The sequence below is a fragment of the Leptodactylus fuscus genome, chromosome 1 (genome assembly GCF_031893055.1).
Source record: "Leptodactylus fuscus isolate aLepFus1 chromosome 1, aLepFus1.hap2, whole genome shotgun sequence".
Classification (NCBI taxonomy): domain Eukaryota; kingdom Metazoa; phylum Chordata; class Amphibia; order Anura; family Leptodactylidae; genus Leptodactylus; species Leptodactylus fuscus.
Genome location: NC_134265.1, coordinates 38,063,615 through 38,186,719, shown reverse-complemented (window position 1 = coordinate 38,186,719; position 123,105 = coordinate 38,063,615). Strand labels below are relative to the sequence as shown.

The window sequence follows — 123,105 nt, the reverse complement described above, 5'->3', positions numbered from 1 at the left end:
TGTAGATGACACACACTGTTATGGGGGATCTCTTATGGAGGATCTGTAGATGACACACATTGTTATGGGGGATCTGTAGATGACACACACTGTTATGGAGGATCTGTAGATGACACACACTGTTATGGGGGATCTGTAGATGACACACACTGTTATGGAGGATCTGTAGATGACACACTGTTATGGAGGATCTGTAGATGACACACTGTTATGGAGGATCTGTACATGACACACCGTTATGGGGGATCTGTAGATGACACACACTGTTATGGGGGATCTGTAGATGACACACTGTTATGGGGGATCTGTAGATGACACACACTGTTATGGGGGATCTGTAGATGACACACACTGTTATGGGGGATCTGTAGATGACACACAATGTTATGGGGGATCTGTAGATGACACACAATGTTATGGAGGATCTGTAGATGACACACACTGTTATGGGGGATCTGTAGATGACACACTGTTATGGAGGATCTGTAGATGACACACTGTTATGGGGGATCTGTAGATGACACACACTGTTATGGGGGATCTGTAGATGACACACTGTTATGGGGGATCTGTAGATGACACACACTGTTATGGAGGATCTGTGGATGACACACACTGTTATGGGGGACCAGTAGATGACACACACTGTTATGGAGGATCTGTAGATGACACACACTGTTATGGGGGATCTGTTATGGAGGATCTGTAGATGACACACATTGTTATGGGGGATCTGTAGATGACACACACTGTTATGGAGGATCTGTAGATGACACACACTGTTATGGGGGATCTGTAGATGACACACACTGTTATAGAGGATCTGTAGATGACACACTGTTATGGAGGATCTGTAGATGACACACTGTTATGGAGGATCTGTACATGACACACCGTTATGGGGGATCTGTAGATGACACACACTGTTATGGGGGATCTGTAGATGACACACTGTTATGGGGGATCTGTAGATGACACACACTGTTATGGGGGATCTGTAGATGACACACACTGTTATGGGGGATCTGTAGATGACACACACTGTTATGGAGGATTTGTAGATGACACACTGTTATGGGGGATCTGTAGATGACACACTGTTATGGGGGATCTGTAGATGACACACTGTTATGGGGGATCTGTAGATGACACACTGTTATGGGGGATCTGTAGATGACACACACTGTTATGGGGGATCTGTAGATGGCACACACTGTTATGGAGGATCTGTAGATGACACACTGTTATGGAGGATCTGTACATGACACACTGTTATGGGGGATCTGAAGATGACACACACTGTTATGGGGGATCTGTAGATGACACACACTGTTATGGAGGATCTGTAGATGACACACACTGTTATGGGGGATCTGTAGATGACACACACTGTTATGGGGGATCTGTAGATGACACACACTGTTATGGAGGATCTGTAGATGACACACACTGTTATGGGGGATCTGTAGATGACACACACTGTTATGGGGGATCTGTAGATGACACACACTGTTATGGAGGATCTGTACATGACACACTGTTATGGGGGATCTGAAGATGACACACACTGTTATGGGGGATCTGTAGATGACACACACTGTTATGGAGGATCTGTAGATGACACACACTGTTATGGGGGATCTGTAGATGACACACACTGTTATGGGGGATCTGTAGATGACACACACTGTTATGGAGGATTTGTAGATGACACACTGTTATGGGGGATCTGTAGATGACACACTGTTATGGGGGATCTGTAGATGACACACTGTTATGGAGGATCTGTAGATGACACACTGTTATGGAGGATCTGTAGATGACACACTGTTATGGGGGATCTGTAGATGACACACACTGTTATGGGGGATCTGTAGATGACACACACTGTTATGGAGGATCTGTAGATGACACACTGTTATGGGGGATCTGAAGATGACACACACTGTTATGGGGGATCTGCAGATGACACACTGTTATGGAGGATCTGTAGATGACACACACTGTTATGGGGGATCTGTAGATGACACACACTGTTATGGAGGATCTGTAGATGACACACACTGTTATGGGGGATCTGTAGATGACACACACTGTTATGGGGGAACTGTAGATGACACACACTGTTATGGAGGATCTGTAGATGACACACACTGTTATGGGGGATCTGTAGATGACACACACTGTTATGGAGGATCTGTAGATGACACACACTGTTATGGGGGATCTGTTATGGAGGATCTGTAGATGACACACATTGTTATGGGGGATCTGTAGATGACACACACTGGTATGGAGGATCTGTAGATGACACACACTGTTATGGGGGATCTGTAGATGACACACACTGTTATGGAGGATCTGTAGATGACACACTGTTATGGAGGATCTGTAGATGACACACTGTTATGGGGGATCTGTAGATGACACACACTGTTATGCGGGATCTGTAGATGACACACACTGTTATGGGGGATCTGTAGATGACACACTGTTATGGAGGCTCTGTGGATGACACACACTGTTATGGAGGACCTGTAGATGACACACACTGTTATGGGGGATCTGTAGATGACACACACTGTTATGAAGGATCTGTAGATGACACACTGTTATGGAGGATCTGTAGATGACACACTGTTATGGAGGATCTGTACATGACACACTGTTATGGGGGATCTGTAGATGACACACACTGTTATGGGGGATCTGTAGATGACACACTGTTATGGGGGATCTGTAGATGACACACTGTTATGGGGGATCTGTAGATGACACACACTGTTATGGAGGATCTGTAGATGACACACACTGTTATGGGGGATCTGTAGATGACACACACTGTTATGGGGGATCTGTAGATGACACACACTGTTATGGAGGATCTGTAGATGACACACACTGTTATGGGGGATCTGTAGATGACACACACTGTTATGGGGGATCTGTAGATGACACACACTGTTATGGAGGATTTGTAGATGACACACTGTTATGGGGGATCTGTAGATGACACACTGTTATGGGGGATCTGTAGATGACACACTGTTATGGAGGATCTGTAGATGACACACACTGTTATGGGGGATCTGTTATGGAGGATCTGTAGATGACACACACTGTTATGGTATATCTGTAGATGACACACTGTTATGGAGGATCTGTGGATGACACACACTGTTATGGGGGACCAGTAGATTACACACACTGTTATGGAGGATCTGTAGATGACACACACTGTTATGGGGGAACTGTAGATGACACACACTGTTATGGAGGATCTGTAGATGACACACACTGTTATGGGGGATCTGTTATGGAGGATCTGTAGATGACACACACTGTTATGGGGGATCTGTAGATGACACACACTGTTATGGGGGATCTGTAGATGACACACACTGTTATGGAGGATCTGTAGATGATACACACTGTTATGGGGGATCTGTAGATGACACACACTGTTATGGGGGATCTGTAGATGACACACACTGTTATGGAGGATCTGTAGATGACACACTGTTATGGGGGATCTGTAGATGACACACTGTTATGGAGGATCTGTAGATGACACACTGTTATGGAGGATCTGTAGATGACACACTGTTATGGAGGATCTGTGGATGACACACTGTTATGGGGGATCTGTAGATGACACACTGTTATGGGGGATCTGTAGATGACACACACTGTTATGGGGGATCTGTAGATGACACACACTGTTATGGGGGATCTGTAGATGACACACACTGTTATGGAGGATCTGTAGATGACACACTGTTATGGGGGATCTGTAGATGACACACACTGTTATGGAGGATCTGTAGATGACACACTGTTATGGGAGATCTGTAGATGACACACACTGTTATGGGGAATCTGTAGATGACACACAATGTTATGGGGGATCTGTAGATTACACACTGTTATGGGGGATCTGTAGATGACACACACTGTTATGGGGATCTGTAGATGACACATAATGTTATGGGGGATCTGTAGATGACACACAATGTTATGGGGGATCTGTAGATGACACACTGTTATGGGGGATCTGTAGATGACACACACTGTTATGGGGGATCTGTAGATGACACATAATGTTATGGGGGATCTGCAGATGACACACACTGTTATGGGGGTTCTGTAGATGACACACACTGTTATGGGGGATCTGTAGATGACACACAATGTTATGGGGGATCTGTAGATGACACACTGTTATGGAGGATCTGTAGATGACACACACTGTTATGGGGGATCTGTGATTTACAGCCTGCAAATAATTTTCACAACATCTTTTAACAGTTAGGTTAAGGCCTCACATAGTGTCATGCAGCAAAAAGCGCTCCGGAAAAAAACGCAAGAGCAACACATTGTGGTTTTTCCTGCAGCGCTTTTCACAGAAAGTTCACAGAGGTTTCCTCTGCTTCCATTACACCTATAGGGAAACCACAACAGTTTTCAAAATCACAGCGTGTCCACTGTGTGTATTTTACTGCAAAGTGGGGGTGGGATTCACTAGAATCCCATCCACTTTGCTGTGACTATAAATTCCGCGTTTCTTTATTTGGCAAACGGTGGCGTTTACAACACATGGGGCCCCTTAAGCAGATTTTTACTGACAACAATGAAGTGTTTCTGGTATTACCTATTGAGATTCTTGATAATGCAAATATATTAAAAAAAAAAAAAACGTAGCGCCACCACTGGCCAGTGTTTAAGCCCTAATGCTTACATAAATCTGTGTTAGAACAAACAACATGGCGGCCATGTACGTAAAGAGTCATTTATTCATCTGTGAAAAAATTGTACAATTGTTACAGAGACAGGAAACAAATATGTGACAGGAATAAATGCGAATACAAAAATAATGAACATCTGCGCCCATCAGAGGCGCCGCAGCTTACATTAGTGCAATGTCTCCAAACCACAGCGGCGTGACGAGAGTGGGGTCTACATTTATGGAATTTTTTTTGGCAGTGACCACATGTTATCCCTGACTTAAACTGTATTATATGAAATATTCTGAGAAATGATCAGTCCTGTCCTGTATAACACAGCACTGTAGTGGGACACCCCTATGATATATCATTTGGTTTATTCCATTTGGTAGCCTGCATGGCTCAGTGGTTATGATATCACAGAGTGGGTTTCTAACGCCAAACTATATACCCTACAGCAAAATTCCTGTAGCCCAGCATTAGAGAGACCGATATGTGCCAGATTATCACATTCTGGATTACAGGACATATATAGCATAGTATATAAAATGTAAGTACAGAAGATGGGCGCGTATGCTACTTATTATTAGGATTATTGGGTGCCGGTTCACAGGATTTTATTGTACTTCCAAGATCCACAGATTTGGGGAGAGTGACACCTGGTTTCCTAAACCAGATACGTGCTCCTAGCGGTTGTCACTGCCTTGGCCACTGCCACATTTATGATGAAATCCCTGAGAGTCACATATACTGGAATATATAAGGCACCTAGTATGGAAATACCATAAATATAACACGGATCAGTCAGTTATAGGACAGCAGACTAGTCACAGGGGCCACATTGGTGTCAAGACGTCAACTGGGATACCTACAGGTGATGAGACTGCACAAACACAAGCACCCACGGCACACGTTTATTCCGTACATACCAATTCTTCATTGGTAAATAACAGCCAATTAAAGGCAGTGTCAGCAGAATCGGTACATCACCCAGCCCTACAGATAGATAGGTTAGAGTCACCAGAACCAGCATATCAATCCAGTCCCGCAGATAGATAGGTTATGGTCACCAGACTAGTATATCAATCCAGCCCCTCAGATAGATAGGTTAGATTCACCAGAACTAGTATATCAATCCAGCCCTACAGATAGATAGGTTATGGTCACCAGAACCAGTATATCAATCCAGCCTCGCAGATAGATAGGTTAGATTCACCAGAACTAGTATATCAATCCAGTCCCGCAGATAGATGGGTTACAGTCACCAGAACCAGTATATCAATCCAGCCCTGAAGATAGATAGGTTAGATTCACCAGAACCAGTATATCAATCCAGTCCCGCAGATAGATAGGTTAGTGTCACCAGAACTAATATATCAATCCAGCCCCGCAGATAGATAGGTTATATTCACCAGAACTAATATATCAATCCAGCCCAGCAGATAGATTAGGGTCACCTGAATCACATGCCATTTCTCCCTCTCGAAACAGTGGTCCGTTACCAAGATTGCCTTTTTTCTCAATATCCATATGAGCTCTTTGAAACAAAGAGGGCACTGTCATTGCTCCAAAGAGGTATTCAGTAACACCTTCATTGCTCCAAAGAGCTTATTTGCATATTGACAAAAACATTGATATCTCGGCAACAGAATCACTGATTTAGAAAAGAAAGCAAAACACTGCTTTATTCAGATGACTCTAACCTATCTACCTGTGGGCTTAGTTGATATTCGGGGGTCTGATGACAGAAGTCGGGAGCCTCCTGGGAAAAAATACAAGGCTATCATAAAATGAATGGACTAGGTGGAGGTTCACAATAAGTTCGGACTGACCCCTACTTTTATAACTTGAAAAACTCTCATACGTTCAATTTCTGCCCAAGATGAACTAAAGTACATTGCACTGGGAGCCAACAGGAGCACCTACAAGAAACCAACACTATACATAGCCATGGAGACAGTCAGATCAGTCAGCAGCTTCTTACCATGGCTACAGGAACTATTAGGGTAGTCAGGAATGCATTGCCACCATAGGGAACCATCCTGCGTATCGGGGGCTTATCCCGTGTTAGTAAGGGACTATAAGGCTGTGTTATCACGTTGTGGCTATCACGTACGGATGGAGCCCTGCCCACGGATGGTGGCCAATGATCACACAATTATTCAGAAAATAGATAGCTGCCCTTTAAAGGTGTACAGGATTAGGAAAACATGGCTACTATTGTGCAAAAACAGCCCCACACCTGTACATGAGAGCTCACTTCGAGAGTCAGGCCCTGTGCACACGGCCTAGTGAGCCCTGAACCGTATAGGGAAAGGGCTCTGGACTTGCTGGCGGGGGTTTGAAGTTGTTTGTAAATATTTTGGCAAGGTGATGAATGAATGGAAGGCAGGGGAGGAGTTGTTTTAGGGGTCTATTTAAGTAAGGGGCACGTAGGTGGGTGCTAACCTTCTGCTCAGCCATGGCTAGTGAGAGGAACACCCGCCCACCCTGCCCTTATGGTTTTTCTTTGACCCGTTTGTTTTCTTCTTGGTGTTTTTTCTTTTAGGATTTCGTTGTCACAGCATGGCGGGTTACCATGCCCAGGAAGTTTACAGATAATCCTACATGCCCGCTGGTAGAGCGGGGCATCCAGGTTAAAGGAGATCCGGAAGTTGGATTTGGCCATGGTCTTTTTTCTGGTTTACGGTTTACTAAATAAATAAAGCTGCGGCCTTCCCACATATACCACTTATTTGATGGTGCTAAGTGTTTTCTTTAATGGAAAATGATATTCTAGTCACCTGTTTTCATTATGTGTATATATACGCGTCCAGCAAGTCAGAGTTGTTTTCTGTATATTATCTGCAATATGGATATGTAGATACAGGTAGTATACGGACCCATCAATTTCTATGGCCACATATGCACGACCGTAGTATTTATATGGCCCCTATAAATAAGACAATAAAACCAGTACAGTCAAGTGCATGTAGCCTGACATTGATAGACAATGCTTAAAGGGGGTTATCCAGGATCAGAAAACATGGCTGCTCAGGCAGTGACATCATGTCTGTCAGTCACATGGCCATGGTAATCCTCGATAACTCCTTTGAGGAAGTGCATGTGAGTTCTCCTATGTGACTCTGCACAGCCAATAAGAAGAACCCAGAAGAGTCACAGGAAGTAAGCAGGAAGAGACAGGAAGTTGTCAGTTTTAGAGAGCGGAGCTTAATAGTTGTGCCCTGATTGGCACCTTAGTAACATTAATTTGCATAATGCATAATAAAATGCCTAATAGTTCAATATGATAACAGGTTACCCTTTGATGTCTCTTTTTTTTTTTTTCTGTCCCTCCCCTGATTTCCTCATTATACTCTGGAATATTTTTTAAATCTAAACCTTAAGGCCCCCGTTCACACAGGGAGCAGATTTGTGGATTTTGGCCCCAAGAGTGACACCGCGTTACTCTCGGGTCAAAATGCGCCTGCCACGACTGTCGCGGCTTCTGACAGTCACGGCTTCCCCCTCCAGAGTAGGCTTAAATGAATGGGCCTACTACGGAGGGTGCTGCCGCAAGGTGGACGCCGGGGCTAAATCAGCCGCGGAGTCCGCCGCAGGAAAGGACAGCTCGTTTCTTTTTTCTGTGAGTGGCAACATGCCCGTCACGGAAAAAAGTAGCCTGGTAGTCTCCATAGACCTCCATTGTGAGCGCCATAATCCACCCCCTCTTGCCCCGTGTGAATGGGGCCTTAAGGGGTTTTTGGCTGCAGTGTCCGCCCTTCTGACAGTGGATGAATATTAATGCCACTGATATCTCCAGCAGCGGGGCACACGCCGGGAAACCAGATTTTCAGCGAGAGTTCAGCACAATATTGACTTTCTATAATACTGCACATCGATGAGGACGTGAAAGGTCCTCTTTAAGACAAACCTGTTTGGGACATAGCACTTTTACAGTGTGTTATGCCCCCTTCTTTTGACATGAGCACAAAATGCTTCGGTCACACCCCTTTTTTTGTGACGTGACACATAATATGATCAAGAGCCTGGAAGATGCGGGGGCCAACTCTTACAAAATGTCGAAGATCACCCCTTTTTGTGAGAGACTCCTGAAACATATGAGTTGTATGGTCTAACATCAGGCACCTCCACCAATCTGCTGTTTGAGAAGATAAGCACCATCTTACTGCTTACTAAGCACAGCGCCGTATATTGTATAGTGGCTATGCTTGGTATTGCAGATTAGCCCCATTCACTTGAATGGGACTAAGCTGCAAACTGGCCATGTGACCTGTGAAAAATGGATCACCAGAAAAATACCTTTATAGGGCTTGTCCCATATAACGAAATCTTACTCACTGTATAATGAAAAGTTCTACAACTCTACAAGATCTCTGCTTGCTGTCAGTAAATGTAAATTGTGTTGACATCCAGCCCTGCCCACCAGGGGTTCGGCTATTAGGGGTGCATGGGTAGCAGTTGCTATCGGGCCCTGGACTTTGGCCCTAAAGGACACATAAAATATTTCACTAATCTACTGTAAATAGTACAAGGAAGATAGGGGCCCCATTATAGATTCTGCACCGGGGCCCGGGGGCTTCACGTTACACCTCTGCAGCCCAGACAGCTGATGGGTTTGTTACAAATGTAAAAGGAAAGATTTCTTTCACTGGCAGCAAACAGAGATCTTAACCGTGAGACGGAGAAACAAAAAGTACATTAAAAAGTTGCAGAATTTTTATATTATAGAATTTTCCCTAAAATTTTATTTTACATTATACAATGATTAAACTTTATTTACAACGGACCGGACTAGCCCTTTGTCACATTTGTCCCGCCTCCTCGTACTGCATTTCCTGCTAATTTACATAATTAAAAACGGGCACAAAAACATGAGGATTACATTACAATAGCTTATGAAATCACATCGCTATGGATACCGAGGCAGCATATAATCCTAATCCTGTCCGGAATTTCCAAATCCTTATGAAGTGGCGGAAGTTTTGAAATTCGTCTTTGGCTGCAAAAAAATTAAGGCAAGTAAAAGTGCAACGGAAAATGTTAGTAAAGTGTACAAAAATAGGCTTTGGCGTCATTTGGCAGCGTGTACATCCCTGTGTGGTAGATTTGGCACCGATGCTTGGAAATGTTCCTATTAAATAACGCAAATCTTTAGTAAACAGCTGCGGTCTCTTTAAAATCCTAGGTCCAAGATGGCCACCGCATGCCATAAACATGGAGGCCGCTTGCACATATGGCTTGTTATCCAGTCTCGCTCACCCACATCCATAACAAGAGTAGATGGAAACCCACCCTCATCTTTAGTTTCCACCTGTCTCGGAGCGTGGTGAGGTTTATAGTCATGGATTGGCGCGGTTCTGCCCTCAGTTGTAATTTCGACTCCTCTCGTTGGGAGAGAATTTTCCTGTTTGGTGGAAAGGTATCTTGGAACGGAAGGTTTTGCCTGAGGTGATGAGGTCTCCGTAACCCTGTGTGTGGGAGAAGGCATAACCAGAACGGCGGGAGCTGGTGCGGCGTATCCGGGCTTTGCGAGGTGGTGGCACTGGGCGCTTCTTTGCCTCCCTGATCTTCTTCTGAATCTGGAGATTAAAAAAATCATTATTATATATTATACTGTCATATCTATAGATCTCATATCTTTCTCCTATCTCGCTCAAATCTATCTATCTATCTATCTATCTATCTATCTATCTATCTATCTATCTATCTATCTATCTATCTATCTCTATCAGTGGTGTAACTGGAATTGGCGGGGCCCCATGGCGAACTTTTGACATGCCCCCCCCCCCCCCCCCGACCGACGCCAAAGACCCTGACCGACCCCTTGCATTCCTGCGCGCACTGTTAGGCCCCATAGTGGCCCTTGCAAACTGTATTATACCCCATAGTGGCCCCTGCATACAATATTAAGCCGCATAGTGACCCCTGCACACAGTATTATCCCCCATAGTGACCCCTGCACACAGTATTATCCCCCATAGTGACCCTTGCACACATTATTATACCCCATAGTGGCCCCTGCACACAGCATTATACCTCATAGTGGTCCCTTCACCCAGTATTATGCCCCATTGTGGACACCCATGAACAATTATTATGCTCTTGGGTCTTTTCAGACCCCAGAGTATAATGATCAGAATCTTAGAAGGAAAACAAGCATAAAAAAACCACTGTTACTTACCTATCCCTGGCTCCGCTGCACTCCCCGCTGATGGCAGCCATCTTCAATGAAGTCCAGGACATCATGTGACCTGGGGGGCCTGCGTCGCAACGCATAAGGACGAAGGCCCCAGTTATGTGACGTCAGGGATGTCACACAAGTAGGCCCAAAGCCTGCCCAGAGAGGTAAGTAACACTGTTTTTTTTTTTTATGTTCCCTTACCTCTCCTGGGCCTCCGATCATTATAATCATAATAATAGTGTTTGTGGGGTTCTGCGGCATCATTTACCAATCTCGGCCCCGGCCAGGATCGGTAAGTAAATAGGGCCCGTTACTGGCAGGAGTAACTCCAGCCGGTAACGGCCTATTAAAAAAAACTAAAGATGCATAACCTATGACAGTAAAATAGTAATGGCCTATTAAAAAAAACAATGCAGCGATAGTGGCTGTCGCCGGGCCCCATAATGTCCTGGGCCTTGTGGCAGCCGCTACCGCTGTTACCCCGGTTACACCCTATCTATCTATCTATCTATCTATCTATCTATCTATCTATAAGAATATTACTGTTCTTTACTTTTAGTTAGGGGTTTATGTATTTTTACTGTTAAACAATGGGTACACTAGCACTTGAAGTCCCACATGGCATAAGAATTATAGGTTGGTTCAGTTTATATAACCATGGCTTTGAACAATTTACAACTACTTCTTACCCTGTCACTGAAAGTAGGCTTGAGCTGTGACCGTAGGAACCTGTAGGCCACCACTGGCAGGACGCAAAGCACCACGGTCAGGAAGATGGCGAGCCAGATGCTGGGCTGGTTCAGAGAATTCCGAGCAGTCCCTGTAGGAGAAGACAACATGGCGGATTACATGTATGTATAATACTACACTTGGAGTGATTGCTCTGTCTACCTTTAGATATTACACACCATTGCTCTATGTTAGATGTTGTAAAATGAGGATAAAATTGATTTAAATGTAAGAAATATATTTAAGGTAGGTCAAGTACAAGCAGGCAGGAGCAGTGCACATTTCACTCACCGATGAAGGGGAAAGAGCCTGTAAAGATCAGGTACATGCCGTCACTGTACATGGTGAAACTGATGGCAAAGTACACGGCCAAACTGCCCCAGATGAAGAACTGGTTGACTGCTGTCCAGTAAGCGGTGTCCAGACCAATCTATGGAGACAAAATGAGGGCTGATGTGCGGAGGCTGGGAATTGTGAGGTACAGGATAATAACATATGGACACTTGGATACAAGACAGTAACAAGCTGACTCTTGGGGTACAGGACAATGGCATACTGACACTAGGTGTGCAGGACAAGGACATACTGACACTTGAAGAACAGAAAAATGGCACACTGACACGGGATACAGGACAATGACACATTGACACTTGAAGTACAGGACAATGATACACTGACACTTGGGGTACAGAACAATAACACTTGAAGCACAGGACAATGATACACTGACACTTGGGGTGCAGGACAATGAGACATGGTTACTAAATATGGCTCAGACTTACCTGTGCAGATACCACAAGCAGGAGGCAGGTCTGAGCCATCAGGGCAAAAGACTGGTAGTCAGATATAGCTTTGCCGTCGTCTCTCACTGTGTCGTACAGGGCTCCATAAGGCACAAAGAACAGAACGAGGGAGCTGTAGACGCCATGGATCACACATTTCACAAACTCCTTTTTATTAAAATATCGATTCTTCTGGCCCGGCTCATACAGCTGCGGATACTCCATACTCCAACGATCGTCCACATCCTGGCAACACAATACAGAAGAGGAACTGAACCTAAAATTTGTATTTCATGACACAAAATCCATCAAATTACCATTCAGAGGTCTGAGAAAGCTGGGTTGCAATCCCCAAGGGTGGACACAGCGCTTAGCGTCCAGCTTTCTCAGACAAATACAACCTTTAACACCTCTTGGGCGACTCAAGAATATTAATTTACTGCTTTACTTAAAGTAATAAATTCCAAGAGGTTACATACCTGATCAAACAGACTCATCCCTAGCACCGGTAGTGAGGTATAGACCAGGTTGTACATGGTGATGAACCATTCGTCATACACAGTCTGTGAATACACAAAGAACAAGACGAGTCACATGGATGAGCTGTAGTACAGTCCAATGGACACAAGATGGCAGCACTGAACTACTATGGGAGCAGCGTAAGCCTCCGCTCCAGGTGCGTTAATGGTAGACACTTATTAATTTGTACAAAAATCATCCCAATAATTATGAGCACATCTGAATTATTTTCATCTGCATCATGTTATCCTGAAAAGATGACTTTAATGGACTCTGTCCCAAGAAGCTTACAATCTAATTCTAATTCAAAGTGTACAATGCTGCTGAATATGTCGGCGCTATATAAATAAAATGTATTATTATTATTATATTATTATTAATTCACTGTAGGTTTCTTCATTGTCTCACCTGAGCTGAGAAGCCACAAAAGAATCCATACCAAAAATGAACCAACGTAAAGGTAAAATTCTTGTAGAAAAAGTATCTCAGGAACTGGCACATGCGGTTATAGGACCAGCGGCCGTGTACCAGAAGGAGGCGCTGCAGGTATCGAAACTGGGCGAAGGAGAAGTCACTGGACAGCACGGCTTGCATCCCCTCCTGCCCGCTGATCCCCACCCCGATGTGAGCCGCTGGGGAAAAAGGGGAACAGTATTAGCTACATGGTTAATGGGTATATCCATACTTAAAATCAGGGAGAGTCCTTTGCAACTTTTTAAGTGCATTAGTTTTATACAATCGTCTCATTTTGCTTAGGGAAGGATGAAATGTATATGTATCCACCATCATCTTTACCAATAATCCAGTATTGTAGCCCAAAAACCATAGATTGACTTCTGCTGATGCAGTACTAGTGCTGACCAGTAGGAGACAACTAGGACACTGGACACCTGAAATTAGGGCAACAAGCCATTAGCCACTAATGAATGGGGCAAAAAGGCTATGGAACACTAGAATGGGGCACAAGAATATTGGGGGAAATGTATCATGTCTTGTATGCCATATTTCTGGTGTATAAGGGATCAAGACTGGCGTACTAAACACGGGCCTTCATAAATGAGCCACACGACCACTAGCACTGGACACATGCAAGGTCACATGACAGCTGAGGACCAGACAGAAGTGAGTAACTCATCAATACACCAGATACATTTTTTTGGGCACGTTCCTTTAATAAAGAGGAGACGCCAGAATTCTTGGAACGTCACCACCAATAAAAACAAGCTGAAGTTTTATTACATTTTCTTCCATTGCCTATTTTCTGACTGTGGTGGAAACATTTACATCAGTGAGAAAAATAGTTTCCGTTTTATTTTGGTTTTTTTTTTTCCCATTAGAATAGGGAAAGTCTGAGGCATCCGAGCGTCTGATGACATATCCAGCTGACAGTATTTCCCTACCATGTATAATTCAGGCCAGCGGTTGCCACTACAATATATTGTGAATGGAGAATACTGGGATAATCTCCTCCAGATGGGCCTTCATCACTTCCACGATTTCCTCATTAGCAGAGCAGGAAATATCCCAGTACATGAATTCGCGGGTCCTGAGACAGGACTATTATACTTTTATAACGGCTCCCAGCCCCCACCAGGACTTACTCTTGATCATACTGACATCATTGGCTCCGTCTCCTATGGCCAATGTTACTGCCTTTTTATACTTCTTCACCAGCTGCACCACCTGCGCCTTCTGGAGGGGAGTAACCCGACAACATATGACCGCCTGACACATGCACGCCGTCCTCAGGAGCTCCACCTCCAGACTCTCCTCCAGAGCAAACGCCTGCAAAACCAGACAGTAGTCAGCAAAACACTTCACTCGCTTTACATCATGTATTATACTCCATTCACATTCAAAGCTGCGTTCACAATTCTGTTGGCTGTATTGTCTGTCTCAGCTAAGGCAATGTATATAGCAAATTCTGCTGCAAAGCATATATATCATATAATAATTCTGATAGCTACACCCTGCTGAGATCTTATAAACCGGGGTCTCCAAGCGCCAGTCCGCGGATTAGTACCGGGCCGCGGGGCATGTTGCATCGGTCTGCGTAGCGGCGGAGAGGAATCAGCAGCTCCACAACACTGACGCTTGGTTGTTGCTCATCGGGATAAGATGAGCAAAGTGTGGGGTTGAGCCGGGACCCGCTGCATGTCCGGGATTCTAGTACTATGCAGGACATGCAGCGGGTCTTGGCTCCACCCCGCACTCGCCTACCAAACTTTGGGCAACTACATTACACGTCACTTGTCCCTGTGACGTGTAATGCAGCTGTAGTGAGGCTGTAGTGAAGTTAATAGCAGCATTAGGCGTGATATTCGTCATCAGTAGCCATCTTCATAACCTTGCCCCCATCCACACCCCTTCCCCGCCCCCACCCACACCCCTTCCCGCACCCACTGGGCCATGAAAAAATTGTCTTGCTGAAACTGGTCCCTGGTGGAAAAAAGGTTGGGGACCACTGCTATAAACCACTGAATTTTTCTATATCAATGTAAGGTCTCACACCATCTCCCACAATGCACCACGGCATAATATGCATTGAAACATTAGGATTTGTCAGTCCAATGAACAGTGAATGCAGCTTTGGTGGTGACTGGAGTATAAAACCTCCCGTGACTCGATAAAACAAAGTGTTTACAAAGTTACCCAATCTTATATGTACACGTAAACTGAGAAGTCGTTTTCTATCCTAGAGATATGGAGTAAAGTAAATATTTCCCCCAGCTGTAAACAAAGTTTCCATTTCCTTTTATACACAATCCAATGTATTACTCACAGAGAATAGAATTTTTCTGCATACTTGTGTCTAAGACTATAAAGAACTTGCACTAATTCTCAGGACACCTCCAGATTATTGGCTCTAGTGTCAAGGAATGTCTGGGTATTGTTGCTGCTGTGTTGGGAGGCTTCCATCTTTATATGTGCATGTTCCCCTAATATGGCTTGTGTCTACATTTTTATAAGGCAGGGATAGGCAACCTTTTTTATATGGGGGTTCCAATTTATTTTTTAAATCAAAGACAAACAATTTGATGTGCTCTGCAACAATTGTAAGGACCTCTACATGAAAGTCTTATAACACAATCCATATCAGCAACCAATTAATTAGTTGTTATTTCAGTGTGATCCTTATCTAGTGATAGGATCAGCTTTCTCGTGAATTAAGGACTCAGAGAAGACATTTCCATACCTTTCAAGCCTCTCCTTTCCTGGCGCAGCACAGTTGAGACATGCCTGAAGTGCTGACTTTGGCACAAGTGCTGTAGGTTACTGACCCCTGTTATAAGGTATCACTAAAATCCTATAGTAGATGCCTTGTAATAAGTTCTCTGGATGTCTGGGTTGGACTGTACAACAGCTCTGCCACCTAGTGGACCCTTAACATCATGCATGATTCAGTTAATAAGCCTACTGACATGATGCGGGATTATTGCCAAATTAGTATTTCTATTCCAAAAGGAACAAATTCCCAGCTATGGACAGCACTGTTTCGGTCTTTTTGACCTCGTCAGCATAGCGCAGGGATACTAATTTGGCAGAGTGAGAGACTATAGACCAGGGTCAGGGGATAATCATACACATTAGGGAGAATGTGTGCCTACATAGTTGAATGGAGACTTACAAGTCATTCCTGCTCCGCTAGGGATTCTGGGTAAAAATATGCAAATCTATTCTCCAGGATGTAATTAGGAGAACAGTGCCTCTGTATGCTGCCCTCTAGGGGCAGCCCCCTTAACATCCTGCATGACTCAGTTAATAAGCCTACTGACATGACTTGTAAGTCTCTGTACGCCTATGTAGGCACACACTCTCCCTAATGTGTATGATTATCCCCTGACCCTGGTCTATAGTCTCTCACTCTGCCAAATTAGTATCCCTGTGCTATGCTGACGAGGTCCAAAAGACCGAAACAGCGCTGTCTGTAGCTGGGAATCGGTTTCTTTTGGAATAGAAATACTAATTTGGCAATAAACCCCACATCATGGCAGTAGGCTTATTAACTGAGTCATGTGTGATGTTAAGGGGGCTGCCCCTAGAGGGCACTATTCTCCTAATTACATCCTGGAGAATAGATCTGCATATTTTTTTACCCAGAATCCCTAGCGGAGCAGGAATGACTTGAAAGTCTCCGTACGCCTATGTAGGCACACACTCTCCCTAATGTGTATGATTATCTAGAGGACTGTTCAACAACTCTGCCACCTAGTGGACTGTACAACAGCTCTGCCACCTAGTGGACTGTACAACAGCCCTGTCACATAGTGAGCAGTACAACAGCTCTGTCACCTAATGGACTATATAAAAGCTCCGCCATCTACTGGACAGTACAACAGCTTCGCCATCTAGTGTACTGTACAATAGCTCCGCCATCTGATGGACTGTACAACAGCTCTGCCATAATCATGTGTCACAATCTTATCTATCACATCTGCAGATCCATCAGTGGATCTCATCCATTTGTATCAGGATGAGTGTTTTTGCCTTCTGCAAATGTGTCCAGGCGCTCGCTTACCAGACTGTGGCCATTGATGATGATGCCGTATGTGTATTCTCCCTTCAGCTCGTCGTCTGGAATCACTTGTGTCTTCTTAGAACAATTCTTTATCTGCACATCATAGTTGTCCATAAAGGAATCAGGATTCATCTTCCTCCGCGCCATCCTGTGCACAAAAATGTCTGTGTTAAGATGAAATCTGCCACTGATCCTTTCTGATCAGCCGGGAATCGACTTCATACTGTGCTGGATCTTTACCTCAGCTCCTCCTGGACCTCCTCAGGACTGGTGCCTCTAATGATAAACACCTCCTTCATCTCGTCTTGAAGCATGTTACACGCGTATCCAATGTTCTCAGCTGTTTCTGTGGAATAGTAATGGAGAAGATAAGATTACCTAGAGGGTAGAAACATTCCTTCTTAGACTCCATTTACATGGAGGAAAATGGTGAGAAATTTGGTGTGGAACTTCAGCGCTGAAAATGGGTTCCTGCTAGCAACCTAGGGTAGGCAACTGTCAGAGGGGGCATTCCTCACTGTATTCGTCCATAGACTAGTACTGGGGGAGCGCTCCTCACATCTCAGTGTCATCTCTGGGCTATAAGGAACGTCCCCTCTGACAGTCCAGAGCTATGGACTCTACTGCCAGGAAGGTCATTCCAAGAATGGTCCATCTACTACAATTAATGCATCTCATAAACCACATATATTACATAACTATTGCCATATCCAGATGCCTGCCACGTCTCTTGTGGCCACCAGACAAGACTAAGTAGGGAGTGGATGGAGTAGGAGATGGATTTTTCTTATTCTGGACCAGCGTATTCTTCCCTATTACTCTCCTATTTGTGTCTCCTATGTCTATGGACACTGAGATTTCACCCTCATATCCCAAATATCAACATGAAGGACAACATTCAGTCTTATAGATGTATCTATACCTTGCTTGTCTCCGGTGAGCACCCATATTTTAATGTCAGCCTTGCTGAGGGTCTCAATGGTTTGGGGGACGCCATCTTGAAGTTTATCTTCTATAGCTGATGCTCCTATTAACTGAAATAAAGAGAAAGTTTATTTTTTCTTTTTTTTTTTTTTTTTACAAATTTTACTGTATATAAAAACTTAAAAGTGTCCACTTTTACAACTAAGTTTTATTTTTATTTTCTCTCAACTGAACTACAATAAAAAATGTATCAACTTTGACTAATTCGTGATGAAAACTCTCCTACCGTTTTATGTCTACAGCTCCTATGCAGAGCTATGTGTATCCAAGGTTACAGACTACAAAGTCACTGTCATTGTAGATCTGCTTACCATATTACTGTCTAGGTTGTCAAGAAGAGGGGGTAGATGATGTGGAGTACTACAACTGCAAGCTCAGACTACACAGGGTTTGTATGTAACCAGACAACTAGATCTGCCCAGGAGCTTTAGACACCGAATGGTAATGGGTACATTTTGTTGCAGAATTTCTGAACATCAGTTCCATTCAGCTGAATATGATTTCAGTACATAGTTTTATGCAAATGACTATTTTTGGGAAAAAAAACCTGAGAAAATATGCCAAAGTCATGATACCAACAGAAATAATCTGGATTTAGATAAGAAAGTCATCTGAGCAATCCTGCACAAACCTTCAGGTCTTTCTCAATTTCCTCATACAGCACACTCAACTTCTCCTCGCGATTCTCCAGAGATGTACTTGCTTCATGATGCCGCTTCTTCCAGTCAGCAAAATAGACCTTATCCAAGTCCTTGTAGGCCAGGACCAGAGTGCGCAACCCTTCCCCGGCAAACTCCTAGGACATAAGCACAAAGGGAGACCATAAGAGATGATAAAAGAGGAGCCGTCTGTCCCCTTGAGCTCGCCAAGAGTACGTTTTAGTCAGTGGTGTAACTAGGAATGGCGGGGCCTTGTGGCAAACTTTTGACATGCCCCCCCCCCCCCCCAAACCGACACTGACGTCGAAGACCTCGACTGGTCCCCTCCTCCGCACCCTATTATCCCCCATAGTGGCCCCTGCACACACTATTATGTCCCTTACTGGCCCCTGCACACAGAATTATGTCCCTTACTGGCCCCTGCACACAGTATTATGCCCCTTACTGGCCCCTGCACACAGTATTATCCCCCATAGTGGCCCCTGCACACACTACTATGTCCCTTACTGGCCCCTGCACACAGTATTATCCCCCAAAGTGGCCCCTGCACACAGTATTATAGCCCATAGTGGACACCCATAAACAATTATTATACTCTGGGGTCTTATAATAATCGGAGACCCGGGGGAATAAAAATATAAAAAATTACTGTTTCTTACCTGTCCCCGGCTCCTACGCTGTCTTCTCCGCTGTCTTCTGAAATGACGTCAGACGTCACATGACCCGGGACGCAGGCCGGGTTCATGTGACGTCAGAGATGTCAGAAAGGACGTCTGGACGGAGGCCTGGCAGGATCGTGGAGAGGTAAGTAACAGTGTTTTTTATGTTTATTACCTCTCCCGGTCCGCTGATCATTATACTCAGGGGTCTGCAATGATCAGCAAGTGAATAGGGCCCGTAACGGCCAATTTAAAAAAAAAAAGTAGCGGCTGTCACCGGGCCCCCTAATGGCCTGGGCCTTGTGGCAGCCGCCTCCGCTGCCTCTATGGTAGTTACGCCCCTTGTTTTAGTAAATACTTGTATGGCAATCATTGAACATCTTTCCTTAGAAATCTGCATTATGTCATTCCTCTCTTATTCCTCCTGGAAATATATGAATGAACTGACAACTGGCAGTTACCAGCCCCTTGTCATTAATGTGTGTCCTGCATTGTCCAACTAAGGCCAAGCTGCACTGGTGCTGCTGATCTGTGGGGCTCCAGGGTGTGGAACCCTCACAGATCTAATATAGATTTTTAATACTAACAACAACAGTCTTATGGAATGGGAAGAGCATTCTGATGAAGGGAAGCAGCAAGGAGAAGTCTTAGATGCAAGAGTAGTGGGAACAGATTAATAAAGTGGTCCCGTGATTATGAATCATATATGGTTAGCAATTCACCGTCATGTATGGGATGGGGTTTGTTCACTCTGAGAATATTTATCTGTCCGTCTTGCCCTCCTTTAATGCTTGGTATATGCCAAACCCAGGTGACAAAACTCACGCTCTCCACTAGCCCCATCCTCATCCTGGTGAAAAAAGCCCCGCTGGGTTCAATGGCTTTTATCAACTTACAATTAACACAATACAAAATAAAATACAATTCCCCTGTTATATATTGGGCTTTCATTGCACAATTGGTTTTCCTGGTACAGCGCCACATCTGTCTACAAGTTGTATAAGGTATTGCATCTCAACCATATTAACGTCAATGGAGCTGAGCTGCAATGCAACGTGTGGGCAGGTGTGGCACTGTTTCTAGACCAAAGCCTCTATGCATTACTAATTCTGGACAGTCCCTGTAAGGGTAAGTTCACACGATGTAATGTTGCGCGTGATCTGGCACGTATACACGTGCCGGCAGATGACGCGCTCAAAATGCTCCCATTCATTTCAATGGGAGTTAGGAACGTATATGCCGCATTATTTTGCACCCGTGATTTTGCGGCCGCAAAATAACGCAGCGTATACAATCCTAACTCCCATTGAAATGAATGGGAGTATTTTGAGCGCATCATCTGCCGGCATGTGTATATGTGCCAGATCATGCGCAACGTTACATCGTGTGAACGCACCCTAAGAGTTGGGTATGTGTTACTTAAGTAATAACACTGAGGAAATGAGCTATTTGCAGATGGGAAAAATAAAAGTTGTGTCTTAGCTAGAAGTCTGAGAGGGACAACATCATGGAGGAAACGGTAGAAATCACTTCACATCTATAAATAAAACTCACATTCAGATGTTCAGTAGTCACTTCCTTCAAGTCTTCACTGGAATGGTCAAGGAGTTCATACACAATGGTGTCGGCCCCCTTACAGAACAAGGTCAGACGGCCCTCCGGGCTCTGCACTGTGAGCAGAAGACAAATTACTTACACTTTAGTCTGAGTGTGATATAAAAGCTCAACCATATATCTGCGGTATAAAATAGTCTCATGGGGGGGTGATCCTCTTAAAGAAGAAGCCCATCATCTTGGGACTAAACATCTCACTACCATGGGGTTTCAGGATAATATTCACACTTTTTACATACACATAAAAACGAAATCATATTATACCTCAGATCCACCTGGTGCATCGTAAAAATGCCTCTCATGAGCGCCATCATGCAATTTACATCAAGGTGTAACATTTTGTAGAACTCACCAATCACAGACATCCTTTTGCGTTCATTGTTGAAATCCAATATGGCCAATAAATCGTACACTTTGGTCTTCCCCATCTCTACCACAGTGATGGTTTCTGGTGTACGGGAGCGAAAGACAAAGCCAAAGTTTCTGGCGGCAGTGACCAGCGCCCCCTCATCCGGAGACTGTGCCTGGTAGACAAGTTCACCTAGGATAGACATAGAAAAAGAAGATGTCAATGGGAACATATACAGACCTTTCTTAATAGACAGTAAGGAGAGGATTAGCCAGGGTGTTCGATACTGGCAATGTGAACTACACAGGGTGTTGATACTGACCCCTTAATTTATGTACAGTAGCCAAAGGTTACATGAAGATCAATGATGCATTATGAATAGAGATGAGCGAACAGTGAAATATTCGAGATTCGATATTCGTTTCGAATAGCCCATCAAAATTCGACTATTCGAACGAATATCGAACCCCATTATAGTCTATGGGGAAAAATGCTTGATTTCAGGGGAAGCCACACTTCGACTAAAGGAGAGTCACCAAGTCCACTATCACACCCAAGGAAATGATGCCAACACCCTGGAATGCAACTGGGACAACAGGGGAAGCATGCTTTGGGGCATCTAACATGCCCAAGTACCTGTATTACGCCACTACCTCGTTGGGATCCATGTCAGCTTGCAATATGCGAGAGCTGACTTTTTCCCATAGGAATGCATTGACCAGCGGTGATTGGCCAAATGCCATACAGAGTACAGCATTCGGCCAGTCAACGCTGGTTCTACTGGAGGAGGTGGAGTCTAAGATCGGTCCACAGCAGTCTCCATTCTGGTCCGATCTCAGATGTAGCAGTGTTGAGCGCACAGCTCTGCTACACCTGAGATGTAGCAGAGCTGGCCATGCGCTGAGCTCTGCTACACCCGAGATGTAGCAGAGCTGAGTGTGCGCTGAGCTCTGCTACACCTGAGATGTAGCTGAGCTGGCCGTGCGTTGAGCACTGCTACACCAGAGATGTAGCAGACCTGAGTGTGCGCTGAGCTCTGCTACACCAGAGATGTAGCAGAGCTGAGTGTGTGCTGAGCTCTGCTACACCAGAGATGTAGCAGAGCTGAATGCCAGAGGAGGCCGAGTCTAAGATCAGTCCACAGTCTGATCTCAGATAGAATAGTAATAAGTGCATACCAGCAAGTGGTCAAGAACAATGTAAACCAATCTGGCCTAGGAGCTTCTGCCTCACCTGGTTTTTTTTCTTCGGACATCGCCGTATGACACAAGGCCAGAAGTCGGAAGAACTCATGTGTGGCCGGGTCTTCTATCTTCACCGATTCCACCAATCTGTGATCGTGAAAGAAGAACTTGGGATCGGCTAGAGGGTTGTAGGAAAAGTCCACCTTATCTGTGTACTGAGATACAGAAGAGATTGTTTTATTACAAGGCTCAAGGTCTGAATCTGTTGTGGCAGAAGAAGATGGAACTCAGACGGAACTATGGAGAAGAACTAAGACAACGAGTCAGATACTACTAGAAGCTATGCCACGTGTAAAGAAGGCTTGCCAGGTGCCAATAGAGTCATTATGCAGGAAATCTGGCACATCGCTGTGGCTTCCATTATAAAAGATAGCCACAATGGATATATGAACAGAACCTTGAAGGGATATAATGCAGTCTTCCGTCAGCACGGTTTTGGAAATCACAGCATGTCAATTACACCTACGGAAACCCAGCGTTTCCACATAGATATAAGGAAAACTCAGCGAACTTTCTGTCTAAAGCGCTGCAGAAAGAACCGCAATGCGTTGCCACAGATTTTCCTGCAGCGCTTTTTTGCTGCGGGTTGTCCCGTTGGTCCCTTAACCTGAAGGGGTTTTCCAATCCCAATTTTTTTATACTGATGACCCTGCAAAGATCAGGTCTTGCATCAGCTTCTAGAAGAAGCTGCAGTGAATTGGGATTGTGTGCAGAACTGCTCCTATTTAAGAAATAGGAGCGGACGAGCAGCCCTGTCCACTGCATAGTGGGGGTTCTGGGGAATTTCAGCATTCCTCCTTGCTCCTATTAACTGAATAGGAGCAGTGTTTCACGCACTCCCTCTCCACTAGCAGCTTCCAGCACCCAGAGGCTGCCGCAATAGCTGATATGTGCAGGCTCTGGGTGTCGGACCCCCACAGATCACATACTGATGACCTATTCTGTGCAAAATTCATCAGTATGAAAAATTAATTTGGGGGCTAGAAAATTCTCCCTTTTTTGTTTCCAAATTTTGGACCTTATTCCCTTACCTCATTTATTTCCAGCCTGTTCCCAGCATAGTCAAATACATCACCTGTAAGAAAAAAAAAACAGTGTAAGTACAAGGAGAGATTAGGAGGGGGTCTGCAGGTTGATTATAATAACACTGCCATGTAGCCACTTGTCTTCCTGTTGGGGTGACAACTATTTCACCAGTTGTAGCTGCCGGTACTGAAGTGGCTTCAGAAAGGTGACTTAGCTATAGGTTTTACAGGGGCTGCAAGCCCAATCCTTCTCGCTACCCTCTGATAAGGCTTATTCCCCCTCAACTAGACAATCCTACTCACCATATGAATTGCCATTTATAGAGCACTTGTTGAAGGTCATGATGTTCTGGGTAAGTGTCCCGGTCTTGTCAGAGAAGATGTATTTGATCTGTCCCAGCTCTTCGTTGAGAGTGGTGGTGCGAGCCTCTGCAGGAGTGTCCTTCTTTGGGTAATACATCTTACGGTCCCAATTGATGTAGAAGCTGTTTCCAAGACGTATGATTTCAACACTAAGGAAGAAAAAGTCAAGAGTGGTTTCAAAAATGACCACCAATGCAAAAACAATGGCTGCGGCTCAACAGAAATTTTCCAATATGACTATAAGTAAAAAAAAAAACAATTGCGGTGACTGTGATATTCTTATTTACTAAAATATGGCCATTTTAAAATGGGGAATGTGCCATAAGGGAACCACAGGATGACCACAGGATAGAGAGGTATCAAATCATTGAGATCCTCCAACTGGACCCTGGACTAATCAGCTGATTTGGCTGCCGGAAGCCTTGGACAAGGGAAGAAAACGTGACATTTTACAGTTGCTTGTGGAGAAATAAATGCTGTGATTTCCAGAACCGTCGCGGTTTAGGAAATTGCGGCGTGTCAATTATATCTTCGGAAATGCTGACGGCTTCCCCGTAGGCATAATGGAAGAAGAAATTCCGCAGAGGAAACCTCAGCAGACTTTCTGTGAAAAGTGCTGCGGAAAAAAACGCAATGTGTTGCCGCAGTTTTCCCCGCAGCACTTTTTTACTATGGCCCGCTACGTGAGGGCTCAGCCTTATATGGGGTATATGGTTGGAAGCAGCTCTGCACCTATCCAAATAAACAGGAGCAGAGCTGCAGTTCGCTGGTGCCATAAATACAGTGTAAGGGTGCATTCACACTAAGTATACGCTGAGCTGATTCTGAACGTAAAACACGTTCAGAATCAGCACGTACAAAGCAGATCCCATTCATTTCATTGGGAGCCGACATACATGCACTCCCCATTGAAATGAATGGGCTGCTTTTTTCCCTATTGGTTTCAATGTGATACGCACATATTTTTTGGTGAGGATTTTGGCGAGGAAAAAATCTGCTTCAGGAAATGGAAATTTTTTTTTTCCTCCAGCATGGTGTATGGACCTTGAAAAAACTGCTAGCGGTTTTTACACGTGGTTTTTACCAATTCTACGTGGATTTTCCGCCTCCCATTGACTGCGTTGGTTTTTGCAGGCAGAAGCTGCCTGATGGAAGCTTTTTTTCTGCTAGCAGAAAAAATCTGCTAGTGGAAAAAAAGCTAGAAGAACCCATAGGGCTCGTTCACACGGGGGGTGGTAGGGTGGATTTTGGCACAGAGAGTGACGCGGGGAGTCGCATCACTCTTGGGTCAAAACCTGCCTGCAATGACCGTCGCGGTTGCGGCTTACCCCTTTGAAGTCAGCTCAAATAAATGGGCGAGCCGCGGAATCCGCCTAAAGAAAGGGCAGCTCGCTTCTTTTTTCCACAACATGTCGCTAGCAGAAAAAAGAACGCTAGTGGTCTCCATAGACCACCATTGTTCCGCTGTCAAAATCCGCCTCCATGACCCCGTATGAACTAACCCATAGAACTCTATGGGGAGGTTTTGTTTCCATGTGGATTCTGACACAGATTCAGCGCCAAAATCCTCGCCAGATAACTCCATGTGAATGGACCCATATACTTGAATAGGAGCAGCGTTGCTTCCAGCAGTATAACCTGTATTCAGCTTCCAACCTAGCTGATCAGTGTGGGGTCTGGGTGTCGGACCATGCTACATTTTTCAAAATGCATTTTTTTCTGTAATGTGTGGATGAAATAACTGTAAGACATAATGCATTTTTTCTGCTGTTTTTTTCTGCAGCAGTTTTTAGCTGCAATTCCCTAAACCTAAAGTGGTTGTTTCATCAGGACAATCCTTTTCCATATTAGCATAAAAATTCTTTCCTGAAATGTTTGGCTGAGCACGGAAGGTTTTTCTCTATTTCTATCCTCATCAGATGACTTCTCTACTGGCTCCAAAATTATACAAGTGGTTTTTGGCAAAAAATAATGACCTACAGGAAAATGTTTTCTGCTTCTTTTTATATCTTGACAGATTAATGGAAAATTTAAAGTCAGCTTAAAGGATATGTCAACTTTTTCTTGCCCCATGAAACAAAAATGAAAATTCAAAAGCAACTTAACAAACTATCAAAATTATCCAACCGTTTTGTATATAAAGCTATCATGCGGACCAATGTGCACCAGGATTCATGCGGCTGCGGCTTCGTGGTTACAGACTACAAATAATTCCCGTGTGTAGTCTGATCTTGTAGTCCTGTGTTACGACCCTGCTTCTTGCTAACCTCCTCCTGAACAATGTTGTGTCCTCAAAGCATGCTTGTGCTAGGGGGCACTGACACTACCATTGTGAATGTCCATTGCTCTCATCCGTCATAGGATGATGGTGATAGACTTTATCAGTGATAGACTGATGGATACAAATGGAGTAATCTCCATCTGTTTCCATTGACTCTAATGTAGAGGGGACACATAGTACAGTGGAGTAACTAAAGTCTTGTGGGCCCAGTGTTATCTTTTGTCCAGGGCCCCCTACCTCATCCCTACAGCAAAATTCTTGATAGTGATGGTTACGGGGGCTAAGGAGTTTAATCCACCTTAGTATGGTTAGGGTAATCTATGGGTCTCCTTGGCTTATGGGCCAGATGGAAGCTGCAATATCAATACTGATGCCAGTGCTTATGGGTCCCCTAAGGCTCCTGGGCCCCGGTACGACTGCACCCCATCCAATTTACGACACTGACATAGTTGTCTAAGAGAAAGCACAGTGCAGAGTGCCTAATCCTATGTCCCAATGGAAAATATAACTATAATACTGGTTAACTCGGAGCAGAGAACTTTCAAAGATGGAAGAGATACAAGATCATCTTGATATGTTTGCAATGGAAACTAAAAAGTAGACAAAGTCCTACCTGACATAAAGTGAGATAGGCACCACGGTATTGAGGATAATGACATAGGACCAAAACATGAGGAACCCCGAGAAGGCTGCGTTGTCGACACCTTCTGGCCAAGGAAGATACACCTGGAAGTAATAGCCCTGTTTGCTTTCCCAAATTCCATTTCCAATAGCCAAGATAATACACATAACAGCCAGAAACCCAAAGATCTGTAAAAAAAAAATCAAGGTAAGAGATATTAAAGTCTGTCTTTCAACATTAGAAGGCCCAAAGGCCCCTTTCACGTATGGCCACGGAGTACAGATTTATCATCATTTTCCAGTGGATCACAAGGGGATCAATATTTTAGCAATAGGTCCACTAGTTTTAGATGAACCACTGCCTGTAATAGTATTGTAAAATACACATTTTTATCAATTTGTAATGAAATATATCTGGGCGCTTAGTTATAAGTAACGTACCCATAGGACAAGGATATTCATGAGTCGGTCAATGCTGGTCCTTTTTAGGGTGGTCCGACCACTGTTTTGCATTAGTTTAGTGTCAGGTCCTAAAATGAGAATACGGTCAATGAGCAGATGTTCATGTCTGCCTCTAGGAAACACTTCAAGGGCCTCTTGTCATTGACTGACCTGCAAAGATGACCATCCCAAAGCACCATTCTGTGTTCCTAAGAGTGCAGCCACGTAGCAAGATTTTTCCATTGTCCAGGGCATATTTTTCTCCCTTGTAGGTCAGGGTCCCAGTGAAACTGTCCAGTTTATTATTGGGGGCCTCACATGCAATTTCACCTAGAAGAACAATCATCGCCTGTTAATTTGGGTTGACCTGGCTTTTTGCAAAGGGATGTAACATAATGTAGACAGAGTCCATGGGAGGTAATAGTGACATGCTTAGCTTATTACTCACAACACAACTGACTTACCATCAAACTGTGAGAGTTCTGTCAGATTCTCTCCAAGGTCTCCTGTTATAGTAAGAGCCTGCTTCACCTTCAGGTTAGTCTCTCTGGAAGAAGACATGTAAAATAAAGGGAGTATACGGTCAAGACAAAGGTCATTTACAGCACGAGGAAAGTGTGAATCCAGGCAAAAACTGGAAATTTAATTTTTCCTTAGCTGAAAAATTTGGCTTCGAGAATTTGAAGTTGAATTCTTCTGCTTGACCAAATTCTGTACCAGCCAGGCAGAATTTTCCCACCTCACTTTAATGGGAGTTTATTAGTCAAAACCTGTCTAATGATCAAGCATGAATTTTTTTCTGCTAGCTGAGAAAAAATGCTAGAATTCAGCGACTGCTCCCACCGAAATAATAGAGGCTGAATTTAGGCAGAATGTGGAGCTGATTTTGAGGTGGATTCTGCATAGAAATCAGCACCAGTGTCCAGCATGTGAACAGAGAGAGGTTTAAAGAAACATTAAATATACAATATTTGGCGACTCCAGGAAAGTTTAGCTATTGTTATTATATACTATCATACGTGAACAAAAAATTAATGTCCATAATACTGCTTCCTACATACACTATAACTACTATAATACTGCCTCATGTACAAAAAATAACTACTATAATACTGCTCTAATGTACAAGGATATAACTACTATAATACTGTTCCTATGTACAAGAATATAACTACTATAATACTGCCTCTATGTACAAGAATATAACTTCTATAATACTGTCCCTATGTACAAGAATATAACTACTATAATACTGCTCCTATGTACAAGAATATAACTACTATAATACTGCAACTATGTACAAGAATATAACTACTATAATACTGCTCCTATGTACAAGAATATAACTACTATAATACTGCTCCCTATGTACAAGAATATAACTACTATAATACTGCCTCCAATGTACAAGAATATAACTACTATAATACTGCCTCCTATGTACAAGAATATAACTACTATAATACTACTCTTATGTACAAGAATATAACTACTATAATGCTGCCTCCTATGTACAAGAATATAACTACTATAATACTGCTCCTACGTGCAAGAATATAACTAGTATAACACTGCTCCTATGTACAAGAATATAACTACTATAATACTGCTCCCTATGTACAAGAATATAACTACTATAATACTGCCTCCAATGTACAAGAATATAACTACTATAATACTATCTCCTATGTACAAGAATATAACTACTATAATACTGCCTCCTATGTACAAGAATATAACTACTATAATACTGCCACCTAAGTACAAGAATATAACTACTATAATACTGCTCCTACGTGCAAGAATATAACTAGTATAACACTGCTCCTATGTACAAGAATATAACTACTATAATACTGCCCCTATGTACAAGAATATAACTAGTATAATACTGCCTCCTATGTACAGGAATATAACTACTATAATACTGTCCCTATGTACAAGAATATAACTAGTATAATACTGCCTCCTATGTACAAGAATATAACTACTATAATACTGCCTCCTATGTACAAGAATATAACTACTATAATACTACCTCCTATCTACAAAAATATAACTACTATAATACTGTCCCTATGTACAAGAATATAACTACTATAATGCTGCCTCCTATGTACAAGAATATAACTACTATAATACTGCCTCCTATGTACAAGAATATAACTACTATAATACTGCTCCTATGTACAAGAATATAACTTCTATAATACTGTCCCTATATACAAGAATATAACTACTATAATACTGCTCCTACGTGCAAGAATATAACTAGTATAACACTGCTCCTATGTACAAGAATATAACTACTATAATACTGCCCCTATGTACAAGAATATAACTAGTATAATACTGCCTCCTATGTACAGGAATATAACTACTATAATACTGTCCCTATGTACAAGAATATAACTACTATAATACTGCTCCTATGTACAAGAATATAACTAGTATAATACTGCCTCCTATGTACAAGAATATAACTACTATAATACTACCTCCTATGTATAAAAATATAACTACTATAATACTGTCCCTATGTACAAGAATATAACTACTATAATACTGTCCCTATGTACAAGAATATAACTACTATAATACTACCTCCTATGTACAAGAATATAACTACTATAATACTGTCCCTATGTACAAGAATATAACTACTATAATACTGCTCCTATGTACAATAATATAACTACTATAATACTGCTCCTATGTATAAGAATATAGATACTGCAATACTGCTGCGATGGATGAAAATGTAATTACTATAATGCTAATAATGACAATTATAATTTCCAGCTTTTCATTTATGAATCACTTACCCATCTAGCTCAGCCGTCTCGATGTATACCAGACTGTTGGGTTCACTACTGGACAGTAACAGCAGATCTGCCTAAACACAAGAGCGCAGTGAGATCCCTCCATACTCAGACAAGCAGTGTTAGAAAAATGCACTATTTACAGGTGGACTGCTCACCATCAGCAGACTTAATATGGATAATGAGGACAGGCAGGACATGCCCGGGGCAGGAGAAGCACCAATCTCAATTACAGTACTTTATGGTTACAAGGTAACAAAATCTAATTCAGACATGCAATAATCTCATGTGGCTGCAAAAGGAAAAAGCAATAGATATAAGCATGAGAATTTTTTTATGCATTTTGGCTCTATATTTCCTGCAGAATTGACATTTTTGTTTGTTATATCTATCCAACAATATGATATCTCTTGTGGGCCCAAAAACACTCTTTTATCGCAACTACCGTGTTCCTGTCAAAAAACTGTACCAAAAGTTGCTCCCCACAAAGCTACTAGAGTGAAAGACTACAAAATATTCACAAAGATGAGAGTAGCCCCTAAATGTATACAGAAGGGTACATAAAAGGGGTTTTGCCATGAAAAATATTTATCCTCTATCCATTGTCTAAAGAATAAATTGTTAATCGGTGGGAGTCTAGTATATCCCCATTAAGGCTAAGGCCCCACATTGCGGAAACGCAGCTTCTTTTGCTGCAGATTTTGCTGCAGATTTTTTTGAGCCAAACCTAGGAGTGACCACAATAGGAATGGGAAATATATAGGAAGCTCTTATATTTCTCCTTTCTGCTCAATCCACTCCTGGCTTTGCTCAAAAAAATGCAACAAAATCTGCAACAAAAAAAAGCTGCCTTTCCGCGACGTGGGGCCTTAGCCTAAGACCTGAATTCTTTATGCCAGTCTTCATGAAGTCCCCACCTGGTGCTAACTGCACATGAATTACTTAGAAACTGCGGCCTCTTAATAATTCAGGTGGAGTCCTATGTGCCAGAATGGAAATCTATGCCAGTCAGGACCTAGTATATGCTTCCTACAAAACTCACACCAGTAAATTTGTTTTGCCAAGGAATCCTTGTCCCATTTTGCTCTGCACCCTGCTCAAATCTGCAACAAAGCTGGGTTTCCGCAACGTGGGGCCTCAGCCTTAAGGTTTCATTTTACTTAAGAGTACATGGGATGAGCATACGGCAGTGAGATGGATTTAGAGAACTATATCAAAGCCGTAAAGCGCAACTTACCGTCACAAAGTTGTTATTTTCCAGTTTTATAATATCGCCCACCTGGACTTTCATCCATTTCTCACTCGTAAACCTAAAGGAAATATGAATTTAAGGGGTTAAGTTAGTCCAGAAAAAAATGTCTACTTTCTTCCAGAATTGGTGCCACTCCTGTCTATGGGTCATATTTGATTTTATAGTTCAGGTCCATTGAAATTAACAGGGCTAAGCTGCAATACCACACTAAAACTGGTGAAAATGTGTGGCACTGTTTTTACAAGAAAACAACCAAAATATTTTGGAAATCTGGACAATAAGGGAATTGCTCCAAAGAGATAAGCGACTACACCCTCATTGCTCCAAAGAGATAAGCGGTTATACCCTCATTGCTCCAAAGAGATAAGCGGCTACACCCTCATTTCTCCAAAGAGATAAGTGGCTACACCCTCATTTCTCCAAACAGATAAGCGGCTACACCCTCATTGCTCCAAAGAGATAAGCAGCTACACCCTTATTGCTCCAAAGAGATAAGCGGCTACACCCTCATTGCTCCAAACAGATAAGCGGCTACACCTTCATTGCTCTAAAGAGATAAGCGGCTACACCCTCATTGCGCTAAAGAGCTCATTTGAATATTGTATAAAAACACCATGTGACCTTAACCTATCTATCTGCAGGCCTGGGTTCTATTGACAGACACCTTTTAAATAACCACTTACCCTCCTTTACTAAGTACTTGGACTGTCCGATTATTGACTTGGTTGTCACTTTTGTGTCGATACTGTAAAACAAGGAAATTTGTACATAAATAAACATGTAAGCTGAGGAAATAAAAAACAGGTTTATTGTCTCACCCCCTACTGCCATAACTACTCTGCCCCTGTCATCCCATCACAATATACCCAGTTACTGCATCCAAGGCTCATATAATATGGAGAGTTAAATATCAAAATATCCAAAATCTGACATTTGAATTTTTGGGCCTGGAATTTGACACGTATTGTTCATGGTACTGTCTTTTATAACCTGTTGTTCTCATCCATCATATAATGACAGCAATGGACATTAACAGTAGCAGAATCATGGCTGCACACGGAGACCATTGACAGCACGACAGAACCTTTCTTCCATCATATTTGGCAACAGCAGAAAAAGTCTGACATGCACAAGGTTTACTGGGCTCCCACCATTTTTACATGAGGGTGAATGCAGGAGAACACCAGAGGGGGCGCCACCTGCATCAGTCACTTAATGTCTGTTGATCTCTTCCTATGACGGATGAGAGCAATGAACATTAATATTATTAAAACTGATATTAACCTAAAACAATATTTCATGACAAAATGGGACTTTGGTGGGATCTTACATAGTCATCAGTGGCATCTTTTACAGCAGACACAGTGAGCACCAATACCAAAGGGACTACTGTAGTAAACCACGACAGGGAAGACACTTGAGGAATGAGCTGGGAAGGAAAAACAAGAGATTTATGTAATATCTACAAAATCACAGTCCTGACACATTACTTATACATATCTAGTGTCACGGAGGCAAAGCTTGCAGCTACCAATCAATGGCCTATCCATTAACCACTATCCCTGTTTGTTGTGACACTGTCACAGCAGCTACCTATAGCTGCCACTAGATGGAGCTCAATGTATACACATTTATAGACTTCACGTGGAGTTTCATAAACTCAAGTGTACTGAGCTCCCCCTAGTGATGGTGGCAGACAACCAGAATCATATCATTCTATCATCTCATCACAAGCTCTCCTCTACAGATACTGGAATACTTGATTAAGGGGATATTGTCACTCTTTGGGGAGAGACCACCATATAGGTGTGTGGAGACTTATTAAGCCTTTAGCACTCCACTTTGCAAGGGACCATGGGAAGAATATGCAAATCTGTCTTCCATGATGTAATTCACTGAATTTCTGTCTTCTTAACTACATCAGGGAAGACAGGCTTGCACATTCCAGTGAGCACCCTCTATTGGTTTGCAACACTGAGGCAGCAGCTGACTTCCTAATTACATCATGGAAGACAGATTTGCATATTCTTCCCATGGAATACTTGATGTGAGCAAAGAGATGTGAGATCCTACAGCCTGAAGAAAACATCCAAAAATTCATAGTACGGCTCCAGTGATAATAGACATCTAGTAGTATTTACCTGCAGGATCAGGAGGAAGACAAAATAGGCGTTGGCCACTCGCTGGAACTGCTCAAAGAGGTTGAGGGGAAGGAAGGTAAATAAATTGTATTTTGAGGTCTTGATTCGATTGGTCTGCATTAAGAAAAAAAAAGGAAATTAGGTGGTTACCCTAAAATTCATAGTAATACAACACAGTAATACATAGTAACTTTGTCCCTGATTTTTGGAAGCAGCTTGTTTCTGCAGAAACCTCACACCCTGCCGGAAAAATATCCCCCCATGTTGAGGAAATGCAGCTTATTTTGTTGCAGATTTTGCTGCGTTTTATTGAGCCAAAGTCAGTAAAATTATAATGAAAGCTCGAAGCCGTTTCCCTTCTGTTAAATCCACTCCTGGCTTTGGCTAAAAAAAAAACACAGCAAAAATCTGCGACAAAAAAACCTTCTGTTTCCACAATGTGGGGTCTTAGCCTAAAGGGGTTTTCTGGGACGCTGATATTGATAACCAATCTTTAAAGGCATTGACCCGTTATGGACACTTAAGTGTTTGGGCTGGTGGTCCAATCGCCAGCTCCACCCTTGATCAGGAGGACCAGGAATTGAAAGTCCCACTAAGGCTATTGCACTTGCATGATCAGCCCTCCGTTGACTTCTATAGGGCATGTTACAGTTCCAGCAGCCCCATAGAAGTGAATATAGTGCAAGTTCACTGGTGCTCCATTCACAAGGAGGCCTATCAATTTCCGATCCTCCTGATCACTGGTGGAGCTGGCGATCAGGTCCCAGGCCATCGGACACTTATCCCCTGTTTTGTGGATAAGGGAAGCGGGTCCATAATGGTACATCCCCTTTAAGGGATAGGTCAACAATATCAGACTAGAGAGAACCCCTTCTGGTCACGTAAGTGGCACTTCTGCTGAACTGGCCACTGAAGGATCACGTTCATTGGTTGCATTTCCTCAAAATGCGTCGTATAATTTGAGGAATCCAATAAATTATTGTCTGTCAGTAAGAAGCGTGGAATCAATTTTTGGAGGTTACTCCTTCCATCTAAATAATTTGAAAGGCGCTTAGTTGTAACACCTAGCATAGCTGCTATACAATGTTCAGTAGTTGTGAGAACGTCACAGCACCCATCAACACTCCGACCTCTTAAATAGCAGATTGGAGTCTGGAGTTGAATCCCTGCCATTGTGCTATTGATGACCTACACTAAGAATAAATCATTGATATCACAATCCTGGAGTCCTGGTAAGAGAATGTGACTACAACACAGGACACTTGGACATTGCAGACTACACTGAAACTCTGACAAGTTTCAGATCAGTCACCCAAAAGGTTGCAGTTTAATAAATAACTTTACATAACACTCACCGGCCACTAGCAGGCCAAGTGTTAGGGTTTCTCGTCTCTGAGTCACCTTATACAACATTACACAATTGTATCCCTTTAACCAAATTCCAGAAATATCATGTCACAAAGTTACAGGGCACAATGTGACACGGCCTCCTATCACAAGGTCACAGATCTACCGTTTGCAACATTCAGCAAACTCCTGGACCATCACAATGGGGTGTGCACAAAATCAAACCCAGGATCCATGTCTGCCGAGTACACGTGTAGGGTGAGAACCACAGCAAGCAGCGTGTATAACAAAGTACAACATACACGAAGAGAAAACCAGATCTGCTTTCATGTCGCTTATATTATGGGAAATGTTTTTTTTTAATGTAAAATAATGACTGTTTAAAGCCTAAAGGGGAACTCAATACATAATGCTCCTCTATTAGTTCCTCATTGGTTTAACCTTGTAACTATGTTCTGCTTTACTCATTGACCCCCAGATGCTCCCTGTGCAGATTATACTTTGATCCGCCGATGAACAGCTCCCACACTTTCCTTGTCCACCATCCAGACACATATGGCAGCTTCATTGCACACCCCTGTCTCTGCCCAGACCATATCCATGTACTTAGTAGAAGGAAATTTGGTGTCCTGGCACCCATTACATGTCCTGTCATTGACCACCAGTCACCATTGCCTTTGTTTAAAGGGATTATATCACTAGAATTCCCTTTTTACCATAAATATACGTAGGACTAGCCTTACAGGGATTCTACCATTAAACTACTTTTTTTTCTAATTACCACTTCAGAATAGCCTTAAGAAAGGCTATTTGTCTCTTACCTTTATTAGTCTGATCTGTGCCGCCGTTCCTTGGAAATATCTTCTTTCTTCTTTATGCAAATGAGTTTTCTCAGAGCACTGGGGGCATTCCTGTCGGACGGTCTCTGTCTTCTTCACTGCCTGCGCATGTCCGTCGGCCATTTTCCTGTGGCCTCTCCCATTTGACCACAGGAAAATGGCTGACGCACATGCACAGTTGGCACTTGTAGACCAAGAAAAAAGGAGTGCAAGAGAAGAGGCTGAGGCAGCGAAGAAGACAGAGACTGTCGCTGGCGAGTTTTCAAGCAGCAATGGGGAACTCCCCCAGTGCTGCGAGAGAACTCATTTGGTTAAGGAAGAAAGAAGAAATTCCTCAGGAGCGGCGATGCGGATCAGAATAATAAAGGTAAGAGAAGAATAGGCTTTTTCTAATTTATTGTAAAAAGGATATTCTAGTGATAGAATCTCTTTAAGTATTGTTGTTAAAGAGAAACCTGGACGTCCACAGACTGGGACTGGATTGTCTTAAGCAATGATACAAATTCTGTTTGTGATCCAACAATGGTCAGGGTCAAGTATGGAGGAGTCATGGTGAACACTTTAATCTGTGGAGTGACACACTGCCCCCTGCTGGTGTGGTGATCTGGGCAGACATCGCATAAGTCACCGATAGTAGTGATATGAGACACACCAATAGCTCAGTGATATCATCACTTGTCCCTCATAGCAGGGCAGACATGAAATATCAGCAGGATAATGCTCACCCAGACACACAGCAAGGGATTCCCATGAATGTCTCCACGAGCATTTATGGGACCAGCTGGGACACCAGCTTTGGCAATCTACAAATGTACAGGATCTACAGGCCCAGAACCTGTATACCTTCAAGTCCAACTGTACACCATCTGTATCCAGGCTAGAGGTGATCGGACATGGTATTACAGACTCCTTACAATTGTACAGTTTTCCCCAGTAACGTCTCCTTTCTGTCTAATATTGCAGTCACTTACATATATCATCTTTACATCACACTGAGACGGGTCCATTCATTCCAATAACTCCTGATTGGTACGGAATATTTTTTGTCAGTGAGTGTAAATTCTCTCCTCCCTTCTATTGAAGTAGACATCAGCTTAAAGGGAGTCTACCACCTGATTTTCACCCACTGGCTAGGCTGACATGAATGAGCCTCAGGCTGCAGGTTCTGGCTTTGTCAGCTGTAAAATCCGAGACAATGTGGAGCAGGATGCTTAAAGGGATCCTATCATTCAATCACTTTTTTTTCTAACTAACACGTCGGAATAACCTTAAGAAAGCCTTAAGAATAGCCTTAAGAAAGGCTATTCGTCTCCTACCTTTCGTTGTCTTCTCTGCGCCGCCGTTCGCCTACAATCCCGTTTTTTCTCGGTATGTAAATGAGTTCTTTCGCAGCAATGGGGGAGAACTCTCTCCAGCGCCGCCTCCTCTTCTTCTGCAGCGACATCCTCACCGCGTTTTCTTCTGGTGGCGGCTTGTAACTTCTAGGCCTCTGGCCTAGGGCAAGCCAACTGCGCATGCCCACCGGCCACGAGAAAATGGCCGCTTCCAATACTATGTAAGCGGCGCTTCAAAACAGATCCCATTGACTTCAATGGGTGCCGGCTTACGCGCGCTACCCATTGAAATCAATGGGTTATAAAGCCTCCCGTTGATTTCAATGTGTAGCGTGCGTAAGCCGGCACCCATTGAAGTCAATGGGATCTGTTTTGAAGCGCCGCGCTCTGACACATGTTTATGTGTCTAAATGAGCGGCGCGTTACTCCGTGGGAACGGAGCCTTCGGCTCTATTTACAAAGCAGTAAAAACCGGTTGCAAGATGGCTGAATATCTATTGCACCGCTATTTTAAAAAACATTACAATCTATGGTGTTATTCATACATCTGTGTCTTTGACAGACTTTGGAAAAAACAGGACATTTGTCGGTTGTTCAAGAATTCCTCATAGATTCAAGTCTATGAAGATCCATGAAAAACTGTACCACAAAGATGCAAATTGTCCGTATGTCCGTAATAAACAGACCATTTTATCCATTTTAACAGCCGATATTAATGACAGTAGTCTGAATAAAGCCCTGTAGGCGGCGCTGCCGGGGGGGGGGGGGGGAATTACAAAATTAGTAAAAGTATTTGCTAAATTATTCAATTATTGAAATGGACACAAATGGTAAAAAAATATATTTATAAAAAAAATAGCAAAAAAAAAAATTTGCTATTGAACAAGTCATAATGGCGTCCATGACTATTCGCACACCATCTATTTACTATCAATCACACGGCGCTGATTTTTATAGCCACAGCTAACATTTACACATAGTTTTGGTGAAGCGTTTCATTGACTGCCCTGTAATTCCCATGTCCCACGGCTACAGAGCCCTGTTCTCTTGGGCTGTGGATCAAGCAGGAGGAGCTGTGAGGTTCCCAGAGCGCTGGCTATAATGATGGGGGCACTGTTTATATCACACAGATCTCAGAATATTCTCCTGGAAGAGAATTACAGGATGCCGTGTAATGTAGAGTCATCTACTAACTGTGCGGGAAATATAATGGAGACTAAAGGATTTATTAAAGCTGAAAAAGTCACCACAGACCACCGGACGCCATGTCTGGTAAAGGACTTTATGGGGAAAGATAAATATTAAGCTCAGCGCTGGCAATGGATTCATATCCAGAGAGGGAACCGGAGAAAGTAAGAACACGGCCAGGAGTCAGGAGCATCTAACAAGAAGTAACAATAAGGAAAGTTAGGAAATAAGATGTAAAACAATGAAAGAGAAAAGTCTCCCTGTAATATGATAAAATGACTGCTCTGCAGGCGCCGCTTATCTCTCCTGGAGTGAAAGGCTTTACATGGTCACTAACCTTTCAGAAAACTTAGCTAGACTCACACGAGCGTTCTGGTCTCTGTTGTTCAGGTCCGCATGGGGACCCGAAATAGCTATGTGTTTGCTATTTAACTGTTACACAATTACAGTAGTAAAAATAACAAACACCAGACAGACCCCATTTTAGTCAATGAGTTTCCTCACTCTCCCTTGGTGTCAGTTATTTTAGTTTGGCCATTCTTCTTTTCCTCCAACAGGCCAGAAAGATGGACTGTCGCTGCAGACGTGAACTATGTGTCAGGTATGTGGAAAACATGGCAAAGGATGAGGGGTTCACCATTTCAGCTTTCGCCTCAGGCAGCAGAAAAGCTAAAATCAGCCTCCAGGAAAGCAGGGGTTCAGTGGTTTCCAAGACCTGCCTTTAACTAATTCCAGTGACCAAGTGCTTCACCAAAGAGGGCATTATACTGTGTAGGGGGTCAATATACTTTGGGGTCAGTAAGAGAGGTGTTATACTAGGTGGGGGGCCAATAAAAGAGGTAATACACTGTGGTGACAAGTAAAGGGGGTGTTATACTGTGAAGGGATGGGTAAAGGGGATAATATACTGGGGGGCCAATAAAGGGAGTATTATATTGTTTGAGAGCCAAATAAGAGGATTTTTGATATGCAAATAGGGGGTGAGGCCTGCAATTTTAATTGGGCTGGCCCTATCATGGAAAGCAAACATTACTGTGTATATATATATTTTTTTTTGGATGAGGCAATTTTCTATAGGTCGCCTCATGCAGCAGAGAGGCTAGGTCTCTGGCCATATGAAATACTAGCTTTTACCCGCGACTTCGTCTGCGGTGAGTTGAGTATTGGGCGGACACAGACGTGTGAAACTGTAAAAGTGCTTTAAAAAGTTTGGTGGGCTAGCAAATGTGATTTGATGTGTTATATTGTGTATGTTGTGATACAGATAATGTGATGTGTTATACAGCCTGTGTACAGGAGTATATATGTATCAGGTACTGTATATAGCAGTGATAGGAGATACATGTAATATATAGTATATACAGCCTGTGTACAGGAGTATATATGTATCAAGTACTGTATATAGCAGTGATAGGAGATACATGTAATATATAGTATATATAGTCTGTGTACAGGAGTATATATGTATCAGGCACTGTATATAGCAGTGATAGGAGATACATGTAATATATAGTATATACAGTCTGTGTACAGGAGTATATATGTATCAGGTACTGTATATAGCAGTGATAGGAGATACATGTAATATATAGTATATACAGCCTGTGTACAGGAGTATATATGTATCAGGCACTGTATATAGCAGTGATAGGAGATACATGTAATTATATAGTATATACAGCCTGTGTACAGGGGTATATATGTATCAGGTACTGTATATAGCAGTGATAGGAGATACATGTAATTATATAGTATATACAGCCTGTGTACAGGAGTATATATGTATCAGGTACTGTATATAGCAGTGATAGGAGATACATGTAATTATATAGTATATACAGCCTGTGTACAGGAGTATATATGTATCAGGTACTGTATATAGCAGTGATAGGAGATACATGTAATATATAGTATATACAGCCTGTGTACAGGAGTATATATGTATCAAGTACTGTATATAGCAGTGATAGGAGATACATGTAATATATAGTATATATAGTCTGTGTACAGGAGTATATATGTATCAGGCACTGTATATAGCAGTGATAGGAGATACATGTAATATATAGTATATACAGTCTGTGTACAGGAGTATATATGTATCAGGTACTGTATATAGCAGTGATAGGAGATACATGTAATATATAGTATATACAGCCTGTGTACAGGAGTATATATGTATCAGGTACTGTATATAGCAGTGATAGGTAATACATGTAATATATAGTATATACAGCTTGTGTACAGGAGTATATATGTATCAGGTACTGTATATAGCAGTGATAGGAGATACATGTAATATATAGTATATACAGCCTGTGTACAGGAGTATATATGTATCAGGCACTGTATATAGCAGTGATAGGAGATACATGTAATTATATAGTATATACAGCCTGTGTACAGGAGTATATATGTATCAGGTACTGTATATAGCAGTGATAGGAGATACATGTAATTATATAGTATATACAGCCTGTGTACAGGAGTATATATGTATCAGGCACTGTATATAGCAGTGATAGGAGATACATGTAATTATATAGTATATACAGCCTGTGTACAGGAGTATATATGTATCAGGCACTGTATATAGCAGTGATAGGAGATACATGTAATTATATAGTATATACAGCCTGTGTACAGGAGTATATATGTATCAGGCACTGTATATAGCAGTGATAGGAGATACATGTAATTATATAGTATATACAGCCTGTGTACAGGAGTATATATGTATCAGGCACTGTATATAGCAGTGATAGGTAATACATGTAATTATATAGTATATACAGCCTGTGTACAGGAGTATATATGTATCAGGTACTGTATATAGCAGTGATAGGAGATACATGTAATTACAATGTGATGTGTTGTATTGTGTATGTATAGTGGAAAGCTATATGTAAATGTGAGTGAGTAGAGTGAGAGCTACTCCTGAGGTGACAGTAAGGAGTGTGCAGGCAGGTTGAGGCAGGAAATGCCAGGCAGTGTGTGTGAGTCTATAGCTGGGGCTAGGAGTCCTGCTTTTGTGAGTCTCCTGCTAGGAAGCCATGTTGTTTAGTGGCACCAAAAGTAGCCTGTGACTCAATCCTGAGGGAAAACTATGTTTGTGGATAATTGCACGCAAATCCGTCCAGGCGTTTTAGCGTGATTGAGGAACAAACATCCAAACATCCAAACACACAAACTTTCACATTTATAATATTAGTAGGATTATCATCATACTTGCAAACTCTTCCACAATGGCCAGAAGACTTCTGCAAAAATGTGTGACTTCCCAGGGTACTGGATATCTTGGCAAATTTCCCGGGCCTAGTGAAATGTTCCTGCTTCTGCCATAGGTATATTATGTATGATGTGTACATTTTCTGCTCGTGTCAAAAAAAGGGACATAGTACACTCCAAATGAGGCAATGGTTTACGGAGAGGGTTACAAAAAGGGTCTACAAAAAGCCAGCAAATATCATTCCATTTATCAGCATACGTGTGTTGTTAGTACATTGGACCACCCATGAAGTGTCTTGTAACCATCTCGTAGAAGAGAATTATGTCCTTTGGTTTGGTATTTAGTATAATGGGGCCCATGGTGGATCCTGGATTATTAGAATTTCTGCTCTGGATAATGTCACCTCCTCCTGGTATCTGTGAGCAGGCTCATAGCTGAGTTACACAGCCGTCTAATCCCTGTCATCAATCCTAAACAAGTATGTCTGGAATTAGCGGATTATGCCTCCTTCCATGCACGAGTTAGACTGTAACTCCTTGTATTCGGGGGCCTTGTAATTACAATAAGTAGATAAATAATTGGATAAATAACAATCCTTACACCGAGTCCGATTCCTGAAATAATCTTCTTAAACCCCAGCCGCGCACTTCTCATAGTCTTTAATAAATAGGTTTTAAGTAAGCGGCGTCTGTGTCCAAGGAAACAAACAAGGGGGGAGATTGACGAAACCTGTCCTCGCCGCCCGTAGCAACTAATCAAAGGGTACCCTTATTTATTATAGCACTCGTAAAGGTTGATATGGGCAACAAAGACAGTCTTTGTATTAGTTATATAATTCTACCCCTATGTGTGGCATGTATCCATGGTCGATCAGTCACAAGAATTTACCCCTAAAAATGTTAGTACATAATGTCACGGACATAATGTCACTTCCTGACAAGAAGAAAGCAGCCATGTTTTTGAAGTCCCTCGCAATCCCTTTAAAGGGTTTATCTAGGATGGGAAAAGTTGGCTGCATCACTCCCATTGGTCACATGGCAATTCTACAGCTCAGTCCCATGCAAATGGTGACTGCAGACTAGCCATGTGATCCATAGACCTGACGTCATTTCCTGTTTTCTAATCCCACGTAAACCACTTAACCTAAATAGTTTAATATGGTGCCCATTACAGTGTACAACAGCATCATTAACCTGGGTAAATTAAAGGGGCTTTTCTGGATCTATAATTTGGACCTGGTTCTTAAAATAGGCCATATATATGGACGATAGAGGTCTATATAGGAGCACATGTGTCAAAATTTGCTGATGGTCCTCCGGTAGATTGGAGAGCGTGGTGTAGTCATACACTTACTCCAGCAGACCATGACCCATTTTTGTGACAATACCGTGATGACACAATGTCCTAGCATCATAAACAAAAAATATGTGGGGTGCTGTTTGACAGGAACCAGCGGAGGCTTTGCCCTCTATTTTATTTATTTATTATGCTTACTTGTATAGCACCATCATATTCCGCAGCGCTTTACAGACATTGACTGTCCCATATAGGGCTCACTATCTAAATTCCCTATCAGTATGTCTTCAATGTGTGGGAGGAAACCGGAGTACCCGGAGGAAACACGGGGAGAACATGCAAACTCCTTGCAGATGCTGTCCTGGGCAGGATTTGAACCCAGGACTCCAGCGCTGCAAGGCTGCAGTGCTAACCACCGAGCCACCGTGCTGCCCACCTGCACCTCTGACCATGAATGCAGGAACTTTCTATAGTCTGGCACTTGTTAGAAATCCTTGCCATGATTTCCTTATTGTGGAGAGCATGTCAGTCTTTTTGACAACCATGAAAAACGTCAAGAAAAACACATGTGAATAGACACATAGAAATCAATGTATTCTTAACATAGCCGTATGAAGGTTGTGTATAAAGAATCCTGAAAAACAATAATTCGGAGCATTCCTGGGCTGAATAGGTGGCAGTGCTGCAATCTCGAATGCAACACATTGGTAGGTTGGATATGATCTACAAGGTTATGCATTCCACTATGTCTTTTTTACTACTCTGCTATTATGTCAGTCTTTACTGTATAGCTTCACAGAGATCCTACAATAACTATATTTAATACTCTGTTGCATCTCAAAAGAGAGTTTAGTGGGCATGCTCAACAGGACCAAGTGGTACATGGGAACCAGGACACACTCAGTAGTTTGCCTAGTTTACTAGTTTAACTTCTATACTTCCACCTTCTGTTAAATCCACTCCTGGTTTTGGCTCAAAAAAACGCAACAAAAAAGCAGCTTTTCCCGCAACGTGGGGCTTTGGTGTAAAACTCCCCCAGTGCACTCCAAATCATAAACTCACCGCATACTTGAATTTGAGGTTGAATTCCCGGTCATTCGCCCGCAGCCGCCTCTCTTTCTCTGTGGATTAGGAAAAAAATCATTAAAAACCCACAAACTGAATTAGCCAAAAAACCATCATACTATGCAGATTGCCCTGTAAGTATTTATAAGTTATTTCCAGTTTCACGTAACTAAAATCATTATATAAAAAAAAACTGGGCAACTTTCTCAAGAAAATTTGCATTTGATACCCTAAATTTTTACTGTCAGTGATTGGAGATATTATTGTGAAAACTCTGTACAGACCAAAGGGAATGTTCACTTCAACTTCAGCCAATGTCTGCATTAGGGGGTCGCAATGAACATGGCCAAAGACATCGCTACAGCCAGAGTCTGCAGGCAACTCCATGGCAATGAGGTTAGGGGAACACTTTTATTTTTTTAAAAATTGGTATTCATTGAATGGATTATTGAGGGGTAGGGGGCATTATAAGGGGGCTACTTGTGTGAACACTACATTGCATGGGCCACTTGAAGGGGCATTAAATTGTGTTGGGGGCCCACTTATTAAGCCTTTGGACAGGACCCACTAATGTGTTAAAACGCACCTGTATACAGTATACAGCCGGAATCAGCTCTGCTCCAAGAGAAGGACAGCATAACTGCAGCTCCATAGTGTCACCACTACAGTATACATCTGTGTATACTGTATACAGCTTCCGGTTTCGTACACTGTAGTGGTGGCACCCATTCACTTGAATATGAGTAGAGATGCTTTTGGCTGTATACGCTGTATAAATTTCTGGCAGCAGAACCCATTGATCAGTGCAGCGTCTTAAGAGGCCCCTTCACACGGCGTAAGCGAGACGCTCATTTAGACACCGAGCGCGGCGCTTCAAAACAGAGCCCATTGATTTGTTTGATGCCGATATACGCACGCTTCCCATTGAAATCAATGGGCTCTGTTTTGAAGCGCCGCGCTCGGACACGTGTATACATGTCTAAATGACTGGCGCACTTACGCCGTGTGAAGGGGCCCCGTACCACAAGAATCTGATACTGATAACCTATCCTGTGGATCCTTTCTACTGCCCTGATGGTACCGAGCATCACTGTCAATAAAATATGTGCGGAATATGTTGCCACTACAGAGGTAAGAAAAATAAATAATATTTCAGTTGTTTAAAACCAAGTTCACATCTGCATTCGGTTTCCGTTTGGGGACCCCGAATGGAAACCTTATCCGCATAAAATAGCGGGTAACCTAAGGAAACCCGCGGACCCCATAGAATATAATGGGGTCCATGTGGTTTCCGCATGAAAAATGCAGAGAGAATATGGTTGTACACGTATTCACCCTCTGAAATTAAAGAATAATATAATAATAATAATAATACATTTTATTTATATAGCGCCAACATATTCCGCAGCGCTGTACAATTTATAGGGTTCAGATACAGACATACATAACAAAGAACGTCATTTCACACAATGGGACTGAGGGCCCTGCTCAAAAGAGCTTACAATCTATGAGGTAGAGGGGGTGACACAAGAGGTAGCAGGGGCGGCATTGCTTATACAGTGTTCAGACAATTTTGTGCATTCGGAATTGTGATAGGCTTGTCTGAAAAGATGCGTCTTTAGTTTGCGTTTGAAACTGTAGAAGTTGGGAGTTAATCTTATTGTCCGGGGTAGAGCATTCCAGAGAAGTGGTGCAGCTCGGGAGAAGTCTTGTATACGAGCATGGGAGGTTCTGATAATAGAGGATGTAAGTGTTAGGTCATTGAGTGAGCGGAGAGCACGGGTTGGGCGGTAGACAGAGATGAGGGAGGAAATGTAGGGAAAAGAGAAAAGAGCAGGGGGCCGAGGACCGAGCCCTGAGGAACCCCAACAGCAAAGGAAAGAGGGGAGGAAACAGAGCCCGCAAATGATACACTGAAAGTGCGGTCTGAGAGATAAGAGGAGAACCAGGAGAGCGCAGTGTCATTGAGGCCGACTGAGCGTAGCATAGTGAGGAGAAGTTGATGGTCAACAGTGTCAAAAGCTGCAGAGAGGTCCAGAAGAATAAGAAGAGAGAAGTCACCATTGGATTTAACCTTTAGTAGATCATTAGAGACTTTTGTGAGAGCTGTTTCAGTACAGTGCAGAGCGCGGAAACCAGATTGTAAGGGGTCAAGCAGAGAGTTAGCAGAGAGATAACGGATTAACCGAGAATAAACCAAAAGTTCCAAAAGTTTAGAGATGAAGGGGAGGTTAGAGACGGGTCGATAGTTAGCAGCACAGGATGGGTCCAGGGAGGGTTTTTTCAGTAGTGGGATTATAACAGCATGCTTGAAGGAGGATGGGAAGATTCCAGAAGAGAGAGAGAGGTTAAATATTTTAGTAAGGTAAGTAGTGACAGCAGGGGACAGAGATTGGAGAAGGTGTGAGGGGAAGAGGTCACTACTGCAGGTTGTGGGGCGAGATGAAGAAAGTAGCTGGGAGACTTCCTCTTCTGTGACAGGTTCAAAAGATGAGAATGGACAGTCTGAAGTGCGGCTGGTGAGGGGATCAGTACTATCGTAGGTGTGGGAGTCAATGCCACCTGGGGCTTGGGCAGTAAGAAGAAGAACGTTTACAGTCACACAGCGATATGGGATCATTTCACTATTATTTTTTTGCATGCGGTATAAACCCGTGCAGAATTCAGGCTTGTAGTTTTTTAATGATTTTTCTGCAATACTGGACAAATAATTTCCACTATCAGGCCAGGACGCAGTGTATTTATTACCATGCCCTGTGATGCCCGCCATTCACGCTCTCCGGGGGAGGATTATACTGCAGCTGGCGCTTAACTACTGTAAGAATTCAGAATATGAGGCTGTTTTCTTTAATTAAAAGTTATTGACGTAAGTTATTAACAGAAAAAGCAGCTTCATATAAAATGAGTAACACAAACATTTCCATCCATGATAGCAGATATGAAGCGAGTGCCCCCATAGCCATGTATTATGCTCCAGTCACTCCTAAAGTTGTGGTATATTCACAATTCAGCCACTGTCACTCACAGTCCTGGGGTATATCCACAAATCATACATGACAATGGTGGAGACAAGTGTAATATATATATATATATATATATATATATATATATATATATATATATTTATTTTTTTGTTAAAGGAACCTATTACATGAAAAAAAGCAGCAAGTCATAGAGCAGGAGGATCTTTGAGAAGTCCAGGAGGCGGAGCTATCAGGGATTGACAGCCGCCCCTGTATAACTGTGCAGACAGAGCTGTCAATCACTGATAGCTCCACCCCTTTATCACTCAACATAGAAAGAGCAGAGATTTCAATGTATAAGTGACAGGTTATACTGAATGTTTTCCCTCAAAGCTGTATATCAATCTGCTCAGCTCCTCCTGCTCTATAACATCCTGCCTGCAGGCTGAACAACATTTTTCATGTGACAGGTTCCCTTTAAAGGAGTTTACTGACACCTATTTGTAGGAGCCCCCTGGGAAAAAATATGCAAATCTATTCTCCAGGATGTAATTAGGAGAACAGTGCACTCTGTACACCGCCCTCTAGAGGGCAACCTCCTTAACATCATGCATGACTCAGTTAATAAGCCTACTATCATGATGCGGATTTAATTGCCAAATTAGTATTTCTATTCCAAAAGGAACAGAATAGAAATAAACCCTGGAGAATAGATTTGCATATTTTTTACCCAGAATCCCTAGCCGAGCAGGAATGACTTGTAAGTCTCCGTACGCCTATGTAGGCACACACTCTCCCTAATGTGTATGATTATCCCCTGACCCTAGGAGCCCCTCCCTCTAATACAGCTAGGTGCTCTATGCTTGAAGTAGATTTGTTGCATTACAGGCTAATCAGTTGGCAGTATGTTGTAGTGTATGGGTAGATGTGCTGAGTAGATTGATATATAGTATTGTGGGAATAAATTCAGTAGAATTTATGATTATTTTACTTACACTTACTTAGGAGTCCAGTGGGCGGTCCTACTCAGTGACTGACAGCTATATTTGTATACTCTATCACACATTCTCTTAAATCTTTGTTCTTTCTATGCTTAGGAGTCTAGTGGGCGGTCCCACTCAGTGATTGGTAGCCATCCTGATAATGCATACAAATATAGCTGTCAATCACTGAGTAGGACCGCCCACTGGACTAATCATAGAAAGAGAAGAGATTTAACAAAATAAAATAAGTTATACTGAATGTTCCAACTAAACTATATATCAATGTAGTCAGCTCCTCTTGCTCTATAACAGGGGTAGGCAACCTTTTTTGTTCGGCGTGCCGATTTAAATTAAAAAATCAAAGATGAGGTCCTCGGAGTGCCGAGCAATAATTGTAAAGCTGACGACACCTACACTAAAGTCATATAGCACAAACCACAACATAGGGGTGCTGTCATACTGCGCTCCCAGCCACATGCGCTTACCACTATTTGCCTGGGTACACATGTGCTTTTCCTTTAGAAGCAATGTAAGTACATGCGTAACCCACAATTAGTGGTAATGTATGTGACTGGGAGCAGTGTAAGGTCATACCTGTAAAGCTCTGACACACAATGTACCTGTATGCTCCATCCAGTCCTTGGCCGTTAGTAACTTCAGTTTTCTGTAAGGGAGCGTTCACACTACCGTCGGTGTCCGACAGCTAGTGTCCGCTGCTAATGTCCGTTCAAAATCTTGTGTGGACATTAGCATCGGACACTAGCTGTGTCCGTGACATTTTGCATTGATTTAAATGGACATCGGGTGCGTTCTTTTACTGTCTGTGGGTGTCCTTAACTGTCCGTTCTCAAAGATGTCCGACTTTTCAAGCGGACAGCAAAACCCGACATGTAGGTTTTTCTGTCCGCTTGAAAAGTCGGACATCTTTGGGAACGGACACTTAAGGACACCCACGAACAGTAAAAGAACGCACCCGATGTCCATTTAAATCAATGCAAAATGTCACGGACACAGCTAGTGTCCGCTGCTAATGTCCACACAAGATTTTGAACAGACATTAGCAGTGGACATTGTCTGACGGACACAGACGGTAGTGTGAACGCTCCCTAAGTGAAACGCAGATTAATTTGTCACTTTTAGTTCCTGGCGGTGCAGTAACAGCAAAACCCCAGCCAGGAATTAATGGGTGTCACACTTTCAACAAAGTGGCCGCACTGGTGCCCAGGAACTGGATTTGGCTATAATTGCATCTAGTTACAGTGTCACCACCTAATAGAATCCCACTAAGGCTGAGGCCCCACATTACAAAAATGCAGCTTTTTTATTGCAGATTTAGCTGCGTTTTTTTTTACGTCAAAGCCAAGAATGGCTAGAAAACGATTGGGAAATATATAGGAAGCTTCTTATATGTCTCCCTCCTGCTCAATCTACTCCTGGCTTCGGCTAAAAAAAAACCCCCTGTATAGGACAGATATAGGGGATGTATAGGGCAGATATAGGGGATGTATAGGACAGATATAGGGGATGTATAGGACAGATATAGGGGACGTATAGGACACATATAGGGGATGTATAGGACAGATATAGGGGATGTATAGGACACATATAGGACCTGCTCAATAGTTTTCAGCTCTTCAATTTGGCCCAGATACACAGCCACAAAAATAATGGCTGTATATATGGGTCAATTGAAATATATAGGTCTGTACTTTTATCCACAGTTGTAGAGTCTGGTCATGTGCATTACAGGTTAACTCAATGTGCCTCATATTAATAGCAGTTAACCCCATCATGTCCCTCACATTAACCCCGTGTGCTTTACATAAGGGACACTGATATGTGAGACATATGGAGGTAATAAGTGAATATCTTCATTATATAGGTCCTTTATTAGTACCCCCATATGTCTCACACATCAGTAACCCTTATGTAAGCCACACAGGGTTAATGTGAGGGACATGATGGGGTTAACTGCTATTAATGTGAGGCACATGGGGTTACTAACACTAAAGTAATAACCCCAAATGCCTGACATTAATGAGAATAGTTAGTAACACACGTACCTGGTGTTTTTACTTTCACTTTGCTCCCGGAGCTTCCTCTCTCTCCTCAGGGCTGCAGACGGCAGGAGCTCCTCCTCACATGTAGCAGCAGGTCCAGGGAGCCCTTATCCTGTGCAGTGAGAGGCTCACCTCTGATTGGTGGGCAGTGAGAGAAGGGGGCGTGTCGTCAGCTCTATAGCAGAGCACTGAAGGGACGCTCTCTCTCTCTCTCTCAATTTGTATGAAAGTTGCAGGCTGGCTGCCGTGCCAGCAAAATATGCCTCGCGTGCCAGTCTTGGCACGCGTGCCAGGGGTTGCCGACCCCTGCTCTATAACATGTCGCCTGCAGATTTATTCACCATGTTCAATGTGACACATTTCCTTAAAGGGGTTGTCCCATCACAAGGATCCTATCTATACTGCTTGTTAATGTGAATGTAAGACTTTATCTAAATACACTGCTTCTGCAAAACTGCTTTGTTTGTCCACTATCTTACTTTATTCAATTCATTGCTGACACAGCCCTTGACTTATCTGGTCAAAAGTCAAGTGATGTATCTGCTGCTCTCAGGGGGGAGGGAGGAGGGGCTAAGTGTACGGGAGCGAGCCTGGAGGGGGGGGTGTAATTTACACTTTGGGGGGAAGGGGCCGCCAATACAGACCCGGCATCTGCTGTAATAGAGAGGTGGATGCCGGGGAGGGTTATATGCCAGCACAGGTGCCGGGGCCTGCGATATCGCTACACTCCTGCCCTGCATGAAGCCAGCAGTGGCAGGAGTGATGCTGCTATTCCGGAGGGGGGGGGGGGGGGGGGGGGAGGAGCGCGGAATAGCAGCATCGCTCCTGCCGCTGCTGGCTTCATGCAGGGCAGGAGCGTAGCAATGTCGCAAGCACCTGTGCCGGCGTCTAACCCTCCCCGGCATCCGCCTTTCTATTACAGCGGATGCCGGGTCTGTATTGGCATTGTGAAGGCTGGGGAACTGACTGGTCTCACCATCTATGACCGCGCACACAGGGCCAGCGCATAGAAGCGACATCATCTCGCTGCTTACTTTGCATATGTCACCCCACCCACCAATGACGCAACAAAGCAGGAAGAAAGATTTTATAGCAGCGAAGACTGGTGAGTATGCGACGTGGGAATACCCCTTTAAAAACATCTCTTACAGTACAACACTACAAACAAAGTCCACCAGGGGGCAGAAAAGAGTGATCAACTTCTGCATCTTGACAATCAACGATTTTTGAATGCAACTTTGGATGTAACTAGAGGGTAAGACACAGTAGAGCAAATTTATCATGGCTTCTATGCCAGCTATCTGGTGTACAAAAATTTCCATGAAATTTACAACAGCTATGCTTTGGCATACATTTTAGTGCAGGTGTCTGGATCACCAGGGGGTGCACCTAATTTTTAAGGAGGTACGTGCCTCATATGGCTCGGTTCACATCTGTATCCATTCCCCTATCTGGATGAAATATGCAGAGAGAAAAGTCTTCAAGGGACCAGAAACCACACGGACCCCATTATAGTCTATGGGCTCCGCCGGTGTCCTAAGGTAACCTCTTTTTTATGCAGATAGGTTTCCATTGGGGGGTCCCCAATATATATACATATATATATATATATATATATATATATATTCTGTATGTAGAACCAAAACTGTAAAGTGATGTTCATAGTGATGTAGTGGCTGAGACGCCGGGGTGTGGAGAATACACAGGACACGAGATAAACTCTTCACCCCTATGGGGCCTACAGTCTGGAGCCGCTCCTTTCCTTCACCCTGTACAGACCTGGAAGCTTTCACATCTTCTGAAGAACGCTCTTCCCTTCTCACAGTAACTTCACTGAGAAACACTCGACATACAATACAATCATTACGAAACATAAAGTGTAAAAAGTTCACAGAAAGAAGTAAAGCTCCTGAAGGTCAGGGACAACCATCAAATAGCAGAAGTCTAAACACAAGGAAGTCTGAGGACAAACAGCTCCTTTAGTGTAGTGTCTGACTGAGGTTCCTTGAGATGTCGGACCGAGGTTCCTTGAGATTAAATAATTCTGGGGGCCTAGAAAATAGACCACAGTACCCAATTAATGTGTGTGTTGTGCAGGAACCTAGACCATTATTATGTTAGCACCTGGGCCTGCCGGAGAATCCTCTAATATTCTGGTGGGCCAGCCCAACACTGACTGTGTGACTAGTGGGGGTGAGGACATGACTACTAGTATGGCAGATGTCATAGAATTCTGCATATCACAAAAATGCAAAAAAAAAAGGATCTTCAGGATCTTCATCTTTGGCCAGAGTAGAGAGCAGTTACACAGGGCATCTCTATCTCTGGAGGGCCTGTCCTGTCCTTCATTATACAGACAACCAGTTAATTCAAATGGGCATGGTGCAATGCTTAATTTCACCTGTGGTGGCACTGCAGGAAATCTGAACACTTATTGCAGGTTTTCCTACAGCTAACAGCTGATCGCTGGGGTTCCACTTTGTGGTTAGCTTATTGTCGAGGGACCTTTAAGAGGAGAACTCCTCTAAGCTTACATAAATTTATCCTCAGGCCAGATCTTATAATAACACAAGTTAAAGACGATCCCAAAATGAGACAAGTCTAAGATATCATTTGTGGCAAGCAACGAGTGACTACATGTGATAAAACTACAGGTCTTAGCACGCTGTAATAGATGTGTAGTCTTATCACATGCTGTGATTTATTAGGACTACTAATGTAAATATACCCCATACCACAAACAGTTAAAGGGAGTCTGTCACTAGAAGCCAACATATAGACCCCGCCCCACAGACAGAAAAGTTAGAGTCACCTGAATCAGAGTTTCTCTCTTGTGAATCGCTGCCTCTGTTGCTGAGATATAGCGCTGATTTTGACAACAGGCAAATGAGCTGTTTTACAACAAGGAGGGCACCGATTCCCAAGGGGAAACAACAGTGTGATTCATGTCACTCTAACTATAGAGAGACAATTCTCTTTCACAACACAGCTAGGTTATCAGGGATTACTATGCAGCCTCCTCCAGAAAGAGATTTAATGCTATGGATACCCTCATATCTCTGTCTCTCTCCTTCTCCAGCTCCCTCTCCATAGACTTCATTGTAAACTTGTGTACAGAAATTGATATCACTTAGATAAGAAGTAAAGACAGCACTTTTTTTTTTATTGAAGTATATTGTAAAGTTAGTTCCCTTCATCTGCACTATAGATTTATGGAATAATAGACATTTGCTTACACTTTAAGCCCTGTAAATTGGGAGGTGCGACCTACATGGATTGGGATTGTTTTTCACATACCACAGATGATCAATATGACTGAGATCCAATGGCGTAACTAGGAATGGCGGGGCCCCGTGGCGAACTTTTGACATGCCCCCCCCCCCCGACACCGACGCCAAAGACCTCGACCAACCCCCTCCTACGCATTCCTGCACGCTCTATTATGCCCCGTTGTGGCCCCTGCACACAGTATTATCCCCCATAGTGGCCCCTGCACACAGTATTTTCCCCCATAGTGGCCCCTGCACACAGTATTATCCCCCATAGTGGCCCCTGCACACAGTATTATCCCCCATAGTGGCCCCTGCACACAGTATTATCCCCCATAGTGCCCCCTGCACACAGTATTATCCCCCATAGTGGCCCCTACACACAGTATTATCCCCCATAGTGGCCCCTACACACAGTATTATCCCCCATAGTGGCCCCTGCACACAGTATTATCCCCCATAGTGGCCCCTACACACAGTATTATCCCCCATAGTGGCCCCTACACACAGTATTATCCCCCATAGTGGCCCCTGCACACAGTATTATCCCCCATAGTGGCCCCTACACACAGTATTATCCCCCATAGTGGCCCCTGCACACAGTATTATCCCCCATAGTGGCCCCTACACACAGTATTATCCCCCATAGTGGCCCCTGCGCACAGTATTATGTCCCACTGCGGACACCCATAAACAATTATTATACTCTGGGGTCTTTTCAGACCCCAGAGTATAATAATCGGAGACCTAGGGGAAGAAAAACATTTAAAAAACTCTGTTTGTTACTCACCTGTCTCCCGACTCCTACGCTGTCGGCCTCCGAAGTAGTCGATCTTCAATGACGTCAGACGTCACATGACCCGGGACGCAGGCCGGGGTCATGAGACGTCAGACGATAAGGCTGAAGTCTGCACGGATCGTGGAGAGGTAACTAACAGTGTTTTTTATGTTTCTTACCTCTCCCGGTCCGCCAATCATTATACTCGGGGGTCCGAAAAGACTCCTCCCCCGAGTATAATGATAGCAGCGGTAGCGTCTGTCACTGGGCCCCTATTGTCCCGGGCCCTGTAGCAGCTGCCTCTGCTGCTATGGCAGTAGTTCAGCCACTACTGAGATCTGAGAATTTGATGGCCAAGACACCACCTTGAGCTCTTCATGTTATGTCATGTTCCGGAAACCATTCCTGAATAATTTTTGTAGTGTGGCAAGGTTGTAGCATTCTGCAATTAATGTCCACTGCCATTAGTGGACATCGCTGCCATGAAGGTGGGTACTTGACTTGTACAATATTTAGGTACAATAGGTTGTACATGTCACAGCAACATCCAAACAAATGCTAAGAGCCAAGATTTCCCAGTAGAACATTGTTTGGAATAGAGATGGGTGAACCTCGCAAGACTCGTATAACAATTGGAGGCTCAGGGAGGGTGTGGAAAAATCATAAAGAGTCATACTCATCTTCCTTCATCTTTGCTGGTGTCTAGTGTTCTTTCCCGAACCTATAGGTTAGTCTATCTGGCCCTATCACCAAAGAAGTATCACTGTGGCAAAAGTTCTGGTTCTTTTCCAAGTGTCTTCTGGCCTCTTGGTTGACATCAGCTACTCCGAGGTACCACTGAAGCTTGTGATTGGGCCTCAGTGGTCACATGAGATGGGTGGATGAAGAAAGAAGTCATTTCTGTGAGTATAGGACCAGATAGGGTAGCCTTTGCCCTCCATATGCATCAATGACCCCTCCGCACCCATAACCCTGTCACCATGAAAACACTACAAAACCTTCCACTTTGAGATGTTCTTACACAATTGTCTAGCCATCACAAATCATCACTTGTCACAGTCACTTGGATCGTCCCGCTTGCTCATTTTTTCTGCTTCTAACACATGAACATAACGAACTTTTTGCTTCCCTCCATAGGTGCCATTATCATGAGATCAATATGATTCACATCACCTGATTAACATACGATGGCAAAGGAGTCCTACTCCACTTGTTACCCATGACCTTATGTTCCATAAAACCTAGAAAAACTCAATGTGGGCATTGTATTAAATAAAATGTGCCAGAATTCTTAGGAAATTGGGCCAAAAATAAGAGTAGATTATATTTATGGTGCATTAGTGACCTGTTCAGGGATTTCTCAGGGTCTATACATCTATTAGTAGACTCATAATAATCCCATTATATAACAGCTGGCACTCACGATGAGATACAGACATCTCAGGCAGCAGAACAAAGGCGGCAGAGCGCCAAGACTTAATAATAATAACACTACATAACAAAAAACCCACAGGAATAAAAATAGGGACTTTGTATAAAAATACGAGCACTGGAGGCTGAGTGACAGAATATCCAACCATAATCTGGCATAAAGGTCAAAAGAATATGAGATTTTATTGAAGGTGCTGTCTATTTCAGAACACTCATTTTAAATACCCTATTAGGTAATTCTGAGATAACGGGGTCCCTATTCAGGATCCTTAAGATGGACTCTGTCTGGGGGAGCTAACACAGTACAGTATAATGCGCTTTCCCTGTGGTGTCACTGTAGGGAAGCTGCACACTTGCTGGGGGGTTCTTCTGCAGATCGGAGGCGATCGCTGGGGTTCCAACATCAGGACGTCCTGTGATTACCTTATTTTTGGGGGGACCTACTGACAAACTGTGAGTATACAAACCTTGTAACTTCATAGGCTACAAATAAAAATGAAAGCATACCTAAACCTGATAATTTTTCAGAATAAGCCGGCATCTGTGTGTACATAAAGAATAACACTACTTCTGCCACTAGATGACTTGTATATGGCATTTTCTTGCAGTTTTCCCTCTTATTCTTAGTTGTCCCTGAGCTGGTGCATGAAGTCTAGTTGTGACAATGTCTCCCAAAGACAGCACATAGAGAAAACAGGAGATACTGCTCCCTAACTCTCTCTCACACTCAGGAGGAGAAGCAGGATCACAGTAGAGAAGTACTAACTTGCAGTGATGTGAGTAAAATACTTGAGGTAAGGTTGAAAACTAACCATTAGCTTTAGCATTCTCTATGTATTTGCGTCTCTTCCTACCTTTTACCCCTTCCCTCCCCATAGACTACTATGGACACATGGAATTTGGTATTTCCTTGAGCTAACAGTCTGTCTTGGGAGACCAAGATGGATTCAGTAAATATTTCAGACTGAGTTAAAAATGAAGAAAGGGCAAAAATAGACTGATAAGTGGAGAAAGAAGACACCTCTTCTCTGATAAGACATATTACAAAGTTTCTTATATTCGCTTGTGACCATCTAAGGCTCTGGTGTCTGACATGTACCTGATAGTCATTGCTCACCGTATCCAGATCATGTCTGAGACTCTACAAATAAAGATTTAATCCAGCCTGTCTCTACACAGTGAGAGGAATGTGATGGGATTGACTGCCTGGAAGGCCTGAAAAATAGGGACTGCGTGACGGAAATATAAGTCTCATAAGGACTAATATGGTTGTGTAGCTGCTAAATAGGTACAGTATGTCTGACCTCGGAAAGTGAAGTCTGGAGCCTACCAGAAAAGAGACTGTCCATAAGACATCAGGAGCACCGGTATACGTGTATACAGGTGACCAAGTGATCTCTCCCTTTACATGAAGTGCATATAGAGGGCAACTGACAGCATCTTATATGGACATATCTGCTATTACATCATCAAACAGGAATGTATGGTGGATTATAAATTACCACCTACAGACATAACACTCATCTTATCCAGGAGTTACTGCTTATTCACACCTGTGATAAGTGGCACAGAATGTGAGTAGCCTGTAATTTATGGGATTAATCCTAGATCCCATTGTTTTTCCTTAGGACAGGTCATCAATATCAGGTTGCTAGGGGTCTGACACCTGACTTGGTACTTGTTCCATGTACAGTGTATGTACCGCCCGTGCTGGGGTACTGCTGCTCAGATGGGTGGGGGTCCAACATCCTTCACCCCCCCCCCGGATCAGTTGCATTCTGCACAGTATGAAGCCATCAATATCTACTCTTGGACAAACCTTGAAAAATAAAACATAGTTCCATCTCTCAATAACATCACAAGATACATTTTCAAGATTCCAAATGACATCCTGTCTTATACTCCAGTCACATCAAAAGCTGCGTGAGCAAAGTTTGCACCCACATTTGGACCCAATAGGAATACATTTATTAAAGATGGCAGATATTGCACAGATAATTGACCAGAATGGTACTATATTTACTAAAATTCATAAAAAGACCAAGCCTTGCCTGAATTACTATGAAAACAAGCCGTTTCCCATCCTTCTAGCAGGACAGGGAGCGGCGGCTGTGACTTGTGGGATTTTCTCATCAGACCATGTTTGGTGCTAACTGCAGAGCCTCGGCCTTGTACACGGCATATTTCACTGGCTATAAAAGGTTGTCACAGGTCAGGCTCATACATAACCCAATATAAGCCAGCCGCTACTTTGTATTTACCCCGTTTTAGCTCAAGGACTCCAGCATGAATTTCTGCGTCTTTTAGGCTAGAGACATATTTGGGGGGAAGTCATCAATCCCTCTATATCAGTTTTCTGGCGTAGAGGGATGATATTGTGGTGCAATTTGGCGCAAGGGTCTATCCGACTGTTTTATGAGGAGGCTGAAACAAAGTCATAAATCTCCTGGCCCCTTTGCTAGTCAGGCCCTTTACTGAGACTGGGATACAATACTCCAGTCTTGATAAATCTGCTCCAGTATTTTGCTGAAAAATGTCATATTTCAAGAAATTAACATGTATTACGTGGCTAACACGTATTCACACCTCACATTTTTTATTTCAGATAAATAACCGTAATGTGAGCCTTAGCATAAAATTTTTGCTGAAGCTTCCACCAGGGATTCTATCTATAGACAGGTTAGTAATTGAGTTATATATATCTATGGAGCTGTATACATCTGGATGCAGAGAGCTCCTCCTAGTGGTGGCTCCAGGTAGCTAGAAATTTATCATGTACTGTATCATTATGGCTCTGTACACTATACAGATGTATTGTAAAATGAACCCAGTGTAAAATTTTGGCGTAATTCAGCTAAAACAAACAGGACTAGAGTTACACATGAGCCAGCGCCGCACCTCTCATGAGGCGACCTGAAGCGACCGCTTCAGGCGGCGCTATGCCGGGTCTTCAGGGGGGCCGCAATTTTACTGACCTAAGCCAGTCCAGGACAAGCTGTCCTGGACTGGCTTAGCGTCATCGTCTCGGTGGATTGGGGCGGCCCTGTGGACACAGCGTTGCTCCAGCAGCCGCCCCTCACGCTTCACAGAGAGCAGGTACTCTCCCTGCCTGCTAACGCCGCCCGCGCCACCCCCTCCGCTTCGCCCCGCCCCTCCTCCCACACGCCGGGTGACGTGGCCACGTAATCAGGCCCGCACCTGAAGTATGCCTGCGTCCTACGCGGGGGGTGCTCTGAAGACTGGACCGGACCAAGAAGAACAGGGAGCTGCAGGTAAGCGGACACCGGTGGGGGAGAGGGAGTTAATCACTATACAGCGTGGGGTCCAAAAATTGAAACAATTTGTGGACTACATGCTGTGTAGAGTCAGGGGTGAACCTAGCCTTTTTGCCAGGAGGGGAGGGGGGTGGTGGGGATTGGGGGGAGGGCGGCTTTCTGTTGTCCGCATCAGGCGGCAAAAAGGCTAGGTTCACCCCTGACATGAGCAGTAGTGAAGGAAGAGCGATAAGCTGCAATCTACTTTGCCTCTTCACATTCCTTTCCTATTACTTTACAAGACTAAGAGCAAACACTACAAATATATTCTTAGAGGGTAAATGTATATGACACTTGACTTTTTGCACTCTTGTACCCTTATTACTCATCCTGAGACTAAATCTCTATACATCTACGCACAATGGATAGACTTTACAAATATCCCTTTAAGTAGGATACGTGTAGGCAGAAGAAAACTGAGGCTCATGGAAACTATTACACAAGACTCCTTGAGGGTTTCTGTTCTTATGTAAATAATGTTTAATGGTAATATAATGAACAGTCCTTACTCTGAATAGTTTTGGACCATTTTCCAGATATCTGATGGCTGTGACCATTGACACATGTGAACATCTTGTTACAGTGACTCAACTGTACACGTGATGTTTTTTTTCCCTGTATTTTGTCGCTTCTATTGCAGTGACTTTCGTTATTGCTGCAAAACCACACAGTGTGATTTAAAAAAAATAAAAAAAATTCCCCAAAACTATATTATAATCTGCAAAAAAAAAAAATATATTAAGGCCCGAAATGACGTTTAAAAAAAAAAAAAAAAAAAAAAAATCGCAAAAACAGTGCAGCGATAATGGTCTGAGCTCACTGAAATAAATAAATGTGTCCACAGAGGTACAGGTGGAACATGGATATTCGTGCAATGGTGTCTATGTCCCTGCAATTTGACTACAGACCTGGCACATTCACTCAGTCATGTGCATGTAGCTTAAACAAAATTGTATTCACTTTGCAGTTACTATAAAACACAAGTTTTTTTCTACATCAGTCTAAAAATATTGTGTTTTGGCAGTGTGGGGCCATTCCCTTAGGCCAGGTGCAGACGACTGTACTGCAACCAGCCTGCCGTGAATTAAAAGTACAGGCGGTAGATGGGGGACACGGGGATGTTCCCGGGTGCCGCCTGTGCACGAGTCGTACTTCCGCTGCTCCTTTCATTAAATAAATAGGAGCCATGGAAGCACGGGCCACATAATAGCACATAATGTGGACCTGTTCTATAGTTTGTGGCCTAGACAGCCGAACTGAAATTTAAGGTTGTGTGTACGGGCCCATAGAAAAGAATGGGTCAGTGTGCTATCCATGAAATACTTGGAGAGCACACCAACCACAGCCATGGCCGTCTGCATTGGGCCTTACAATGTATCATGCAGCTCTCTTCGAAGGCTGAGTTCCCACGCGGTATTTTGGTTAGGATTTTGAGGCCGTATCCATCTCAAAATCCTGACCAAAGAGACAGCTCCCATTGAAATCAAGCTGTTTGTTCCGGCTCCCGGAAAAAAGAATAGACATGCTCATTTTGCAGGAGGAGTTGCCTCACAACTCCGCCTGAAGACTCTCCCTCCTCCCGACTAGTCCCATTCATTTGGGCCTAAACCAGAGCGGAGTGCGCGACTGGATGCCATTGCACTGCAGCTATCCGTATTTTGGACTGGAACCTTAAGCAACCTCCGCCTCAGATTCCGGACAAAAAAAGCTTGTGTGAACCCAGCCTAAGGGTATGTCCACTTGCTTCCTACACCAATCCAAAACCCCACAATCTACTCTAAAAAGTTGGATTTTTTGTGACTACTGGTTGTAGACTCTTCAGGGTCACAAAGGAATTCCTTTAAAGGGATCCTATCATTTAGCCGGAAGAAGACACAGGAAGATGACATTCCTGACGAAGATGGAAGCGGCGCTGGAGAGTTCTCTGGCAGCATTGGGGACGCCCCCAGTGCTGTTTGAGCGCTGAGGCCCACCCCCAGTGCTGCGAGAGAACTAATTTGCATACCAGCGAAAACCAGTATTTCAAGAAAACGGCGGCCCGGAGAAGGCTTCTAAAGGTAGGAGACGAATAGCATTTCTTAAGGCCAATACCGACTGGACTAATCTATATGTTAAAAATATTGAGAGACAGAAACACAAAGTATATTAAAAAGTTAAAGAACTTTTCATTACCTTTATTGTTCGATCACATAACTCACATCACTTGCAGAACAATTAATGTGCAAGATTTTGCTTTGACTATTATTTAAGTGTGACAGCCAAGGAACAATATTGTACCACACTATGGGGTTAATGGAATCTAACAGGGATTCCTTATACAAGACGGGCAGGCTGGGACCCATTAACCCTTTCTCTGTTGGCTAAATGAACTGTTACGTTTGGCAGGACAGGTTGTTCTTTCTATTTGTCCTCCACTATTTTTGGGATATTTCCATTCTCAGAGCTATAAATGCAGATAAAGGAGTGATTTCAGTGGGAAAGGAGCAGGGAATTTTTCCGGAAATACAAATACAAATGTACTAATGAGATTGATAAACAGAGGCAATTTCAACAGGAAGTGCCCCGGCCAAGGGGGGTCTGTTTGTATTATAGGGGAAAGTTAAGGAATTGGTCACACCTTTCACTGAGTGACAATGGTAAAGTCTGGAGGAGTTATACAATCTCTCACATGCTGGGAGGTTCGTAATGTCAGAAAACTGCTGTATCTTTAATTTTGCTAATTCTTTAATTTGATGAATTCCTGCTGCAAGAAAGATGTGTACCAATAGAAAGGTTACTATAATATACAGTCATCAAGAATGTAGGTACTCTTTATTTAATACCCATATGTAAGATATAACTGCTATAATACTGACCTCTATATACAAGAATATAACTACTATAATACTACTCCTATGTACAAGAATATAACTACTATAATACTGCTCCTATGTACAAGAATATAACTACTATAATACTGATCCTATGTACAAGAATATAACTACTATAATACTGCCCCTATGTACAAGAATATAACTACTATAATACTACTCCTATGTACAAGAATATAAATACTATAATACTGCCCCTATGTACAAGAATATAACTACTATAATACTGATCCTATGTACAAGAATATAACTACTATAATACTGCCCCCTATGTATAAGAATATAACTACTATAATACTGCCTCCTATGTACAAGAATATAACTACTATAATACTGCTCCTATGTACAAGAATATAACTACTATAATACTGCTCCTATGTACAAGAATATAACTACTATAATACTGCTCCTATGTACAAGAATATAACTACTATAATACTGCTCCTATGTACAAGAATATAACTACTATAATACTGCTCCTATGTACAAGAATATAACTACTATAATACTGCTCCTATATACAAGAATATAACTGCTATAATACTACTCCTATGTACAAGAATATAAATACTATAATACTGCCCCTATGTACAAGAATATAACTACTATAATACTGATCCTATGTACAAGAATATAACTACTATAATACTGCCCCCTATGTATAAGAATATAACTACTATAATACTGCCTCCTATGTACAAGAATATAACTACTATAATACTGCTCCTATGTACAAGAATATAACTACTATAATACTGCTCCTATGTACAAGAATATAACTACTATAATACTGCTCCTATGTACAAGAATATAACTACTATAATACTGCTCCTATGTACAAGAATATAACTACTATAATACTGCTCCTATGTACAAGACTATAACTACTATAATACTGCTCCTATGTACAAGAATATAACTACTATAATACTGCTCCTATATACAAGAATATAACTGCTATAATACTGCTCCTATGTACAAGACTATAACTACTATAATACTGATCCCTATGTACAAGAATATAACTACTATAATACTGCTCCTATGTACAAGAATATAACTACTATAATACTGATCCTATGTACAAGAATATAACTACTATAATACTGCTCCTATGTACAAGAATATAACTACTATAATACTGCTCCTATGTACAAGAATATAACTACTATAATACTGCCTCCTATGTACAAGGATATAACTACTATAATACTGCTCCTATGTACAAGAATATAACTACTATAATACTGCTCCTATGTACAAGAATATAACTTCTATAATACTGCTCCTATGTACAAGAATATAACTACTATAATACTGCTCCTATGTACAAGAATATAACTACTATAATACTGCTCCTATATACAAGAATATAACTGCTATAATACTGCTCCTATGTACAAGACTATAACTACTATAATACTGATCCCTATGTACAAGAATATAACTACTATAATACTGCTCCTATGTACAAGAATATAACTACTATAATACTGATCCTATGTACTAGAATATAACTACTATAATACTGCTCCTATGTACAAGAATATAACTACTATAATACTACTCCTATGTACAAGAATATAAATACTATAATACTGCCCCTATGTACAAGAATATAACTACTATAATACTGCTCCTATGTACAAGAATATAACTACTATAATACTGCCCCCTATGTATAAGAATATAACTACTATAATACTGCCTTCTATGTACAAGAATATAACTACTATAATACTGCTCCTATGTACAAGAATATAACTACTATAATACTGCTCCTATGTACAAGAATATAACTACTATAATACTGCTCCTATGTACAACACTATAACTACTATAATACTGATCCCTATGTACAAGAATATAACTACTATAATACTGCTCCTATGTACAAGAATATAACTACTATAATACTGCTCCTATGTACAAGAATATAACTACTATAATACTGCTCCTATGTACAAGAATATAACTACTATAATACTGCTCCTATGTACAAGAATATAACTACTATAATACTGCTCCTATGTACAAGAATATAACTACTATAATACTGCTCCTATGTACAAGAATATAACTACTATAATACTGCTCCTATGTACAAGAATATAACTACTATAATACTGCCCCCTATGTATAAGAATATAACTACTATAATACTGCCTCCTATGTACAAGAATATAACTACTATAATACTGCTCCTATGTACAAGAATATAACTACTATAATACTGCTCCTATGTACAAGACTATAACTACTATAATACTGCTCCTATGTACAAGAATATAACTACTATAATACTGCTCCTATGTACAAGAATATAACTACTATAATACTGCTCCTATGTACAAGAATATAACTACTATAATACTGCCCCCTATGTATAAGAATATAACTATTATAATACTGCCTCCTATGTACAAGAATATAACTACTATAATACTGCTCCTATGTACAAGAATATAACTACTATAATACTGCTCCTATGTACAAGAATATAACTACTATAATACTGCTCCTATGTACAAGAATATAACTACTATAATAGTGCTCCTATGTACAAGAATATAACTACTATAATACTGCTCCTATGTACAAGAATATAACTACTATAAGGGTATGTTCACACTGAGTTTTATCATTCATTTTTATCATTCATTTTTATCAAGTTTTCATTCTGCACACTGTATGAAACTTCCCTTAAAAAAAAAACAAACAAAAAAAAAAAAACGCAATTTTTGCAAATCAAAAACTGTCATGTTTTTTTTTTTTTTTCGCCTCCCATTGATTTCAATGGGTTTTTCAACATGGAATCCACCCGAGGAAAGGTCATATCTCTTTTTTTTTTTCTAGCTGAAAATAATCAGCCTTCAAAAAACTCTGTGTGAACATACCCTAATACTGCCTGTCCTCCCCATATCTGATCTCAGCTGTTGTGCCAGTGTTTCCTATCAGTATCCATAACACAGCTTTGCTCATTCTCACTGAATATTATTAGGGCTTCCAAAAGTTGATGTAATTCAGAATGACGCAAACACAATACTATAAAATATAGTAATATAATACATATGATTCAAGAGCCAACAAGATCTCCAGAATCTGAGATCCAATATTTGCCAAGCCGCTCCTCAAAGCCAAACGCAGGAGAGACAACATTCTAATGTATACACGGATATAGCACAGACTGTACCATGTCCTGCTTGTCTTTCACATTTGACACTCCAACAATTCTTTGCTAATTAGGGAACTTCATGTAGTAACATATCAATAATAATAATAATAATAATAATAATAATAATAATATTATAATGTTAATAAAAAAGTAGACGTACAAGGTTAAAATCAGCGATCAGGTGAGCAGTTCTGCCAAGTGACTAGCACTGTTATAGGGGTTCTGTGGTGACTCTAGCTAGCACTGCTATGAGGACTCTGTGGCTAGCATTCTTACGGGGCTCTGTGACTAGCACTGTTATGGGGGCTCTATGGATAACACTCTTATGAGGACCCTATAGCTAGTACTCTCATTGGGACTCTTTGGCTAGCACTGTTAGGGGCTCTGTTACTAGTATAGTTATAGAGCCTCTCTGGTTAGCCCTGCTATGTGGGCAATGTGACTAGCACTGCTATTGGGGACTCTGTAAATAGCATTGTGATGGGGGCTCTGTGACTAGTACTCTTATGGGGGTTCTGTGACTAGCAATCTTGAGAGTATCTATGGCTAGCCTTGGTAACTTGGCTCTGTGACTGACTGCACTATAGAGACTCAGCGACTAACACTCATATTGGAGCTCAATGCTAGCACTCTTATTGAGGCTCTGTGGTTAGCATTATTCTGGGGATCTGTGGTTAGCACTCTTCTGGGTGCTCTGTGGTTAGCACTATTCTGGGGGCTCCGTGGTTAGCACTCTTTGGGGGGCTCTGTTGCTAGCACTTTTCTGGGGGCTCTATGGTTAGCACAGGAGGGATTTACAACTTTTATTTCCTTTAATTTCTATTATATTTTGTTTAAAGTTTCTCTTTTTTTCACTATTTTATGGGAGATTCTATACATTACTATTGCAGCTGTTCATAGACCCCCCTCCCCCCAAAAAAAAATATATATATATTTTTTTTTTTTGCTTAACTCGAGTATAAGCCGAGGGGGGCTTTTTCAGTACAAAAACTGTGCTTAAAAATTTGGCTTATACGCGAGTATATACGGTACATTATAGTTTGTAGGCACTGCACAATAGTTGGGAGTTGAATGTTTCTCCTGACCGCTATTATAATGAGGAAGCAGGATACTGGAGAGATGGTGGTCGCAATCCAGGTTTGAACAACGGTAATAATAATAATAATAATAATAATAATATTCCTGTTCTAGACAATATAGATCTATTTATCTGGATATCTTAGATATATACCCGCAGGCACTATATGGCACTGAACCCATAGCTGCTATGAGGTTTCTTTTCTAGGCACAATATAATAATGTTTATTTAATCCTGTTTTGGGCACTGTGCCCAGTCTACTGCCCTGCTAACTAGCTAAAGAAACAACATAGACATTGCCAATATTTAGCAATGTTAAAGGCAAACTCAATGAGTCTGGCAATGTTACAAACACACTGATGTTTGCTGGCAAGCGGAGGTACCCTTTAATTATACATATATTATTACAAATTACTAAGTACAGGAGAAAATTATGCAATACCATGTTCGGCAGAAAAAAAAACAAAGGTTTTGTAGATGAGATCCCTTTACAATTCACTGGGAGATATATTGCTGTACTAGCTGTTACCCGCGACTTCGTCTGCGGTGATTGTAGCAGTGGGTATATACAGGTGCGGGTAGGGTTTTCATACTGTGTATAAGGGATGGGATATGAAATGTAACTTTGTATCTTGTTGTTGCTGTAATTCAGAGAATACGTGAGACTTTTGTGTTGAAGTTACTTTGTATTTGAGCTGCTATATATACGGTGTTGTGAGAAACTTTACATAGTGACTTTGGGATAGAAGTATTTGAAGTTAACCCTTTCCCACCGATGGAATTTTTTGATTTTCGTTTTTGACTCCCCTCCTTCTAAACCCCATAACTTTTTTATTTCTCCTCTCCCAGAGCCATATGAGGTCTTAATTTTTCCTGGGACAAATTTTTCTTCATGATGCCACCATTAATTATTCTATATAATGTACTGGGAAGCAGGGAAAAAATTCTGAATGGGGTGGATTTGAAGAAAAAATGCATTTCTGCGACTTTCTTACGGGCTTTGGTTTTACGGCGTTCACTGTGCAACTAAAATGACATGTCCCCTGTATTCTGTGTTTCATTACGACTCCGGGGATACCAAATTTATATGATTTTATTTACATTTTAACCCCTTAAAAAAATCCCAAACTGTGTTAAGAAATTATTTTTTGAAAAGTCGCCATATTCTGACAGCCGTAACTTTTTTATACGTGCGTGTACGGGGATGTATAGGGCGTCTTTTTTTGCGGGACCGGGTGTACTTTGTAGTTCTACCATTTTCGGGAAATGTTATTGCTTTGATCACTTTTTATTCAATTTTTTATCAGAATCAAAAAAGTGGAAAAAATGCCGGTTTGGCACTTTTGACCATTTTTCCCGCTACGGCGTTTACCGAACAGGAAAAATATTTGTATATCTTTGTAGAGCGGGCGATTTCGGACATGGGGATACCTAACATGTATGTGTTTCACAGTATTTAACTACTTTTATATGTGTTCTAGGGAAAGGGGGGTGATTTGAATTTTTAATCCTTTTTATTTTTTTATATTTTTTTTACTTTTTGTAAACTTTTTTTTTTGCATTTATTAGACCTCCTAGGGGTATTGAGATGGGTGGGCGGTGTCGCGGATTGTCAGAGCGGTGGGGGTCGGCAAACATGGCTGCTCCGGAGCGTTAAAGAGAGCCTCCTGGAGTATCGTTAAGGTGAGGGGCAAAGTGGTAAAGTATATGTATATGAGATTGTGTGGGGTTAGGGGCGAGGCTGCAGAGGGCAATATGAATTTTATGGCTTGCTATGGTCCAAAGTGTGTGAGATTGCAGAGATGGTGATGTGAGTTTGGGTTTTGTGGTGGTCCTGGCACAAACGTATGTGCGCTATTGTGACGAAAAGTAGCCTATTGCGCAATCGGGTGTATTAACTATGTTTGTGGAAAATTTCAGCCAAATCGGTGGAGTGGTTTTTCCGTGATTGAGGAACAAACATCCGAACATCCAAACTCACAAACCCACAAACTTTCACATTTATAATATTAATAGGATGACTGCATTACATTTCTTGACTGTGACTTGTAGAAATGTATGAGCATGCCATAAAGATTGTCAGCCACAGACATTTCTGCAACAAATCTTTTCTGTGTGAACAACCCCTTAGGCTACATGCACACGACATGGCCGTGAGTCAAGCGCTTTTATAATAGACGTGACGCCGCTACTTTTAGAACACGGCGAGGAGAATTTATCATGCCTTGTATGCAATTTTCTTTTAGACTATTGCCCCACGTCGCATAAGCACCATGGCAGAAACGTCGTGGCAAAAAAACATGGCGTTTTACAGTCCATGCAAAGTGGCGAATCCCATCCATATTTTGCAAAAAAAATACGTGCAATGGACACTGTGCATTCCAAAACTGTTGCGGTTTTGGAAATGGCAGCAAATCAGTTATGTTTACAGAAATGCCAGCAGTTTCCCCTTAGGTATAATGAAAGCAGAAAGTCTGCATAGGAAGCCTCTGTTTTGAAAAGCGCTGCGGGAAAAACCGCAATGCGTTGCGGCAGTTTTTTGCTACGACCCGCTCCAGCCTTGGTTGCCTCTGGATATTAATATTGTGTGGTCTTGTGTTATCAGCCATGTCATACCATTCTTGATACTGTACGGGCAATAAAAAGCTTACACACTTCTTACCTTCTTGTTTTTTCCTCCCACAGTTTAATCCGAATAAAGGCATTCCCAGATTTTATCCTGGCTACAATCCCATGGAATTTCTAGGAAAAAAAATCACAATGACATAATGTTATTATATGTTCAGGTAGAGAATCAACTTTACTGCCCGATGTAATAAAAACAATCTCACAACTCAACGGATTCCAGATATTCCCTAATGGGCGACTTTACAGTCAATGTCAGTGGAAAAATAAAGATATGTACAGATGTGCGTGGGACAGGATAACCAAACGAAACATTGAGAATAAGGAACACACCCTCATAACCTGGAACATAGAGGCACTTACAGAACTGTAGGGAGAATGATATATGTTTTACTGATACATTTTACCTGCACTGATACACTGTAACAAGCCACAGAAATATAGGAAAGGCATGGGTTTTAGACACTGAATATTTTGACTGACATCAAGAAGAGATCTTAAAGGGGTGCCTGGACCCCTGACCATTCCTGTACTCAGTCGCCACCACTTTTTGTCAGTGTCTGTTGACAGCGCTGCATTGGTAATGTCATATGACTGCCGCAGGCAACAACTGTCCTCAGGCCTTATTCACATCTGCGTTCAGGTTTCTGTTCGGTGAGTCTGCTTAGCGACCCGCTGAACTGAAACCTATCTGCATAAAACAGCGGTTACGTAAGGAAACCCGTGGACCCCATAGAGTGTAATGGGGTCCATGTGGTTCCCACACGAAACATGTAGAGAGAAAAGTGTTGCCTCACAAAGTGGACTCCCCTAATAGAAACTCGAACGCAGATGTGAATAGGGCCTCAGTGATGTACTGTTGAGGCCAGTGATGGCTGGAGTCGGCACGTTTCGACAAGATGTAAATGCTACAGCCCTGTTAAACAGCACCAATGGTGAGCAGCAGAGACAAATCACTGGAGTGGTGGGGATTTAGGGGGCAAGCATAGCTCGGTTTCTTTTTTGACAATAGACCCCCATACACAGACATGGCTGGTTTTTCAATGTTGCTGGAAACCCCCTTCAAAAATGGTGGGAAATACAAAAATGGAAACAATCTGTTCATACAGTTTACCATCAGTGATGACAAGAATAGTAGTATAAGGACAACCAAAGTAAGACTAGGTTCACATCTGCACCTGGTCTCTGTTTGGGGATTCTGTCCCCGATTCCACTTGAAAATAAGGATGCAGGATTTTTCTCTTCACATTTTTCCAACGGAAACCCGGCAGATTACATTATAGTCTAAGGGCCTATGGGTTTCTATGGGAAACCTTTTATTAAGTGAATTAGGTTTCCGTTTATCTGGTCCGTTTGGGGAAGAAGAACGGAAATCCAAATGCAGGTAAGTGATATTTTATTAATTATATCGCCATAGCTTAGAATAAAAGACAAAAATGCTGTTCCATAAATCTCAACATTAACTCAGACTGAGAAACCCCGAAAACCAGTCCAAAAACTTCAGAACTCATATCACTGGCGCCATTTATCAATATTATCTTCAACATTATCTAACAGATCATAGCAGCAGTCACTTCTCTGGAAAACTACAAAGGGACTGTTATGAGCAACAATTACATTTTTATTAGAAAAGGTAGATAAATGAGACCTAATATTAAGAATACACAAAGAACCAAGACCTGGTACTGCATTTATTACCAGACTGATAGCTACAGTCCTATGAAAAAGTTTGGGCACCCCTATTAATCTTAATCATTTTTAGTTCTAAATATTTTGGTATTTGCAACAGCCATTTCAGTTTGATATATCTAATAACTGATGGACACAGTAATATTTCAGGATTGAAATGAGGTTTATTGTACTAACAGAAAATGTGCAATATGCATTAAACCAAAATTTGACCGGTGCAAAAGTATGGGCACCTCAACAGAAAAGTGATATTAATATTTAGTAGATCCTCCTTTTGCAAAGATAACAGCCTCTAGTCGCTTCCTGTAGCTTTTAATCAGTTCCTGGATCCTGGATAAAGGTATTTTGGACAAACAATTCAAGTTCAGTTAAGTTAGATGGTCGCCGAGCATGGACAGCCCGCTTCAAATCATCCCACAGATGTTCAATGATATTCAGGTCTGGGGACTGGGATGGCCATTCCAGAACATTGTAATTGTTCCTCTGCATGAATGCCTGAGGATTTGGAGCGGTGTTTTGGATCATTGTCTTGCTGAAATATCCATCCCCGGCGTAACTTCAACTTCGTCACTGATTCTTGAACATTATTCTCAAGAATCTGCTGATACTGAGTGGAATCCATGCGACTCTCAACTTTAACAAGATTCCCGATGCCGGCATTGGCCACACAGCCCCAAAGCATGATGGAACCTCCACCAAATTTTACAGTGGGTAGCATGTGTTTTTCTTGGAATGCTGTTTCTTTTTGGACGCCATGCATAACGCCTTTTTTTATAACCAAACAACTCAATCTTTGTTTCCAAAATGAAGTTGGCTTCTCCAAATGTGCTTTTGCATACCTCAGGCAACTCTATTTGTGGCATACGTGCAAAAACGGCTTCCTTCTCATCACTCTCCCATACAGCTTCTCCTTGTGCAAAGTGCGCTGTATTGCTACCGATGCACAGTGACACCATCTGCAGCAAGATGATGCTGCAGCTCTTTGGAGGTGGTCTGTGGATTGTCCTTGACTGTTCTCACCATTCTTCTTCTCTGCCTTTCTGATATTTTTCTTGGCCTGCCACTTCTGGGCTTAACAAGAACTGTCCCTGTGGTCTTCCATTTCCTTACTATGTCCCTCACAGTGGAAACTGACAGGTTAAATCTCTGAGACAACGTTTTGTATCCTTCCCCTGAACAACTATGTTGAACAATCTTTGTTTTCAGATCATTTGAGAGCGGGCTGTCCATGTTCGGCGACCATCAAACTTAACTGAACTTGAATTGTTTTGTAGAAAGAAATGGTCCAAAATACCTTCATCCAGGATCCAGGAACTGATTAAAAGCTACAGGAAGCAACTAGAGGCTGTTATCTTTGCAAAAGGAGGATGTACTAAATATTAATGTCACTTTTCTGTTGAGGTGCCCATATTTTTGCACCGGTCAAATTTTGGTTTAATGCATATTGCGCATTTTCTGTTAGTACAATAAACCTCATTTCAATCCTGAAATATTACTGTGTCCATCAGTTATTAGATATATCAAACTGAAATGGCTGTTGCAAACACCAAAATATTTAGAACTAAAAATGATTAAGATTAATAGGGGTGCCCAAACTTTTTCATAGGACTGTATTATACTGCCCACTATGTACATGAATATAACTACTATAATACTGCTCCTATGTACAAGAATATAACTACTATAATACTGCTCCTATGTACAAGAATATAACTACTATAATACTGCCCCCTATGTACAAGAATATAACTACTATAATACTGCTCCTATGTACAAGAAAATAACTACTATAATAACTACTATAATACTACTTCTGATGTACAAGAATATAACTACTATAATACTGCTCCTATGTACAAGACTATAACTACTATAATACTGCTGCTATGTACAAGAATATAACTACTATAATACTGCCCCTATATACAAGAATATAACTACTATAATACTGCTCCGATGTACAAGAATATAACTACTATAATACTGCCCCCTATGTACAAGAATATAACTACTATAATACTGCTCCCTATGTACAAGAATATAACTTCTATAATACTGCTACTATGTACAAGAATATAACTACTATAATACTGCCCCCTATGTACAAGAATATAACTTCTATAATACTGCTACTATGTACAAGAATATAACTACTATAATACTGCCTTATATGGATATGAAAATATATAATTTGATATATATATATTGTAACATTACTTTATTAATCTGACTGCACCATATGTAACTTCTCCAGCCGGTTCTTTTGTAGTAATAGACAGTACGTATCAGTAAAACTTGATAGGAACATAGGACTTACATGATCCCTCCCCCAATTGTAGCAGGTGGGTTTCATCACCCCAGCAGGACACCATGGCTGCTGTTTGATCATAGTAAAACCATGCGAACAGGAATCACCCAGAACCACTGCCAAGACTGAACTTGCTTCATACACTACAAGGCTGACTTATGGCTGAGGCCATTTATCTGTTTACTTTCTGGATTATACAATGAGACAGGCCATGGTTTAACCCGTTCAAGCACAAAACGCGTGTTACTAGTAGTGTGCATGTAACCTTATGGGAGACCACTGTATAATAGCTATCATCATATAATATTAGAGAATGATATGGTATAATGCACAGCTAGTGTATCTAAGTCTATCATGTATGATACTGACTGCAAAGCCATTGCTTTATCGTGTGATATTGTGTGTGGAATACATGTATCTAACACCAGACAGAGTATTTAAAGGTTTATTCCCATCCAGACCCTTCTCTGCCTTGTTTCTCTATCTCTCATATTGTTGAATGGGAAGTGTGGAAACAGCGTTACACCGTTTCCATACCTCCCATTTACTTCTATGGGGCAGCGTAGAACAGGGGTATATGGCTATTTCTGTAACTCCCATCCTAAATTACAGGTCAAGGAGCATTATAATCGAATTTTGGACACGTTTTATAATGTTCTGCTAAACTGGTGTATCTAAATCTACTATGTGTGATATTCTCTGATCACCTACAGTATCTAAACCTATCATGTGCGATACTGACTGCCGAGTTATTATATCATATATTATATATTTACGCTATAGTGATTGTTTTATAATTTTTCTATCCAAGCCTCTCATGTGTGATACTGTTTTATGAGACAAAGTATCTAAGGCTTAGATACTGTCAGTAATAGGTGTATGTTGGATCGACCCAATATTTAAAAAAAAAAAAAACAGGCTTTCCTAGAGGTACGCCCAACCATAGAAAGCTAAAATAAAAATCCATGAAAATGCAAAATTTGTACATTTACATTTTTTTCTTCTGCGCATCCTCCACCTACTGAACCAGGACGGCTTTTTTAGGTTAATGGGGTAGATGTATCATACTTTGTATATCAGTTTTTAAAATTCTGAATAGAGCCCTGAATTGTATAAAGAAAGTGCTGTGGACTGGCCGATGGAAATGAGTAACTTTACTTTTAAAAAACAGGTGACATCACTGGAGGCGGAGCAAGAGGCCATTATAAAGGGGCACGTAGGTGGAGTCATGCATACCCTCTGTCGGGGTCCATGGCGAGAGGAGAACATTGGCCACCCTGCCCCTTTAGTTTTTCTCTGGACTTGGTGTTGGTCTACTCTTCTTCAGATTGGTCGTCACAGCTTGGCGGGAGAACGCCCAAATTATGTAGAAAGATGCTCCCACATGTCCGCTGCCTCCCAGTGGTGACATTCAGGAAGACGAGGTCATTAATTTTATGAGAACATCACAATGGGCATGATATGTTCGTTTGTGATTAAACGTTTGGATTTCTGATAAAGTTATCAAATAAAGCTGCGATCAACCCCAATAACCCAACAAGTTGGTGTAATGTACTTATATGGATTGGGTAATGGTAGTGGGTCACTGGAGGTTAAAGGAGTGTTATGTCTGGCAAGTCTAACGTCTCATATTTTTGCATAAATCCAGAGTTTGCACAAAACTTGCAACGTTTTAAATTTTTGCACACCCCACGTCACTTTCCTAGAAGGCAGATTTGTGCTCATGTATGCCAGTTTAAGTATAAATGATCCCTCAAATCTACACAAGCTACATAAATGAGGTGCACTGTCCGCACTGCAGGGAATATAAAAACTGGCACTGATGTATCTAAGCCTATAATGTGTAATAAAATCTAAAGGCCGCTTCACATCTGCGTTCGGGATTCTGTTCGGGGAGCTCGCTTGGGGATCTCCCAAACGAAAGCCTATACACATTGAAAAGTGGTTACCTGGGAAAACACATGGACCCCATAGACTATAATAGGGTCCATGTGATTACCGCTCAGTCTCCGCACGAATCATGCGGAGAGAAAAGTCCTGCAAGCACCACTTTTCTCTACGCATGATTTGTGCGGAAACCGAACGGAAATCACACAGACCCCATTATAGTCTATGGGGTCTGTGTGGTTTCTTAGGGCGGGATCACATCTGTGCCCTGGTCTCCGTTATGCAGCTTTCCGTTTCCTGCCCGAAACTGAGCAAGAGACGGAAACCTGTAGGCATTTTTCAAACCCATTCATTTGAATGGGTTTGGAAAGTGTCCGGCCGTGAGTGCCTGTGAGTGTTTTGTGCTCTCCGCGGTGAAACCGTTTTTTTTTTTTTTAACCGGACACAAAGTCAGACATGCAGGACTTTGTGTCCGGTTAAAAACAAACGGTTCCACCGTGGAGAGCACAAAACGCTCACGGGCGCTCACGGCCGGACACGGTCTGCCAGGTTTCCGTCTTCTGCCGACAGAAGAAAACGGAGTTTGTGCACTGGTGTGAACCCGCCCTCAGCTAACCGCTTTTTAATGCGTATACATGAGTCCCCCTTTGACAACAATAACAAAGGATTAAGTCCCGCCCTTCCTATTTCCGGTCGAAGATCTCTTTCCGGTTTTGAGAGTTTGCCATGTCTAGCAGGGGTATAGGCATACTGTTTCGTGGTTACGACGAGCCTGCTGCAGAACCTCATTTGCTAAATGCTATACAGTATATATATTTATTTGCCGAATGCTATATATATGTATAGCATTCGGCAAATGAACACTGATTCTGCAGCAGGCACGTCCTTGCCACGGGCAGGCAAGAGTTTTTCTCATTGGAATGAATAGTCCGATGTTAGACTCCGCCTCCTCAGACGAGCCTCTGGCAGAACCAGCGTTGATTGGCCAAATCACTGGCAACTGGCCAATCAACGCTGGTCTATTCATTTCAATGAGAAAAAGTCAACTGGTAACAGCATACTTACCTGCTCGTAGCAAGGACGAGCCTGCTACACAATCAGCCTTCATTTGCCGAATGCTATACACTGTATAGCATTCAGAAAATGAGGTTCTGCAGCAGGCTCGTCGTAACCCGAGGACCATACCCTGAAGTACATACCCAGCCCTGGTTAATTCACTAAGGAACAGGAAGTCTTCTTGCCGCCCTTCCATTGCGCATGTGCCAACCGGAAGTTCGCAGGGGGACTCATGTATAGGTTTCTGTTTGGTGGATCCCCAAGGGGACTCCATGAACGGAATCCTGAACGCAGATGTGAACCGGGTCTGATATGCTGGTGTATCTGAGCCAATCACTGGTACTGTATGCAGAGCTGCATTATCTAATCTTATCATGTGTGTTACAATATGGCGAGCTAGTGTATCTAAGTCTATCCATGTGTATCTAAGTCTGTCCATACATTCTTCAGGGGCACGGTGCTGCTGCGCTGGGTCTGTCATGATCTTGTCTTGTGGTTTCTGTACTTCCGTCTGGGTGTCTTGTGTAAGTTACTCTGTGGTTTACTCTATCAGCTATACAATTCTTATCACTATTACAGGGAGAATCTATCACAAGACAATAGGAAGTAGTCATCGAGCTATGACTGAAACATCAGGTACATGTTGGAGCTTTCCAGTCACCCATAGCAGCCAATCAGATTCAAGCTATCTGGGCAGTGGTCAAAATACAAACATTTGATTGGAGGCTGATGCAGGTGCTGCCCACAGCAGCCAATCAGAGGAGTGCTTTCATCTAACTGCAGTATAAAAGAAAAGCAAAGACAGCTGTGTTCTGATTGGTTGCTATGGGTAACACATTCATTATATTGTTGTATAAGCTGCTTACATATGTAAAAAAGAATAAAGAAGTGAACAAAAGTCAGCATGGCCGGACATTACATAATAACCACAAGCACTCCGAAATGTAATACATGAACACGAGGAACAAGGAAGAGTTTCAGTGTCGTATATATGTCGTGGTCCTAGTTTTAAGAATCAATCTCACAGAGAGTCCATTACTGTAATCTGTCATAGGATGAGAGCAATGGACATACAAGGCAGCAGAGTGACGGATGCCTCCTCTATTTGTTTGTGGTCCCATTGACGCTAAAGTAAACAACATGGCGGACGCTTGTATCATGTTTGTTTACTTTAATAATGGAAAACAAGTCCCGAATGCAGCACTTTTTCTTCCGTCCGAAAAATATATTTAATACATTGTGAATTGGGGCCCGACTGCATCTGTCATTTGATGTCAGTCGCTCTCATCCTGTGACAGATGAAAACAACGGACATTGAATAACAGTAGTGTGAGCCCATCCTTAATATGTAGATATTTCATGTGCCAAAAAAGGGTTTCTCTACTCTACATCATCCGCTATAGCGAAATTGACTCCATTAATTGCACCAATAATAACCCTAATAGTAGGGACACACCAGCGTTCGAGTGCTCCGATGCTGAATCCGCATAAAATTATTGAAGAGCAAAGTCCTGCAAAGAGGGCTTTTCTCTCTGCTGGTATCCTTAAAAATTCAGCAGAACCCCAGCGGACCCCATTATAGTGTATGGGGTCCATAGGTTTGCGGGTGTAACTGCTTTTTAAGCTGACAGGGTTTCCATCTTTCAGATCCCCATGCAGACCCAAAGGACGGAAACCCGAATGCTAGTGTGAACCTAGCCTTAGAGATGTATCCGCCAATAGAAAATGACAGGAGAGAGACCCATTGTCACTGGATGTTTTTCCTCGATCACCCCATTCTCAGTATACTCCCTGCACCGCTGCAGTACACGGTTGTCAATATACAAAATACAGGGTTTGAAAATACTGGCAGCAGGTTGGCACAAGGTGATTTTCTGTTGTATTACGTGTTGTGAAATGTTTGCATTGCATCATGTCTCGTGTTACATGCTCACATCACTGTAACTGGTGCAGGTTATTGCATGTCAGTGTTTTAGTGTGTTCCGGAAGCTGTATTGCATGCTGAATCCTTAGAGACGGAGCAAATTGCACCTATGGGTTGCACTGTCAGAAAGATTATTTGCTGCTCCCCGTGGTCTGTCTCATCAATATCAGGCATCGCTTAAAGGGGTTGTCCAGTTTCAGACCAACATGAAGAGATAAATATTATTGCTTGTGTAAAAAATAGTCCCTGGTCATGTGATATACTGTCCCTGGTCATGTGATATACCATCCATAGTCATGTGATATACAATAAATAGTCCTATGATATACAGTCTCTGGCCCTGTGATATACAGTCCCTGGTCATGTGATATATCATCCATAGTCATGTGATATACAGTCCCTGGTCATGTGATATACAATCCATAGCCATGTGAAAATACAGTCCCTGGTCATGTGATGGACACACAGATGCAAAGCTCGTTATAGTCACAGCACAGTGATCAGACCTCTGCCTGGTAACGAGCTGTGTAGTCATCACATGACCCTGGACTATATATCACATGACCCTGGACTATATATCACATGACTAGGAAATTATTTGTATCCATTGAATGTAAACAAGGAATGACAGCAAGCAGAGATCTAGCAAAGGAATTGATACAGGAATTATATAGGAAAATTATAGAACTTTTCATTATACAAACAATAACATTTGTCTCTTAATATTGGTCTGAAACTGGACAATCCCTTTAAGTGACCAAAGACTGGAATGACGCTGCATTTAAGGGATTGTTCCGGCCTTCTGTGTTGCTGGCAAGGAGGACACCTTGAGGGTCTGATGGTGTAAACTTGGAAAGCTTGTAGGAGCCAATTGGGTCCATGAATGCCTTCAAACCCAGCGCTGACTCCTGTTCATCAGCACCTTTATATCTAATCACGTCTGTTTTAGGCAAAGAGCCCACATAGCGAGCCACGCCGGCAACACATTGTGTTTTTTCCTGCAACGATTCTCACAGCAAATCCGCAGAGGTTTCCTCTGTAACTTTCTGTTTCCATTATACCTATAGGAAAACCGCCATTGTTTCCGTTGGTATAATTGATATACTGCGATTTCCAAAACTGCCACAGTTTTGGAAATCGCAGCGTGTCCTCTACGTGTATTTTTAGGCAAGATGTGGATGGGATTCACTAGAATTTAGAATATAATACGGCTGAAAAACATGGCTAGCACACTGACAGTGCTGTAGCTTTCACAATACAGATGTAGCAGAGTCAACATTCCAACACTGCGGCACAGAGTGTGAACACGGGTGTGTCAATGATTTTTCAATTACTTCTTATCTCCATATCATACTGCAGAAAGTCAAGGTTAACTCTGCTACGTTTGTACTCTGTCACTAAAACCAGATCTACAGTATATATGATAGGTTACCCTGCTAGTATAGGATATACTGGTCCGGGACATACAATACATAAGTTATCATGCAGCAGTTCTGATCCCACTTCCACTTTCCTTTCCTCAGTCTTGCAATGGTCTAATGTCCTGGCGGGGACACAGAAAGTCTCCACCCAATTAAGAATGCCTCCTTTATATAAATCTGATATCAGCCCCATGGGAGTCTCAGCCTCAATGATTTTCCTTCCTGGAGAAAAGTTTTTCGTTTTGCTATGGGGTAGACATAACATAATAATAGACTAGTCTTAAAGCTGCAGCATGCACTTCTATGGTTAAAGGGCAAGTTCAGCGCAAATGTAGTAATACACAGTGTTACAAAAAAAGATCCCAAATGTAGGGCCATAATTATTGCATCAATACATGTGGGGGAAGGGAACTGACAACACCACTTCTCCTTTTCTGCTCAGTAGTGCAGTTGCCATAATCTGGATCATCATAAAGGAGCTCATAGATCAGCTATGCTCACGTCCTATGTTCTTTTGAGAAAGACTATGCACATGGCCGTGCCATTTTTCAAGGACCTAATGGCAGTGCATAATGGCGATGTCTGTCCGTACAAGTGCAAGGACGGCCATTATTCATATAACAGCTGGTGACCCCATTATAGTTTATGGGGTCCATGAGTTTCCACCTGTAACCACTTTTTAAGCGAACAGGGTCTCCATCTTTTGGGTTATGAGGACCCGAAGGATAGAAACCCGAATGCAAGTGTGAACCTGGTGTAAAACCCCCCTCCTTTCCTCTGTTTCCAACTTTTCGAGGGCGCATACATATGAAGAACAGATATGGTCAGGTGGAGATCATAGTGATACTTGATACTATTACCGATGTGGAGACATCACCTGTGTTATGTGAGGAATGCCGGCTCACCAGTCTGAACAAGACTTAAACCAACCACACACTCGAAACGTCAGTGGGATACTTCTCACAGCTTTTATTCCCAGCTCCACCATAAACATGAGAGGAGGGATGAGGCCTGTTAGATCTCAGGCTCGGTCCACATCTGTGTTCCAGGAATAGACTATAATGGGGTCTGTGTGCTTGCAGGACTTTTCTCTCCACAAGATTCATGCAGACACCGAGCAGAAACCACACAGACCCCATAATAGTCTATGGGGTCAGTGTGGTTTGTTAGCTCACCGCTTTTTAATGCGTATAAGTCCCCAAGCGGACTCCCCGAACGGAATACCGAACACAGATGTGAACTAGACCTCAGTTACTCTCTGCCACTTTTTAGGCAAAACACGAGGCAGTTCTTGTACTAGGCTTCAGTACGTTATGATATCAATGGCCATTATGTCATTCTTCGCTCTCCGCACACCGTCGACATCCCACAGAGCGGCACGCGCACTTCTCCGCTCTCCGACTCTCCTGCTATTTTTACTTCATCTCTCTTTGTGTTTATGTTTCCTTCCCTGGTTTTTACTGGAAATCATCCGTCTGGTTTCACTAAAATCTTGGCGTTTGTTTCCGTCTCTATGTTGGGACAATATCAGAACTACACCCACTATTCATTGCCGTGTTACTGTACACCCAGGAATGATGACACGTTGTCGGCATGAAGTTCGCTGGCACATCTGTAGGGAGTTGGCAGGTTCAGCCTAATACAGAATAGAAGTTGCCAAAAGTCACATCACAAAGAAGAAGACTTTGTAGAATATATTGGGAAATTGTTTAAATGACCATTTAATCATACGATATGTGCAGCACAGAGACTCTGCAGACAAGGGGGTCCATCCACAATTAGAAAAGCATTGCTTTCTTTCAGGCACAGCGCCACACCTGCCTACAGGTGACATCTGGTATTGCAGCTCATCTCCATTGAAGGGAATAGAGCTGAGCTGCAATACCATTTATAACCTGGGGACAGATGTGGTGCACTTTTTTTGAAAAAAGTACCCATGTTATTGTAATCCTAGACAACTTCAATAACTGGCTTCCAATGAAACTGGCCCTAGACAAGTGTTGTGACCCCAACTGGGCACAGGGATGGATGGAAATGGACACTCTTTGTATAGCGATGCAAAGTATATTGGTTATAAGCAAGGGTGGAATAAATGAATACATTCAGTGCTAAGTAACAGAGGAGCTAAAGAATGCACTGCAATCCCGGGGATAATGGGACATATTAGATTTATATTATCATTATAATTAATATTATTAGGGAATTGTTATTTAAAGGGATCCAGAACACAGAATATCAACCTAACCCTGCAAATAGATAGGCTCAGGTCACCTAAGTCAAACTGGGTTTTACCCTTGTAAATCGCTTTTGAGTTATCGCTGTTTTTGTCCATATCCAAATGAGCTCTTGGGAGCAAAAGTAACACCCTCGTTGCTCCAAAGAGCTCATTTACATTTGACAAAAACGGAGATATCTCAGCAATGGAGGCAACAATTCGGAAGAGGAAAAACACTGTCTTGATTCAGGTGACCTGCGTTTATATGCTGGTTCTATTGACACTAACCTATCTCTCTGCAGCCCTGGGGTCATATGCTGGTTCTGGTGACACTAACCTATCTATCTGCAGGCCTGGGGTGATATGCTGGTTCTGGTGACACTAACCTATCTGCAGGGCTGGGGTGATATGCTGGTTCTGGTGACACTAACCTATCTATCTGCAGGGCTGGGGTGATATGCTGGTTCTGGTGACACTAACCTACCTATCTGCAGGGCTGGGGTGATATGCTGGTTCTGGTGACACTAACCTATCTATCTGCAGGGCTGGGGTGATATGCTGGTTCTGGTGACACTAACCTATCTATCTGCAGGCCTGGGTTGATATGCTGGTTCTGGTGACACTAACCTATCTATCTGTAGGGCTGGGCGATATGCTGGTTCTGGTTACACTAACCTATCTATCTGCAGGACTGGGGTGATATGCTGGTTCTGGTGACTCTAACCTATCTATCTGCAGGGCTGGGGTGATATGCTGGGTCTGGTGACACTAACCTATCTATCTGCAGGGCTGGGGTGATATGCTGGGTCTGGTGACACTAACCTATCTATCTGCAGGGCTGGGATGATATGCTGGTTCTGGTGACACTAACCTATCTATCTGCAGGCCTGGGTTGATATGCTGGTTCTGGTGACTCTAACCTATCTATCTGCAGGCCTGGGTTGATATGCTGGTTCTGGTGACACTAACCTATCTATCTGCAGGCCTGGGTTGATATGCTGGTTCTGGTGACACTAACCTATCTATCTGCAGGGCTAGGTTTATATGCTGGGTTTTGGTGACTCCCTTTAAACTATTCTTAATAGCTTAATCCCTAATTTTCCTTTAAAATGAAAGAACGGTACTAAAAAGCTGTGTATAATTGCTGTAAATGTTCTGTGCGTCTCTGTGTCTCCTGTCCAGATAACAGCTGTCCGCAGCTCATCCAGAGACATGTTTATATAGCAGCCCTATCAGCAGCATTTCCCAGCATATGTTACAGCACCAAGAAAAAAATGTTATCTATATCTCGAAATCCTCTTACGTTAAGGAAACAGGTTGAATAAGAGGACTTTGTTTTCCATGGAGCAATAACATCACAATTCTTCTGCCTCAGCTTCATAATACTGTGTGGGCCTTTAGAAGACCCCGCTCCTAAAGCTGACCCAACACGTTACATCGCGTGCTCTAATTTCAATGGTATCCATTAACAATATGACCTCCAAAGTGGTACCAGATGTGTCAGACTAGATTCATCCCAATCTTTCCAGAAATCACCATGCCTGTCCGGCTCAAGGGAATAGTCTGATGTCTAGGAATTGGGAAACTTGGCTGTTTGATGTCTATGGACAATTTTCATGTAAATAAATTCTGAATCGCTGTATGCAAAGTGCTCTATGGAAGGCTCAATGATGGATAGATGACATAACAGAGCTGGAGGCATTTACAGTAAACATACAAAACAGGTAGCTGTAACCTAATCGAATGTTAGCTGAATACAATGGTGAAGCATGGAGTCACCTCTTCCTGTGTCACCATTCAGCCCATTTCTCCTGCTGATGGCCCAGGGAAGGGGCAATATAGTGACTACATTATACTTGTAATACCAATGCCATCAATGGCAGAGAATGAAGTGTGCCAAAACAAGGGGGGCATTACAATGGGGGGAGCGCATGGAGGGAGACATTATAGCATTGAGGACGATCCATTCATTCAACTGGCGTATTTGTAGCTCTGTCCCAGTGAAGGGAATGGGGCTAAGCTGCATAACCAAGCACTGCTTCTATGCAATGTACGCCACTCTGCTTATTATACATTGAAGACATAGGTGGGGGTCTTGGGCTACGGTTCCATATTGCGGAACGCAGCTAAAAAAAACGCTGCATTAAAAACTGAGCATAACACACTGTATTTTTTTCCACAGCATTTTTTATTGCATTTTTGCTGCAGATTTTCTTCCCTTATTAAATCTACGCCGTATCCGCCTCAAAATCCTGACCAAAAAGACGTCTCCCATTGAAATCAATGGGAGCCAGACAGTTCTTTTCCGGGTCCCGGGAAAAAAGAAGCGAGGTGCTCATTCTTTCAGGCAGATTCGGCTCGTGACATCCGCCTGAAGACACTCCCTCCCGACTAGGCTCATTCATTTGGGTCTAATGCGGAGCGGACTGCGCGACTGGATACCGATGCACTGCACCAGCATCCAGTCGTAGCTACCCGTATTTTGGTCCGGAACCTCTGGAACCCTTAGGCTTTGCTCACATCGGCACTGGTTCCTCCTACATTCAGAGAGAGACAGACTGCTGCTTTATTGGTTACACACGGACACTGGTGGATCTCATTGACTACAATGGGGTCTGTCTGGTGTCCCCCCATTTCAAAATTGAAGAGAACGTTTCTCTCTGCCAATTTTTGGAAGTTTCTGCGGCGGAGTCTCCAACAGTTGTGAACTGACCTCAGGGCCCCTTCACACGGAGTTTATGCTCCGTGTATTCTGAATACGCTCCGCTCATTTTGTATATTTTACACGTGTAAAAATACACGTGTAAAATGTAGTTAGCCATTGAGTTCAATGGCATGTTCGTATAATGCGCGTCTTTTTGCGCGCGCATCTGTGCATGCGCAAAAAGACGCGCGTCATACGAACATGCCATTGAACTCAATGGCTAACTACATTTTACACGTGTATTATTACACGTGTAAAATGTACAGAATAAACGGAGCGTAAACTTCATGTGTAGGGGCCCTTCCTTAAGCATTGGTCCACAATATGTAACTCCCGGGAAACTCCTTTGAATATCTGGATATAAAGAACGTTTTAGGTAAACTGCAAATACGTTACAGCGATGAAGACTTCATCACTGATAACTGAACAAATCCTGAAGAAGGAGAAAAAGTGAAATGAGGGTGTGGAGCTGAGTCAAGAATTCATTAGTCAGAAGATAAAAATCGATGTGATTCAAGATATCATCTGTGGAGAGCGTCAGCTCCTGTCCTGCGCTGACAGGTCGTGCAATGACTCATTGATTTACATGATACCGCGTGTATGACTGGGGCGGTGCTCTTTCTACAGAATGGGATGTAATAACTGTATACAGCATGCAGACTGCTACTATGTATAACACATTTATATTACAGATCTGCATAGAAAACAGTTCCCTAGTATACTAAGGCGATTTATGAGCAGAAACACTCTCAGCATAGAGCAGAGCAGGCAACCTTATACTTCTCAAGTGTCTGTCAGCAGAATACAGCTGGGGTTTACAACAGTCTGTATTCTGATTTAGCAGGCAAGGCTATTGAGGAATTGCTTTCTATGCAATTTCCTCAGCAGCAATGAACCCCAGCAGACAACCTTCCCACCACACAGATCTCCGCTTTCCAATGATTAGTGCTGCCTAACTGGACCTGGTTATCAACATGTAATAAACTAAAAGCAAGCATGTACAACACAAAAATGAAAGACACTATGTGTGAACCCAGTGGCCCACACTAAAATTCAGTGAGATGTCAATGTTTTCCTTCAGAATGTGACAATTTAATTACAGAGAGCAGTGACCATAATCCCCTTAAAAGGACCTTTCTTCACCTCCATCTCTTTGCACCCTTCAATAGGCGCTGCTCCTCTGATTCCAGCACAGTTGGAATTTTTTCTCTAGCCCCCACCATTCCTGAGCAATCATTGTTGTTAAGGTCAGCACAGTTATGCTCTCTGTTGTCAAATGGGTCGACCCTATGTTTCTGCTCCAGTCGAGGACCGCCCACCTGAAAGAAGAGAGTATAATTTTGCTAAAACTAACAGAACTGATTGCTCAGGAACGGTGGAGTGTAGAGAATAATGTGCAACTCTGCTAGAATCAGTGGAGCAGCGCCTATTGAAGGATGCAAAAAAAAAAAAAAATGGGAGTAACAGAGGTGTTGAAAGGTCCTCTATAAGGCTCTTTGGCCATCCCCTGAGAAACTGCACACATAACTGCTACATGTGCTACTATACTGAAAAATGATGGACACCAACAGCAACTCACTGAGCATTGTTTGGATAAATTCCTACAGGACAATAATGCATCAGCAGAGGACAACGCAGATACCACATCATAAAAACAGCAACAAAACCTGCATACAAATATGCGTGTGTCCGCCATGCTTTAGTAAAGGACGTTGCATACATTTGTGTCTTTGCAAAACTAAGTGTCACATATCAAAAGTGCGATTGCAACTAAAACGCAACATGTCCTGAAAAAATGTTGAACGACTATCTGGTTGCGGAACTACCTTGATCACCTTTCACAGTTGTTTGGACCCTAAAAGTCGCTATTATTTAGGTATTATGCCATGTTTTTAATTATGGGTTTTTAACTCCGTCCCCCTTTATTTGCCCCCACCTGACGACATGACCAAACTGTAGTCTGTAACCATAGAAACACACAAAGTTGCATAAGAGCTCTGTATACAAAAACGGAGGAGACTTTCCACTGAGATTGTTATGCAAAATTGCTCATACCCTTACATCAAAAATACGGAATACTGTCATCCATATGGCGGATATAGATTTAGATCATTATGGACGTATCTGACTTATGTACAGTACAAACTTATCTAAAGCAACACAGTATCTAAACACTCATCTCAGGACACATTGCCACATATGTGTCACATCCATATGGCAGAACATATGTCCCCTCTCCAAGTCCGAAGCTGCAGACACAAATCGGAAGGCAAAGAACGAGAACAGATGTTCTAAGAGTTAAACGCCAAACTGAGCTCTGCTACATCTGAGCTACAGACACAGGATATATGTATATAGAGGTGTTATAACCACCAGACACAGGACAGAGGAAGCGGCAGTGTCTGGATATTGTATACAGCATGCTGCCCGCCTGATATAGTGGCACTGGGATGTACACAGGAGCACGTGGAGTGTTACACCCCTCCACCAGGGTGTTATCTGTGCCCCCTCCCCCTGGAATGTGACTGACATACAAAGCCCCCAGGGAGGTGTGCGGACTGGAAGACACCCCTGAAATGCAGAGCTCCCCCTCCCCATTAGAGAGTCCCATAGAAGGGGCACCTTACCCAGTGCGGGAGCTTCAGGCTTTCCCTTGGTGCCCCATCTCAGTGAGTGCTGGAGAGAGTCCAGGCTCAGGCTGTTTCCTGCAGAGACTGACTGATGTGTGAATGGCTGCCTGCACTCAGTAAACAGGCTGAGGAAGTTACAACACTCCACACACACACACACACAGTCCTTCCCACTGAACACAGCAAGGAGTGTCTATGTACAGCGCTGCCTGACACCCCTAAACTATAGGAACACCTCCTGCAACAAGGTGACCCCCCACACCTCACTGATACTCCAAATATATACACAGCCCATAAAATACGTACTCCATCACAGCACGCTGACACCCCAATATATACACAGCCTCTATAATACTGACACCCCCACACCTTACTGGTGCTCCAAACATATACATAGTCCCTATAATACTGACACCCCCACACCTCACTGATACTCCAAATATATACACAGCCCCTAAAATACTTACTCCATCACAGCACACTGACACCCCAACATATACACAGCCTCTATAATACTGACACCCCCACACCTCACTGATACTCCAAATATATACACAGCCCCTAAAATACTTACTCCATCACAGCACACTGACACCCCAACATATACACAGCCTCTACAATACTGACACCCCCACACCTCAGTGATACCCCCAACATATACACAGTCCCTATAATACTGACACCCCCACACCTCAGTGATACTCCAAATATATACACAGCCCCTAAAATAGTTATTCCATCACAGCACGCTGACACCCCAATATATACACAGCCTCTATAATACTGACACCCCCACACCTTACTGGTGCTCCAAACATATACATAGTCCCTATAATACTGACACCCCCACACCTCACTGATACTCCAAATATATACACAGCCCCTAAAATACTTACTCCATCACAGCACACTGACACCCCAACATATACACAGCCTCTATAATACTGACACCCCCACACCTCACTGATACTCCAAATATATACACAGCCCCTAAAATACTTACTCCATCACAGCACACTGACACCCCAACATATACACAGCCTCTACAATACTGACACCCCCACACCTCAGTGATACCCCCAACATATACACAGTCCCTATAATACTGACACCCCCACACCTCACTGATACTCCAAATATATACACAGCCCCTAAAATAGTTATTCCATCACAGCACGCTGACACCCCGACATATACACAGCCTCTATAATACTGACACCCCACTGATACCCCCAATATATACACAGCCTCTATAATACTTACTCCATCACAGCACACTGACACCCCAATATATACACAGCCTCTATAATACTGACACCCCCACACCTCACTGATACTCCAAATATATACACAGCCCCTAAAATAGTTATTCCATCACAGCACGCTGACACCCCGACATATACACAGCCTCTATAATACTGACACCCCACTGATACCCCCAATATATACACAGCCTCTATAATACTGACACCCCCACACCTCACTGATACTCCAAATATATACACAGCCCCTAAAATACTTACTCCATCACAGCACACTGACACCCCAAAATATACACAGCCTCTACAATACTGACACTCCCACACCTCACTGATACCCCCAACATATACACAGTCCCTATAATACTGACACCCCCACACCTCAGTGATACTCCAAATATATACACAGCCCCTAAAATAGTTATTCCATCACAGCACGCTGACACCCCAATATATACACAGCCTCTATAATACTGACACCCCCACACCTTACTGGTGCTCCAAACATATACATAGTCCCTATAATACTGACACCCCCACACCTCACTGATACTCCAAATATATACACAACCCCTAAAATACTTACTCCATCACAGCACACTGACACCCCAACATATACACAGCCTCTATTATACTGACACCCCCACACCTCAATGATACCACCAAACATATACATAGTCCCTATAATACTGACACCCCCACACTTCACTGATATCCCCAACATATACACAGCCCCTAAAGCCCCCAACATATACACAGCCTCTATAATATTGACACCCCACACCTCACTGATACTCCAAATATATACACAGCCCCTAAAATACTTACTCCATCACACCACAGCAGCCTCTATAATACTGACACCCCCACACCTCACTGGTGCTCCAAACATATACATAGTCCCTATAATACTGACACCTCCACACTTCGCTGATACCCCCAACATATACACAGCCCCTAAAGCTCCCAACATATACACAGCCTCTATAATACTGACACCCCCACACCTCACTGATACCCCCAACATATACACAGCCCCTAAAATACTTACACCCTCACACCTCATTGATATCACCAACATATACACAGCCCCTAAAATACTTAAACCCCCACACCTCACTGATGCTAAACATATACACAATCCCTATAATACTGACAACCCCACACCTCACTGACACAAAAATATTCACACTAACTGCATCACTGTTGCCTTCTTATCCTGCACAGTCCTGCCAAAATCAGAGTACTCTGTACAACAACGTGTGACTGACCCCCAAAATACAGACATAGCTCCTGTAACACTGACCCTTCCTACACCCCAGGGTACAGTACACACTCCCTGCATCACTTTATGTTTCCTTCTGCCCACTCAGGGTGTACTACAGCTGCAGGGTTACTGTACACAGCTAGGAGTATCCTCCACACTCCCAAATCTTGACATACACAGCCTTGTAACACCAGCACCCCGCCAACACCTTCTGTATTTTTTCGAGTTTGCACATTCTATCTCCCAGGCCCCCCACATTATATACCGCCTGTATCACTGTCATCCAAACTTTTTAATGACATCCGAACATTATACACTGCCTACATCAATGGCACACCAATGTTATACACTTTCTGCGCCATTGACACCCCAAGATTACATACCTCAGGACCCTGACAAACTACAATGCACATCCCCTTCATCCCTGACACCCCAACACTCATTCATCCTACATTACTGACCATTTACCCTGCACATCTGCATCAGTGACCCCACACGGTGCGCACACGTTCTGCATTACTAACCCTATAATCTTGCGCTTCACTGACATCCTACAATATTTTGCATTTGGTTTTTGTATGCTTTACTTTACTGACGCTTGGTGAATTTGCTGACATCTGTAAGCCATCAACTACCTCAATATCTTATTGCATAGATACTAGTATATGCATAGGAGAGTTTCGCTATAATATAGTCTCCTCTTTATTATGTCCTTTCTTTCAGTCTGTTGTGTGTCAGCGCCCCCTAGGGGATTTCTACCTTGCATGATGTTCTGTATCGCTAATACAGTAGGTCTACATGGGACTGAAAAGCAGCAGAATTTGTGCACAAAACATCTATGCATACATTCTGCAGTGTTTTACAATGGGGGCAGAGTAGATACTGTAACGTTGCAGGAAATCCCCGCAGCAGAATGCACCACTCGCTGCGCTGTGGATTTCTTATCTGCAGCATGTCAATTTTTACTGCAGAATCGCACTGTAGGTTTCATCTATTGCAATGAAGATGGTGAAATCTGCGGCAAGACTTCAGCATTGCTGCCATCAATTCAGCAACAAAAAAAAGAACAGCTATACAATGCGGTTTTTGCTGATAAAACACTGCAATGGAAAATCTGCAGCAGTTCTCTCCCTTATGAACATATCCTGATACCTGGAATCCTGTGTAATAATGATGGAACCAAATGAAATCCATGTAATGTGTTCTGGATTCTTGCAATGCAGTGTGACACAGTGTAAAATATAGCACGGAGTACAGGCTGCCTTACACAGCATCTACATGACGCTGACACTGCAGGACCGTAAACTAGCACAAGCTTTTTTTTTTCCTTTTTTACGCTAAGGTTGAGTGTAGTACAAGACAGATAGAAAGTCTTAAAGGGGTTGTCCCATCACAAGGATCCTATCTATACTGCTTGATAATGTGAATGTAAGACTTTTCCTAAATACACTGCTTCAGCAAAACTGCTTTGTTTGTCCACTATCTTACTTTATTCTTTTTTTTTTTTACACATCCCTTGACTTATCTGGTCATAAGTCAAGTGATGTATCTGCTGCTCTCAGGGGGGAGGGAGGAGGGGCTAAGTGCACAGGAGCGAGCCTGGAGGGGGAGGGGGTAGTTTACCCTTTGGGGGGAAGGGGCCGCCAATACAGACCCGGCATCCACTGTAATAGAGAGGCGGATGCCGGGGAGTGTAGACGCCAGCACAGATGCCTGCAACATCGCTATGCTCCTGCCTTGCATGAAGCCAGCAGCGGCAGGAGCGATGCTGCTATTCCGGAGGGGAGGGGGGGCGGAGGAGCGGAATAGCAACATCGCTCCTGCCGCTGCTGGCTTGCTGCAGGGCAGGAGCATAGCGATGTCGCAGGCATCTGTGCATCTGTGCCGGCGTCTAACCGCCCCCGGCATCCGCCTCTCTATTACAGCGGATGCCGGGTCTGTATTCACATATGCAAAGCCAGCGGCGAGATGCCGCTGGCCCTGCGTGCACGCTCATAGATGGTGAGACCAGTCTAGCCTTCACAATGCCAATACAGACCCGGCATCCGCTGTAATAGAGAGAGGCGGATGCCGGGTCTGTATTCACATTGTGAAGGCTAGACTGGTCTCACCATATATGAGCGTGCACGCAGGGCCAGCAGCATCTCGCCGCTGGCTTTGCATATGTAACCCTGCCCACCAATGACGCAACAAAGCAGGAAGACAAGATTTTACAGCAACGAAGACTGGCGAGTATGCGACGTGGGAATACCCCTTTAAACCACATAGTTTTTTGCAATGACTCCCTTCATGAGGCCTTGGCCTAAATACCTTTTCTCGTATGTCCTAAGGGTTCATTCACACAGGTCTATTACAACTGTAAAATCTCCAGGTTAGCAGAGTATGGGACCGCACTGTATGAGGCCAGACCTCCTTATGTCATACAAGAGTTCCACTTATGTTATGACATCTGGTCAGCACCTGAGAGGGTAGTCGTGTTTACATCGCGGGGCTATAAAACTTATCCTGGCCTAGCAAAGTTCACAGCTAATGGGTTTGTTACAATGTATCAGTGTACAAAACATAACTGTCTGGTAGCGAACCACAACAGCACAAATACCTCTACTATCCAGAACGATAGGCTGACAGTGACTTACAGTGATACATTGCAACAAGCCCCCAGACGTATACGTGTGAGTCATTTTTTCCCTGTGGGAGCAGCCAATATCCTTTATCTGTGCCGCACTTATGTCAGAAAACCGGAACCCTACACAGTGTTGGTATTGGTGGAGTAACGGGTTGACAAAGACCATTATGTGTACAGTACAGATGGCATGCAATGTATCAAGAGTCAGAGAGTTCCCACGTAAAGATAGGCAAACCTCTGAAGATTCATTTATTTTGTTACATGTTCTCACTGTTCGGCCCAAAGATTCTTTTTGGGTTGAATAAATTCAGAACAAAACAGAAGTGAAATTATTATACGCTGGTTCTCTTCATAAACCAGAGTTTACTAGGTGGAGGCCCAAAAAATAACAGACAGTTATACTCACCTCTTCTGGGCATCCTCACAGAGTCTAGTCAACTCTGCTATTCCTGAGATGCACAGAGCTCTGTCAACTCTGCTATTCCTGAGATGTAGCAGTGCTGTGTGGTCAACGTTGCTACATCTGAGATCGGACCACAATGGAGACTGCTGTGGACCGATCTTAGACTCCACCTCTTCCGACAGAACCAGCATTGATTGGCCCAATGCTGTACACTGTATGGCATTCAGCCAATCAATGCTGGCCAATGCTTTCCTATGGGGAAAAGTCAGCTCCCACATATCGCAAGCTGACAGGGATCCCGACTAGCATATAATGGGCTGCCACGAGATAGAGCCCCAAAGAGCTGTTTGAGTGACATTCCCACCTAAATAAAGCTAATTCCTAGCTAACCCTGCCTGTACATCTATCCCTGTCTTACAATCACATAGTTCACAGTCTCATATGAACCAAATCTGAAATCCACCGTTCATATAAAGTGGAGGTCACCTGATTTCGGCAGCCAATGGCTTTTTCCAATTTTTTTCCGATGCCTCCGTTGTCGTAGGGAGGGGAATCAAATTTTTAGTGAGTTTGCCACTTGGTGTTCGGCTGGAATCGAACATCTCGAACAGATTGATATCCGATCGAACATGTACTCGGTCGAACGCTGTTCGCTCATCTCTAGTGCTTAGTTCTACAGACAGTGTAAAGAGTTAATCTTCTTTCACAAATTTCAATAAAGAACTCTTCCCAAACCATGTTTGGGTGTCATTACGATGTACAATTCCTGCCTGTTCCATTCATGTGTATAACATTACAGTAAATAACCACTATTCGCAGGAAAGATAAATGATGTAGGACTGATGGTCTTCTTCATACCTGTCACTTCTTACTCCTCCACCCCCTGACATAGTAATTATTAGGTGATACAGCCTCGTGTCCTCCCACACATGTATGAGCTGACCACAGACACACCGGATAGTCTACTTCAGCTTATATAAACCCAGACGAGACGTGGTGAGCATGTAAGTGCTGTCTTCCTTACACACTTGCGTTTCTAGGTGGGACGCCCTTCACATTGCAAAGGAATGAATTCATGGCTGGGGTTAGGATTGTTCCCCTGCTCAGGGTTGAGACCTTTTCAATGCACCAGGATTATTATGGGGTGCTGTAAAATCTATACTAAAATACGTCCCTGTGCTCAAAAACATTGGTGTACATAGGTTTGGCTTCCTTCTTTATGCTAATTCTTGGTTGCCATAATGTAGACTAGTATTTTGCACCAAAAAGTGGGTGCATAGCTGTATACACAGGATCCATAGGGATTGCTAAATCCCAACTAATCAAGAAACTGGGGGTTCTTTGGTCCCCAGTCTGGGTGGAGGAGTGGTGGAGATTTGTGGTATCTCTCATAATATCATTTACATCTCTGGGCTGTGAAGGGTTTCCTCTATCTGGACATGATATTAAAGGGGTTGTCCCATCACAAGGATCCTATCTGTACTGCTTGATAATGTGAATGTAAGACTTTTCCTAAATACATTGCTTCAGCAAAACTGCTTTGTTTGTCCACTATCTTACTTTATTCATTTCTCTGTTGACACATCCCTTGACTTATCTGCTCATAAGTCAAGTGATGTATCCGCCAGGGGCGGATCCAGGGCCGGGCGAGCCGGGCAACCGCCCGGGGCCCCGCGGCAGTGCCCGCACCTAACAAAATGCAGGTTGGGTCAGTCGGCAGGGCAAATGCCGAGGGCCCCAGCACTGCAGCAGCGGCTAACAGAGTAGAGCAGCCAGCGCAGGGAGCTGCAGCTAGTGATCCAGGAAGCTCCACTCAGCGCTGTCAGGACGCTCCTCCTCACCCCCCTTCTCTGGCTGCCCTCTGTCAACCAATGAGAGGGTGAGGAGAGCCCAGGAGGCGGAGCTTATCGCTCTACAGAAGATCCCTGCCATCCTGCATCCTGCACACCTGAGAGGGAGAAGAGGAAGCTTCAGCAAACTGAAAGTAAAGAAAGAACACACAGGTACAAGCTGGAGGGGGGGTGGGGGTTACTCTGCCTATTAATGTCAGGCATTTGGAGTTATTCATTTATTTTTGGTAACTCCATGTGCCTCATATTAATAGCAACTAACGCCATCATGTCCCTCACATTAAACCCCTATGTACTTCACCATAAGGGTTACTGATGTGTGAGATATATGGGGGTACTAATCATGGAGATACTTCATTATTACCTCCATGTCTCTCACATATCTGTAACTCTTATGTGAGGCACACAGGGGGTTAATGTGAAGGACATGATGGGGTTAATTGCTATTAATATGAGGCACATGGAGTTACTAAGCTGTAATGCACATGACTGTACTTTTTAGGGCTCGTTCACATCTGTGCCCGGTCTCCATTCTGCAGGTTTCCGTTTCCTGGATAAAACAGAGGCAGGAGACGGAAACCTGCAGGACTCTTTCATTTGAATGGGTGAGAAAGATGTCCGGCCGTGAGCGGCGGTGAGCGTTTTATACTCTCCGCCGCGAAACAGGGTTTTATAATCCGGACACAGAGTCGGACATGCAGTACTCTGTGTCCGGATTTAAAATAACGGTTTCGCGGCGGAGAGCATAAAACGCTTACGGCCGGACCCAGTCTGTGGTTTCCATCTTCTTGCATGCAGAAGACGGAAACCACAGAACGGAAACCCGAACACAGGTGTGAACCTAGCGTTATCCTCAATTGTGGCTAAAAGTATGTACTATTATATTTCAATGGGCCCAGTACACATGGCCATTGTTTTTGCGGTTGTGTGTTAGGGCCACATTGAAGAGCTGCAAATTATGGAGCAGGTCCTATATGTGTCCTATACCTAGACCAGTCATGTCCTCATAAATGGGTGGTATTACACAGGGGCGGATCCAGAGCCGGGCAACCACCTGGGGCCCCCCACTCAGCATGGCCCCGCGGCACGGCCTGGACCTAACAAAATGGTCCTGGTTGGCGGGAGGTATGTCCCGATTTTAACTCATCGGCGATGAGCTGAATACATAATGCTGCACTCCGGCATTTGTAGCCGCGATGTGATGACGTCCGGCATCCGCTGTAATAGAGAGGTGGATGCCGGGGAGTGTAGATGCCGGCACAGGTGCCTGCAACATCGCTACGCTCCTGCCCTGCATGAAGCCAGCAGCGGCAGGAGCGATGCTGCTATCCCAGAGGGGGGGGGAGGATGGAGGAGCGGAATAGCAGCATCGCTCCTGCCGCTGCTGGCTTCATGCAGGGCAGGAGCGTAGCGATGTTGCAGGCACCTGTGCTGGCGTCTAACACTCCCCGGCATCCGCCTCTCTATTACAGCGGATGCCGGGTCTGTATTGCATTGTGAAGGCTGTATGTCCGATGCCTAGCTGCATCGGGAGTGCACACGCAGGGCCAGCGGCATAGAAGCGATGACTTCTCGACGCTGGCTTTGCATATGTAACCCCGCCCACCAATGACGCCACAAAGCCGGAAGAAAGAAGAATTTACAGCAGCGAAGACTGGTGAGTATGCGACGTGGGAATACCTCTTTAATGACCACCAGTACATGTGAGATGGCGGCATGCTTGTCCACCCTTTTGCTTGTTTCTCTTGCAGATCCCTGCTATCTGCTGCCTAGTTTCACTTTGATGTTTCTTTTCTATCTAATACTGGACCAGAGCATAAAGCTCACAGAATTGGGGAGCAATGCTAACAAGTGGCAATATGAGTTGTCCTAATGTGTGATGACCCGGTCATTGACATTTCCAGATGTCCGCCATCTTCTTTCCAGCCATTGTTGTACTCCAGCATCATGCCATTCTGGCCACAAGTCATAAGGAAATGGAGGAGCGGAAAGAAATGAACAAATTTAAAAAAAATAAAATAAATAAATATATATATATATATATTGGCCCCCACCTATTTAAAGGGCCAGTGCCTGGTAATCTTCCCTTCCCATTTTCTCTGTGTTTGAGCAATAAGGTCCTTATGGTTTCTGTGTCAGCAAAGGTGCTTGATCCTATTCTGCTTGGAATTGACAGGTTTCCGAGCATGGAAACATTGCATCTGCTGCCTGTCCTGTCTACCTGTGAGCGTTTACCATTCATGCCCGAACTCTGCCTACCCTGGCCCATGCACCATCTCATTACAGATTTTACCTGATTCCTCAGTACCCAGAGTTTCTTCCTTTCCAAGCACCGGTGGTTGCTAGCTAATACTAAATCTGTTAGAAACCTGGGGATTCCCTGTGGAAGACTTCATCACTTCACCATTAACTGTAGGTTGTCCTCAGAGGTCACCATTCACACTGACTGACCTTGACACTACGTATGCTAACAGCTATCTTCTTGTAAAATAATAGTAAATGTACAACTACAGCTTCCTGGGCCGGGCTCATGAAAATAGTAAGACTGGGTGTATAATGGCCGCTATCATGTGAAGAGGTTAATGGCTTTTGTTCATTGTTCTTTGTAGTCTTTGATGTCATGAGATAGGTAAATAAATATTACACAGAGGGATTGTATTTGGAGAGAGTGGGAGTGGTTTTACTGATGTGTATCTATGAATACCTGCAGTACTGAGAACAACCAGGTGATGTCAGTATACAGACCAGCAGATCATGTACTGTATCCTATCCTATCCTACTAATCCTACTAATAGGATGTGAAAGTTTGTATGTTTGTATGTTTGTTCCTCAATCACGCAAAAATGGCTGAACGGAATTGAATGAAATTCGGCACACAGATAGATTGTAACTTCGATTAAAATATAGGCTACTTTTTATCCCGATAAATGACATGGCTTCATGACTGTTATGAATTTTTGTTCACATACTATATTACACTGCTCTTATCTCACCTTCTGAGAAAGCCAGGGCTGTTATCTCTCTGTGTAAACACACACTAACCCTCAGTGTGTGCAGACAAAGTCACATGGACAAACACCATTAATCCAAATTGTCAGTTTTCCAATTTTAAACATGCCAGGGAAAAAGAAAATCTAATTTGTCACAAACAACGAAAACTATGAAGGAAGCCAGAAGTCACAGAGTTCTCCTCAAGCACAGCTGTGGAGGATCATCAACGTCAACAACACGCTCATTATATGGCATCCCAGCGAGCTGCTGAGATGCCAGAACAATCACAGGCACAGCATAGGGAACGAGTTCAGCTGCAGGCCAGCTTGACAGCTGCAGAAACGCTGGAGCAGGCGATTCATCGACACCAACAACACGTTCATTATATGACGTTCCAGCGAGCTGCTGAGATGCCGGAACAATCACAGGCACGGTGTGAAGAACAAGGTCAGCAGCAGGTCAGCTTGCGAGCTGCCAAAATGCCGGAGCAGGCAAACCATCGATGGCAGCAATTTGCTGAGATGCCGGAACAATCACATGCACAGTGCAAGAAACTAGTTCAGCAGCAGGCCAGCTTGAGAGCTGCCATAACGCCGGAGCAATTTGCTGAATATAGGCGGATCATCAACGCCATCAACACGCAGACAAAGTCACGGGCAGAAGCTAGTAAATAATACTTCTAGTATTATAGTAGTTATATTCTTGTACATAGAAGCAGTATTATAGCAGTTATATTCTTGTACATAGGAGCAGTATTATAGTAGTTATATTCTTGTACAGAGGGGCAGTATTATAGTAGTTATACTCTTGTACATAGGAGCAGTATTATAGTAGTTATATTCTTGTACATAGAGGGCAGTATTATAGTAGTTATATTCTTGTACATAGGAGCAGTATTATAGTAGTTATATTCTTGTACAGAGGGGCAGTATTATAGTAGTTATATTCTTGTACATAGGAGGTAATTTTTATTAGTAAAAACAAAACAAAAATACATTACATTCCAGCAGAATTAATAACTAATAATAATATAACATAAATCAGACATGTCCGTCAGATAACAAAAATGAGAATCACTTTAACTTAAGAGTCCATTGCTGGCAGGAAAAAGAGGGGAAAAAATAAATCCATAAATAAATGAACAGACTTATTTGCAGTGTTATCAGAATATTCAGCAATCGATATTTACATTTCTCCACAATTTTACATTATCTGGCTTTTTTCTGACCTCCAGAGACTTTATCCACCTCAGTTCAGACATGATGTATGTCACAGCGGCCATATGATGGAAGGGCTCTCTGTGTAGGGACACCTGGGTCCTCGTATGCCAGTGATAATATTTGATGACAGTAATAATAATGTACAGGGTCTCCCGGTTAATGTCACCTATATTAGTTGGGATGCCATATACAATCTCGGGGTATTTCAGAGACTGTAATCGGGGAATTTTCAGCCTCCGGGATATTTCCCGCCAGATCTTTTGCCCTCCCCCGCACTCTGATATAAAATGTGCCATGGTCTCCTCCTGCTGACAACCCAATGGACATGCCCGATTTGACACACTAAGATGTTTTAAGTTGCCTCTTACAAAAAGCTTCCCATGCAAAGATAGCCAAGCAATGTCAAAGAACTTTGCAGGGAGCCTCAGACCAATGAGGAGCCTCAGACTATCCTGCAGGGTTGTAGACGTGCAGTCCCTCAATGCTGGCTGGAGACAATAGAAGGTCTTACATACCCTGGTGTACAGATCTTTCCTGGTCTTACTCACCAGATAGGTTTTATCAATACCCCATTTTTTCAGGCACCTTATGCCATAGTCCAGATACTGGGGGAGGTAGTCACGAGTCGATCGACCCCTCTTAAGGCTGCCGCCTCGCACCCAGGATTCTGCAAAAGGCAATATCCAACTCCTGATACTATTTACCCACAGGGAGCTGTTATCTGAGTCCAGGCAGCCAAAATTTACTTTTAGAAACATGGAGTCAAAAAACACCCTTGGATTTAACATATCCAGCCCACCCTCTCTCCTCTGTAGGTAGGTTATCCCTCTTTTTACTGGGTTCAACCTGTTCCCCCACAAAAGTTGGAAGAACAGGCTAAAGAGCCTAGCGGAGAAAGATTCTGGCAAAGGAAAGACAACAGAGACGTACAAGAAGACAGGGACCAGGTAAGTCTTCAACATTTTAACCCTTTCTCTATAGGTCAGCCTCCAGTTCTTCCATCGCTGAACCTTTGCATTTCCGGATTCCAACTTTTCTTCCCAATTTAGTCTGCAATTATCATCCCTCCCGAATTTCACCCCAAGGATCTTAATATAGGAGGAGGCCTGGGCAAACTGTGGCAGATCAAATGCAGGATCAGTATGACCAGTCCAGAGAGCTTGACTCTTCTCAAGGTTGACAAGAGACCCGGAGGCCTCTGAGTAACTTCTGATGGCTGCAGACAACATCTCCACCTCACGAGGCTCAGATATCACCACAGTCACATCATCCGCGTAGGCAACGACTCTCAGGGTCAAGCAGTGGGGGACCGGCGCCCCCTGAAAATCACACTCCTGCAGTGACCTAAGAAACGGGTCTATGGCAAACACATACAGTAATGGACTCAGTGGGCAACCTTGTCTCACCCCTGCCTCAACCCTGAAAGTATCACCCTGCCAACCATTAATCAGAGGAAAGCTCTCCGCCTCACGGTACAAAGTTCTCAGCCAATCCACAAATTGTCCCGGAATACCGTACTTTGTCAAAGTGGCCCATAGATACTCATGGTCTACTCTGTCAAAGGCCTTAGCCTGGTCAAGACTCACAACATATCTCCCACACCTCAGAGCTTTACATCTCTCAAACATCTCCCTTATCGAGATAACTGCTCCAGAGATGTTCCGCCCTTTAACTGTGCCAAACTGAGAGCCTGCCAACAGTGCCGAGGACAAACAAACTAATCTAGAGAAGAGAATTTTTGCAAGAATCTTCCTATCGACATTCAAGAGGGCAATCGGCCTCCAGTTCTTGATGTCACTAGGCTCTTTACCTTTAGACAGCAGGATCAGGGAGGACACTCTCATGGATGGAGGCATCAGGTGGTTTTCTAGACTAGTTTTGAAGACATCCACGAGAATTGGTGCCAAGAGGTCTTGGAATGTCTTATAGAACTCAGCTGTAATCCCATCTGGACCTGGTGCCTTCTTCAGATGTAACTTATCTATGGCCTCTTTCACCTCCTCCACTGTTAACTCTGCTGTCAAAGGAGAAAAGTCCAAATCATTAGTATCAGGACCCGGAGTTGCCTCCAAGAATTGAGCCACCTTCTCTCTATCCAAAACCTTCTTCTGAAACAAGTCAGCATAGTAAGTTCTCACCACCCCCAGGATACCCTCCCGAGACTCCTGTAAAACACCCTGGGAGTCAGTGAGACCTGTGACCGATTTATTTGCCACCCGCTCCCTGCAATTCTCAAAAGGATCCGGAGCCCCTAAGGACCCATAATCCCGTTCAAGAACCAGGGATGTATACCTGCGGTACTGATACTGACTGATCTCAGATTTCAGCCGGTCAATCTTCTGTTGGTTATCCCCGCCCGCCGAATAGAGTGACTCTAATTCTTTCCGCAGCCTGAGATACTGGCTATACTTACTCTTCCCCTTCTTAACTGACAGTCTCCTTAAGAGGGATCTGATCTCCTCCTTGACATCCTCCCACCAGTCTGCCATGTTATCATAAAACACCACTCTCTCAAGCTGGTTCTGAAATAGAGAGTGGACACAACTCCGGACACAGTCATCGTCCAAGAGGCTGGAATTGAGCTTCCATAGGCCTCTCCCAATATCAGGGCGTTTTGTGGAGCCCAAGCAAAAATACAAAGCCAGATGGTCAGAATAAGGGACTGTCTTTTCACTTTTCTCACTAACATGCTCAGCGGGACTGACCAGAGCTAAGTCTATCCGACTGCATCTACCAGCGCAGGAGTAAGTGAATTTGGGTTTCCTACCACCCTCAGTAAACACATCAGACAGATCAGCCTGTGAAATAATTCTGCTTAAGACCTTGCAGTCCCTGGTGAGAGGCCGACCAGTAGGTCTGTCACTGGATGACATGGTGGCATTAAAGTCCCCTGCCATGACTACTGGAACAGATGTAAACAGGTACTGCTTGACTTCATCAAACAGACGTGCCCTTTCAATCACTGACTGCGGTGGACCATAGATATTAATGAGTCGGAGCCTTCTGCCTCGGATGGTAACTTCTAAAACCAGGCACCTCCCCATCAAAACCTCAGTTAATCTGTGTATGGTGACATCAGGGGTGTTAAACAGTATAGAAACCCCGGCATAAGGCTCCACCGCCAGAGACCAGAAGGACGGGCCAGATTTCCATTCTCTCTCTGCTTCTCGTATTAGTCCTAAAGTATTTAAACGGGTTTCTTGTAAGAAATAGACATCCGCATCAAGATATCTCAGATGTTCATAGACTGCGTGTCTTGTCCTCCTTGCTCGGATGCTATTCACATTACTAGAGATAACTTTAAGATAGAAACCTGCCATCAGAACAACTAGGAATATGAGAAACAGAGAGATGGGCCCCATTGTCATAGATCAGAGTCTGAGGTCTCCTGGTGACCAACTGTTTCCATGTCCGATTCGGACTGCCCCTCATCTCGGTGGGGTCTCCTCTTAGTGGGGGGATCGCCCTCTGGTTCATCCTCATACTCCGCCATCATTCGTGAGAGTTCTCTGTCTATTTCTGCTTCTCCGTCTGACTCTGATAGGACACTAAATCTATTCCCCGTTGCAGTGACCTCGCCTGCACTACTTACTCTCATCTTTGTAGGCTTTTCTACCGTGGTCCACTCACCCTCGGGCTTACAGCTGGCTTTATCCTTCTTCCTCCTTTTATTATTGTTGGATGATCAGGCAGGAGAAGAGACGACCACTGAGGGTTGTACAACCTGCTCGACAACCTCCATGGTCGTCTCAATGGGTCCTGACTCGGCCTGGTCTTGGGTGGTATCACCTGTATGTGGTTGAGGCTCTGCCTCAGTGACTACTGACCCTGACAATAGCGCCTCCTCCTCCTCCTGTATGTCATCAGCCGCTGCCAGCAAGTCCTCATCAGGGCTATCTTTACAGATGTTATGCCAGGCATCAGGACAATCTCTGTGGGGGTGACCGATCCGACCGCACAGGTTACACCTAATGTTTTGGCATGTGGCACTCACGTGGCCCATTTCATTACATAGGCTACACTTTACCATGGAGCATACACTGGCCACATGGCCAGCCTTCCCACACTTGAAGCACCGGCGAGGCTGACCCGCATAGAAGCAGATCCCTTTTTCTCGTCCTATAAAGAATGAATTGGGCAGATGTTGGGTTATGTTGTTCTGCTGACGCAACTTCACCAGGACCCTCCACCCACCGGTCCAGACCCCGTCTTCATCCCTGTTCTTAGTAAGATCAGACATGAGGTCACAATGCCTCCTGAGCCAGATGACAATGTCCTGAGGGGGAACGGCTTCATTCCAAAATACAATTGTGACAGAAGCCGTATCTGGCCTAGAGATGGGGATGAAACTGAACTTATCCCAACCTTCAGTATCTCTCAACCTGGTGAGATTGGCCCAGAACCGGTCCAGATCAGACATCAGCTTAAAACTAACATCGTACCCCTGGCGGTCAGGAAGGTTTATGACGGCCAAGATATCAGTCGGCACAAAGCCCATCTGGGTACATAGGATCTCTCGGACCACAAACCTCCTATCCGGCAGATCCTCCTTGGCACCTCCGTGCCTAAACCTGACTACATTCCTCCTCCTGAAAGCCTGGCCTGTATAATTGGAGTTTGATGCAAAAGATGGAGCACCGCGGCTCCAGGCATTCCCTGAGGAGGTACGGCCAGATCCGCCATCTTGGCGTGTTTGTGGGCGTTGTGTGGGCTGCTGAGCACCTGTACTATGTGGTTCTGCTACTGCGCGAGTATCTAGAGGGGGAAAGTCCTGCACACTGGACTGTCCTGTGTCCGCCCCACCATCAACCTCTATGTCTGCAATATCACCAGACTCCAGAGACTGGACTGCAGAGGGGTCTGACGCCATAGATAGTGAAGGATCCCCCCCAGAAACACCTTCCCCTGCTGGGCCATTGTCACATACAGGAATATCCATAATATCAGGCACATTAGTCAGACAATCAGCGGCAGCAGAGTCCTGCACAGCAGAGTCCATATTAGTATTATAGTCAGCGGCAGCAGAGTCCTGCATAGCAGAGTCCATATTACCACTACAGTCAGCGGCAGCAGAGTCCTGCACAACAGAGTCCACAACCTGTAACCCCAAATATGTTACTCCCCCAGTACCTTCAGGTAAGAGTCCATAGTCCTGCTGCAATGACTTGTCTCCTGGGACTTGTGGTGTCTGCACAGCTGCTACTTCATTACCATTAGGCAGGGGTCCATGACCTGGTTGCAAAGTGCTGGTTGCTGGGACTTGTGGTGCCTTGCTGAGAATTGCTGCAGGTTTTTGCTGTTGCTTAACACTGGCCGCTTTCCCGTACAAATTCCCTTCCTTAAAAGGGAAACTTGCTGGCTGCAGAACCGATTTTACATGGGACTGCTGGCTGCCACCTTGAGAGGGTTCAGACCCAGCTTTGGCACAAGGTGATGGTGACTTCTGGTATTCCTGGAACCGCTGCTGGTTTCTGTATGATTCTCCCACCGGTCCCATTTGCTCCAGTACAGTCTCGGTCTCCCGTACGTTCTCGCCGATCTCTTTCGCCAGTGCGCTCAGCTTCCTGTCCAGTAACACCAGTTTCTCAGGGCATGCAGACTTTTTTAGATTATAGGCACACTCAATCTGTCTCTGCAGATATATTTTACTGGCCTTCAATGTCTCCAGTCTCTTGACCAGTGCTGGGATCTCATCTGCCAGGCGCAGTTCTGGTGCTCGCTCAGTAGATATGACAGTCTGTACATTGTTGGAAAGCTTTGCAGGCTGGTTACCCCCAGTATGGCTTCTGGTTGGTGTAGCCTGTGCTTTCTGACATGCTACGGCTGTTGTCACTGCCATGGGCCCACAATGTCCAGACTGGGGACTATGTCCCAGTTTATTTCCAGTGACTGTACTGCTGGTACCTTGAAGCTTCCCCGCTGGACTCCCTTTGATCTCCTCCACTGCCTTCACTACATTTTTGTAGTTGCTGCTACCAGATCTTGTCCGCTCAGACCGTACCAATACAGACTGCTGCATATTCTGCTGCATGGTCTGCTTCTCCAGGGATGTTCTCCTCTGTCTGCAGGAGGGTGGGGTGGACTGGACACCTGCAACCTGCAATGGAGTCTGCACAGGCTGCAAAGTTTGCTTCTTACATTCAGCCATTTTGCTTGGTTGTTGCACCGTAATACTGCTTGCTTCTGTTACTTCTTTCTTTACAACTTTCTTCCCATCTTGGCTTGCTGCACTAGGACTGCTGACACACTGGACACGATTCCCATTACCGGAGACTTTAGGATTTTCATCCATTATTTTAGTTGTCTGGGAATTGCTTCCCAGAGAAGGCCTTGGCAGGGGAACTTCCCCACCCAGGGTGGCCCCGCCCCGCCCCGGGCTATCTCCAGACATCAGGAGCCTCAGGAGAGCTACAAAAACACGTCCTCACAGCTAGGAGGTAGTATTATAGTAGTTATATTCTTGTACATAGGAGCAGTATTATAGTAGTTATATTCTTGTACATAGGGGCAGTATTATAGTAGGTATATTCTTGCACATAGGAGACAGTATTATAGTAGTTATATTCTTGTACATAGGAGCAGTATTATAGTAGTTATATTCTTGTACATAGGGGCAGTATTATAGTAGTTATATTCTTGCACATAGGAGACAGTATTATAGTAGTTATATTCTTGTACATAGGAGCAGTATTATAGTAGTTATATTCTTGTACATAGGAGCAGTATTATAGTAGTTATATTCTTGTATATAAATACAGTATTATGGTAGTTATATTCTTGTACATAAAAGCAGTATCATAGTAGTTATATTCTTGTACATAGGGGGCAGTATTATGGTAGTTATATACTTGCACATAGAAGCAGTATTATAGTAGTTATATTCTTGCACATAGTAGCAGTATTATAGTAGTTATACTCTTGTACATAGGAGGCAGTATTATAGTAGTTATATTGTACATAGGAGCAGTATTATAGTAGTTATATTTTTGTACATAGGAGACAGTATTATAGTAGTTATTTTCTTGTATATAGGGGCAGTATTATAGTAGTTATATTCTTGTATATAGATACAGTATTATAGTAATGTTCTTGTATATAGGGGCAGTATTATAGTAGTATTATTGCATATGGGGCAGTATTATAGTAGTTGTATTCTTGCATATAGATACAGTATTATAGTAGTTATATTTTTGTACATAGTAGGGAGTATTATAGTAGTTATATTCTTGTACATAGAAGCAGTATTATAGTAGTTATATACTTGTACATAGGAGCAGTATTATAGTAGTTCTATTTTTGTACATAGGAGCAGTATTATAGTAGTTATATTCTTGTACATAGGAGTAGTATTATAGTAGTTATATTCTTGTGCATAGGAGCAGTATTATAGTAGTTATATTCTTGTACATAGGAGCAGTATTATAGTAGTTCTATTTTTGTACATAGGAGCAGTATTATAGTAGTTATATTCTTGTACATAGGAGCAGTATTATAGTAGTTATATTCTTGTACATAGGAGTAGTATTATAGTAGTTATATTCTTGTGCATAGGAGCAGTATTATAGTAGTTATATTCTTGTACATAGGAGCAGTATTATAGTAGTTATATTCTTGTACATAGGAGTAGTATTATAGTAGTTATATACTTGTACATAGGAGCAGTATTATAGTAGTTATATTCATGTACATAGGAGCAGTATTATTGTAGTTATATACTTATACATAGGAGAAGTATTATAGTAGTTATATTCTTGTACATAGTGGCAGTATTATAGTAGTTATATTCTTATACATAAGAGCAGTATTATAGTAGTTATATTCATGTACATAGGAGCAGTATTATTGTAGTTATATACTTATACATAGGAGAAGTATTATAGTAGTTATATTCTTGTACATAGTGGCAGTATTATAGTAGTTATATACTTGTACATAAGAGCAGTATTATAGTAGTTATATTCATGTACACAGGAGCAGTATTATTGTAGTTATATACTTGTACATAGGAGGCAGTATTATAGTAGTTATATTCTTGTACATACGAGCAGTATTATAGTAGTTATATTCTTGTACATAGAAGCAGTATTATAGTATTTATATTCTTGTATATAGGTGCAGTATTATAGTAATTATTATTTGTGTATCCGGACACAGGCTCAATGGAGTTTAAAAATGACATCCATGTTTGGTAGACGTGCTCACAGAAGCTACTACTTCCCATCCTCCACTCTTTTTGGTAATATATATTTTACATGATACAGTAGTCAGCAGGGGGCGACAATGAGAGACTCTGAAATCTGAGGGCCATTCATAGTAAAACAAATATAGTATAATCTTTTCTTACAATGTCCTGACAAGGTACCTCAGGAGCATTAGCTGGATCATTCCTATCACATATCAAATTGCCCTTCAGTCTCAATACATGAAGAGTATATACAGCACATATAGTATGTCAGTATACATACTATACCGTATGTATGTCATATTCTCTCCCTACAATAACAGGTTATCAGATATTTTGCTCCTCCATACAAAATGGATCAAGAATTAAAATGCATTTTTATGAAAAGACTTTGATAACCCCCAACCACCCCCACCATAAATACACCGAGAATACATCGTACCAATCTCATGAAATATTGCACAATATATGCCAAATCCAATGTTAAACAAAGTCACTCTTCCATTAGGGATACAGCACAGGTACAGGGTGTGTTAGAGTGTCAGCTCTTCAGTCCAGAGGGTTTACTCTCGCAGCAGCTGAATTATAGCCAAACCGATGCTTACCTGTGCCTTGTAGATGGGGCCAAGGGTGTCACAAATCTCTCAAGGGGTCAGCAATATCCCTTCATCACTCTCTATCAGAGATGGGAGACAAACAAGGGATTTAGGGGGGGGCTGGCGGCAGAATAGGGGCCACAGGCAGACAGCAGCAGCAGCAGGTGACAGGCAGGAGATGGGGCAGGGTAGGACTGAGCAAATAAAGGAAGTCGCCCTTTGGACTGTGACTTTTACAGCAGGTGTTATATGACACCTGTAGTCGGGGAGTGGGGACAGGTCAGAGACAGGGGAGATACGGTCGCCCCCAGAACACATGCTGTGCTTAACCACTTCATTAAAGGACAGAAAAAATATCTGTGTAATGCTGAGCTTTGTGTTGTCTCTCCCAGGTAACCACAAGTCTGAAGTGCACCCAATACACACGTTAGACTGGTTTATGCATCCTCTAACCTCAGAGATCCCATTACCTGCTATAGTAGTGGAAACATCCCAATCCTAGTCTGGTAATATTATAATAAAATAATAATAATAATACATAATATAATGATTGACTTATTATTATTATTATTATTATTATTATTATTATTATTATTATTATTATTATTATCATCATTTCTATTATTATTGTTATAACATTTTATTATTATTTTTATTACAGTTTATATTAGCACAATTATTATTATTATCATTATTATTATTATTATTATTATTATTATTATTGGATTGTTATTTTATGCTTATTATTACTTATTATTTTATCATAATCATATTTTTTTTTTTTCCTATAATATTTTAATATAATAATGATAATAATTCTAATATCATATTATTATTATTGTCATTATTATTATTATTGTCCTTACTATTTCTATTATATATTATTATTAACATTATATTATTATTATTATTATTATTATTATTATTATTATTATTATTATTATTATTATTATTATAGTATTATCAGAATAAGATAAGATAATCCTTTAATAGTCCCACAGTGGGGAAATTTCAGAATATTATTGTTGTTAGTGTCATTATTGTTATATCATCATCTTATTATTATTATTATTATTATTATTATTATTATTACATCTTGTTTTTGTTATTTTTTTATTATTAATGTTATTATATTATATCACAATATTAATATTATCATTATATGATTATCATAATGTTATTGTTGTTATTGTCATTATAATTAGATTGTCATATTAGTATTATTGTTATTATATTATATAACATCACATTATTAATATTATCATTATATCATTGTTTTTGTCATTATAATTAGATCATCATATTAGTGTTATTGTTGTTGTTATTATGATTATATTTTTATATTATTATTGTTATAAATTACAGCTCTTTATAACAGTGTGAAACTTTTACATTTTTCAATTAATGGAGGTGTGTAGGGACATATTATAGATGGGATAAACTGTTTTCATCTTTACTCTTTTAGGGTGCATTAAACTTTCATCACTTTTTAATCCATTTTTATGGAGATGAGAGTAACAAAAATATATATATATATTTTTAATCATTATTTTTGTCTTGTGCTGGTAGAGGTCCCCCATAGGTTATTGATCCTGGTATATGAAGGGTTATTCATCCCCTGAAGTTGCAGCAGGGACCCAGTTGTATATGTCAGTTGATATGTTAATATATGATATACATTTCATATAAAACAACATATGAAATACAGTATATATGCGCCGATACAGTAGAAGTGCTCACTGGTTTATTGTAACAGGCATCTGCTGGTTCACTTGTCCTGTAGCAGTGAGCTGTGGCACAGTGGCTTGTAGCTGGCTGACACCTTCCCATACATTAGCGGAGAGTCTAAGATGTCTGCAGGGCCAGTTTCTGGTCCCTTGCTATGCTATGCTACGATACCAAATTTATATGGTTTCATTTACATTTTAACCATCATGTAATAGAAGTCAATGACTTTTACAATCCCCTGTATATATTAAATGGGCGATCAGAACTCAGGGTTCAAGTCCCCTAGGGAGTCTAAAAGTATAAAATAAAAGATGTTTTCCAAAGTGCAAAAAAGGGCAAAAAATCTAAATTCTAATCAACCTTTTTTCCCTAGAATCCAAATAAAATAATCAAAAATAAATATGAACACTTTAGGTATTTCTATGTTGAAAAGTGGCAGAACAATTAAAATATAAAAAATTCCATATGATTTATAATGTAATGAGAACATTTCTAAATGCCCACATGGCGGTTCTTTTAGCACTTTACATCCTAAAGAAATTGAATGAAAATTGATAAAACTATTTGACATTACCAAAATATCAATAAAATCTACAAGTGGTCCCATTTTTAAAAAAAGGTGTTAAAACTAGAGATGAGCGAACACTAAAATGTTCGAGGTTCGAAATTCGATTCGAACAGCCGCTCAATGTTCGTGTGTTCGAACGGGTTTCGAACCCCATTATAGTCTATGGGGAACAGATACTCGTTAAGGGGGAAACCCAAATCCGTGTCTGGAGGGTCACCAAGTCCACTATGACACCCCAGGAAATGATGCCAACACCTCTGGAATGACACTGGGACAGCAGGGGAAGCATGTCTGGGGGCATCTAACACACCAAAGACCCTCTATTACCCCAACATCACAGCCTAACAACTACACACTTTACACACTCAATACCACCTCTCTGACAGTAGGAAAACACCTTGAAACATGTGTATTTGGCACTTGCAGTGAGGAGAGCTTGTCACCAGCAGTGAATTTGGCCCTTGTAGTAAGTTGAGGTTGGCACCAACATTTGTTTTGAAAATCAGGGTGGATTGAGCCTCTAACCAGCAGAGTTTGGGCAAATTCATGGTGGAGGGAGCCTCTAAACACCCCAGTTTGGGCAAATTCATGGTGGAGGGAGCCTCTAAAAACCCCAGTTTGGACCAATTCATGGTGGAGGGAGCCTCTAACCAGCCCAGTGTGGGCAAATTCATGGTGGAGGGAGCCTCTAAAAAACCCAGTTTGGACCAATTCATGGTGGAGGGAGCCTCTAACCAGCCCAGTTTGGGCAAATTCATGGTGGAGGGAGCCTCTAAAAAACCCAGTTTGGACCAATTCATGGTGGAGGGAGCCTCTAACCAGCCCAGTTTGGGCAAATTCATGGTGGAGGGAGCCTCTAAAAAACCCAGTTTGGACCAATTCATGGTGGAGGGAGCCTCTAACCAGCCCAGTTTGGGCAAATTCATGGTGGAGGGAGCCTCTAAACAGCCCAGTTTGGGCAAATTCATGGTGGAGGGAGCCTCTAAACAGCCCAGTTTGGGCAAATTCATGGTGGAGGGAGCCTCTAACCAGCCCAGTTTGGACCAATTCATGGTGGAGGGAGCCTCTAAAAACCCCAGTTTGGACCAATTCATGGTGGAGGGAGCCTCTAAACAGCCCAGTTTGGGCAAATTCATGGTGGAGGGAGCCTCTAACCAGCCCAGTTTGGACCAATTAATGGTGGAGGGATCCTCTAAACAGCCAAGTTTTGGGAAATTCATGGTGGAGGGAGCCTCTAACCAGCCCAGTTTGGACCAATTCATGGTGGAGGGAGCCTCTAAAAACCCCAGTTTGGACCAATTCATGGTGGAGGGAGCCTCTAAACAGCCCAGTTTGGGCAAATTCATGGTGGAGGGAGCCTCTAACCAGCCCAGTTTGGACCAATTAATGGTGGAGGGAGCCTCTAAACAGCCAAGTTTTGGGAAATTCATGGTGGAGGGAGCCCCTAAAAACCCCAGTTTGGACCAATTCATGGTGGAGGGAGCCTCTAAACAGCCCAGTTTGGGCAAATTCATGGTGGAGGGAGCCTCTAACCAGCCCAGTTTGGACCAATTAATGGTGGAGGGAGCCTCTAAACAGCCAAGTTTTGGGAAATTCATGGTGGAGGGAGCCCCTAAAAACCCCAGTTTGGACCAATTCATGGTGGAGGGAGCCTCTAAACAGCCCAGTTTGGGCAAATTCATGGTGGAGGGAGCCTCTAACCAGCCCAGTTTGGACCAATTAATGGTGGAGGGAGCCTCTAAACAGCCAAGTTTTGGGAAATTCATGGTGGAGGGAGCCCCTAAAAACCCCAGTTTGGACCAATTCATGGTGGAGGGAGCCTCTAAGCAGCCCAATTTGGGCAAATTCATGGTGGAGGGAGCCTCTAACCAGCCCAGTTTGGACCAATTAATGGTGGAGGGAGCCTCTAAACAGCCAAGTTTTGGGAAATTCATGGTGGAGGGAGCCTCTAAACAGCCCAGTTTGGGCAAATTCATGGTGGAGGGAGCCTCTAACCAGCCCAGTTTGGACCAATTAATGGTGGAGGGAGCCTCTAAACAGCCAAGTTTTGGGAAATTCATGGTGGAGGGAGCCTCTAACCAGCCCAGTTTGGACCAATTCATGGTGGAGGGAGCCTCTAAAAACCCCAGTTTGGACCAATTCATGGTGGAGGGAGCCTCTAAACAGCCCAGTTTGGGCAAATTCATGGTGGAGGGAGCCTCTAACCAGCCCAGTTTGGACCAATTAATGGTGGAGGGAGCCTCTAAACAGCCAAGTTTTGGGAAATTCATGGTGGAGGGAGCCCCTAAAACCCCCAGTTTGGACCAATTCATGGTGGAGGGAGCCTCTAAACAGCCCAATTTGGGCAAATTCATGGTGGAGGGAGCCTCTAACCAGCCCAGTTTGGACCAATTAATGGTGGAGGGAGCCTCTAAACAGCCAAGTTTTGGGAAATTCATGGTGGAGGGAGCCCCTAAAAACCCCAGTTTGGACCAATTCATGGTGGAGGGAGCCTCTAAACAGCCCAGTTTGGGCAAATTCATGGTGGAGGGAGCCTCTAACCAGCCCAGTTTGGACCAATTAATGGTGGAGGGAGCCTCTAAACAGCCAAGTTTTGGGAAATTCATGGTGGAGGGAGCCTCTAAACAGCCCAGTTTGGGCAAATTCATGGTGGAGGGAGCCTCTAAACAGCCAAGTTTTGGGAAATTCATGGTGGAGGGAGCCCCTAAAAACCCCAGTTTGGACCAATTCATGGTGGAGGGAGCCTCTAAACAGCCCAGTTTGGGCAAATTCATGGTGGAGGGAGCCTCTAACCAGCCCAGTTTGGACCAATTAATGGTGGAGGGAGCCTCTAAACAGCCAAGTTTTGGGAAATTCATGGTGGAGGGAGCCCCTAAAAACCCCAGTTTGGACCAATTCATGGTGGAGGGAGCCTCTAAACAGCCCAGTTTGGGCAAATTCATGGTGGAGGGAGCCTCTAACCAGCCCAGTTTGGACCAATTAATGGTGGAGGGAGCCTCTAAACAGCCAAGTTTTGGGAAATTCATGGTGGAGGGAGCCCCTAAAAACCCCAGTTTGGACCAATTCATGGTGGAGGGAGCCTCTAAACAGCCCAGTTTGGGCAAATTCATGGTGGAGGGAGCCTCTAACCAGCCCAGTTTGGACCAATTAATGGTGGAGGGAGCCTCTAAAAACCCCAGTTTGGACCAATTCATGGTGGAGGGAGCCTCTAAACAGCCCAGTTTGGGCAAATTCATGGTGGAGGGAGCCTCTAACCAGCCCAGTTTGGACCAATTAATGGTGGAGGGAGCCTCTAAACAGCCAAGTTTTGGGAAATTCATGGTGGAGGGAGCCCCTAAAAACCCCAGTTTGGACCAATTCATGGTGGAGGGAGCCTCTAAACAGCCCAGTTTGGGCAAATTCATGGTGGAGGGAGCCTCTAACCAGCCCAGTTTGGACCAATTAATGGTGGAGGGAGCCTCTAAACAGCCAAGTTTTGGGAAATTCATGGTGGAGGGAGCCCCTAAAAACCCCAGTTTGGACCAATTCATGGTGGAGGGAGCCTCTAAACAGCCCAATTTGGGCAAATTCATGGTGGAGGGAGCCTCTAACCAGCCCAGTTTGGACCAATTAATGGTGGAGGGAGCCTCTAAACAGCCAAGTTTTGGGAAATTCATGGTGGAGGGAGCCTCTAAACAGCCCAGTTTGGGCAAATTCATGGTGGAGGGAGCCTCTAACCAGCCCAGTTTGGACCAATTAATGGTGGAGGGAGCCTCTAAACAGCCAAGTTTTGGGAAATTCATGGTGGAGGGAGCCTCTAACCAGCCCAGTTTGGACCAATTCATGGTGGAGGGAGCCTCTAAAAACCCCAGTTTGGACCAATTCATGGTGGAGGGAGCCTCTAAACAGCCCAGTTTGGGCAAATTCATGGTGGAGGGAGCCTCTAACCAGCCCAGTTTGGACCAATTAATGGTGGAGGGAGCCTCTAAACAGCCAAGTTTTGGGAAATTCATGGTGGAGGGAGCCCCTAAAACCCCCAGTTTGGACCAATTCATGGTGGAGGGAGCCTCTAAACAGCCCAGTTTGGGCAAATTCATGGTGGAGGGAGCCTCTAACCAGCCCAGTTTGGACCAATTAATGGTGGAGGGAGCCTCTAAACAGCCAAGTTTTGGGAAATTCATGGTGGAGGGAGCCCCTAAAAACCCCAGTTTGGACCAATTCATGGTGGAGGGAGCCTCTAAACAGCCCAGTTTGGGCAAATTCATGGTGGAGGGAGCCTCTAACCAGCCCAGTTTGGACCAATTAATGGTGGAGGGAGCCTCTAAACAGCCAAGTTTTGGGAAATTCATGGTGGAGGGAGCCTCTAAACAGCCCAGTTTGGGCAAATTCATGGTGGAGGGAGCCTCTAAACAGCCAAGTTTTGGGAAATTCATGGTGGAGGGAGCCCCTAAAAACCCCAGTTTGGACCAATTCATGGTGGAGGGAGCCTCTAAACAGCCCAGTTTGGGCAAATTCATGGTGGAGGGAGCCTCTAACCAGCCCAGTTTGGACCAATTAATGGTGGAGGGAGCCTCTAAAAACCCCAGTTTGGACCAATTCATGGTGGAGGGAGCCTCTAAACAGCCCAGTTTGGGCAAATTCATGGTGGAGGGAGCCTCTAACCAGCCCAGTTTGGACCAATTAATGGTGGAGGGAGCCTCTAAACAGCCAAGTTTTGGGAAATTCATGGTAGAGGGAGCCTCTAAACAGCCCAGTTTGGGCAAATTCATGGTGGAGGGAGCCTCTAACCAGCCCAGTTTGGACCAATTAATGGTGGAGGGAGCCTCTAAACAGCCAAGTTTTGGGAAATTCATGGTGGAGGGAGCCCCTAAAAACCCCAGTTTGGACCAATTCATGGTGGAGGGAGCCTCTAAACAGCCCAGTTTGGGCAAATTCATGGTGGAGGGAGCCTCTAACCAGCCCAGTTTGGACCAATTAATGGTGGAGGGAGCCTCTAAACAGCCAAGTTTTGGGAAATTCATGGTGGAGGGAGCCCCTAAAAACCCCAGTTTGGACCAATTCATGGTGGAGGGAGCCTCTAAACAGCCCAGTTTGGGCAAATTCATGGTGGAGGGAGCCTCTAACCAGCCCAGTTTGGACCAATTAATGGTGGAGGGAGCCTCTAAAAACCCCAGTTTGGACCAATTCATGGTGGAGGGAGCCTCTAAACAGCCCAGTTTGGGCAAATTCATGGTGGAGGGAGCCTCTAACCAGCCCAGTTTGGACCAATTAATGGTGGAGGGAGCCTCTAAAAACCCCAGTTTGGACCAATTCATGGTGGAGGGAGCCTCTAAAAACCCCAGTTTGGACCAATTCATGGTGGAGGGAGCCGCTAAACAGCCCAGTTTGGACCAATTCATGGTGGAGGGAGCCTCTAACCAGCAGAGTTGGTGGAAATCAGGGTGGAGGGAGCCTCTAACCAGCAGAGTTGGGGGAAATCAGGGTGGAGGGAGCCTAGTATTAGCAGAATTGTGCAACGCTTATGGTGGATGAGTATGAGGATGCGGAGGAATTGGAGAGGTTGAGTACAGACATGGAGTTTCATGTTGGGGTGCTTTACACAGGTGGGCACAAAAATGACGGCTCTACCCAGTGGTGGTTCATTTTTATCAAAGTGAGCCGGTCGGCACTCTCAGCTGACAGACGGGTGCGCTTGTCAGTGATGATGCCACCGGCTGCACTGAACACCCTCTCAGATAGGACGCTGGCGGCAGGACAGGACAGCACCTCCAAGGCATATAGGGCAAGTTCAAGCCACAGGTCCAACTTCGACACCCAATACGTGTAGGGCGCAGAGGGGTCGGAGAGGACAGGGCTGTGGTCGGAAAGGTATTCCCGCAACATGCGCCTATACTTCTCACGCCTGGTGACACTAGGACCCTCCGTGGCGGCACTTTGGCGAGGGGGTGCCATCAAGGTGTCCCAGACCTTAGACAGTGTGCCCCTCGTTTGTGTGGACCGGTGAGAACTTGGTTGCCTACTGGAGGAACTGCCCTCCCTGCCGCCAACGTCACATGCTGGAAACATCTCCATCATATTCTGCACCAATTGCCTGTGGCAAGCATTGATGTGATTGGCCCTCCCCTCTACCGGAATAAAAGACGAGATGTTGTTTTTATACCGGGGGTCAAGGATAGCAAAGATCCAGTACTGGTTGTCCTCCATGATTTTGACAATACGCTTGTCGGTTGTATAGCACCCCAACATGAACTCAGCCATGTCTGCCACAGTGTTAGTTGGCATGACTCCTCTGGCCCCACCGGAAAGTTCAATCTCCATTTCCTCCTCATCCTCCATGTCTACCCATCCGCGCTGCAACAATGGGACGATTCGAAGTTGCCCGGAAGCCTCCTGTATCACCATCACATCATCGGACAACTCTTCTTCCTCCTCCTCCTCCTCCTCCTCCTCCTCCATTAAACGCAGTGAAGCGGACAGATGTGTGGACCTACTCTCCAGCTGTGACGGATCGGATGCTATCCCTAACTCCTCTGTGTGATCTGAGTTATCCCTGATGTCAATCAGGGATTCTCTCAGAACACACAAGAGCGGGATTGTAAGGCTCACCATCGCATCCTCAGAGCTCACCCTCCTTGTGGACTCCTCAAAGACCCGTAGGATGTCACAAAGGTCTCTCATCCATGGCCACTCATGGATGTGAAACTGAGGCAGCTGACTTTGTGGCACCCTAGGGTTTTGTAGCTGGTATTCCATCAAAGGTCTCTGCTGCTCAACCACTCTATTCAACATCTGAAACGTTGAGTTCCAGCGTGTGGGGACGTCGCACAAAAGCCGGTGTTGTGGCACATGCAGGCGTTGCTGGAGAGATTTTAAGCTAGCAGCGGCTACTGTCGACTTGCGAAAGTGGGCGCACATGCGCCGCACTTTCACCAGTAGCTCTGGAACATTGGGGTAACTCTTTAGGAAACGTTGCACCACTAGGTTGAAGACGTGGGCCAGGCATGGAACATGTTGGAGTCCGGCAAGCTCCAGAGCTGCTACCAGGTTCCGGCCGTTATCACAAACGACCATGCCTGGGCGCAGGTGCAGCGGCTCAAACCATATTGCCGTCTCATCGAGGAGGGCATCCCTCACCTCGGAGGCAGTGTGCTGTCTGTCCCCCAAGCTGATCAGCTTCAGCACAGCCTGCTGACGTCTACCAACGCCAGTGCTGCAACGTTTCCAACCCGTAGCTGGGGTCAATCTAACAGCGGAGGAGGAGGCGGTGGCGGAGGAGGAGGCGGTGGCGGAGGAGGAGGCGGTAGAGGAGGAGGAGGAGGGGGGTGTTCTTCTCGTGTCCCTGCCAGGAATGTTAGGCGGGGAGACGAGGTACACCGGGCCAGTTTGGGAAGCAGTCCCAGCCTCAACTACATTCACCCAGTGTGCCGTCAGTGAAATGTAGCGTCCCTGTCCGCATGCACTTGTCCACGCGTCGGTGGTCAAGTGGACCTTTGTGCAAAGCGCGGAACTAAGGGCCCGCCTGATGTTGAGTGACACGTGCTGGTGCAAGGCGGGGACGGCACACCGGGAGAAGTAGTGACGGCTAGGGACGGCATAGCGAGGTGCCGCAGTTGCCATCAGGTCCAGGAAGGCGGGAGTTTCATCAAGCCGGAACGCCAACATCTCCTGGGCCAGCAGTTTAGCGATGTTGGCGTTCAAGGCTTGCGCGTGTGGGTGGTTAGCAGTGTATTTCTGCCGCCGCTCCAATGTCTGAGAGATGGTGGGTTGTTGTAAAGAAGCGCCTGATGGTGCCTTTGATGGTGCAGGAGAAGGAGATAAGACAGGAACAGGGGAGGATGAGGGAGAAGTCAACAAAGTGGCGGAGGCAGATGAAGTGGTGTCCTGGCTCGTCCTCTGGAGTGCATCGCCAGCACAGTCAGCAGTGGCAGTGGCAGAGGCAGTGGCAGAGGCAGTGGCAGTGGCGTGAACAGCAGGCGGCCTTTGTCCTGCCGTTGCTGCCTGCCACTGATTCCAGTGCTTGGATTCCAAATGACGGCGCATTGAAGTGGTGGACAGGTTGCTCTTCTCAGAGCCCCTAATCAATTTCGAGAGGCAAATTGTGCAGACAACACTATATCTGTCCTCGGCGCATTCCTTGAAAAAACTCCACACCTTCGAGAAACGTGCCCTCGAGGTGGGAGTTTTTCGGGGCTGGGTACGAACTGGAACATCTTGGGAGATTCCGGGTGTGGCCTGGCTTCACCTAAGCTGCTGACCTCTGCCTCTGCCTCTAGCTACCCTTTTTGGCGCTGCACCTGCCTCAACATCCACACTACTTTCCCCGCTTGACATCCCCCCTGTCCAGGTCGGGTCAGTGTCCTCATCATCCACCACTTCCTCTTCCAACTCCTGTCTCATCTCCTCCTCCCGCACAATGCGCCGGTCAACTGGATGCCCTGACGGCAACTGCGTCACATCATCGTCGATGAGGGTGGGTTGCTGGTCATCCACCACCAAATCGAACGGAGATGGAGGAGACTCTAGTGTTTGAGCATCTGGACACAGATGCTCCTCTGTTAGGTTCGTGGAATCGTGACGTGGAGAGGCAGGTTGAGGGACAATGAAAGGAGCGGAGAACAGCTCTGGGGAGCAGGGACAGTTTGGGTTATTGTTCTGTAAAGCTTCGGAATTATGGGAGGAAGGAAGACAAGACTGTTGGGTAATAGGAGGAGAGGAGGCAGAGTCTGACTGGCTGCTGGACAATGTGCTGTAAGCGTTCTCTGACAGCCATTGCAAGACCTGTTCCTGGTTCTCGGGCCTACTAAGGTTTGTACCCTGCAGTTTAGTTAATGTGGCAAGCAACCCTGGCACTGGAGTGGCGCAATGCTTGCTGCCCCACAGGAGTAGGCACGGGACGCCCTGTGGCTTCACTGCTACCTTGCTCCCCAGAACCATTCCCCCGACCTCGCCCACGGCCTCGTCCACGTCCCTTTCCGGGAGCCTTGCGCATTTTGAATTCCTAGTTAGAAATTGGCACTGTATACCAGTAGTAAAAATTGTGGGTGCACGTAACCCCAATATATTCTTTGAATTACCAGTCAGAAACTGGCACTATATGGCAGTAGCAAGAAATGAGGGTATTTGTATTCCCAATATATTCTTTGAATTCCCAGTCAGACAATGGCACTGTATACCAGTAGTAAAAATTGTGGGTGCACGTAACCCCAATATATTCTTTGAATTACCAGTCAGAAACTGGCACTATATGGCAGTAGCAAGAAATGAGGGTATTTGTATTCCCAATATATTCTTTGAATTCCCAGTCAGACAATGGCACTGTATACCAGTAGTAAAAATTGTGGGTGCACGTAACCCCAATATATTCTTTGAATTACCAGTCAGAAACTGGCACTATATGGCAGTAGCAAGAAATGAGGGTATTTATAACCCCAATATATTCTTTGAATTCCCAGTCAGACAATGGCACTGTATACCAGTAGTAAAAATTGTGGGTGCACGTAACCCCAATATATTCTTTGAATTCCCAGTCAGAAACTGGCACTATATGGCAGTAGCAAGAAATGAGGGTATTTGTATTCCCAATATATTCTTTGAATTCCCAGTCAGACAATGGCACTGTATACCAGTAGTAAAAATTGTGGGTGCACGTAACCCCAATATATTCTTTGAATTACCAGTCAGAAACTGGCACTATATGGCAGTAGCAAGAAATGAGGGTATTTGTATTCCCAATATATTCTTTGAATTCCCAGTCAGACAATGGCACTGTATACCAGTAGTAAAAATTGTGGGTGCACGTAACCCCAATATATTCTTTGAATTACCAGTCAGAAACTGGCACTATATACCAGTAGCAAGAAATGAGGGTATTTATAACCCCAATATATTCTTTGAATTCCCAGTCAGACAATGGCACTGTATACCAGTAGTAAAAATTGTGGGTGTATATAGCCCCAATTCTATTGCTAGGGGACTTGCAGGGTATTTCTGGGGTGAAGGTGGGGGTGCACACCGTTGGAACGGGTATCGGGGGTATATATCGGGTATACGGGAATACACTGACAGTGTATTCCATTCAGGATCCTGGGAAAGCTGGGTTGCGGCGATTGAGCCCGTCAGTGCCACGTTACACTGACAAGCTTCTCCCTGGAATTGAAGTTATATGTAAGCCCAATATATTCTTTGAATTCCCAGTGAGACAATGGCACTATATGGCAGTAGCAAAAATAGTGGGTGTATATAGCCCCAATTCTATTGCTAGGGGACTTGCAGGGTATTTCTGGGGTGAAGGTGGGGGGGCACACCGTTGGAACGGGTATCGGGGGTATATATCGGGTATACGGGAATACACTGACAGTGTATTCCATTCAGGATCCTGGGAAAGCTGGGTTGCGGCGATTGAGCCCGTCAGTGCCACGTTACACTGACAAGCTTCTCCCTGGAATTTAGCTCTTACAAGAGCTGTTGTGGTTGTCTTCTCCTTCCTATCCTATTCTACCCCTGCCTACCAGAATCTAAGCCCTAGCTAGCTGGACGGAAACCTCCGTCCTCGGTGAATTGCAAGCTCAGAATGACGCGAAGCTGGGCGTCGCTGTTCTTTTAAATTAGAGGTCACATGTTTTCGGCAGCCAATGGGTTTTGCCTACTTTTCTCAACGTCACCGGTGTCGTAGTTCCTGTCCCACCTACCCTGCGCTGTTATTGGAGCAAAAAAGGCGCCAGGGAAGGTGGGAGGGGAATCGAGTAATGGCGCACTTTACCACGCGGTGTTCGATTCGATTCGAACATGCCGAACAGCCTAATATCCGATCGAACATGAGTTCGATAGAACACTGTTCGCTCATCTCTAGTTAAAACATGAAAAATATTATATAAATACTAGCTTTTACCCGCGACTTCGTCTGCGGTGATTTGAGAATTGGGCGGACACAGACGTGTGAAACTGTAAAAGTGCTTTAAAAAGTTTGGTGGGATAGCAAATGTGATGTGTTATATTGTGTATTTAGTGATACAGACAATGTGATGTGTTATATTGTGCATGTAGTGACACAGACAATGTGATGTGTTATATTGTGTATGTAGTAATACAGACAATGTGATGTGTTATATTGTGTATTTAGTGATACAGACAATGTGATGTGTTGTATTGTGTATGTAGTAATACACACAGTGTGGTGTGTTATATTGTGTATGTAGTGATACAGACAATGTGATGTGTTGTATTGTGTATGTAGTAATACAGACAATGGGATGTGTTATATTGTGTATGTAGTGATACAGACAATGGGATGTGTTATATTGTGTACGTAGTGATACAGACAATGTGATGTGTTATATTGTGATGTGAGTGAGTAGAGTGAGGGCTACTCCTGAGGTGACAGTAAGGAGTGTGCAGGCAGGTTGAGGCAGGAAATGCCAGGCAGTGTGTGTGAGTCTATAGCTGGGGCTAGGAGTCCTGCATTTGTGAGTCTCCTGCTAGGAAGCCATGTTGTTTAGTGGCACCAAAAGTAGCCTGTGACTCAATCCTAAGGGAAAACTATGTTTGTGGAAAATTGCACGCAAATCCGTCCAGGCGTTTTAGCGTGATTGAGGAACAAACATCCAAACTCACAAACATCCAAACACACAAACTTTCACACTTATAATATTAGTAGGATAAGTACAATTTGTCGTGCAAAAATAAGCCATCATATAATTCTGTGAGCTGAAAAAAAACAAACAAACATGCTGCGTGGAGTGTGGGGAGGAAAGAAAGATACGTAAAAACAAAAATCAACGTTGTCCTTAAAAGGGTTGTTCATGATATATATTTTTTTATTTTAGGCCAGGGAAGGAAAAATACATACTCACCTGTCCCCAGTGCTCCAGTGCCTTCCAGTGAGATCCAGCAGTTCCACTGTTTTCTTCTGGTGTATGTCCTTGCCGCACATGACCGCTGACGCTGTAGCCAGTGGTGTAACTAGGAATGGTGGGGCCTCAAGGCGAACATTTGACATGGGACCCCCTCCCTGACCGATTTTCCCCCCTTCCTGCACACAGTATTATGCCCCATAGTGGCTACTGAACACAGTATTATGCCCCATAGTGGCCCCTGCACACAGTATTATGCCACATAGTGGCCCCTGCACACAGTATTATGCCCCATAGTGGCCCCTGCACACAGTATTATGCCCCATAGTGGCCCCTGCACACAGTATTATGCCCCATAGTGGCCCCTGCACACAGTATTATGTCCCATAGTGGCCCCTTGTTAGAGTTAAGTCCTCCATCTTTGTATTTTGGCAGCCATCTTGTACTCTTTCACATATAAACTGTATAAGTATGTATTTTTCTGCTTAAGTCAAGGAGGCCCCTTGTTAGACTTTAAGGAATGTGATAATGAACGTTAATGCATAGGTTGCTAATCATTATCTCTCAAGGGCCTCATTTTGAGAAGATGCAGCTGACTTTGTATATCTCTTATCTCCTTTACATGATGTATGGACACATAACCAACAAAAGTATTAATCTTATGGTATCTGTCATATTTTATAGTATATGAAGGTCACTTAGAGTGTGTATAGACACAGAGTCTATGGAACGTGTCATCTTATCTCTTTTGCCATGATATATACATATAGACAGTCTGGGATGTTAGCTCACACATAAGTATTTTGAATCCTTCTTTGTTTCATGGGAAAGTCCATCCCAGTGTGGAAAGCTATAATGAGATGCAGATTATAATGAGCCTCAGCCAATAGCCATGTGCCAGGCTTGTCTTATATCTCTATAACCAATCATGTTGTACTGATTAGAATAGCCAAGCCAGCTCTTTGTCTGTAATGTATTTAAACTACCTTTTTCTTACAATAAAATTAGAACTCTTTTGATACACCACCATCTTGTGTCTTAAATCAGTTCTCCAGGCCTGAAGAAGATGGCTGCAGTCCATCTAGGCCTGTTAATTAATTATCTACTTAGGACCTCTACAACATACGGAGGGATCCATATGTCCCTATCATACCTGGCGCCCAACGTGGGGCTTGAGAAATAAGGAGAAGGTTTGCTGATCTCCCGGACAACCAGTGATTACAGAAGTTCCTGGGACCACAGATCCAAAGTCAGCGCTGCAAGGTAAGAACTTTTTTCTTACCAATCCGATCTGTGTTTCTAAGGACTTTGTTTTCCTGTCCGAGTGTGAGATAAACACATATGTTCCTTATATAAATATCTCAAGCTTTCTGCAAGAACCTAAGAGTAGTATGTTGTATGAGTGTTAAGTAGATGGAAACTTGGGCTGAAATTGTTCTGCTGACTTGTTGTGGTTGTGCATTCGTTGTATTTCTCATTTGTGTTCTGTGGAAAGTAAGTAGTCACGTACCAAAGGGACATAGTGATCCCTAAAAACCCTCCATCTGACCTTAATTAGTCACTTTTGATTTAGATACAGTATATATAGTGTGCTGTATCTTGGAAAAAAAGGACAGGAAGGGAAGGAGGGAATCCTCTAACTGATCTTGAAAGTCTCCATTGAATAAGATACAGTATAAGTTGTACTGAGGAAGTCTTATAGGAATTTGGGGCAGGATAAGACAGTGGGAAGGAGGAGAGAAAAGAATTCACACAGAACAGAATGGGAGGGATACAGAGTCAGTCAGTTTGTAAATAAGCTCAAAAGATAGTAGAAGAGATAGAAGTAGAGCTGTGGAGAAAGGCTGTAGCAAATTGTTGAAGTCAGAATGTTGTTGTACTGGACTTCTGAATAGTATTCATTGGTCAGGAACTGGCTCCACTCATGGCTAGTTGGATTAAATTAAGTAAGGATGGTTTCAGAAATAAGGTATTAAGTGTTTGTATATTTTCCTTAG

General features: G+C 43.3%; 1 protein-coding gene across 2 annotated transcripts; it reads right to left on the bottom strand.

The window, feature by feature from the left end:
• Nucleotides 1-8,586: 8,586 nt before the first annotated feature.
• LOC142198750 (phospholipid-transporting ATPase ID-like) lies at nt 8,587-107,034 on the bottom strand. 2 transcript variants are annotated; one of them, XM_075269723.1, is made up of 28 exons: nt 106,994-107,034; nt 68,794-68,873; nt 44,208-44,266; nt 33,913-34,026; nt 33,102-33,200; nt 32,455-32,516; nt 31,757-31,829; nt 30,523-30,593; nt 28,162-28,244; nt 27,869-28,027; nt 27,698-27,786; nt 27,249-27,445; nt 24,295-24,503; nt 23,998-24,041; nt 22,956-23,121; nt 21,726-21,914; nt 21,314-21,429; nt 19,073-19,237; nt 18,380-18,491; nt 17,698-17,803; nt 17,458-17,605; nt 14,540-14,723; nt 13,347-13,570; nt 12,899-12,982; nt 12,420-12,665; nt 11,929-12,067; nt 11,598-11,728; nt 8,587-10,306 (listed from the first exon to the last, which is right to left on the bottom strand). In XM_075269723.1, exons 2-28 carry the CDS (start codon nt 68,834-68,836, stop codon nt 10,091-10,093), a joined length of 3,528 nt encoding a protein of 1,175 aa, XP_075125824.1. In that variant the 5' UTR covers nt 68,837-68,873; nt 106,994-107,034; the 3' UTR covers nt 8,587-10,090. The 2 variants fall into 2 exon arrangements, with proteins under 2 accessions (XP_075125824.1, XP_075125825.1); XM_075269724.1 differs by lacking the exon at nt 106,994-107,034 and adding an exon at nt 86,588-86,664.
• Nucleotides 107,035-123,105: the final 16,071 nt, after the last annotated feature.

Excerpts from the sequence above, each read along its gene's own strand:
- LOC142198750 (XM_075269723.1), bottom strand. The coding sequence starts at position 68,836 with ATGCCTTTATTCGGATTAAACTGTGGGAGGAAAAAACAAGAAG. Across the intron at positions 32,517-33,101 it reads AAGATGCCACTGATGACTAT|TATCGACACAAAAGTGACAA; the intron begins GTAAGATCCCAC and ends CTTGTTTTACAG. Across the intron at positions 10,307-11,597 it reads AGCCTACTTTCAGTGACAGG|ATTCAGAAGAAGATCAGGGA; the intron begins GTAAGAAGTAGT and ends TTTAATCTCCAG.